Here is a 144179-nt window from a genome sequence, read left to right as displayed (position 1 = left end):
ACGTTGACGAGGAAACGGGGGTTGTGTTTTGTTGCTGTCCATGTATAGCGATGTGTCTGTAGTGGAGAAATTCGGGAGAGTTAACTCAATGATGACAAGCCTTGGAAGGAAAGAAGACGTAAACCTGCAAGCGCACAAGCTTTAGAAGGCTGAAGTTCTCCATCTCTATGGAATTTCCAATGCCCTTCTCAAACATGCCCTCATCAATGCTTACAGACATGACGCTTCCTCAAAGACGAGCTGCATACAGAGCTTCATATAGAAGATGCAACTTTATTGTTTATTAGATTGGCATACACAGACACACAAGGGCGCAGATGAAGCAGGAAGACAGCAAGCTGGAGGGGCACAACGCCGACTTGTCTACTCTTTCGGGTAATGAGGAAATGAGAAAATGTAAGCCCACCGCGGTACACTATATACTTCTGCGACTGCAGTGTACTGCATGATCATTTATTGGTTTTGGCATGTGAAACCCCATAGAATTCATTTTTATAGGAATCTAAAGAAGGTAGAATTTCAGAGCATCGATAAGAAATATATACGAACAACGAATGTTGCTGTATAGCCCCTTTTTCGACAACGTGACTTGCGTTCCTGTGAAGAACGGTTCGTTTTTCTTTTCAAAACACAATATTAACTAGAGCTAATTAACGGACAATAAAGTCAAGGAAAGTGTAGGGGATGCTATTTGTACTGATTACGTTGTAAATGTGAAGAGTGGATGAAAAGATAACTTTCCGCTGGCAGGAACCTATAGCTTGTTGTGTACCTCTGAAAAACGATATATAGTGCCCTTGTCTAAACGTCGGCCCCGGTGACACTCCTTGTTCTATGTCCGTGTTCTAATTATCAATTATTATGGAGATGCAGCTTTTCCTTATGCCGCAGCATCTGCAGCTGTATATGAATGCACGCTTAGCTGCAGCATGCACGTCATTGGTTGCATAGCTGTGTTATCAAGTATCGCCCCCATGCAGCGGCTTACATCATGTGCTTACATCATGTACATCACAGTGCTTTATTGTCGACTCGAATGTCGCGGTATTGAATTCCGGTTGCGGCACCCGCATTTATATTAAGGCGAAATAGAGGCCGATGTACTTTTATTTAGCTGCATTGCATTCAAAATTTCCGGAACATTACACTATGGCACCCCTCATTATCATATCGTGGATTTGAGGCACGTCATATAGCTCATTACAGTGAGCCTCCCGAGTTGCTTAGTCAACACATATCGGAGCTCTCTGCCCCAAGGAAGACGGGTGGAGAAGTACTCTCGGCGTGGTTGACGTGGGGGCATCTCAGCGAGGCCGCCATTCTATAGCGAGCATGATGGATCGCAGTTTGTGCGGCGCCCCCGGTGTTGCGTTGACATGCGCCGCAAACAAAGGCTCGCCCTTGTGCACACGTCGACGCGGAAAATCATTCGTCTAGCAACAACTGCATCAAATGACAACGTGGTTGTCTGGCAAAGCCAATCTGTGGTAGCCTTTTTTTTTTTTTTCGACGACTCAGTTTCACAGGGAACTTCGCATGCATGACTGTCCTCGTGGGCTGCATGCAGGGCCGCATTACGTGAGCAAATCTTATTCAGTGAATACTGTGCGTCTTACTTGTTCACTCTTACTTTTTATCATCGATCACAACTGCAGGAGTACACTGCGATCAGGATATGAAAATGGCTATTTCCGCGTCCTCGACACATGGGACCGGGCTTAAATAAGGGTATTATGATCAACATTGATTGAATAAAGAATGTCGGGTGGTATATGAGTATAATGTTTCGACGAAGGGACTCGAGGTACTCGTCGTCACTTGCTATACTTCAAGGACAAAGGGGCCCAAGAGTTTATTTTCTGCTTTAGAAATGTTTCATTACTAGTTTGCACGTCCTCAATGGTAAAAGTCAACTGCAAGCGAACAAGGTTGAATGGCATTGTCATAGGACGATTTATTGAGGATGCAGTGACGACTTGACAGCCAGACAGGAACGCAGATCTCACGCAAAGCAACAGACTCCTGAGCGTATCTTCTTTCTTGTCTTCCATACAGTATAAACAAAGCATGATGGCGTAAAAAAAAATGTATACATTCATGCGAAAGACCCCGCGCCACACAAGCAAGAGATGAAGGTACGGAAATGAGAAACACCGTCGAGCTTTCAGTGCATGATGGATTGTATTCGAACCTTCCCAAACCTGCCCAGCGCCAGTTCTATATAGGTTACGTAGAAAAAATGGTAGATATTCGCTCAGTGGACAATCTTGAATTCTTGTAATGGTGACAAAGAGACAAAAACAATCTATACGGATTGTACGAAATTTCATTAGAAGACATAACACGTGATCGGTCGTACGAAATTGCTGTTTGAGCGATGATCTACAAGTTCAGAACCAAACTTATACGCGGAGGGTGAAGTTATCTTGTACTTACTGATACCATCTACAAACAACATAATATTGCGCGTACTTATTATCATGATATAGCCTAGTTTATTTGCTCAACGCTACTTACAAGACTTTTATATATAGCACATATCACTTCGTAATTGAAATCCCGGATTCGACGGGAACCCGTTGGGTCGGGAAAACTTATGCCGAGAAGCAGCATTGCAAGCACCAGCCAAATCACTCCTTAATTATTTTCATAAACACATGTTTTAACAGCCTAGCAGTTCGGCAAACCACTTCTGGCCAGGTGAACCAGAAAACTCGGCCGGGTATGCACCACAGGATTTGAGAAGCCTCGCTACTGAGTAAAACCGAAATCAAATTTCATATAAAGGAAGAACTCCGTAGGTTGTAGATTAAAAAAAAAAAAGCTACCATCACCACGAATGCACCGATTGGGCTGGCACGCGTTCTCTTCGTCCTCTTCTTCACCCTCTCAGAACGAGTGCATCAGTTTGCCCGGCATGTGATGCAATAATTCACATTGGGAAGAGAAAGAGATATAAAAAATAGAAGTGAGAAATAAAGCAAATAAAGACATAAAATTATTGAAGAAACAGAAAGAGAGAGAGACAAAGAAAAGAGACAAAAACACAAAGACAGAAATATAGAGAAACAATGAACAAGAAAGAAAGGGAAAAGATTGAAAGGGCGGGGAAATTAAAGAAGTGGAATGTTAGACATGTAGATTATCCAGATAAATGAGGGAAATAAAAATAAGCAAGCCGCCCAGCTCCGCACTTTCGTGCATGGCATCACTGAAGCTGCTCCGATTTTTTTAGTAGTGGTGTTGTTGAAAGCGACCGTAAAAAAACTTTGTGGCCGCAGAAAACCATAGCTGAGTATGCGCGAATTTGGCAAGCCCCGCTAATGAGTACAGCAGTTGTGAATGTAAAACAAGAACTATTCTCCGCGAAGTGGAGCACGTGAAACATGCATGAGAGAGAAAGATTTAAACAAAGAGAAATATATATGGTGAAAATTAAAGAGAATAAGGACATACGATCATAGAAAGACCGAGAAAAAGAAAAAATAACTATATAGACACGAAACAGAAATAAACAAGAGCTCAAGATTGAAAGAGATATGGAAATAAAGAGAAATAAAGAAATGGATAGATAGTCAGTGAGAGAGAGAGAAAAAAGAAAGAAAAGTAAAGATAACAAGAAGGAGACAGAGAAAGAAAGAAAAAGGAAGGAAATCAAGGAAGATCACCCATGCTCCGCTCTTCCTTCAGGTTTGCCACCACGAGTATATGAAGATGGCATCAACACACACACACACACACACACACACACATATATATATATATATATATATATATATATATATATATATATATATATATATATATATATATGTGTGTGTGTGTGTGTGTGTGTGTGTGTGTGTGTGTGTGTGTGTGTGTGTGTGTGTGTGTGTGTGTGTGTGTGTGTGTGTGTGTGTGTGTGTGTGTGTGACGCTATGATGAATGGGCGACGTAGCCTGGCTCATACGCCATGTTTATTCCAAAAGCAGTTCTTCCTTATCTACTTCTCCCAACCATCCCTGCCTTCTTACGTCACAGGATTCCCCCTCCCCCCGAAAGATGGCACCGGTTACAAACTACAACAAATTGAAGAAGACAATTAACAAAACAATGGCCAAGTTCACAGTTTCACGTCCGAACGGAGTTTCACGTCCGAACGGAGTTTCACTATCTCACTGAATCTTCAAGGCTGAGGGGGCAGTCTGGTGATTTCTATGACGACTCTGGTGGACGAGCTTGACTGTTGCGTCCTGGATGGCATAACAACACTCTGGAAATCTGAACTGGTGATGACATCGGTTGAGTTTTTGTGAGGAACGGACAAAGTTGGGAGTGCCTGTAGCATTTGAAGCTCGGATGTCGTCGGGGTTGTATTTTTCGTCGTGAATGGTGCCACCCCAGTGCTTCTTGCTTTCGTGCTTTTTGACAGACTGTGACGAAGTGCCTGAGTGATAGCGGTGTGCAAGCAGGGCTTCCGCGTCTTTCTCGGCATTTTCTGTGGCGGTGCAGTCGGTGTAATAGCAAGTGCAGAGAGTGTCTCTGTTGACTTTTGTTTGTGCGAAAGTGCCTGACGTCTTGAATAGAGATCTTATTTTTCAATGTTCTTCAATTGGAGAGCGCGCCTCCGTCAAATTTTGCGTTCGTCGATGCCCTCGTTGCAGTCTCTCTCGTTGTAGCATGAGTTTGTGAACTGGGCTTTGCTTGCTTTTCTGAGGCTGCTCAGGAAATGGCTGTAGTGGCACCCGTTCCGGAATGGGGCATTCATTTCCTTCGGTGTTTGACGCGTCCTGTAGACAGCAGATGAATGGTTAACTGGTGTCTTGCTTGTCGGGCATAGTTGGTAATGCGTCATCATCGCTAGCATGCTCTTCAGAGGCTTCGGTGACGGGGTTCATTACGGTTCATTACATTATATATATATATATATATATATATATAAATATATATATATATATATATATATATATATATATATATATATATATATATATATATATATATATATATAGCGTAGTTAATATATGCACTGTTTTTCATTATATAGTAGGCTGTCATTATATCTGTTTACGTTGCGCGTAAAATTTCATTTTCCCTCGCTTGATCAGCAGACACTTTTATCGTCCTCACCAATTTCCGCTCATAAATAAACAATCACTGGCCAGAACAAAATCAGCCAAAATTTTGACATGGGTCATCATCATCATCAGCCTGACCACGTCCACTGCAGGACAAAGGCCTCTCCCATGTTCCGCCAGCCAACTCGGTCCTGCGCTTGCTGCTGCTGCCAATTTATACCCGCAAACTTCTTAATCTCATCTGTTCACCTAACCTTCTGTCTCCCACTAGCCCGCTTGCCTTCTCTACGAATACAGTTGGTTACCCTTAATGACCAGCGGTTATCCTGTCTACGCGCTACATGCCCGGCCCATGTCCATTTCCTCTTCTTGATTTCAACTATGATATCCTTAAAGCCAGAGTGTTCCCTAATCCACTCTGCTCTCTTCTTGTCTCTTAAGGTTACACCTACCATCTTCTTTTCCTTTGCTCGCTGTGTCGTCCTCAATTTAAGCTGACCCCTCTTTGTAAGTCTCCAGGTTTCTGTTCCGTAGCTAAGTACCGGCAAGATGCAGCTGTTATATACCTTCCTCTTGACGGATAGTGGCAATCTACCTGTCATAATTTGAGAGTGCTTGCCAAAGTGCTCCACCCCATTCTTATTCTTCTATAATTACCTCAGTCTCGTGGTTCGGCTTCGTGGTTATTACCTGTCCTGTAGGTAGGCATAGTATTTTACAGCTTTAAGTGCACTATTACCTATTTCGAAGCACTGTTCTCTTCCGAGGTTGTTGTTCATTACTTTCGTTTTCTGCAGATTAGTTTGAAGACCCACCTTTCTGCTCTCCTTGTCTAACTCCGTAATCATGAGTTGCAATTCATCCCCTGAGTTACTCAGCAATGCAATGTCATCGGCGAAGCGCAGGTTATTAAGGTACTTTCCTTTAACTCTTATACCTAACTGTCCCCGTTCTAGGTCTCTGAAAACCTCCTATAAGCACGCGGTCAATAGCATTGGGGAGATTGTATCTCCAGCCTTACACCCTTCTTGATTGGTATATGCTGTTGCTTTAATCATGAAGCACTATTGTAGCAGTTGATCCTCTGTAGATTTCTTCCAGGATGTCCTCATATGCTTCGTTGACGCCATGATTCCGCAGTGTCTGCATTACTGCTGATATTTCCACTGAATATATATATATATATATATATATATATATATATATATATATATATATATATATATATATATATATATATATATATATATATATATATATATATATATATATACACGTGTGTGTGTGTGCTGAAATATGGTTCGGACTTCTTTTTAACTATATATGTTTGCACTAGGCGGCTCCTGAAAGCGTGCCTGCAGTCCACGTAATATACAGACGCTAATTTTGCAAGAATAGCACTCCCCTCTTTCCAACCCTGCTTTGCTGCGAGTCGAGGGCAGGGGCTCCGCGTTTACTCTAAATATCGGGAGGCGGCGAAATAGCTCCTCTGTGAAATATGGCACGCGGCTCGTCTACATACCTGGATGTGCGCCCCGCCATCGTTTACTCCTCCTTTCTGCGAAGTGGTGCCCGGGCATCGCGAGGAGAGTGAATGTATATTTAGCGTTCCCTGCGCCGGACGGACAAATGCGGAGGCGTGATCGATGGACACCGCGCCGCCGGTGTCACTCTAACGAGCCGACGCACCGCACTATTTGCGGCGCGCGCCCCTTCAGCGCCGCTGTAGTAACACACATGCGACCCAAGAGGTGCATGCCTCCGAGAAGCAGTTGCGTACAGCGCGCCGCGACCCCCAGCGTGAACTAACGAATTGAGGAGCGCGACAGCAATCAAGCCGTATGTCACTCCGTCTGGGTGAATTCCCAAATTTGTTCCTGTCGTACATCCAGGTAGCAGCACTCGATAAAGCAAGCCCCAGAGGAAGTCACGAACGAATCTAACGCTGCCTGCTCCAGCGGTGCGACTGAATCGCGAAAAAAAGTAAACTTGGCAGTACATGCGCACGGCTGTCCGTGGAGTGCATGCAGTTTCCCACGCAGCTTCCCGAACGCCCATTTCACAGGGCTTAGCGTCGGTTGTTCTGCACGGAAATGAAGCTGGGGCAACCGTGTGCTGCAGGAGTCGGGTTGTTGCGACAAGCACCGCTCTTCGAGACAGCAAGGACTTCCCGATGGCACTCTTCACTTGGACGGCGCGTTGACAGAAAACCTTGCAACGTTGGCGGTGTACAGTGTCTCATCGTGGCGCGCCCACTGCCAGACGTGCGTTGTCGCGACGTCGTTCGTTTTCTTCCGAACCATCGCTGCAGTGCAGGGGTAATTGGAGGCGGCCGCCACTTTGTCGCCTCGTTCGCAAGCATTTCGCTTGAAAGCAGTGACAGCGTGTGAAAATGGATGACCATCGTTACTTCGTCAACGCGTTCTTTTTTTATGTATTTCCTTCATGCTATATGAGCGAATACTATAATTTTAGCATGCCACAAATTAGCCGTGATAAAGCAGTGTTAGCTCTCATAAAACTTGCAGAGTTATCGTCACGCTCAAGTCCGTTTAACTTATGCGGCAATTACTGATGCCCGGACTTTGCTATGTGCATGTGTTTGTTGAAACTATGTCAGCTAGATATTTTTTGCAAGTATGCAGACGTGCAGACGTTGCTAAAGTAAAATCAGGTCCCTTCCTTTTACGGTATAAGACCCTTTTTATGGGCTCCAAACGATACGTATTTAACGAGGCAACTGAAAATGTAGAAGAAAGCTCGTAGCAGTTGGCTTCACGCCCCAGATCTTCTAATTGTCCCGTCTTTGGTCACAAAGCCAATCTTTCTTTTTCGGTCATTTTCACCAACAAGATAGCTATCTTTCCAAACGCGACCACGTGTCCGACCTTGTATCTTCATCTAACAGCAGCCTACTTATACTAACTGAAACGTGGCTGACCTCTGACGTCACCGACAGCGAAATTTTGACCGACTTGCCTCACTTTAATCTTTTTCGAAAAGATCATCCCGGCGCCCGGGGCGGCGGCGTCCTGATTGCTACTAACAACTTTCATGCTCCCTTATAAACATTGATTCCGACATAGAAATATTGTGGTTGCTTTTTCGTTCCGTACCACAGTCCGTACTACTAGGTGTTTGTTATAGGCCTCCCAAAAGTAGCCCGGATTTCGCGCGCCAGCTTAATGGTATTTTAGCCGAACTTACGACCAAATACCCAAATGCTCACGTCCTCCTCCTGGGGGACTTCAATTTTCCTAACATTGATTGGTGTAATCTAACTTCATCTGCACCCAATGCAAAGGAGGCCAACGATTTCCTTGATGTTTGCCTCAACTTTAATCTCACTCAGTTGATAACACAACCTACACGTGCTACTCGAGATACTGCTAACATTCTTGACCTAATCTTAACAACTGATCCTGAGAGCCTTTCTTCTATAACATATCTTGATGAAATAAGTGACCATAAGGTCATTCACGCTAATTTTACCTTCGTTCCTCAAATGCGCAAAGCCTGCACTAAAACTATTAGGTTATATGACAAGGGTAACTACGCGGCCATCACTCGAGAACTTGAAGTTTTTCTTCCGACGTTCCGTGATGGTTTCCGGGAGCGACCCATTAACGATAACTGGTTAATCTTCAAAAACAAGTTAAACCAGCTAGCTGACCAATTTATCCCTAAAATAAGCTTTCGTCCCACCCGCCAAAAACCTTGGTTTACTAAAACATTAAAAAGGCTTGAAAATAAGAAGAAACGCCTCTTTCGGGCTGCGAAGAATAAAAACACTGATTCTGCATGGGAAAAATACAAGGTTGCCGAGAAAGCATATTCAAGTGAAGTGCGCAACGCCAAGTACTCATTTTTTCATACGGAACTTCCGAAAATTCTTGCTGATTCACCGAAGCGATTCTGGCAAATAATAAACCCTCCTAACACGCCCCCCCATCACCCTTACTAATGATACTGGTCAAGAATTAAGTTGTTCAGAATGTGCCAATATATTCAATGCCGCCTTTTCGTGACCCCGTTGAAACAGAATTAGTCTCTGTTAATCTGCCTGAAATGCCACCCTTTAACATAGGTTTCAATGGTATCCTGTCTTTAATAGAAAAAATGAAACTGTCATCCTCGGCGGGTACCGACGAAATTACATCCAAGCTGTTAAAGAACACAAAGCACATATCAGCCGAGTTTTTGTTTTTGCTGTTTTCCCAGTCACTTTCCTCAGGTATTCTGCCTCTCGACTGGAAGTGTGGGAAGGTCATTCCGGTTCACAAGACAGGTAAAAGGGACTGCCCGTTAAATTATCGTCCCATATCATTAACCAGCGTGTGTTGCAAACTCATGGAACATGTCATATACACTCATGTCATGCATTTTCTTGATTCTAACAATTTCTTTCATTCCTCTCAACACGGATTTCGAAAAGGCCGCTCATGCGAAGCCCAACCAGCCCTTTTCCTTCACGACCTGCATGCTAACCTCGATGGTAACCTCCAAACTGATGCTATTTTTCTTGACTTCACTAAAGCTTTCGACAAAGTTCCTCACCAGCGCCTACTAAAAAAACTTTCTCAAATAAATCTACCAGCTGAACTTCTTAATTGGATTGCTCAATTTCTGACTAACCGCTCTCAGTTTGTTTTCGTTAACAACGTCAAATCTAACTCGCTTCCTGTTAGGTCTGGAGTGCCACAGGGATCTGTCCTTGGCCCGCTTTTGTTCCTAATCTACATTAACGACTTACCTAACAATTTATCCTGCAACCTTCGTATGTTTGCAGATGATTGTGTCATCTACCGCAAAATAACCAACCCTTTTGATCAAGCAGCACTACAGAATGACCTTAATGAAGTATTAAACTGGTGTGACCATTGGCTTATGACCCTTAATCCTAACAAATGCAAATTAGTTTCCTTCCACCGCCGCAAAAACCCACTCCAATTTTCCTATGAAATTGCTAACATGCCAGTCGAAACAGCCGTATCCTATAAGTATCTTGGTGTAACATTAACCCCTGATCTTTCCTGGCGAACGCATATCACTAACATGATTTCATCAGCCAACCGATCATTAGGATTTCTAAAACGTCACCTACGTCACTCACCGTATCACGTTCGTCTTGTGGCCTATCAGTCGCTAATCCAGTCCAAACTAGAATACGCATCACCCATCTGGAGCCCTCACCAAGTTTATCTGATCAACGCTATCGAAGCAGTTCAAAATCGTGCTGCTCGCTTCATTCATTCTTCTTATTCTTACGATGTCAGTGTTTCATCCCTTAAAAATGAATCCGGTCTATTAAGTCTTTCCCTTCGCCACAGAATTGCTACGTTGTCACTGTACCACAAGTTGTATCACAGCTCACTCCACCAACCACCTTACATCGCTCCCGCCGCACGCATTTCTCCCCGCACTGGCCACCCACTTCAAGTCTACCGACCCCGATCTGGCACCTCAACATTTTCTGCATCATTTCTCTGCCGCGCCGCCAAAGAATGGAATGACCTTCCCCACGATGTTGTTTCAATCACCTGTCCATCACGTTTTATTCAAAGTGTGTCAATGCATCTGCAATGTTAACCTGTGGCTTTTGTATCTTTGTTGTACAACCCACCCCTTATGTAACACCCCCCCCCCCCCCTCCTGTGGGGTCTTTAAGGAAATAAGTGAAAGGGGTCTTTAAGGGTCTTTAAGTGAAAGTGAAAGTGAAAGTGAACGTAGACTAATTGTTTAACGGCGAAGCTGCTCAGGCTACCAGTAATTTGTGTGGTCCACTGGTATGTATGCGCTGTAACTTACGCGAAAACTAGCATCATGAACGGGTGTGTGCCACATGAGCTCATTAAAAACTCACTACTAATTCACTGAAAATGAATAGGGCAGCTCCCCCAACTGCCGCGAAGCAACGTTGGTGAAAGGCGGCTGCGAAGACCTGGAAGTGATCGAAGGCCAACAACGACGTGCCCGAAGCCATTGAGATCGCTTTGTTTCAGCGCGAGCTTCTGTTTCGATAGACTGGGAATCCGTGTCGTCTTGATACATGCTATATTTTGTGTAGTGCAAAAAAAAAAAACACGAAGACAAGGAAACACACATAAATGACATAGACTCGCTCTAACTTCCAACAAATCTTCTTGAAAAACACGAAGCTTTCCAATAGCATGAAGCTGAAGCACTAAGCTTTAAAGACCGCCATTCACGCATGTTATCGACAAGTTAAGACGCATCAAGGGTGACCAAACAAAAACTGCATTTTGTCACCTAAAAACACACTTAGAATACTCAAAATATTGCCATATTTTATAACAAAATTCTTAAAGTGAGTATCATCTACTATTTTTCTGTTTGATTTTTTTTCACTCTTCAATCGCCATGCGTGCAATCAAATCGTAGTTTTACTTACAGTTGTCGCAGTGATCTACGGGCTGTTCACTATTTTTTGCATTAAATAAATAAATAACGCTCACGTGCTCTGATATTAAAACGTCAGCCCGTCTGCCCAACTCTTTGCCGCAGCTGAGTGTCCTGCATAACGTGAGCTACACCTTTGTTGTAACGATGAGCGTGCTTCTTCCCGCGGGATTCCTTCTTTTCCTTCTTGTCAGCTAGCAGAGCCCATATATGAGCTGTCTTATGCGTGGTGCGGAAAACGCCACTTTTTGCCCCGCCGCGGTGGTCTAGTGACTAAGGTACTCGGCTACTGACCCGCAGGTCGCGGGATCAAATCCCGGCTGCGGCGGCTGCATTTCCGATGGAGGCGGAAATGTTGTAGGCCCGTGTGCTCAGATTTGGGTGCACGTTAAAGAACCCCAGATGGACGAAATTTCCGTAGCCCTCCACTGCTGCGTCTCTCATAATCATACACGATGGTTTTAGGACGTTAAACCCGACATATCAATCAATCGAAAACGCCACTTTGACGTCACGCCCGCTAACAATATTCTTTAAATTATGGGAGAATTTGTGGTTGCGTGGAATTACCTGCGGTCTTTGCGCACCTTTTTTTTTATTTTGTTGATTCCTAACAGAAGTTTGCTAGCAGGTTGCAACGCTACGTTCCGGGTCAGATCTGACCAAACTGTTAACTTACACAACCCTAATACGTCCTATACTGCCCGGAGTAAAGATTTTTCACGTTAGAACTCTCATCATAAAAAGGATATAAAGTTGTTTGAGTCAGTACACACACACGCACACACACACACACACACACGCACACACACACACACACACACACACACACACACGCGCGCGCGCGCTTTCAACTTTGGCCACGGTGGTCGCATTTCAATGGAGGCGACATGCATGGTGTACTGGGCTGTGCACTGTGATGTCAGCGCACGTTAAAGAAATCCAGATGGTTCAAATATCCAGAATTCTCCACCACGGCGTCTCTTAATCACGTCGTGGTTTTGGTGCTATAGCTCCTCAGCTATTGTGATTATTGTATATAGTACAAAACAACTTTTCAATTTACTCGTCGCTGTGGTACGTATGTCTCGCCTTCGTTCGCCCTAATCTTATCTCACTCTGCAAACGTCGCTATTTCGATTGCCTGAAATACCTGCGCAGTTATATCTGAACTCTCCTCGTCGCTATTTTTACGTTTCATTTTCAGCCCCACCAAATACTCGACGATATCATGCTCTGAACAAAACTCCTCTGTATGAGTCGCATTCGGGCTTGTGTTTGTACAGTTTTTCCTGCGAAGATTGAGCGTCGTCATCACCACCACCACCGCCGCCGCCGCCGCCACCATCATCATCATCATCATCATCATCCCGACTACGTCCACTGCATGGCAGAGACATCTCCCATGTTCCTCCAATCATACCGGCCCTGTGCTTTCTGTTGCCATTATACCTGCATGTGCGTTTGCTTTCTCTGGAAAACCAGTCAGTGGCCAGCGGTTATTCAGTGCCTGCTATAGGTACCCGGCCGAAGTCCATTTCTTCTTCTTGATTTCAACTACAATATCCTTAACCCCGGTTTGTTCCCTGACCCACTGTGCTCTCTTCTGGTCTTTTAAGGTTACACCTTTTATTTTCCATTACATCTCTCGCAGTGTCGTTTTTTTTTTTTTGTAAGCCTCCAAGTTTTTGCTCCGTGGGTAAGTATCGGTAAGATGCAGCTGTTCAATTCTAACTTATGAGAAAAAACTTGTAATTGTTAACTTCTTCAATTCGTGCTGCTTACTTATGTCGCACTTTTTAGAAAAATTCAACACACACACACAACGTACTTGTCTGTTGTGTGTGCACCTAATCCTTAATAAAATGCATTCACATCAACTCACCCTATACGTTTACATTGCTAGGGTGCTGTTGTAATATAAACATTTTCTTTCTGTATTGTAAAGAGCTCTTTTTTTACCCCTGCTATAGCTCACATTTAGGGCAGGTGATAACCGCAGAGCCTAACCACGAGATTGAAGTAACTAGAAGAATAAAAAAAGGGTGGAGCACATTCGGCAAGCACTCTCAAATTACGACAGGTAGATTGCCACTATCCCTCAAGAGGAAGGTATATAACAGCTGTATCTTGCCGGTACTTAGCTACGGAGCAGAAACCTGGAGACTTACAAAGAGGGTTCAGCTTAAATTGAGGACGACGCAGCGAGCAATGGAAAGAAAAATGGTAGGTGTAACCTTAAGAGACAAGAAGAGAGCAGAGTGGATTAGGGAACAAACGGGGGTTAAGGATATCATAGTTGAAATTAAGAAGAGGAAATGGACATGGGCCGGGCATGTAGCGCGTAGACGGGATAACCGCTGGTCATTAAGGGTAACTAACTGGATTCCCAGAGAAGGGAAGCGGGTTAGGGGGAGACAGAGGGCTAGGTGGGCAGATGAGATTAAGAAGTTTACGGGTGTAAATTGGCAGCAGCAAGCACAGGACCGGGTTAACTGGCGGAACATTGGAGAGGCCTTTGTCCTGCAATGGACGTAGTCAGGCTGATGATGATGATTATTATGATGATGATAGCTCACTTTAAGGCTGCATGATATAAACAAATTATCTATTTATTTAATATTAGTTAATTAATTAATAATTATTAATAAATAAATAATAGGTCTGATCACTTCACACTTCGCATGCGCTGTAGCCTCCGACCACACTAAATACTGCACATGACTCCTACAGCTCGCGTCATCTTAAATAACTGGTTACAGATAACGTGACGTATTTTAGTGATTTTGTTACAGCAAATCTGTAAATAGCACTGGCCGTTTTCTGCCGTGAATTGATTGCGAAAAGCGACAATCACCAAAATGTCTCCTTTAATGGGCGCAGATCGGTTTTTGGGCGAAACCGGAAATGTGAGGGTGCCGTCTGTTCCCGACGACGTCACGAAGCCCTGTTCGGTATAGTCTGTATACGACTATAGAATAAACGAACACACCTTATCACCACCGATTGACGATAGAGCCTCGCCTTTCAGAGACGTGGGTGGTGGTTTATATGTATATATTGACGCGTGTGTACTGGTGGACCAAAACGACAATAAGGGGATTTGGCGGACACCAGGTAGTGGAGCTCTGGCTGATTGAAGATAAAGAAGGCGATCTTGCTGTTCGGCTGCTGAGAGTCGCTGTGTCAACGTTTATCTATCTGCCTTTGGTTCGCGCTGTACCGCGACAATATTATACACACTAAACGAAAATGACCTGAAATAACCTCAAAAACTGGGTAAACCATTTGTCCTCTAGCGCACTACCTTTCCTGGGTTTTTTTTACCACCTACTACCGAGGTAAAAATTTACTCTCGTGCTAACTGAGTTTTTGAACGTAGGGAGAGTAGTAAATATTTACCCCAGTGAGGTTTTCAGCGAGTATAGAGGGAGTAAATTTTTACTACCTTCACAAGGTTTTTGAGGTGATTACTGGGAGTTATTCCTGGTGGTAAAAAAAAATAAAAATTGACGGGTGCATTCGGCCAGAGACGACAAACTTATTGAATAGCAGAACTGATTGAATTTATTGAATGGCAGAATTGGTGACACAGATTCACATACAGACAAACACGCACACACAACAAATGCAGAATAATACACCACTAGAACAGGCTGCACGCGTTGCTCGACTACACTTCGACAATCCGGTATATATATAGGCACGACTTTTTGACCGGCCATGTAGCACCAGTAGGAGAGCTCTTTTTTCCATCGATTAACAACAACGCTTGAAGGTGCAAGCGTAAGCTTCAGGTGGGCTGCAGGGCACTAAATGTCACAACAATTTTTTATTATAAATATACACGATCTCACCTTTTTGATTATCCAATAATTGCTTGGCACACCGGGCTCTTTGCCCCACGCGTGTTAGCACTGCTGATGCACAAGTCCATAAAATATACCTAAGTACACACAAACTATAGTAGCTCAATGATTTTAATTGAGCGACGGTGCACAAACACAGTAGCAGCACGTATTCATCACAACGGGCGTAGAGGAGCGGTGCACGCCTGCACGCAAGCTGCTTACCGACGGCGTTCTAGGCCTTTTCGAGGAGCACGGCTATCCGATGAAACACAGCTGGCGATCACAGAACACATATCCTGTGCGAATTTCGTCGTCATTTCAGACACAAATGAACACGTGACCGCTATCTTACGGGGACGGGGCGGTGTATGCATACTTCCAATGAAAGATCACCGTCCGGGTTTTCTTCGTGCTCACCGGCCGCCGCTTGCTGGTTCCTTTTGCCTCGTATAGGCTTCGCGCTACATGTTTGAGAACAGTTGGTGCATGAGGTGGGCGATCCTGGCAGCACATTACTCACGCAGACATCGCCTACTGTGGAACAAAATATATGCGATGCTTCTTTCACCTGCCCCGGCGACACACTCCCACTGGTCACTGGCGGCCGCGGCTCGGTGCCGACGACAGAGTGAAGCATTTTGCTTATTGCTTCTCCAGTAGGCAAGCACGGACGATGACACCAGATTGATTTTGTTACCACTGGCAGATCTTCGCGATTCGGCTCGGAAGCGAGATATCCGCGACGTGCAGGTTCGGGGGCGCTCGGAAGCGCACAATCGCTCGATTATGTAGGAAACACGTGAGATCCATCAGCCCAACGAGACACACAGATACCGAGCTTCTTGCACCGTCTGTCTCCAAGGCCACCGCCGAGCAAAAGCCAACAATTTGCGAAAATATGCAGGACAACTTTCCACAGCAGGTTTTCTTTCTTTTTTTCCTTCTTTTCAGATTCCCCCCCCCCCATCTTTTTTTTCTTTTTCGCTCACAGAATGCTGTTCTCGCTTGTTGTGCCTATGCTGCCCCCAGTTCCAGTGAAAGTGTGTTGACTCGAGGTCAGCCCTGAGGCACGGCGATACAAAAAAAAAAAAAAATCTGTGGTCTTCGCGTACCTTCATGATTCACTGAGAGCGTCACAATGGGGGCATGGGGCAAAAGCCACCGAAGCAGCTGCACCTTGCAGTCACGTGGTAATAAACCCTGAAACGCAGGTTAAAAATCACGTGATAGAAAACTCCCTACGTGGTAAAACTGGATTTTGACATCTTTTTACTACTTGCCTCAGAGGTGGTGGTAAAACTATGTCATGTACCATCTTTTACTCCCACACGAGGTAGTAATTTTAAACCCGAGAGAGTTTTCAGAGGTCATGAGCCGGAAAAACCCCAAACTTGGATAGTTCTTGCTTACAGTGTAGTCCTCGGTGGATGTGCGGGACCTTATACTCACACAGAGGCTTTCAGCTATAGCATTACCCTGATGTGTTTTCAGTAATATTTGTTTTGCCAGCGCATGTTTATTGCGGTTTGCACGCGCCAGCAGTGTGTACACCGTTCGTTGCTCGCGGGGTTTATTGCGAGCCGGGAACTTGTGGAGATGTTGAGACTCACTATATAGGGAGGGTCGCTTTGCACTCGTGCACCACATGCTTCTGTAGTGCACGTTCGTAACACCAACAGCCACATTAAATGATTACGTCGGGGGGAAGCTGTTGATGAAGTTATTGAACACGTCAGAGTATATACACAAAAGAGCTTGTTTATGGGGGCTACTTAGAACATATGGTCCATGGAAGATAAATCAACGCGCATGTTTTCTTGAACACCGACATGCCATTTTGTAAATGTATATAGCTTTCGCACAGAAAATGTACGTTTTTGTACCATTTCTATACAGCATTCATGTTTGCCAATGCGTGGTTTACCCATTGTGCTCTCTGCATGCTTTATGTCTTCACCCAGCCCTTTTTATGACTTCCAGTGTATTAAATGAGTGTTTAGATACGCTCATCTGTGTAGTTTCCATCTGCCATATTTACGAATTTCTGAGAGTCGCATTTAAATTTCGTAGCATGCGTCACCCAAGACGACACCGGTCGAAAAAAAAAAAACGACGTGACGTCTTCCGAGCTAGTTATGACGTCACATAATTATGTCACCATGTTCGTCGTCGACATGCAACCATGGCGATACATGATTGCTATGCACGCTACATTTGGGATGTCTCTATACATTTCGAATTCACTTGCGATATCATTGATCGGTCAAAGGCGGATTAATCCCGGAGGTCACGCAGTTCCACGTGAGGTGCCGTAAGCTTCAGGTATACGACACGTGAGTCGCTGCATTGCGTTGTATGGAAAACACGCGTACAATGCGCAAGGGAGGAACGACCAAGAAGCAGCGCGCTTGCGATGATTGGTGACGAAAACAAACACGGGAGGTGCCCGTCATATCCGCTGGTCACCCACCTTAAATGAGAACTCTTAGGTGTATATAGCGCCTGCATTACAAAGGCAAGTGAAAAAAAAATGCTCGCGATTGTTGAATGCAGTTTTGTGCGCGCATTACACTACATGTTTCTCTTATTTGTATATTTGGACGTTATCTGCAATAGAACCACCACGAACCACGATTCTGGAGCTCGCCTAACCTAAGCGAGCTTTTGAAGCTGGCATTAGGCAGTAACGCGTAATCACGGTCAATTTTTAGAGCACAAATCTTAGGCGACCATTCGACGTGTTGAGCGTTGTCACTGTCGCCGCCTGTGGAATAGACATGAATAAAAAAAATGCATTGCTCTCTTGTGCATCTCTGTCTCCACAAGCGCTTGGCTTTTCACGCGAAACTTTTTTTGCTTTATTGACACGTAACAAATTACAGTCGCCGTCCCTGCAGTATACTTCTCCTCCTTGCTTCCAACGGGCTTCTCGAATTTCGCGACACTGCCTCGTCACTGGCCGTTGATGGCCCCAAGCTGTCTTTCTCAGTTCATTCGCGACTGCCGCCCTGGGAGACCTCACATCAAAATCCGGACGAGCGCACATTTGTCTTGTCCAGCAGGAGCCTCGACTTGCGCTACATTTAGCTACCAGTATACATGCACCTTCGTCTTATACGTGATGTTCCCTCGCTCTCTGCAGATGGCTGCCGACTCCCTGCCCGAGGCTTCGACGGAAGACGATCCTCACCGAAAGGAGGCGGTGTGTTTTGTACCCTGCGCTCGCACGTGTGGTGCGTGAGAGAGGAGAGTGCGTCCGCTAATTGCCGGCGAACGAGGCGAGCCCAGGCGCGCGCTGCGACTGATGCGTTCGCGAATCGTTCTGACGCGCCGCAACCGCTTCTCCACGGCCCCGACGAGGCGCAAGGAGGGCCCGTGCTGCGAGACGGTGCAGCAACGACGCGCTCCGAACGGGGCAAAAATAATAAAGAGTCCCGTAGAGAAGAAAGAAAAGGAGGCGAGCTACAAAGAGCGACCAGATTGTGCGCAGCTGGCTCGCGACAACTCGGAGAGGGCAGCGTCGTCGCATTCGCCGCGGCTCAGCGGCGTATAGCACCGAGGTATGCGCGAGGTGACGTCGGCAGAGCGGCCTGATATCACACGCGCACTCTGTGTCCCCATGACAGGACGGTTCAGCTCCGAAAACATGTAGCTTGCGTTCGTGTTACTCTTGCTAAAATACTCTTGGTACTAAATACTAAAATACTCTTGGTAAAATAGCGCGTGTTCCAGGCATAGCAAGTTCGCTTGAGAACAAAAGAGGAAATGGCTGAAATGTGCTGCAGCATGGCCTCTCAAGGAGGCCCTATCGAAGCCGCATATGTCTTTAAAAAAACTCGCAAGCATAACTGCTGAATGTAGGAACAGCGCAACATATAGAAGTAGTTACTTCGTAACTACGGAAGCGAAAAAACAAGGACAGAAAAGAGCGCTGACTTTCAACAAAGATTTAATATCGGAGTGGTGCACATATATGCGTGAAAAAAGAAGAAAGTTGGGCATGCGAAGAAAGGTGCAGGAACAACCAGTGCGATACAATGTCAGCAAACTCATTTCCGTAGTTACGAAGTACTTCTAGGTTGCGCTGTTTCTGTACACATTCAGTTATGTCATACCAACTTGCCCAATGTTTCCACGCAGCCTAACCGCTCCTCGAGAGAGAAATCTTAAGCGATGCAAATAATAAAAATTGCACAAATAAAAATATCCTAAGAGAATCTTGAAGGTAAGGCATGCACGCATCCTGATTTTCTTTAAGTTCAATGGAAACCTAGAGGAGGAATATGGAGCTGGCGTGCGCTCAAGTATGGGGCTGGAAGTGTTCTGTTTTAGCCTGTGCCCGACCATTAATCTAAAAATTGTAGAAGTCACATGTCTCGATTTTCTTTATTTGATCATAAATTTCACCCAGATGTCGCCTGAGAAAAGGAGCAGCATAACTCTAAGACAATTCACCTACTTGGTAAAAGTTCCTCGAACATTACTCCTCGATCATGCACCACAGGTAATAGATGAACAAAAACAAGCTTTTGTAACTAGTTGGAGCATTGGACGATCCACTCATTACGCTATTCGCATTATGCGACGACTGCTTGTTCTATTCGCTTTTTAAAACGCTTTATAAGTCGTATTAACGCGATTGCTTTCCCGACATCAAGCCTGCGTAAGGCAAGTTTGCAGTCCCAAGCACCGGCGTGCAAACGTTTTCTAACGATAGAAGTGCGAAGGTTAGGTTAGGTTAGGTTAGGTTAGTTTAAGCTAGGTAGCGTCGTGAAACCACCATGGCTCAGTCGTTCTGTTTCTGGTCCCCGACGCGTGCGGACGCAGGATGGCAGGCTCGTCAAGAGCTGTGAAAGCGGCCGACGCTGGCCGCGGTTTCTCGTGCACATCACTTCCCAAAGACTATACCATTCAATTCTGCCACCATTGCCCTCAGGAGAAGGACTCAGACGCGCGTTGGTTCTGCACTGCGACATTGCAGGGCGCCCGTACGAGACTATAATGACTGCCGAAAGCCGCTCAAGGATCTAGGCAGCATTCAAGAGGTGAGCGGCATAGGAGCATATCAGATGTCGCATGTCTGGCTTCTTAGCATGAAGACAGATAGGCCAAGAAGACGTGTCTGGACGCTGGCCTACTCTCCGTGAAAAACCGACCCTGCCTCATCGTCAACCCAGAGAGGCAAGAGGTTCGTCTCAAGTTGCATTGGGTAGCCTTTGACGTAAACGCAGAGACTGTACGGCGTGCCTTCCTGGTGTACGGTGAAGTTAAAGAAGTCATCAGCGACAAGTGGAGAGACGAAGACTTCGAAGGAGTTGAGTCAACCACAAGATTCATTCGATTATTACTAAAGAGAGGTGTTACTATACGAATCATATACCCCGCCAGATGCATCTCGAGAGCGGCACCGCATTGGTGGTCGTGCCAGGAAGAGCGCCGCTGTGCCTGCATTGCCGGAACACGGGACACATTCGTCGCGACTGCAGGGTGCCCAGGTGCGCTGGTTGTCGCGCTTTTGAGCATGAGCAGGTGGACTGTACTCGTTCCTATGCCAGTGCAGCAAGTCGAGCAACAAATGCCGACCGCACTGAATTGCTGATGGATGAAGAGGAAGCAGAGAGGGCCGCGGCGTCAGAGGCAGCGGTGGAGGCGTCTTAATGCAGTGGCGACCAGCGAGAGAGAGATGGAGACATCTACTAAGCAAGACACAGATGAAAATATGGTTATGTGCACTCCAATGCATTGGCGATCGACTCGGGCAGAAACCCAACATGAGCCTGAACCAGTCATCGGCCCCGACGCTACATGGACATAGATACAGTTGAAACTACGCCAGTAAAACGGTGCCTGAATGAGGGAGACGCGGCATCCCTGCAGCGTCTGACCCAGAAGATCAAGGGCTGTGGCGAGTGGCTGGTCCCAAAAAGTGTCGGGGTGCTAGCCGCCTGCGTTCGTCGTCGCTTTCAGGCGGCGGTGGTGGCGGTGGGACGACGCATTGTGCGTCGGCCGGACAGTGGGTTATAGTATTGATAACGTAAGCGTCGTTCACTCAGCTTTTTCTTATCAGGATGGCGACGCTAAATGTACGTGAGCTTTCTGCCAAACGGTGGCAAAACCAGCTTCACCGCCTGATTATAGAACAAGATCTTCGCATCGTTGCTGTACAGGAAACTTAAGTAGGAAGTGATGGTGCAGCCTTTCACGAGACTGTTTGATATGTGCGTTTGTCACGTGTTGAGGACGTCTGCAGAGTGCATGCCTTTTGTTAATTCGGCAAAGCCTTAATGCGAAAGTTGAGTCCGTAACTACCTGCGAGGTGGATTGTTTTGTTATATGTGATTATTCCTTATTAAGAGAAAAAATGGGGGAGGGGGGTGAACAACAAGAGAGTAGGCAGGGAGGTTAACCAGGCACATGCCCGGTTTGATACCCTAGGCTGGGGGAATGGGAAGGGGGCATAAAGATGAGAGAGAGAGTGAGAGAGAGATGGAGTGATTTGTGTGTATGCACCCACTGTGATTCAAGATCGAAAGAAGTTTTTCGAAAAAGTTGATGTGTATTTGAAATGTGAACGTAAACTAACTTTTGCCGGAGATTTCAACTGCGTTTGTTCGAGTATAGATAAATTGTGTTTGAGGCCATATACGGAGATTTAAGCACCACCGTTGTAATCGATATGCTGGCGAAGGCTCGGCTAGACGACGTGAGTGAATGTCTTTGCAGTGGAAAAGAGGTTATGTTTACCCAGTTTCAGCATTCAAGCCAAGCTATAGACTTGAAGGAGTATACGTATCTTCTGAAATCATCCCTTCGTGCCATGATTACAGTTACACCCGTTGCGTTTAGTGATCATTGTTTGGTTTCATTCTCAGTGAGTAAACATAAAAGGAATAACAAAGATTTCTCTTGGGGCCTCTGAAAATTTAATGTAAAGCTATTGAAGGATGAAGAGTTTAATCGCATTTTTCTAGAAGACTTAGCAAATAGAACACTTGAATCCTGGGGACATAAGTGGGAACTATTTAAACAGACCTTTAAAATGAAAGCGCTTGAGAGAGACAGTAACCTGGGCATGCTGAAAAAGAACTTGTGCGCTTGCGTGAAAACTTGCAACAGTTAGTAGCGGAAGAATGTAGCCAGGCCGGTACACTTTCAGAGGAGATAAACAGAACTAAACAGAAGCTAGAGTTGATAGAACAAGAACGTTATCGCGGACGATAGTTTTATCGCGAGAGCAAAACGACGACACAGAGACAAGGACACGAAAGACACGAGCACTTCGCGAGACACGAAAGACACGCCGTAGCGCTCGTGTCTTTCGTGTCCTTCTTGTCTCTGTGTCATCGTTTTGTTCTCGCGCTATAACTATCGTCATGCCATACCAACTAGCCCAAGCTGCCACATGCACTTCTCCGTTATCGAGGAACATTGATTCGAGCTCGAGCAGAAAACTTTGTAGCGGGAGAAATGCCAAAAAAAACGAGCTCTTGGAGCTGAGAAGAGACATGCCTTTAAAAGTGAAATAAGAAAAAAATATATTACAAAGGAACAAGGTACCACACGAAAGAAGCAATAGCCGGTGCGTTTTTCGAATATTACAGAGTTATTCACACCAACCAGTGTACACGCAGATCGTTTTAATAATGATTTCATTTCATTAATGCCAAGACTTGATGATGAAAGAAAGGAAATTTTAAAATCGCGTATAACAGAGCGATAAGTTGAAAAAGCAATTGATAAGTTAAACAATGGTAAGTCTCCAGGACCTGATGGCCTGAGTGCTGCCGTATGCAAGGAATTCAAAGATGTAATTTCATCTATTTTGAAGGAGGTATTTCACGAGGCTTTCAAATGTAAACGATTTACACCACCATTCTTGTGAGGCCACACGGTCTTATACCTAAAACAGAAGATCCCACGAATTTAAGAGTTGTTACTGCATACAGACCAATTAGCCTAACTAATGTTGACTATAAAATGTTGATGAAAATATTGGTCAGCAGACTCCAGACAGTTATGGCAAAACTGGTTGGGTCCCACCAAAATTGTGGCAGAAAGGGAAGAAAATTATGACCAACATAAACATAGCACGATCAATCTTACAATGTTGTGACGCTTTGAATGTCAATGTTGCCATGCTTCAAATTGACCTCGAAAAGGCATTTGATCGTGGGCCGCACGACTCGCTCCTTTCATTACTTGAGCACATGAACGTATATAGGGAGTTTGATCAGCGACGGAGTGCGCATGGTTTACACAAAATGTACGTCGAGATTGGTAATAAATAAAACTGCGGGTGAGCGTATACCTGCGCTGCGGTCAGCGAGACAGAGATGCCTGCTATCGCTCCTTCTTCTTGTTATTTTTATTGAGCCTTTCTGTTTAAGTGTAATTATTAACAGTGTAATAAGCGGCTTTAAATTGCATGAAGCTGAGGTTCGCCTCCTTGCGTACGCAGGTGACATTGCAGTTGTCTGTACATATTATCAGAGTATAATGCATTCTGTGAATGCCGTGAAAACGTTTTGCCAGGTGAGTGGTATAGTGCCGTCAACTGGGATAAGTGCCTTGGCTTCTGGCATGGGGAATGGGACGCCACACCAAGAGTATTTCTAAACATTAAATGGCAGGAAACACCAATGAAGTATTTCGGAGTGCCGCTGGAGTGCTATCGCGACAGTGAGCCCGGATTGGAAAAAGAAGCACATACATTGCGCAATGATGTAGAAAATGGAAAGGTTGGCGTATTGCGATATTCGCACGGGCCACAACGTGCAAGTGAGCAAACTGTGGTACAACGGGCCACAACGTGCAACTTGTTTCGAGTGAGCAAACTGTGGTACGTAATGCAGGTTTTGCACTGCATTAGAATAAGTGTACAGAAAATACACAGAGTATGCGCAGTTTTCATTTCTATAGCTCTGTCTGGGAAAGATCAAGCTGGACAACCCTCTTTAGAAAAGTTCGAGATGGCGGGCTCGGATTATTTCATTTGTACATAAGACAACTTGTCAATCGTTTCATTTTTCAGCGGCATGTAGATGACCCTTTCTTATAAGAACTGTTATACAAATATATGGCTGTCTGGAGTGCTGCCGGGATTTCTCGTATTGTCATCAAATGTGCTAGGACCAATACAAGGGTATTTAAAAGATATTGTTTCGTCTTTCCACTTATTATCAGTGAGATTTTCGTTAGAGTATCTGGCTAAAGTATCACGTAAAAAATTGTGTAAAGACCTTCTCGATGTTTTACTGCCTGTACCACTGTACCGTCAGCATTATTGTGCAGGCCAAGGGCAGGATGTTCTGAAACGTGTTAAAAGAATGCTTGTATAGCGCCATGGAGGGGCCAAAACTATATTTTTAAATTACATACTGGTGTGCCAGTTGAAACGTGGTTGCAGCATAGGGGATTATTCGTCTCATGGAGCACGCATTGCCACTTATGTAGCAAACCAGAAACATTTGAACACGTCTTTATAGATTGCTGGAGTGCGTGGGGTCTTTTTGGGACATATTGCAGAGAACCTTGACAGAATAATTAGCGTTAAGTCCACACGGCATCCATTTTCTTTCGGTTAAAAACGAGGCAGGCGTACCTAATTATCTAATCATGCTTTTGGGTCTGCAGAGTACATGGAAAACCCGATGTGCCTTTGAAAACGCGGATGTAAAAGTGCTCTCTGTGCGCCAATACTTTTGCGAATCTGTGTGCCATTTTCTTAAAGTGCTGAAGGGCCAAGAGGATGTACCTGACTGGATTTTGCGCATCGAGCTATTGTTACGAATGCCAAAGTATTGATCAATAGTCAGATAAAAGCTGACGGTACTTTAATTGATTTTGTGGTTGTATTTTGTGACGCACTTGTAGATTGACCGATATGTTTGACAATACTCATGTCGCGACGTTGACGAAAGGGCCGCTGATGTGGAAGACCTCGTCGAGGCACCCTGGTATGGAGGACGACGACAAACTTCAATGTTATACAAGATTGCAAGGACATCATGGTCACGTACCACGAAATCCTCAGCCGTTTCAGAAAAACAAGACATTTTTACCCTCTACTTCACTATCAGCTGGCGAGATATAGTCTCAGGCATCTGGTCTGAGGCGACTGCAAATATACATTAAAAAATCCCCGGCACCTGCACAAACTGAGTCCCTCGCTCTGTGTACCATTCATCCCCCTTTCCAAAAACCATGTCCCAGAATTCGATACATAGAGTTCTCAATGCGAAATCCCATAACGCTGTTTGGGTTTCGGGCATGTACAGTGGCCTCTCGATATTTCTCTTAAAACTGCCTATTCGAAAACTCCCTATTGTTTACAGTGTTATAAAGCCGATAGCGAAGAAAACAGCAATTGATATTGCTGTGATAGGACATCCTTATAGGTGTTTTTTTTCTTTCTCTCTCTCTTTCTTTTTGAAGCAGATTCAAGCACTATAGCGTATGTTTATTCGAATACTTGACTGCCACGCAGAAAGTCAGCGTTCGATTAAGACACTAACCATGGTTTTCAATCTTTCCATCTCTCCAATATTTCCTTCACCGACAACGCTGCCGACGCCTATCCCGCACTATAGTATACATGCGACACAAGCTCCATAACACCATCGCTAAACATTTCTGAAAGTCTGCTATCGCCGTTCCTAATGTGGCTCATAACTGCACTTCATGAGTCTTAACATGTGCTATACACGTAAGTGAAGAAATGGGTTTCATGAAGTATACACTACAGGTCACACTTTAGATAGATAGATAGATAGATAGATAGATAGATAGATAGATAGATAGATAGATAGATAGATAGATAGATAGATAGATAGATAGATAGATAGATAGATAGATAGATAGATAGATAGATAGATAGATAGATAGATAGATAGATAGATAGATAGATAGATAGATAGATAGATAGATAGATAGATAGATAGATAGATAGATAGATAGATAGATAGATAGATAGATAGATAGATAGATAGATTCAATGTGCCTTTAGTTGGATAAGAAATGCTTGCGTCTGTAATTGTCTCGTATCTTTCCAAACCTATATCTATGCGCTATTAAGATTTCGAAATGAATCACATGAAAGGTATGAATGGAACGCTAGCATTCTGACGACATGCAATAAAAGCGCGGCTTGAAGTTGTAACGCACTATTCTTTGCAATTATCACTCGTGAATACCCATAGAGTACTTTTACGAGAAAAGGTCAATCCAGAACTATAGGCGTATGCCGTCCTGCCTTATTCATAGCACGATTGAGAACTTCGTTTACAATTCTTACATGTTTATGCAGTCATCGCATGATAATAGCGAAACCGAAATTCTGAAACAGGAAAAGGAGCAAGCAAAATCACCCAAGGCTGCAAAGGAATTAAAGATATATATTTGTCAAAAAATATGGAGTAAGTGTCCACTTGTCACAAGTCTGCGTATACGACGAATTCTCCTTGAAAAACAGCATGCGTGGGGGCCACACGAACTCGAAAGTCCGTTAGAAATCACGCTGTGGACTTGTCAACTTCATGTCCAGTGCGCGGCGATAATTCTGTCTTATGTTCAGCATGCTTCTGACTTAGGATTCTACAGCGCTATAAAAAAAACTGCGTCCATGGGATACGCATCTCCCATTTGACGGAAAACTTTTAAACTGCTTTTTTTTTCAAGGCACCCTTCACCTTCTGAGCACTCAACGAAATTAGGAGAATAACGATGCATGGTTCATAATGGTACATCTTTAATGAAGGAGGTTCTTGCGAACAATAACGAAATAACTGAGGGAATACTTTGGACAGACAGATACATGATGAATATATTACATGAAAGTATTGATTATCTATGAGAAGGTGAATATGTGAAATTCAGTGCGAGTTCTAAAGAATATGATTCTAGTACATTTATATAACAGTGCACTGTGACTCTTGACCTGTCCGCATGCATTCTATGCGTACGCATATGTTTTCCAACAAATACATGGGACTTATAGGCGGTCGTAATACATTTAGGTCCAGTTCTAAGGATAACGTCGCAAAATATTCCATGCGAACACTTCCCGGACGGAGATGCAGGAACAGCGAGCTGTATACGTTCATTAGAGTGGTGGTGCGTTCACGATTTCATACGTCGTGCACGTTCTCTCCGTTCGCTACACTCGAGGGGGTTGGAGGGAGGAGGGGGGGGTTGACAGCTTTCCCGTTGGCGCCGCTAGATGAAACGCCAGGTGAATTACGTACTGTTGTCATGGCGACAGGGCCGGGGAGTCCCCCCCCCCTTTCCTTTCGCACATCGTATGGCCCACGATGTGGCCAGCCAATGGCGGCCTAGGGGGCGGCACTCGCCCTGGGCATCGCCTCCAGGCGCGCATAATGAGCACTCTCGTCTCGCCTCTTTCTCCGCAGGCGTCGCGCCCAAATTTGTCGCCCGCCAGGGGCGCGTCGGCCTTCCATCGGTTTTTTCCAGCAGGCCGGGCTGTGCGTGTATTTCGTTGCGCCGTGGGCCGCGTCGGAGCGGCAAATCGTTGCACACCCAAGGCACGACGTAGTCCAGGGAGCGCGCGCTAAACACCGCGCAAAGTAATTGCGCTTCGCCTCGTCAGCCGCTTTGCTGATACGCTATACGCTCCAGCTTGCATCTGCGCCACGCGACGCTTCTCTGCAGTCTCGGCTGCCGCAGAAAAACGCGCCCCGGCGATAGCATCGGGCGCAGCACACAGCCTCCGTAACAGCTGCGCCATTGATCCAATTATTGTCTCGCCTAAACAGAATGGTGTATCAGTTCTGGTAAGGAGTGTCTTTCAATCAGAGCGACATTTGCATACAAACGAGGTGATATAATCTAGCAATTAGCATTGTCGCATTCGCTGCTTCCCGACTTTCTCGTGTAAATTATCAGTGCCCGTCTCACGGTCATTCACTGCTCGCACATAAGCAGCCGATTGATACAAATCTTGAGCAAGTTAAGTTGGTAGTGGGGTCCCATCACGAGTTTGATTCATCGGCAATGCGAAACCGGTCGTGACAGGTATAAAGAAATGCGCTTTAAGATAGTGTGACTAATAAGGTCCGCATCGATCAGCACAGAAAATAACCATGATGGTTCTCAAAATGATGTCCAAGAGATATGACTCAACATGACCGACTGATGGGCTAGATGGTACTGCACATCATTAGCTTGAGAGCAAAGAATAAAAATAAGGTCACAAAAGAAGAAAAAACGCTACCCCGTCAATCTTGTTTTGTGTCGCCGTGTTTCCTGGCGCTAAACAAAGACAAGCTTCGGCGTGTATGACATCACTGTGGCATCATGGGCTTCATATTTCACTGTTGCATATATGGGTAGGACGTTGTTTAGGTATACCAGAAACTGTGCCACCTTTAACGAAATCATTTCTGTGGATCAAAGTGGTTGTAGATAAGGTTATGAACTCCTGAGTACTGAACAATGCATTTGACCAGCCTAAGAGGGTGTCGACTCCTCCGTACAAGCAACGGATTTACGCGAGGCCAAATTTGCTGCAATATTTCTCAGAGACATTGCTGTCTTTTCCCCTGCAATTACTGCCAAAGTGAGAAAAAAACACAGGCGCAGGGGGGGGGGGGACGATGTTCGTAAACATATGGCAGGTGGGTGAGAAAAGGGCAGAGATGATTGAGGCGTCCTGCACACGTTGAAAAGGAAGCTCGAAAACACGAACACACACGCAGACACACAATGGGCTACGCCAGTTAGTTCTCAGAACAATTTCCGACCTTCGAGGAGCGTTCGCACGGGTGCAGCGTAGTCGAGTACATGAGGTTGTGCCTGATCATCCCGCCAACAGAACCCGACCCAGCAACTCTTCCTCTCCGAAGGAGGAGGAAATAACTGCGCGTTCTTTGTTTGTTTTGTTGTTGTTTTTGTGTTGTTGTTGTATGTCCAAACGTTTTTAAGAGTGGAGCTCTTCATGTTTTTCGTTGCGCTGGGTGGTGCGAACAGGAATTATCATCATCATTACCCGGTAGACACTCGTGTTTCGCCCTCTCCAAGTTATGATTCGCTTCTACAACGCATGCACCACCGATTTGTGCTCCGTGGAATGCAAAAATATGATGGCTGAGTCTGTCACATGACAGAACACTTAACACCATGTAACAACAAGTCGTGGCACTAAAGATCACCTGACGATAGAACTAACTAGCCACGTGAATAAGAATCACGTGACAGTCACCTGACTAACATCGCGTAACATTTCGCAACTACCACTCTGGTGATAAAAAAATCACGTACTATCTGGTCACGTGACCAAAATCACGTAAGAACTGTACATTCACGTGACTGAAAAGCACGTAACAAATGGTCACGGGACATAAACCACGTAACATTACGTAACAACTATCCGCGTGAAGTGTTTCAGGCGCTGGTGGGAGTATATATTGTGGGGACCAGCCGAAACCGGATATAAAAAACAAAGATTATATGCTAAAGCGCATTCTTGGGCTATATAGAGTTGCAATGCATGGCACCGGTCCTGTCGTTTCTTGTCCTCGTTCCATCGTGCCTCCTTTATATTAGGCCAAAATTAGTCAGTTTTAGTACTATTGCAAAGGCTTCACATCTTTAGGAAAATCTTGGCATAACCTATAGTAAAATGTTAAACCTTATAGCTCCACACTTGGTTTTCAACCTTATGCCGCCAATGCAGGCTGTTCACGCTTCTCTCTCTCTCTCTCTCTCTCTCTCTTATGTTAAAAGGCAGGAAGTTGACTAGGGTTAACCTGAGAAAGGGCCTCCAAGTTTCACCGCATGCAGAGTATATATACTGATCCGGAGCAGAAATTTTAAATGGCGTGAGGATTTCGAAAAATTCGTGCTTTTATGGTATACCACCATATAACACCTCAGCTATTTTACTTCTTGCATGCAGTATAATCTGTTTTATAATGATTGATATGTGGGGTTTAACGTCCCAAAACCGCCATATAGTTATGATAGACGTCGTATAGTGGAGGGCTCCGGAAATTTCGACCACCTGGTGTTCTTTAACATGCACCCAAATTTGACCACACGGGCCTACAGCATTTTCACCTCCATCGAATATGCAGCCGCCGCAGCTGGGGTTCAATCCCACGAACTGCGGGTCAGCAACCGAGTGCCCTATAGCCTCTATACAGACCACCCCGGCGGTGCAATATTGGTTTTCACTTCTATATGTATACCTATACTTCTTCGGCGCTGGACCCCTAAGTGGGCATGCAGCTATATCGAAGTCCATAATAGATAATACATTTTGTTGATTTATCCTACTGACGAGATTTAGATAGACAGATAGATAGATAGATAGATAGATAGATAGATAGATAGATAGATAGATAGATAGATAGATAGATAGATAGATAGATAGATAGATAGATAGATAGATAGATAGATAGATAGATAGATAGATAGATAGATAGATAGATAGATAGATAGATAGACAGATAGATAGATAGATAGATAGATAGATAGATAGATAGATAGATAGATAGATAGATAGATAGATAGATAGATAGATAGATAGATAGATAGATAGATAGATAGATAGATAGATAGATAGATAGATAGATAGATAGATAGATAGATAGATAGATATTAGGAAGGAGGGAACCAACATGTTCTTTTGATGTATGCCTGTATATACTCATCTATAAAAAAAGAAAAAAAGAAATGGCAACACTTACCTCGAACATATTTGTACTATACTACATGCTGTGCGCGATCTCAGTTCAGTTTATTTTTACTTTCGTACAAAACATACATGATTACATAAACATACAGAAGGAGGTCCCAGAGCAGTTGGCTGAAGGGGGACCTCCTGTCAGAAAATGTGATAAATATGCACAAATAAAATGCAGCAACGTGGAATAAGTTATACAAATAAATGGAATACAGACTAAAAAATCAAATTTTAAGAATCATAAGTACAACAAAACACTGCATAGAACAACTAAAAAATAAAAGAAAAACCCAAATAATATTGACGAAACGAACAGAGGAACGAAAAAAGCAAGAAAAAGATGATTCGCTGTGGCACCATTAAGAGTGCATGAATATGAACAGGTGTAGATAATATTACACATCTTAGAATTCTATGGTATCCAGCAGAAAAGTAAATAATGTGTTTTTAAAAATAGCTAACGATGAAGACTGCTTAACGTTAAGGGAAGACTGTTCCAGTTTGATAAGGACGTGAAATAACCAGAGTGTTTTCCATTATTAGTATGGACTAATGGCAATAATAAATTGTTGTTAGCTGCAAATCTTGTTCGGTTGGTGTTTACTAGAACAGCGTCTGGAAATATGTTTACTGGAGGACGGTTCTTCGTTATTTTAAATAACATTATGGATAAATTCTATTTAACAAGGTTGTCTAATGATAGGATTCTGTTATTATGAAGAATGTCAGACACACAGCAGCTGAATGAGCTGAACGTTAATATACGGATGGCCTGATTTTGTAAATGTCGCAGCGGTGCTATGTGTTGCATATGTGGTACCCCATGAGGTGATGCAGTAGTTCAGATGACTGTGAATGAAACAATAATACAGTGTTAGTATAGTGTAGGTTTGCTGAAATAGTACCTGACTTTTAATAAAATTGTAATACCAGGAGCAATTTTGCGCTTCAAATGAGCGATGTGTTTCGAGTGTTAATCATAAAAGAAAATACTGGCATAATTCGTTATTTCTAGGTGTGAAAAAAAAAGGAAATTGTTAGAACTGCAAAGCACATGTGGTTGTTCTTAGTTTGCTTGGCGCTCCTGTATGCCGACCTTAATTTCTCTGTAGAGGGATATTCTTTAACATGCACTGAAACAAGACATGCAGTCACGTACCTCACTGTTTTTATTTGCACATTATTTACATTTGACGCTTCATCATTGTCGAGCTTTGTGAAGGTTTTCAATATGTTTGCCCCATCTTTGATTTTATGTATACCTGACGGTCGCCCTGTGCGATGCAGAGGAAAGCGACGACATTAACTTGAATTAAATCTAATATGATGAATCTTCATCAGATGCTGTTCTTTGTAAGTGCGCGTGTTAATTCTTACAATATCCTTAGACTCAGGCACAGGTGCGTGTCGACTCTTTCATGTTGGTACCAGTATACCATTGTACACTATATCAAAAAACATTAAAAGGACAAGCAGATATGTAGTAACTGAAGCATTACTAACTTTCTTCGACCACTAGCTGCCATTTGTATACCTGCATGTTTACTATCTGCGACAGGGGCTATTTAGTTGTTTTTTTTTCTCGTGCTTCGTTAGTGCTTGCGCTTATAAGTTGACATGTATACCCGTCAGTATACGGTTGATTAACAGCATTGCGCTACGTTTCCGAGCACACATAATCAGGTAGTAGGGTAATAAACTGTAGAGTAGCATTCATAAATATTCATCCCAAAACATAGGTGTTCACCGGTACCAGATCACCGGTAAAAGGTACGCGCCTATAAAAGTATATAACCCGTAGCGAAGCTTTTGTTAGCGATGTGTGTTCTTCTGATTCATGATGCTCCGCGCATCATTACCTGACGTCTGTGTCGCAACTTTGATTGTGTCAATTGCACCATTGTTAGCAATTACGTGCGAAAGTCAGCGCGTTAGTGACGGTTATTACCGTTACTTTATTACCTCAATGTATATGGTTGGTAACGGCAAAAGTAGTAACCGTTAGTAACTGTAGGGTAGCAACATGTATATATGACAAGCACTTTATACGCGAAGTTTCCAAGTGCTGCTACTTTTTTGCAGAGTGCATGTTCACACCTCCGGTCACAGCTCCGTTGTGTCACTCCAGTGCCGCTTCGCCGTCGACCTGGCCAGGACTTCCCTTCGGCGCCACCTGAGGAAGGGTGCGAGCAGAGGTCGCGCCGCCGGAGATGAACGTGGCGTTGGAGTATGCGGCAACGACTGCATGAAGGCGCGCCTGCGACAGCGGCGGCGGCCGCCTTCAAAGGGAAGCGGCCATTGTGAGCCGCTGCTCATTCGGAACGGATCGAGGCTGGCCGTCGGCGCCCACAGAGGCGGCCCGCACAAAGGAGACTGAAAGTGAGTTTTCAAAGAGCGCTGCCGATGCATCACGCGCCTGACAAGTGGCCACACCGGCGCGGTGCGAGAATCGGAACGCATCTCGACGGCGGCGGCACTGGCCGAGCAATTTCGGGACGTCCCATCATCGCGGCCATCCAACCGAGACGACAGGTTCTGTCCCCTGGTTCCGCGCCGTACACACACCGCACATGTACGATCTGCATGCGACGTTGCCATGTATACTATGCTGCTTACGTTTAGGTGAATTTGGTATGCGAGACCCATTACGTGCGGAACGGCTACGAGGGGATCATTGCGTCTGTATGCTCGGTGATGCGCTGGACGTGCGATAATTGTGATTAATGTCGCGTCGAACCATATATGAAAGATCGTCGGGTCAGTCCGGATCTCATGCAATATCGTGCTCTTACATGGTGACTCTCCACAATTGTATAGCCACATTATTCAGGACTGCATCAGCTATTGACGTCAGTAAGTGCGTCTTATCTCTTTACTCAGCCGGACTTTACCTGTTATTGTGAGGCTGCAGAGCAATGGTCATTCAGGGTGTTTCGCCATAATGGCGGACAAGCAACCCTCTGATGATGCATTACAAGGACTGTTCATTTCCACCTTTACCACCGTTTACACCGTAGACCAAAGAGCGGTAGTTGTGAGGAGCAAATCACTTCATTTTCATTTTGCATACATTGCAAAGGTTTTGTTCCCGACTCGACTAATTAGAGTTGGGGGGTTCAAGTTTGAACCCGTGCGAGCCCATGGTCTACTCGAAGAAGATATGAGCCTGTGAGAATTCTATAGACCCGCACTTTCGAAAGTTTGGCAAAGTTCAGATAAATTTGAATCATGCATGGTGCCAATTGATTTTGAGAGTGAGAACAAATGAGCATGATATATCACGTGATTATGTCATTTATTATGTAATACTATGATATCGTCACGGGGGTGAGAGAATGAATGAAATAAGTATATTTACAAAATATACAGGGAGAGTCAGAGGCAGCTGCAGCCAAGATGGAAGAACAGCAGCAACAACAACACGAGCACGGTCGCTTTCATCGTCTTCGTCGTCTATGATGCTCTTTCGTTGCCGATGTCGTGTAACATATAACCCCCCGCTGCCGGCAGCGCCGTCTCGGCGCCTAAAGGAGAGTAGGATCATATGCGGATATGTACGGTTTGAGGCGGGTCACGTGGACGACGTCAGTAGCGGGTGCGGACGACGATGACTGACTGTCCAATGGAGCAATCTCGTATGTGACATCGGTAAGCCGGCGTAAACCCTTGTCAGGCCCCGAGTAGCGAGACAGGAGCTTCGAAGAGAGGCCAACGTGGCGGCAACGTGGAGGACCAATGAACCTGGAGAGTAGGAAACTACTCTGTGATGGCTATCGTAGTGGGCCTTATGAGAGCGCTGCGAGCCAAAAAGATGTTCCCGTGCGATTTGGCGGGCCACTTGAGCCCGAGCAGTGGCATCCCGGGCGTACTCTGTAACCGTTTGCGTAGTGGATGGTAGAAGAGTCTCGAAAGGTAACGCTGGATGGCGGCCGAACAATAAATAAAAGGGGGAGAAGCCAGCGGTGTTGTGGCGTGACGAATTGTACGCGAATGTCACATAAGGTAAAGTACTATCCCAATCAAGGTTATCTTTGGAAACGTACATGGAGAGCATTGTAGTCAATGTTCGATTTAGGCGCTCGGTAAGGCCATTTGTTTGTGGGTGATAGGCCGTAGTGAGCTTGTGACGCGTCGAACACGAGCGAAGGATGTCACTTACTAGTTTTGAAAGAAATGAGCGACCACGATCAGTCAGCAGCTGCCGAGGAGCGCCATGGTGAAGAATTACGTCATGAAACAAGAAGTCCGCGACGTCAGTGGCACAGCTTGTCGGTATATAGCACTCGTGTGATAGCGTATCTTGTGGCGTAACCAGTGGCTACGGCTATCCACTTGTTTCCAGTGAGAGAAGTAGGAAATCGTCCAACGAGATCAAGACCGACGTGGTAGAAGGGAACGTGGGTATGTCTATTGGTTGGAGTGGACCAGCTGGTGGCAAGGTGGAATGTTTGGAGCGCTGGCAGGACTCACATGCAGCAACGTATCGGCGCACAGAACGGTAAAGGCCTGGCCAGAAGAATCTACGCCACACGCGATCGTACGTGCGTGTGACCCCGAGATGTCCCGCGGTTGGGGCGTCGTGAAGCTGTTCAAGTACAGCGGAACGGAGTGTCGCAGGAACTACGAGCAGTAGCTCTGGTCCTTCGGCGCTGGTGTTGCGTCGGTAAAGAATGCCATCGCGTAGAACGAACAAGTGTAGCGACGGGTCTACGTGGGGCAAGACTCTGCATGATAGACCGCAAGTGGACATCGCTGAGCTGTTCCTTGCGTATGTCGGTGAAAGCTGACATGGCGAAGACACAAGGGTCAGAATCATGTGCTGAAAGGTCAGGTGGGTCCACGGGGTGACGGGATAGACAGTCGGCATCCTGGTGCATTAGGCCAGATTTGTATGCCACGTCGAAGCTGTATTCTTGTATTTTCAAGGCCCAACGGCCAAGTCGTCCTGTTGGATCTTTAAGGAACGACAGCCAGCACAAGGCATGGTGATCTGTAATTACCGAAAAGGTGTTGCCAAACAAGTATGGTCGAAATTTTCCGACTGCCCAGACTATAGTGCGAGACACTCACGCTCTTTAATGGAAAACTTGCTCTCCGAAGGAGAAAGGAGGCGACATGGCATAAGCAATGACGCGATCCTGTCCTCGTTGCTGCTGGGCGAGAACAGCACAAATTCCATGTCCGCTTGCATCGGTACGAACTTCAGTATGGGCTGACGGGTCGAAATGGACCAAGATGAGTGGGGAAGTAAGTAATGTTGTAAGGGTGCTGAAGGCAGTTGCTTGGTCAGTACCCCAATAAAAAGGCACGTCCTTCTTCAGTAGCTCCGTAAGTGGTCTGGCAATGTCAGCAAAATTCTTCACGAAACGTCGAAAGTTAAGAACAAAAGCTGATAATACTCCGTACATCCTTTGCGGAACGTGGTATGGAAAAATATTTGACAACTCGAATTTTATCGGTATCAGGTTGCACGCCTCGAGCACTGACAAGGTGGCCCAGCACAGTGATTTCCCGACGGCCAAAGCGACATTTGGAAGAGTTGAGCTGAAGTCCTGCTTTCCGAAAAACCTCAAGAACAGCCGTTAGGCGGCTAAGGTGGCTTTCGAATGTAGGTGAAAGTACGATGACGTCATCGAGATAGCACAGGCACGTGGTCCATTTGTATCCACGCAGGAGAAAGTTCATCATCCTTTCAAATGTAGCTGGCGCATTACACAATACGAATGGCATAACCTTGAACTGGAAAAGTCCATCCGGTGTGATGAATGCGGTTTTCTCACGGTCTCGATGATCGACAGAAATCTGCCAGTGTCCTGATCGCAAGTCGATAGATGAAAAGTAGGCAGACCCATGTAGGCAGTCGAGAGCATCGTCAATCCGTGGCAGTGGATGTCCTTACGTGTTACTTTGTTTAAGTGACGGTAGTCTACGCAGAAGCGCCAGCTGCCATCCTTATTCTTGACTAGCACTACCGGCGATGCCCATGGACTGCAGGAAGGGTCGATGACGTCTTTTGTGAGGATTTCTTCAACTTCGTGCTGGGTAACTTGTCGCTCAGCATTAGACACGCGATAAGGACGTCGTCGGATGGGACTGGCGTCTCCAGTGTTAATCCTATGAGTTACAAAGGATGTCTGACCCAAAGGGCGGTCATCAAAATCAAAGATGTCGCGGTAGAATTTCAGCAGGTGCCGGATGTCAGCTGTCTGTGCTGGAAGAAGGTCCGGAGCGATCATCTTGTCGATGGTGGCATCCGCTGCGCTCTTCGAGGATGAAAACGGAGCAGAGGACGAAGAAGATTCGGCAACGAGCGCCGAAATAGCAGCATCTATAGAAAAAATTTTTGCCAAAGTCATACCATCTGGGATAACTTGAGCGCACCAGCTGAAGTTTAGGATAGGAAGAGATGCTGTATTTCCCGTGACTGTCGAAAGTGTGTGAGGCACGGCAACATTTTTGGCCAGCAGAACGTCAGCAATAGGTGTCCACATGTAGTCACCATCGGGAACAGGAGGGACAGATCTCAGGTTCACGTAAGTAACGGCTTGAGGTGCTAGGCGAACGTGATCTGCAGAACACAGACGGGGTTGAGCTGGTGTTGGGTCGTCATGGTAACACGGTAAATCAAGTTGAAGCATGCCGGTTCCACAATCAATAAGGGCAGAGTTGGCGGATAAAAAGTCCATGCCGAGGATAAGTTCATGGGAACATTCGTGATGATTTGAATATACGTGATGATTCCATGCAATACATGATATTAATGAGAACTAATTACAGACAATGATACCAAGGGAAGTATAGAGAATGATGACACTCCCTTGTTTCAAATGCACGTATATACCAATTGAGTGGACGAGGGTTGAACCGCCACTGTCATTCAGTTGGTACAACATGATTGATTTATATGTGGGGTTTAACGTCCCAAGACCACCACATGATTATGAGAGACGCCGTAGTGGAGGGCTCCGGAAATTTCATCCACCTAGGGTTCTTTAACGTGCACCTAAATCAGAGCACATGGGCCTAAAGCATTTTCACCTCCATTAAAAATGCAGCCGCCGCAGCCGGGATTCGATCCCGCTACCTGCGGGTCAGCAGCCGAGTACCTTAGCCACTATAGACCACCGCGGTGGGGAGGGGGGGCGTTGGTAGAGCATCGGAGGCGTTACAAATACTACTCGTATTCGCTTTTTTATACGCATTTGCATTACAATTACTACTACATGTACTGATCGCAACATGAATGTGAGGAAGGAAAAGCAAATATAAGTAGTAATTGTAATCTGCACGTGACGAATGAATAGCGAACGAAAAGATGCCGCTGCAGCAGGGACCGACCAAACCAGCGATCTTCGAATAACACGTCCGATGCTCTAACAACTGAGCTGCAGCGGCAGTCATCCCCTTATCCAAATTTATGGGGTATATATATGTACATTTTAAACGTGGGAGTGTCATCATTCTATATACTTTCCTTGGCATCAGTGTCTGGAAAATGTTCTCATTGACATTATAGCAAAGGAAAAGAGCCCGCAAGCTTTCACTTCTTTCCTTCTTGCAATACATGGTAAGGGTGATGCAAAGAACCATCACTTGATGACACCAGCATTAAGTCACCATGACGTTACAAAAAGTGACGTCGTGTGTCCCGTCATCACCTGCTGAAAGGTGAGTCGGTGCTAAACCATGAGAGGTGGAGAAAGCTCTCTGAGGGGGGCGATCCACTTCGTGTCGTCTTTGGCGATGCGTAAAGGACCCTGCGAATTTTTGTTGAGCCAATGTGACCAGAAAACGAAATGTCAAACTGAAATTGGTGACGTCGTTCTGACAGGCAAGCGCAGTGACATCGGCGTGAAACTTGAAGAAGTAATGTTATAACCAGAGCCGTAACTATAGGGTGGGGCAGTTGAGATGGTTCTAACAACACCCTTATTTTTTTTTCTTCGTACTTTAACTTTTCTGGTGATAATGAAGTACTACCACGCCTTCACATCGGCCAGTATAGTTGTAAAGTTTAGCCGTTATACATATATACGCCCCCCCCCCCAAAAAAAACAATTTTTGAAAATCTGGGTACAGCCCTCCTTGTAACAAGCATGGTGCTTACTGTGCATCGCAAGTTTGTTACCTCCTGCAGTTGCATCTCATTTGTTCCTATTCTCGACATGTCTTCGAGCAGATTACGCACATGTTTCAAATGAAAACGAAGAAAAATACCAGCTCATTTGGTACGCTCAACATTAAACTATTCATTACTGCTAAAACTTGCATTAAGAGCTGTTACCTTGCCCCCTGTCAACGCTTTTTAATAACAAAATTATCAGGTGTTCAGAGATTTCCATGTCCTGATTTCAGAGGTAGCGGGGATGATGCTCGCCGCATGTCCCCAGAGGTTGTTTTCACCGCTTGGCGCCCGCATGTCCTGAAGGCAGGCTTCTCTGGGACGCGAGCAAAAGCGAGCCGCCTGCCCCAGCGCGCGCCGATCCAGGCTGCCGTGAGGCGAGGCCAGCGCAGTCGCCAACGCGCGAGAGGTGGCACTGGAAGTACGGATAGATTAGGGTTCCTCGATATGCGCGCCCCCCTCCGCCGCAAGGGGGCGCGCGCACCCTTGCGGCGGAGGTGATGATGTACCTACAAGGATTAGAGGCCAAATTAGAGGGAAGTGGACTGGGCTTCAACCTCTCTTTAGTCAAACAAGGAAAACTATTATTGATCAGGCACTACCAGCATTAATGTACGCAGATGATATAGTGCTAATGGCCAACAACAAGGAAGATTTGCAGAGATTGGTGGACATCTGCGGTAATGAGGGAGATAGGTTAGATTTTAGATTCCGTAAGTAAAAATCAGCAGTCATGATTTTCAATGACAACGAAGGTAGTGAGCTTAGAATACAGGAGGTCACGCTATAGAGATAACAGATAAATACAAATATCTGGTCGTATGGATAAGCAATGGGGCCGAAAACCTAAGGGAACTCGAAATATACGTGACGACTAAAGGTAACAGGAATGCAGTGGTGATGAAAAACAAGGCACTGTGGAATTACAATAGGTATGAGGTTGTGAGAGGAATATGGAAAGGGGTCATGGTTCCTGGTATGACGTTCGGCAATGCGGTCTTGTGCATGAGATCAGAAGTTCAAGCAAGATTAGAAATTAAGCAACGAGGAATAGTTAGGCTTGCCTTAAGAGCTCACGGGAATACACTAAATCAAGGAGTACACGGTGATATGGGATGGACATCATTTGAGGGCCGGAAAGCTAGCAGCAAGATAAAATTTGAGAAGCGATTGAGAGAAACGGGGGAGGAGCGTTGGGCTAGTAAGGTTTTCAGATACTTGTACATAGAAAATGTCGATACAAAATGGAGGAAGCGCACCAGAAAATTGACGGATAAGTACTTAGAAAACAGCAAGGGGCCAAACCAAAAAGAACTATAGGTTAAAAAGAAGGTTAAGGAAGCTGAGACCGATATGTGGAGAATCGGCATGATTAAGAAGTCCGCACTAGAGACCTATCGAATTTTTAAGCTGGAAATCACCAAGGAAAGGATCTATGATAATACTCGACGTAGTTCTCTACTGTTTGAGGCCAGGACGGGAGTATTGCGGACCAAGATATAGCGGGCCAAATACGAAGGGGTAGACACAGTATTAACTGCGTGTAAAGAGGAGGAGGAAACTGCCGAGCACTTGATAATGTTTTGTAAAGGGCTTCACCCTATAGTTCAGGATGATGGCGTAGAGTTTTTCAAAGCACTGGGGTTTAGGGACTTGTAGGGAGGGCAAAATAGACTTGAAGCTGGTAGAATTAACTATAAGGAGGTTATCTGATTGGTGGCTAAAGTCAAAGCACGAGTGAAAATTAAACCCTTCACTGCAAAGTACCAGTCCTTAACTTCACTATTTAAAGGAAAAAAAGATAAATTCAGTTTTTGGCTCACTAAGTGTTGCGGCTAGGTGGCGTTTGCCGCCACCAGATCTAAAGGGTATACGGCCATATCAATCCATCCATCCATCCATGCGCGCGCGATCACACTGGAAAGCCGTGCATTCGAAGAAAAAAAACGTGCCCAAGGTCACGAGGCGTGGTTGACGTAGTTTCTATGCTTAGCTTCCAGCGCTTTGGTCGGCACGAGAGAAGAGATAAAGCAATTGCTGCATGCGACAAACCTCTGTAACTCCACTCGCACTGGACGGATTCTTCAAATTTTTGCAGCATCGAATTCGTGAGACAATAAGCTCTTCTAGTGAATTCATTCCCTAATTGCTTGAAAAGAGTGTTTCAGGGCCCATTTAACGCATTTTGTTCAACAGGTGTCATGACGAAAACAAGCCCATTCGCCGATTTGTAGGCGCATTTGGGAGGCTTCAAACTACGCCGAAAAAGGCAGGGCTAGTGCAACCATCGCCACTAAAAACACACAGGAGCTTTCAAACAACTTTAAAAATGGACAACTATGTTCACCCAGCGGAAAACATATCATGCTTTTCCAGAGGCGTTGATTAAGCAAACAGCAAATGCTAAATAATGTGCTGCTACCTGTGAGGCATTAAGAGACTCTTTATGGCCTCCGAGATGGCCAGCGCGTGGCGTGTATCTTGGAGGCCATGCGACTTTTGCTTTAGATCAAAAACATGTGTGTATCATTCGCGCGCGCTCGCTGGTACAATCTACTGTGTGTGTGCGTGTGTATGTAACAAACATATTGTTACGGGTAGCTTATTTAATAAATTAAATACGATGCACTGTGCTCGGCGAACAAGATGGCGACAGTTCATAAACAACCAGCCACTAACGTCGTCTTTCTCTTTCTTCCAGACAGGCTGTGCCGGCTGTTGCGTATCATAACCCCCCGGTGGTAGAAGCACCGTCTCGGTGCTTGAGCGACTCGGATGCGGTAGAAGGAGGGTGATAGGGCTTGAGTCGAGCTATGTGCACGATGTCACTCGAAGGTGACGATGATGACGTTGAATCGGCTGGAACGATCTCGTATGTAACGTCAGTCACCTGGCGAACGACGCGGTATGGTCCAGTGTAGCGTGACAGCAGTTTTTCAGAAAGCCCTACACGCCGAGTCGGGGACCAGAGGAGGACAAGGGAACCCGGTGAAAAGTGCACGTTTCGATGATGGGAATCGTATAGCTGTCTTTGGCGCTCCTGTGAAGCCTGCAGGTGGCTGCGGGCGACATGTCTGCGGGCGGTTGAGGCGCTCCGTAAGACCGTTCGTTTGTGGATGGTACGAAGTGGCAAACTTGTGCTTGGCAGAGCAAGAGCGCAGAATTTCATCGACGACAGCTGATAGGAAGGTGCGGCCCCGGTCAGTGAGAAGTTGGCGTGGAGCTCCGTGTACTAAAATAATATCATATACCAGAAAGTCCGCCACATCGGTTGCGCAACTCGTCGGAAGTGCTCGTGTGATAGCATACCGTGTCGCATAGTCAGTGGCGACAGCGATCCATTTGTTGCCTGAGCTGGAGATCGGGAATGGGCCAAGCAGGTCGAGGCCAACTCGAAAAAAAGGTTCGATGGGAATGTCGATTGGCTGAAGGAATCCAGCTGGTAGGGAAGATGGCTTTTTGCGGCGCTGGCAGGGTTCACAAGCGGCGACGTAGCGTCGAACAGAGCGGGCAAGACCAGGCCAAAAGAAACGACGACGTACACGGTCGTATGTGCGAGAGACGCCCAAGTGGCCCGCCAAAGGAGCGTCATGAAGTTGGTTGAGAATAGTCGCACGAAGATGTGCTGGTATGACGGGGAGCAAGTCACGGCCATATGGATCGAGGTTACGGCGATACAGGATGCCGTCTTTTACCAGGAACATTTGTAGAGATGCGTCGCGAGGCCTTGACTCAAGTTTGCCAATGATGGTTCGCAGGGAAGCATCCAGGCGTTGTTCGTGCCCAAGGTTGAGTAGCTGCGTCACAGACAGAAGGTCTGGAAAGGTGTCAGTATGGGCAGCCTCTTCCACGGGGTAGCGTGATAAGCAATCAGCATCTTGGTGTGACCGCCCTGTTTTGTACGTTACGGTGAACGTGTATTCTTGTAATCGTAGGGACCAACGAGCGAGGCGTCCTGTGGGATCCTTGAGTGAGGCCAGCCAGCAGAGTGCGTGATGGTCGGTGACTACCCGGAATGGACGCCCGTATAAGTATGGGCGAAACTTGGCGACTGCCCACACGAGAGCGAGACACTCCCGTTCCGTGATTGAATAGTTGCGCTCGGCTGTAGATAGCAGGCGGCTTGCATATGCTATAACACGGTCATGTCCGCGTTGATGTTGCATTAGCATTGCCCCGATGCCATGCCCACTAGCGTCAGTGCGAACCTCGGTTGGAGCTGATGGATCAAAATGGGCTAAAATCGGCAGTGTTGTAAGGAGCGTCGTGAGCTGGGAAAAGGATGAGGCTTGATCAGCGCCCCAGAAAAACGGGGTGTCCTTCTTCAGGATGTTTGTGAGTGGGCGTGCAATGATCGCGAAGTCCTTAACAAACCGTCTAAAGTAGGAGCACAAGCCCACAAAACTGCGAACGTCCTTTGTTGACTTCGGAACAGGAAAGTCCGTGACGGCGCGAATTTTCTCTGGATCCGGGCGGACTCCTGCGGCATCGACGATGTGGCCAAGTACGGTTATTTGACGACGAGCAAAGTGGCATTTCGACGAGTTCAGTAGAAGTCCGGCTCGACGAAAAACTTCAAGAATCGCCGATAAACGCTTGAGATGGGAGTCGAATGTGGGCGAGAAAACGATAACGTCGTCTAAATAACATAAGCAGGTTGACCATTTAAACCCTTGGAGCAACGAGTCCATCATTCTTTCGAATGTGGCCGGCGCATTACAGAGACCAAAGGGCATAACTTTGAAGTGATAAAGCCCGTCAGGAGTGACGAATGCGGTCTTCTCGCGGTCCATCTCATCCACAGCGATCTGCCAATAGCCAGATCGAAGGTCGATAGTGGAAAAATACTTAGCACCGTAAAGGCAGTCTAAGGCATCGTCGATTCTAGGCAACGGATAAACATCTTTCTTCGTAATTTTGTTGAGATGCCTATAATCTACACAAAAGCGCCATGTTCCATCCTTCTTTCTGATCAGGACTACAGGAGAAGCCCAGGGGCTACAAGAGGGTTCGATTATGTCTTTTGCAAGCATCTTTTCGACTTCCTGTTGTATGACTGTGCGCTCGGACGCGGAAACACGGTATGGACGTCGGTGAATGGGACTCGCGTCACCGGTATGGATGCGATGAGTAACAACACTCGTTCGGCTTAAAGCCGTGCTGGCGAAGTCGAAAATGTCACTATAGGACTCCAGGACGTGATGAAGGGCTTCCGCTTGATCAGGAGCGAGGTCTGATGGTACCATGTGGTCAACGTCGACGCCCGATGAACGTGTTAGAGTTGGTTCATTGTCTGAGGTGCACCAATCATCCACTGTGAAGGGTTCAACCGTATGGTCTTGTAGAGCAGTAATTTCGGCCAGGGAGATACCTTGCGGAAGAATTTGGGCAGTGAGGGCAAAATTTACGATAGGAAGGCATGTGCGGTTTCCAACGATTGTCAAAATGGTGTGCGGAACAGTGACGCCATGCGTAAACATCACGGCATGAATTGGTGCCACCATGTAATCACCGTCAGGTACAGGTGGTGTAGAGAAGAGGTCGATATGTGTGACACAGTTAGGCGGAAGGCGTGCGAAATCAATGCAGCAAAGGCGACTTTGGGGTGGGTTGGTCAGATCAGAAAGTAGAGGCATTTCAAGGTCAAGACAGCCGGCTGAACAATCTATACGGGCCGAGTGAGCGATTAGAAAATCCATGCCTAGAATTACTTCATGAGGACAATTTTCTATAACGGTGAAAAGAACAGCAGTGCTTCTATCGGCGATAGTCACACGGGCAGAGCACATGCCAATAATCGCGGCAGTTCCCCCGTCGGCGACTCGAACGGCTCGGTTCAAGGCGGGTGTGACAATTTTCTTTAGGCGGCGACGAAGAGCAGCACTCATTATGGACACATGCGCGCCGGTATCGATCAATGCGCGCACAGGTACATTGTCTAATGTAACGTTCAACAGATTCCGGGTCGTCGGTAATGTTACACGAGGATTTCTTGTAGAGGTCGTCGTCAATGCAGCTTCACCTCCAGAAGCTGCACTGCCTAGTTTTCCGGTCGGGGGCACTGCGAATAGGTCGGAGAGGCAGGACGGCGTTGTGGGGGCGAACGAGATTGACGGCGAGCAGGGGATGGTGAGCGGGCGTAGCGAGGTCTCGTCAGAGGTGCGGCAGAATCAGAAGATGCGGTCGGCATAGGGGAACCAAAATCAAATGTTGAGGACGACTGGTGGTCAGAAGTGGCTTGGGTAGGAGGCCCATAGCGTGCCGGCGGAGCCCAGTGATTGCGGCAGTGGCGAGCAATATGACCGACACGTCGGCAGTTGAAGCAGATGGGCTTGTCGTCCAGTGTACGCCATTCGGACAAATTGCGCTGTCGAGAGTAGTTGGACCCAAATCGAGGAGCGGATGGACGGCGATAAAAAGGCTCGGCAGAGTAGACTGGTTGAATGGGGTGTAGGCCGACGTTCGATAATTCTTGACGAACGACGGCTTGTATCAGTGAGATCGTGGTCGGTGAAGGATCAGGCGTTGGAAATGGAGTAGCTACTGGTTGGGCTGCCTCGACCTCACGACGAATGATGCGGGTGAGGTTGTCACATCGGGGAACTGGGCGGACGGAGTCATCACAAGAGGAAGTAGCAGCTGTGTTCGGCAGGCGCGTGATGCCGTGAGTGACGCGGCGGGCTTTAGCCTGTTCTAGACGGCGGCACTCTGTCAGGATCGTGTCGATTCTCGTGACATTATTAAAAACCAGCAGGTTGAAGGCATCGTCAGCAATCCCTTTGAGGACATGGTTAACTTTTTCTTCTTCTGACATGCGCTGGTCGACCTTGCTACAAAGCGCCAAGACGTCAAGAATGTAAGAGACGTACGATTCAGTAGACGTCTGGGCGCGAGTGGCGAGAGTCTTCTTGGCAGCGAGCTGACGACCAGATGAATCGCCGAAAAGATCACGGATCTTTGATTTGAAAAGATCCCAGCTTGTGATTTCGGCTTCGTTGGTTTCGAACCATGTCCGCGGCGTGCCGTCGAGGTAGAACACAACATTGGCGAGCATGAGCGTGGGATCCCAGCGATGGGTAGCACTGACTCGCTCGTACCGGTGCAGCCAGGAGTCAACGTCGATGGTGCCGTCAGCGGAGAAAGTTCCAGGATCCCGCAGGGGTGGCAGGGTGACGTAGGTTGTCGACTCGGATCGAGAGACCGGTGGGGATGAGGCATTGGCAGTTGAAGTAGCCGAAGAGTCCCCGGTGTTGCGACCGCTGCGCGTCTCCATCGAGGTACGGGAGTCGTCCACCTCCACCAATAATGTTACGGGTAGCTTATTTAATAAATTAAATACGATGCACTGTGCTCGGCGAACAAGATGGCGACAGTTCATAAACAACCAGCCACTAACGTCGTCTTTCTCTTTCTTCCAGACAGGCTGTGCCGGCTGTTGCGTATCAATATTAATAAGTATGCACTTAGCGGTTGAAAGGTGCAGTAGGGGCCGGATTTTGCTATCGTGCTCAACTCTTATAGGTGAAGCTTAAGGGTCCCCCAATTTTTGTTTGTTTCTTTTATTTCCATCACTTCCGTTCAATGAAAGATTCCTTCCGCTTTTCTGACGCACTTTAAATGAGCTCCCGCAGTAACGCCACCTGGCGGCGAACATATACGGGGCCATGAGGAATCGTAGGCAACGGATATCTCCTTCTCTCTTCTGGTCTTTGGAGCTGTTCGCGGACAGCTTACATATATGTCCTGTCACCCGAGCACTCGCGAACTCGCCCCGCCATGGTGGTCTATACTCTGTTCCAGAAGTTCCGTGCAGCAGAGCCAAGGCTGCACGACCCTCGAACGCAGGTTGTTGCGAAGCGAGGTGTAGTGCACAGTATACGTAGCCCGTTGTTTGTCCTCGTGACTTTTTCAAGTGGTCTCAACAGCGGATATTTACTTGAAGGCTTCTCTGCGTGTTGTAGCTGTGCTTTGTATGGCAATTTTGTCGCATTTTCTGCAGAAAACAATCTTTGTGGCTCCATGATACTGAAGAAAGAGTTCTTGCTTGTACGTGTTATAACATCCGAATGGCGAAAGAAATAACGCTGTTGTGGCTCGCATGTGTTATGTTTTTACTTATAAAGTACGAAGAAATGGTACGACACTGACTAAACATTTATAAGTAGTCCGCACAGCCCGAGCGTCCACAGCGCCGCGGAAGACCCAGTCTTGGGTTGTGATTAGTCCGCGGCGGCAGATTTGGTCACTCCTGTCAAAAGGACAGCGCCTGGTTCACCTGCGCGATAGCGTTCCCGGATCAGTTTTTACATGTGTTCGGGACACTGCGTAAGGAGGGCGGCAGAAATGAAAGCATGAGCTCTCTCATTGAGAGAAGGGCTACGGTCACCAACGTCAACGAGCGTGCGCTGTACAAGTGGGTAGCGGAGTGCGAAAAGCACGGCGAGACACCGGGAATAGAGCCATCATTTAGTATCGAACGCAAGCGGCACTTGGCATGCCCATAGGCATGCGTATACGAAATCTGATGAAGCGTGGTGCTTTCATATTCGATTTGGCTAGTGCCGCGCTTTCCACCGAAACATGAGCCACTAAATCATATCCATCAAACGTCTACGTGCAAGAATCTCGAAGACGCGCGCTTCTACGGTGCCGAGGAGAATATTTAACGGCTTTCACAATTACAGCTCATCTCACTGCGCAGTTGCACAGTGTCCCGAGACGCTCTTGCCGCTTTCGATGCAGCGCACGTCGCTATAGGGCGCGGAAGGATACACTTAGATGTGCTCGCCCTCCTGATTGGTTGAGAAGGCCTGTAGCTTCCACAGTGCAGCACGAAGCTTCTGGAACAGATTGCCTCAGGTATTTGGCTGCTGACCCGCAGGTCTAGCAATCAAATCCATGCTTTGGCGACTGCATTTTCGGTGGAGGCTAAAATCCTGTAGGCCCGTGTGCTCAGATTTGGGCGCACGTCAAAGAACCCCAGGTGGTAAAAATTTCCGAAGCCCTCTAAGAAGCTACCGCGTCTCTCGTAATTATATGGTGGTTTTGGAACGTTGAACCCCACAGATCAAACCCGCGAACTCCGTTTAACTCCTACGTCATTACGAGGGAGTTATGAGCAACGCAGCTGCGCTTTTAGAACCTCCCGCACGATATATACCTGGTTGGTACATATACTGATTTTGAACGAAAGAAACAGCGCTAGAACATGACGAAGACAAGATGCTATGTTTGTGTCATCTCGTCTTCATCTAGTTCTTTAGCGTTGTTCGTTCAAAATTGAGAAGGTTATTTATTTCCTTTTGGTCACGCACATGGCATCCGTCCATTCATCCAGGTCTATTTGGCTAACGAACTTTTTGTTTATGTATCGTGTACAAATGAAATGCTTGTCGGTCAATCATATTACTCGTAAGCTTCCGTCATCCATTACGTGTTTAGTATTTTTTCTCTGGAAGCGCGTTCTTCACGGAAGTATACCCATGCTTGTCCCATAATTTTCATACATAGTTATATAATTTTGTCTTTGTTGTTATTCCAGGGAGCACAAATATTCTTAGGCGAAATTTTATTGCCGATGTTCCAGCGCGTGTGATGGCTGCACGGCACCCACATGGACGCAGCATGACGCCCACTCTAGCCGCTGTATTTTTGAAGGGTGGTGGTGGTAGTAGTTCGTAGGGAAGAGGAAAAAGGCACCTAACTTCTGTCTGCCTATAAGTGACACGGCGCAGTGCCTTGAAGGGGTGGGGGTAAGGAGGGATAAAAAGAATAGAAGGAAATAGATGAAGAAATAGAGAGGCAAGCGACGGAAAATAGAAACGAAGGGCTGCCGGGGAGCCGTCGTGGGCAAGCCCCTTCTAAAAAGAAGGAGAAAAAACGCAGAAGTCAGAGAAGCTGCAGTTTAGGACCACTATATATACTGAACTACAGCACCACCTCAATCCACGACCCGTGTTGGAATCTAACCCTGTAACTCGCGCGCTGAGGACAGGGAAGAAAATTGGTTCGAAGGAAGGAAGGGGCGCAATTTTCTCAGTGCTGTCAAAAAAAGGGATGCGGGGATTACATGCAGTTCGCTTCTTGACCACCGTTGCGGTCTTTCAACGCTTCCACTCCTTCTTTCTGTTCTTCTTTGCGTCTTTGCATGAAATGTGCGCTTCATTGAAGGGCGTTGACGGTGTCAGCCAGCATGCAGCACAGACTCGCCCGCATTCTCAGCATTCAGTGGCAAAAAGCTCCGTGAGACGCGTTTTGTGCGGCCGATTCGTTCCGAAAAATTGGCTTCCCAGAGTAAAGGCAAGTCTCCTTCCCGTGGATAGTTTGGACAAACAAACCGTTCGCAGAGAGTGGCACGTCCGAAATTTCCTCTAACCGAAGAGGAAAACAGAGCTCCAGGGAAGAATGGAGAGGATCGTCTCCCTGCTTCATTCACAAGCCTTGGGTGCATGCCCAGCATGCACCTCTGCAGGTGAAGAGGTGGAAAAGATCCACGATAACTTTCGGGGTAGCTCTCAGTTTGAAGCCACAACTGTGTAGAGGGCCGAGTCAAGGACGAAGACACACCGGCCGGGCACTCTTGCTCACTTCAGCAAGCGGGCCGCTGTCACGGAATTCCAGCAACGGCAGTCGCAGTGAAGATTGTGAAAGATTGATGGATCGATATATGAGGTTTAAGGTCCCAAAATCACCATATGATTATGATAGACGCCGTAGTGGAGGGCTCCGGAAATTTCGACCACCTGGGGTTGACTTTAACGTGCACCCAAATTTGAGTACACGGGCCTACAGCATTTTTGCCTCCGTCGATTGTGAAAGAAAGGACGGGAGATGGAGAGAGCTTGAAGAAAGGATCATTCAGTCTTGCCACATAAAAAAAAAAGCGCTTGACCTCAGGTTTCAAAAACTTATTTATACTGACTGCAGCAATGAATAAATCTTCTGAAATATACAGTTCTCGTTCCACGGTCGTGTTTCACCTCATGAAGACGGCATGCATGAGGTGTTTCATTAAAAAAATGTTTGATAGTAATTCCGTTTCTGTAGCTTACCAGAACGAAGCGCTATTATTGCTATAGGCACGAGGGAAAGAACAGGAGATAAAGCAAAGGCAGGGATGTTAGCCAGTCTAGAATTACCGGTGTAATAGCGAGTACTTTCAGCAAAAAAGCAAATCTTTATTCCGTGCGAAACCACAGGCCCTCAGTTAAAAATCCGCGGGCCGCCTGCTTGAGACCTTTGAGCTATGCGGGGAGAGCAGAAAGGGGCAGCGAAACTGTAGAAAGCTTCACCCTACAGTCAGAATACGAAAAAATGAAGTCACTAAATGTGCGGAAAAAAGGGGGTGCCCAGGGGCTCCTGCATTGAGCAGACGCGAGGTGATCTCACACAAAATTGGCTACTGCACCACGAGGAAGGGATGTCACTTCAATCAAATGAACTTGAAGCAATTAGAATCCATTCGACTTACTTATAATGAGCTAAACCTACAACGATATGAAGCAGAAAGTGTTTGTAGCAAGCCGCTGACAAAGTATTAATGAGAACTAACAAACAATAATACAAGGAAAGTAAATGTAGGGTATGTTAGAAGTGATTGTAACGTAAATATGAAGAAAAATGTGGACAATGGGTGGACATAATTGGGGGGGGGGGGGCACGCTTGGCAAATCACTGCCGAAGGTCTTCCGCATGTCTGTCTGCACCCCGTATCTTGTGCAGTTTTGCTGCTCAGCAAGCTCGCAAAATCCACGAGGAATACTGTGTCAATATGCAATCTAAAAAGTAAAGGAGGAAAAGGGGTATCGAGCTTTATCCTTTAGAGGAGTAACAAACCTGCCACGCCCATCGCACCGTTTCGGGAGTAACTGCGAAGGCGTAACAACGCTCTCGCGGTTACTTTCAAAGGAGCAACAGTTAGCAAAAGAAAAATCAGGTTTTGGTTTACTTAACCAGGCTTTCGAAGTGCTTGCAGCCATTTCATTATATGTACAATCGATTGCAAGCAGCACATTCAGAAATATACATCGGAAAAGTTGCAAACAAACGGGAGTCGAACTCGCGACCGCTTAGTCAGCATGCCCGTAGAAAGAGAGAAACAACATTTATTCACGCATCCGGCGTGCGGGAAGTCACCGGCCGCGCAGGGTGCGGGTATTCACTATCTGAACACTATGGGTAATAGTCATAGTTAATAGCTAATAGTCAATGGTGCAGTGGCTAATGTACGCATGCGCGTACAATAGCCACTGCACCACACCACGCTACGATACCGTCTGAAAGGGGATAGTCTCTTTTGCAGTGTCTCAAAGTCGTGTCAGTCCTCCTACGATCGATTTTTCCTTTGTATCGGCGCATTCAGTTTCTTGTGGTCGCACTGGCAGCACACATGGAAGAGACCATTAGCTTTCAGGGCAAGTAAAGAATTACGCTCGACATTCCCAAGCCGGGAATAGTGAGAAAAGAAAAAAGGCATGTCTGTAAATGTACCACCGGGGTGGCCGCAAGATCACTGCCCGTCGTCCCAGCGGGAACGACACAAGGGTCTACGCAACAGCGCCCCTTGTCAAGGTCATCTCCCGCTGCGTCGAAGTGGCGCTGCGAGAAGAGAGCACGAATCAATTAGGAGCTGCTCCCGTCGTGCGCTGCCCCTTAAGCTCCGGTAATCCGTGGCATTAATCTACCCCGCACCCTGGCCACTCGGTGCGCTAATCCCCCGTTTAAGCGTGGGGCACCCTCCGCGGCGCGCGGGGTCCCATCCATCACCGCCACCGGTGGTATCGCCGGGTATTGTCAACACTGGTCCGGGGGCGACGCGCAGAGCGTCCAGTTGCGTGCAGCGAAGTGGAAACTGTGGAGGACGCGCCAACGGGTGAGAAGAAACTGCGAATGTTTCGCTATAGTCGCAGAGCGTGCGCTGCGCCTGCTTTTTTACATTACGCAAACTGCAGCGCCATTCAATGAACGTTCGATTTGCGTGCACGAGGTTCCGCGCCGTCGTTCGTGTCAGCGACGATGTCCTCTGAACCGCGTGGTTCATTTTGTAAGGTGCATAAAAAGGCTTCTTCACGATTTTTCTGGGATTTTCTGCAGTATGCATGAAGCCTTGCGCTTCGAGTGAAAGTGCGGATGCAAGGAAGCAGTGAAACAGCCGATGAAGCGAACAGGCCTACTGCTGGAGCACCAGGTATGCGGACCCGCAGTGTCTGGAACGTAGCATGTACTCTACTGAAACAGACAGTTCACGGCCTATAAAACTTACGTGCCCATCAGATCGATCACAGGAAATAGAAGCCCATGTCGACACTTGGTCTTATAACTATATGTGTGTTGCGGCCACATCACTATTTCCCTTCTGGTGTCGCACCGTGAACCGGTTCAGTTATAGTAAAATATCTGGGGTTTTACATCCCAAATCCACGACACCCATGTGAAAGACGCCCTAGAAGAGGGTTCGGGAAATGGCGACCATCGAGTGTTCTTCGACAGCGCACTGTACACATGCGATACCGCCTTCATCGAAATGCGACCACCGCCACGGGAATCGAACCCGTGATGTTTGGGTCAGCCGACGAGCACAATGACCACTGTTCCACCGAGGCGGACAAACCGGTTCATATATTTGGGGTGCAAGTCGAACGCACCCATTTTGCGCGTCAGAAGCTTGGCGCGTGCTGCAGGCTATAATGTGGTTCCAAAAGACCGGGAAAGAAAAAAAAAACACACACAACAACAAAAGACCGGAGGCAGCAGTTCTAAAGAAAGACTAACTTTCTTTCCTTGCCATCAACCGTGGAGAATTGAGCCTTCGACAACATTTCTCGCCCAGCGTCAAGGTTCCTTCCCAGGTGCTGTATACCACGAACCGGGCAAGTAGTCAGGATGTGGTTCTCCAAACATACGCTGTTTACAAATGAAACGAAACTCCAGTCGAACAATGGCGCTGTCCGACCCGGGGAACATCCGAGAATGTGTTGACAGGACTAGCCACACCGCATTCTGCATGCATATTTTCGCGCCACATGTTCCGCCACTCTCGGCAAGCCCAGACGGGCCTTATCAGCTTCTCATGGCATGGCAATGCATTTCACAGCTCGTTCTCTCTTGAATGAGCCACTCAAAATTAATCTGTCAAAGGTGTTGTTAAGCACATGAACTTGCATGCCTTCGAATATCTTATTAGCGCTGGAGAGAAGCAATTTGAAGGCTTATGGTGGTTATAGAGTAGCAACACTTTGACTGTGACTTTTATGAGCGTAGCCAATATGTAAGTTGCACAACTAGACGTTTTGAAATATATATAGTGATTTCAAGATGCTTAAACTGACATATCATAACGCCGTCACGCATGTAATTCAGCAGAAGTTTAAATCAAGTTTGGTGATAATGCTTTCTGGCCGTTTTTATATATTCCGACTCTGATGAGAATTGATTACCTGTGTTACCTCTAAACTCTAAAATTAACAGCTGTCCTTGACCATTTTCGCTCTCGCTACCCAACAAAACCGTGAAAAGTAGCTTGAATAACCTTGAAAAAGAGAAACATGTCTTGATGAACTTTGTCGTGTATACATATAGCTAAAAACTCATCATTCGCCATTCTCCGCGTGCAGACGAAGACCTCTTCCATTGATCTGCTTTTGCGAGCTGATGTAAATTCTCTTTTGTTCTGTACTATCTGTATTACGTGCAATACTCAGTAATATCAAAAATGAACAATCAGCAAAAAAAAAACCTTAATAGCAGACTGAAACCAGTTGAAATAACATTTCAATGTACAGGTTGCTTGCAGCAGTTTACATTGTCATAAAATGTTGACACGCACACATTTCTATTTCTAGTCTCAGTAAACACACTAACACATCATTTCATATATGTAAGCCCCTAGCTGTATATCTAATTTCATGCTGGTGATCTTCTCATTTTTGTCACTTCATCTAACTCTCTCCCTTTCCCGACTGCATTGCCGATCCCTCGGCAACAACTCTTGTTACAACTCTGTGTGTCCCCCAATTGTCTGTTATACGTACGCATTATGGCGAGCCTATAGGTTAGTCTTTTTTTTTTTTTTTTGCTTGATGTCAGCTATCTGCTACTCCTGTCTTTTCTCTTACCCCTAAATGTTTATTCTATCATTTTGCGTGGTCCTCAGCTTTTACTGTAGATGTTTTATTATTCTCCATTTTTCAGGCCCATATGTCAGAACTGGTTGTATGTATACACTCTGCTTTAATCAAAGTGGCGGCAGACTTACTGACATTTTTATAGAACTCGAGAGTGCCCGCCAAATGCGCTCTATTCTATTCGTATTCTACGGTGAATATCTTTTTTTTTGTGTGATTGGTTTCTCACGTGATTAGTTGTCCGACGTGCACACACTCCAATCTGTGGTTTCCGCCCTCAGATAATCTGCTTTGCTACTCTATTTAACAATATCATTGCCTTTGTCGTATTCGTTTTGTTGTCTATTTTGATACCAGCTCGGTTTAAGATCTCTATAATTTACAGCGATTTTCTAAAACCTTGATTCCCTTTTACTTTTATTTCATTCATTCCGATACTTCATCCAAGCATGCGGGGAACAACATCGGAAATGTAGTATCTGCTTGTCTTAGTTGAACGCAATTTTATCGCTTTCTTTTTCAGAAAACTAAGGTGGCTGTGATGTCTTTGTGTCTAGATGCCTTGGTCCTTTTTTTCTTTTTTTTTTCTTCGAATACACGGCTTTTCAGTGCGATCGTGCACGCACGCGTGGACAAGTTCCGGCTTTCTGTGGCAACTCTGTAATGACCAAGCGCGCCATGCTCAAACCAGGCTGTGACGAGTGGAGCTTGTAGCGGCATTTGTCGAGAGAAGGGAAAGCGGTTTTTAGCTGACTTTGATCATTTATTGTGAATCGAGAGAGAACAGAGCATAGGGGGGATAAACAAGAGGGAAGGCAGGGAGGTTAACCAGGCACATGCCCGGTTTGCTACCCTACGCTGGGGGAATAGGAAGGGGGCATAAAGATGAGAGAGAGAGAGAGAGAGGAAAGAGAAGAGAAAGAGAGAGAGAAAAAAAACAAAAAAAAAGAGGATTGTCAGTCAATCGGCTGGCGCGTATGCAGCGGTGGCACTACACAAAAGTTAAAGGTGGTCACGTAGGCCTGTAGTCCTCAAAAAGCACAAGACAGCTTTGACTGTTTTTTGAGCCGACGAAAGGCGATGACTGTAAAACAGTCATCCGTGTAAAACAGTCAAAAGATGACTGTAAAACAGTCATCGCCTGTAAACAGGCGATACCGTGGAGAGCACACCACGAAATTTCAAGAACTAATTCAAAATACTGACATCATCTAACTTTTACTCTTTTACTTGTTTTTCCCTCTTTTCTATAACGTGCAGAGCACACGTGTAGTATTTTTACCTTGATTCAGCTTATTTGAGGTGTGATGAGTGAGTGTATATTTTTTATTTGTTTTTGAGTGTACGCTTTATTTGCTTTCTTTTTTTATTTTTTTCAAGTGTATTGATTATTTTTTCTCGCATTTTCATAGGTTGTTCACTGGGTACTTATCTGTATTCCAATGATTTGTTGCCTATTCTTTTCTCTATTTTTGCTGTCTTTACCAATTACTTGTTATAACATATATCTCAACCTTAGTCTGTATTTAATTTGAATTTTTTGACATTTTTTCGTTTTTGACGTTTATTGTTTGTAATTTTGCTCATGTAACCCCCCCCCCCTATGTAATACCCTCTCACGAGGGCCTTTAGGGGTATTATGAATAAATAAATAAATAAATAAATAAATAGACTGTGTTCCAGTAGCACCTGCACAAAGAGTGGCCGGTCGTCCAATTGTCGCAATGCGTCCGAAAGCTTCTGTCTTTCAGAGGTAAATAGAGGGCAATGGCATATCAGGTGGTCGATGTCTTCTTTGGTGCAGCAGACGTCGCATTCCGCATTGTCGGTCAATCCGATGAGGGTTCTATATGCTTTTGTGAAGGCAACCCCCAACCAAAGGCGACAAAGAAGTGAAGCTTCACGTCGACGAAGTCCGGATGGAGTTCGAAGTTCCAGTCGAGGGTTTATTTGGTATAGTCTCGTATGTCTTATGCTTGGAATGTTCCACTCCTGCAGGCTACGTGCCAGGTCTCAGACTACGTGCCAGGTGACGTGCCAGGTGGTCTCAGACTACGTGCCAGACTACGTGCCAGGTGACGAAGTTGCTTTGCAGCGTCAGTCCCTGACAAAGGAATCGGAAGGGTGTGTTGTTCTTGGTGCGATGTGCGAGCCGCGTTGTCTGCGGAATCATTGCCACTGATCCCACAATGGCCAGGAATCCACTGAAACTTGACCTCGTGGCCTGTTTCTGTGACGTGGTGAACAAGCTTGACAACTTCGTAAGTTAATTGTTCATGGCAACCTCGTCGAAGGACTGTCTGCATGCTCTGTAGGGGTGGTTTTGAGTCGGAAAACACAGCCCGTTTACTCGGTCTTTGGGATTTGATGTACTCTATGGCGCCACGCAAAGCCGCAAGTTCTGCCGCCGTAGACGTAGTGACATGTGACAGTTTGATTCGCAGAGTGATTCCTCTAGCTGGAATCACCACCACACCACCAGAACCAGACGCTGTGGTTGAACCATCGGTGTATATGTGCACGTGGTTGTTGTACATTTCGTGGAGATAGCTCAAGCTCAATTGTTTTAGGGCTGATGAAGGCAAAATTTAATTTTTTTCTGTATTCCTGGAATTAAAACACGTACTTGTGGAAGTGTCAGGCACCACGGAGGATACACCAGTTTCTCAGCAGGCGTAAAACCGGACGTAAACGACGCACGATGAGCACAGACAATTGCACTAAATTTCGTGTGGGGCCTCTCAGTAGCAAGGGTTGCCAAGTGGTGGGAAGGATTCCTAGCATGTTGCCTGAGGTACGTACGCATCGTTTCAATGGTGATGTGCGTCATGATCGAGTAGTCCTGTGCAATGGCAATTGTTTCAGCTGTCGATGCGCAGCGGGGTAAACCAAGGCATATGCTAAGCGCTTGGGCTTGAATATTTTGGATTGTGCGCAGGTTCGTTTTGCACGTGTTAAATATAACAGGTAGGCTATACCGCAGGAATCCAGTAAATAATACCTTGTGCAGCTGTAACATAGACTCGACAGACATTCCCCAACTTTTCCCAGCAAGAAACCTGAATAAGTGACAAATGGCAGTCAGTCGCTTTTTCACGTAGTTTACGTGGGGTGTCCAAGACAGGTTTCGGTCGATTACGACTCCCATAAGAACCTGTGACTCCGGCTGCATGACACCAACTGCCCGTTAATTGATATGCCGCAAGCGGACATTGCTTGTCTGGTGAAAGCCACGACTGCACACTTCTCACTTGCGATTTCGAGCCCTTGTTTGCATAAGTGGTACGATGTCACTGATGCTGCCTTCTGAAGTCGAGTGCGACCTGATGTCCACACACAGATGTCATCAGCATAAATGGAAAGTCGTACACTGCTTGGTTGCTTGCCAACTAGTCCAATGAGTGTTAGGTTGGACAGCGCCGGGCTTAGCACTCCGCCTTGCGGGACTCCTCGGCTGCAGTAATATTCGGGTGTCGGGTCATTCTCTGTCTGCACGTGAAATGATCTATTCTGTAGTTAGCACTGAACCCACGGATATATCCTGCCACCGAGTCCCACTCCTTCTAGTGCGCTGAGAATGGCTTCGTGGGTGACAGAGCATAAGTAGAAATAAAGGTATACGTAGGGAGGTCAACCAGTTTAGGATAACCGGTTCGCCGCTTGCATACGCTATAATATTTGGCTCGCGTGTTCTTGACCATGCTCAGAAAGTGTTGCAGTGTCCCTTCAAGCTTGCTATAGATGTTCTCAAACTACGTGTTATTTTCGCCGTTACTAACCTGAGGTCACTGCTTTTCACCTGTATTATATCAATGTCCTGTATTATGCGTGCACGGGTTGTCGCACAAAATGAAATGAATTTGTTTTTTTTTTTTTTTGCTTGTTTGAACTTTAGGGCTCTTTCATGCATGTCCACTTTTTATTTCTATGCTTTCGAAAAAAAAAACGTGTTCATTATGCGGAGTCAATTCTGCTCTGCAAGTTCTACTTATATTTGATCGACGTAGCGCGTTTAGAAACATAGGACAAGGGAAGGGACAGAAGGGAGCGCAGAAAAGCGCTCCCTTCTGTCCCTTCCCTTGTCTCATGTTTCTAAACGCGCTACGTCGATCAACTATGTCTTACCAACATGCCCAACTTTATACTCTAGTCTACTTATATCTCTCCTCTGCTATTTTTAGAGTGAATACCATAATTACCTATTGCCTATTTCTCTTTTCTTTTTTGCCTCACTTTAAGCCAAAACATGGGACTGTTATTGCAATAACCAAGTGTATTATGCTTCGATCCTGGTGTAAACATTCACAAACGGCGTTAATCGGCGAACACATCCATTTTCAACGTTTCCTCAAGAATAGAACCCATCAAACGCGAAAATGTGCTCAGACAAAGTCAGTTGCCGCATGCCAGGAAGAAGCGGGCCCACATGTAGTGAAACGACAGCGAGACACCGGAGACGAATCGTCGCGAAGGCGTTTGAACAGAGCTTAGCAGTAAAGATGTTTCCGGTGTGTTCGCGGTGCCCCGGGTGGGCGACATCGAGCGTGTTGCCCTAGAAAAAAGAACAAACAAAAACGAGAACTGGCTTGCGCACCGGCGAGACAAGTCGTTGTCGTCCGGTCGCATTCGCAGAACCCCCTCCTGCCTCGTCCGTGCACGAGACGGTTTTTTTTCTTTTCCGCGAACCGCGGCTAACGAGCTGTCGTCAAAGGCTCGCTTTGCGAAACGGAGCATGCCCCCCTGGTTGGGTTATGGCTCTCTGGCCGTGGAGGCACCGCCGTTGTGTAGCCGCAGCACAGCGGGAGGCCCTCCGTTCGCACATCAGGTGCGTCTTTCGGTGCACTGATCAACTTCGGTCGCTAAGCAAGTCCCCGTGGAGAGAGAGAGCACCTTATTAGCACGGCGCACTACCTTCTCGGCGGGCCAAGCGGCTTCCGCTTGGGTGCTTTGTGCCCTCCTACGTGGGCGTTTCACGTCTCCGCTGGTGCGCGGGACGTGAATTCCGTACTTCCTCGTCTATATGACCCTAGCTTCGAGTCTAAGACGTTGGGGATAAAAGATGTTACACCATAGAGTGGATGTTTTGCAAGAAACCTGCAAGACGATGTTGCTCGATATTATGGCTTTTCAACCACGTAATCACTCTTGTTCGCAGACTGCTTTTCTCGGTCGTTGTGCTTTTGTCACTCAGAACTTAGCGAAGGCACGCGAACGCCACAAATTCATTGTAGGATATTTCTGTCGCCTCATCGTTGACCGTCAGCCTGCGCATGATTGCCGAGGAGCCTTTTGTGTGGGGGACGCTCTTTCATCGAAAAAAAAAGAGAGGCTCAAGCACATCATCAGACAAAAGCAACATGTGAGTGAGAGTGCTTGTATGACAAAAAAAAAACTTTCAGAAAAGACTTTTCGCAGAGCAGTGAATATCGCATGCTTGGCGCTTCGCATCAGTCGATGCTATACAACTGCGCACCGAGGACGGATCCTCGTTGGGAACGTGTCGACGAGGTAGGATGCTGCAAGGACAACGGGAGCGACGTCGAAATTAACAGGACCGAAGAATGAAGCCGAAATCGATCAGTGGTGAGTAAATGCCTGTGCCGACAGCGTCTGTTGCCAGTGTTCAAAATTATACTCAGCACATAATTCGCGACATTATCCGAGCACTTAGTGGTATGAAGAACGTTATAGCCCCCGTGAGAGCTCAGACATCACTCCGATAAAAAGCGTGCACTTCTTGCGCGAGTAAATCTGGTACAACCGGACTAGCCCGGAAAGGAGGGCCTTTTCTGAAAAGCGGTCACTGCCTGTGTAACGTCATTTTACCTCGCGTGTACGGTACACAAGGTGCACAGGGACTTCTCGTGAAGCGCGCCTTCTCTCTGCTGAATGAAATGTTCCGAGAAGAAAAAGGCATAAAACTTTCCTCGGCAATGCAACAAAAGATCAGCATCAAAGCAAACCGCTTACTCCTTCGATTCGCGGTCAGCGTGTGTTCGCATGCACGGACATGAGTGCCGGCATTGCAGATGGAAGGAAAAGTTTGAAAAATTTTGTCACGCATTGTCCGCTTTAGTACATTTTGATGCATATTCTTACTGTTCCGTCAGTAAGCGACAGACAGACAAAATATTTACTGTGAGAAGAGTGTATTATACGATAACTTATTCCTGGCCTGCATAGTTGGCGCATTTGTATTTGGTGGGAACATCTTATTCTTGGCCCCAAACGTGAAGAACGGATAAACACGGAGGATCGCCGACTATATGCCAACTGATGATAACCTGCCAATGCTGGCAAATGATGTAAACTTCAAACACGTGCAGTGGTGGGAAAGCATGACGTCAGACATGTCTTCACAGAAGCTGTCCGTTGAAAAAGCATATTATAGCTTGCAAGTGACGTCACGAACGCGGCATCCCGACTTACTGCAGCTCTCCATGATGGCGGCTTTGGGTGACAAACAAATTGTGGCTAATCGGCTTCCGTTGCATAACGACGTGGCAGAAAAGCCCGTGCATTAACAAAGAAAACGTGCATGACGTTTTCGTAACATTATAATGTGACTCTGACCGGGCTGGTCACTCCTTCTAATTTCAAACGCCTCTCCACTGTCTGGTCTCTGCTTGTATCATCAATCTTAACTTGCGCGAAACACTGCCACATGTTCGTGCGTTCTGACAGGCAAAGCAACACGAACGAAAAACACAGATGACGAAAGATTTCACGCCTCTGTTTTAATTGCGGTTTTTCAAAATCATAGTAATAGGCATTCTGAATCAGCTAATTATAACTTCTCGTTGAAATCCGGGAAACCGCGATGAATTAACGTCATTCTGCGTTCTTTGAGTTGCACTATAGTTATATATATCCTATACATACGACCACATGTTGTTAACATACCGATGTAGTTTCGTTGCGTATATTTCTGAAGTGAAACTCTAGATTGTAATGTTGCAGTAAGGTGTAATGTCCCAAAGCCACGGCATGGTTTTGGGAAACGCCGCATGGGCACCCTAAAGAAACTTCGACCACTGGGGCTTCTTTAATTTGCGCTCAAATCTGAATACGCGGACTTGTATAATTTTGCCTCTATCGAAAACATGGCCAACACGGCCGGGATTTTCCTTCAATCTGCCTTCATAATAAAATTCGCGATCTAATATTAGTACATGTAAGAGCGGGGGGGTGGGGGTTGGACACCCCTCGAAAGTTCCAATTATATATATATATATATATATATATATATATATATATCTGTATATTGGACGCACACATACTAACACGAGCATATACATAAAAGGTAGATGAACACCCCTCCGCCTCCCCGAAACCGTCTCACTATACGCCCCTGATATAATTAGCACACGCATTGACAGGCACGCTACCCAGCAGTTATGCATGCAGGCCAACTTAGTGCTCGTATCACCTGACCCGCGAACTATAGGATCCCTAACAGAGCAGCCTCGGTAAAATAAGAAAAAAGGAGGGGGGAGGGAGTAAGAAGAGCTGTTAGCGTTTGCAAGATGTGAGCATAGAGTTTCATATAGTAATACCTAGAGCGAAATCTGGCGCTGCGATCATGTGCCCACATGGTAATTACGGGAATTGCAGGCTTCGGATTGGATTGCGTTAGCTAGCGAACTTCACGGATCCTTTTCAGTTTCGTTCTTCCCGGCAGCGTGGGGTGTGGTGTAAAGAACTGAAGCCAGAGACTCTATGAATGGGGGGGGGGGGGGGGGATCATCAGCTGCTTGCCGAGAAGACTACACGAGCACACACGTCCATTTGATGCTCCGAAACGCCATAAGACCCCTCCCCCCACGACCGCACGGTAAGAAGAGACGCGCTTCGCGTCTCGAGGAGCGGATGTCGAGACGGCGCGTTTCTTCGGGGATCATCCCTCAGAGTCGGCCACCGTCCGCCGTGTCGTTTGTCAGCCGCTGTCACACGCGCGATTTGGCAGCGCGCCACCGATCCAACGAGCGCTTCGGGAGCAGCTAATGAGCCGTGTCCAGGCTGGAGCATGCCACTTCGCAGGAGCTGCTCATTTGCCACCTATACGCAGAGAAGCGCCATGTTTTGTGTGTCATCGTGATCGTCACTGCCGTAATGTCATCACGTTTCCTGCTGTACTGTTCCCTTGGAGTTACATTCTCGATAATTGAACTAGAAAACCGTAGATGTCTCACAAACGCGGAATTTGATAGGTTTGAGAGGCGTCCCCGCCACGTTGGTGCCGACACGAGTGATGCGACAAATTATCACGGCATAACGTCACCTAATTACGCCATTATGACGTCACAGATAGCCAACGTTGTTACACCATCAAGATGTCGCCACGAGTGACGTCACATGGTGACGTCATTTCATGACACCGTCGCCCTGTCAAAGGTGACCCGATCACGGAGGCTGTGCGAAACCACACGAGGGGCAGAAAGCTTGCAAAGCCCCAGGGATGCCGTGCACAAACGACGCGTGGTGCATGAGGAAAGCTTTCAGCGACGCAGCATCAACACATCGACTGCAGAGATGAAACGGACGATGAATTGCTGTTTTGAGTCACATTGGGTGTGTGCGTATGAGGAACCGTGTGATATTTTTGTTTTTTTTCTTAAGTTGAGGGAGGATTTCCAGAGCAGTAACACCAATTCACACGATTCATCTGCCGGTAAGATAAGGAGAGGGGGAAAAGACGAGTGAAATGAACGATGTTACGATCATGTAATCGAAACATCGCGTCTAGGTTGTTTCGTTATTCACGCCCACAGGCGTTCCTGCCATGCGGTTATCACCTTGGCGCATGCTATAACCGCAACTTGTTTGTCATCAAGCCAACATCGTGGAGTACCTGTTTCGAGCCTGCATTTATGACGTCATGGAAGAGATATATCTATCGTAGCTTAACTGCACAAGTTCCACATTTCCTCGTGTAACTAATACAGCACATGTAGGCATGTGGAATAACATTGCTGATTCTGTATACGACCGGATATGCTGCCTGTGTGTGCGTTACATATTGACACAAGGTAGGCTGGCAACTATAGTAGCTGCAGCCTCTGAGGAGGACAACGAAGTAGTTCTGTGTGCGCGTGCTCTGGTGTTCGCGTTTCTGGCCCTTGGGTTACGAAAGTAAACGCCCTATTTTGTACCTGCGTACCACATGTGTCTTTGCGACAATATAGTGAAGAAGGGTGGCGCGGTGACGACTCAGCCGGTCGTCGTCGAGACGTGAGCAGCGAACTCCGCCGGGGGGGCGGCCGTTTCTTTTCCTCGCGCGCTCGAGGTGACGACGGGACACGCAGAGCGCCGGAGACGCCGTCGCGGTCGCTTAAAAGCACCGGCAACACTCGACGCTTCCGGATGCGCTTTTGTGCTCGGCGGCGCATTGTTTTCCTGCAGGCCGGCTTTCTATTTGCGCGAGCCACGCACGCCATTCGTCGCGCGGAAAAGAAGAGACTGCCCGATACGTGGTGGCGAGGGGTCGCACTGGAAAAAATGCCCGCGTACACGCATAAATGCACTCGGGCCCCGGCAAACGAGCAGAACGTGTGCGGGGTTATATATATAGCGTAAGTATACGGCGCATTACACGCATCGCGCGAAGGCACGTGACTTGGGGAAGAAAATAACAATGAACGAAATCGTGTGCTCACCATCTCTGCGGACATGCGCATACATAAACGTTGTTCGGGAACGCTGCCGCTATATAGATCCACTGCATTGCTGCGCCAAGACAGCTCCGTTAGCTTCCCGTATAACGTTGGCATCCCTCGTGTACCCATGTAACACTATGTGTGCCTGGCGGACCATTCCCATGGCCACTTTGAGTGCTGACGAAACCCGCTGAAGTTCAGGCGCGCGAGTGTGCTTGCGTAATGAAATAGTTATAGCTTAAACCTATATATTACACGACGCTTTATTTTATTGTTCCTCACTGTTATATTTCAAGTTCTCGCGCACGTTCTCCTGATTGTATTGAAGCACCTGGGTTAAGCGATCTGAGTGCATCTCCGTAGGCGTTCCTCGGACAGAACATCGAGGAATCTTCGGTAAAACACCAGTACACTAAAAGCTATAAAGAAAAAATCGGGTGATACAAAACTGCCAACCAAGCACACCAGGAGAGTTCCCGACATAACTATCACACCATCAGTGCCACATCCTCGGCCGACGTCCTTCGTCGGACGACGTGTCCTATCTTGTCGGAGATAATAAGAATACCATTGATTAAAATGTGATGTGCCTACGCTGCAAAAATCAGCCCCATTCGATCCCAAAAGAATAGCACTCATGTTTCTACATCAACGTAGGTGTGCGAATGGTGGGTTCCCCATCAGAGGGGGATAATTTCTTCATAGCCCTTCCGTTGGTCGAAGAACACCATGGTTGACTACGAGTAAAGATATTAAAAATGACGCGACGACGGGCTTCTCACAACGGCTCGTCTTTAGTCCGTGCACGGACCAAAGACGAGCCGTTGTAAGAATGGCATTCCTGTACTATATACCACTTCTTTGAATGCAACAGCCTTCAGCCGCCGTTGTCATAAAAAAAAAAAACCTGCGTGGCCAAACTCAGTAAACGTACGAAGCAGAGTGTGCTTCCCTCCCTATAGGTGTTGGTAAGGCGGAGGCTGCCCCCCATGCTACCCTCGAGGGCACATATGATCATCAACCTGTCCATCCACTGCAGGACAAAGACATTTTTTTATCATCTCCAACCCCAAAAAATGGAAACATACGAACACCCGTTTATATACAGTGATACAAGCGAGGCTTCGGTCAGCTCCATCGACAGAGCGAGCAACCCGGAAAAGCGTTGGTTCCGGGTTCGATTCATGGACCAGGACGAATTTTGCGGCACATATAAGGTGACTTCCTTTTGAAAAGTTTGTATGGGTTTTTTTGTGGCTTCGTTAATGAGAACCAACACACAATAATCCGACGAAAAAATATAGGGGGCTTTATTAGCAGTTTATTGCTAATGTAAATGTGAAAAAAGAAAAGTGGACTAAAAGAGAGGTAACTTTTCACTAGCAGGCACCAATAATCCCTGCATCAAGGCACGAAGCCTGCCATAGTGCGACCTTTTCAGTGCTAGTTTTTATTTTTAGACATGTGGGAACTAAGAGACAATGATGCCAAGGAAAGTATGGGTGATGTTATAAGTATTAGTTCTAATGTAAATGAGAAGCTTGTAGTTTCTTGACACTTGTGGGCCGTTGTCTGCTTATTTTTCTTGAAACCATTCCACCACATTGTGGAATTCCGCACAACTGTTTTGCAATATGATCTCCAGTGCACGCTTTCTGACGCCATCTCATTTTGTTTTATGCCTCCGAATTTCTCAGTTGGGTCGTGTCACCTAATATGCGATGTTCTTATAAGAAGTAATCACTGAGTTCGGCTCGCCAGGCGGTAAGTGCCAGCGAGTGCGTATACGTACATCCGGCTAACGTAGCCGAGGTCATTTGGCGAACCGCGATGGGGCATTGACATTTCGTACGAAGGAAGAGAGACGTCAAAACAACACGTCTGACGAAACACATTGGCTGTTGTCCTACCATGACGACCGCACGATCGACCACAGCTATGGCGGCTTACGCTCAAGCGTTTCCTGCAGATGACGTCACGTCCTCCATACTATCCGCTTTAGTGCCGGTTGTAGGTTATCGATTGTGCGTTAGGAGTGCCTATACCGTATGCACTGTCATGCTTTTAGTTGCCACCGATGCCGAAATTTAAAAAAAAGCAATCAGACTTCGCCTCATTAAAAAAAGAGAGATGGATAACGTAAGCACGAACAAGGCAACGAAAATGACCCCAAGGCATCCCCAAAGTGAAGATTAGCCATGGCTGATTAGGCCGACCGGAACCAACAGCGTAACAAAACTGAATTCTGCAGAGAGAAAGGCGGCCACATGCGCAGATGCATCACGCATGGAGGGATGAAACGCTTTCTGAACCGATTAGAAAGGCAACATGAAAAGCGGCCATGCGCACTAGAAAAGTGACCATATACAAGCATTTGTACGAATTTTCACGAATTTTTAATGTGCATGAATTTTGTTCTGCAGTGAATGTATACTGCAGCGGAAGTGTATGTATGTAGAAGAATTTTGAACTGTATTGCCCTCTCCTGCATGGACCATACTTGGTCCGCAGTATGTGATAAATAAATAAATAAACATCAGGCACCTCTAGGTCCCATAGTCATCGTCACGTGTGTGCTCTTTTCCATCGCTTGTGACACGCTTTCAGGGTTGCCTGAGCTTGAAAACCTGCGCCACAGTATGCTCATGTTGGCAGATTCCACGGAATGCGCAGATTGTGTTGAGTGTCATCTCAAGTGCTATAGGAGCATGCACCACGGGGGTATTTGGCGTCTGAATGTGTAACAAATATATTTCGCAACCTAATAACGTTGACCGTAGATAACCACGATTTCCACTTCCCTCTTTTCTTACTGACCTGGGACTTATGAGGGTAAAAATGGAGGGATAGATATGTCTCAAGCCAGCAGTCCACACATACCAAATGGCCGTCTGTCTCTGTAATGAGCGTGACCCCCTAAAACATGCGATATCCCCTAAAAATGCGTTGCCGAGGCTGAGACGTTGGCTTCTGTACACCTCTGCAACAGCCTATAGAAAGCGGTGATCCTTATCTCCGTTAAAAAAGTCTATATACAAAGGTGAAATTTAACCTGCATGGAGGGAGGCTGCACTAACCCCCAGTCACAACCCATTTCCTACACTGCACCACGTTGCAGTTCATGCATTGAGCTCGACTATAGATGCAATGATGTAGGTGACAACAGAACTCGCAGAGTCCCTTACATATATATACATTCGACGACGCCAAGGCGAAAGCCATCTTTTTTATTATTAATTATAAGCCGCGTTCATCCTGCCCTCGACGCCCTCCAAAACCTCTCTGCACTTGCAACGTGCTTTTGATCTGCCTGCATGATAGGCACATGCACCTTCCAGTGACTAACTGACAGTGCCATATAAGATTACGTCACGCTGCGTGATGCCGTCATTGGCGTGGCAGATTTTGGTGATCTGTGACGTCATCATTTGACGTTTTGCATCTCCCGTTCACACCGACGGTGAATTTTCGCGTTGGATGGTTACAGCTTTTGCCACTCGAAATTGAGAGTCCCAACCGAACAACGCATCGGCGCTCACGGGGCTGTGGATCCCGAACCTGCAGTCCTTATAACAGGCGTCACCAGAGTGGCTTCTGTCATATCACCGCGAATCGCATTCGGTGTGCCGCAGGACGCCTCTTTAGCGCGCGCAGTCGAGGCGGCCGTGTATACGTTCTCGCAGGAAAGCATGAAGATATACCTCGGCTCCGCGACTGATGACGTGAAACATGCGAGCCACGCGCGTCACGCCGTCACGTGAGGTAGTCACGCACTTCCGGAGTTTATACGCTCCTCGGAGATCCGCGCTTCCCGCCGGAGAAAAACACGGTGGCGTAATGAAGGGACAGTTGTCACGACAGCATTTCCTGTGTCCTAGAAAAGTTACGCGTGTATATATATATATATATATATATATATGACATCTAACAGGCAGTAATGCCAAGGAATGTACAGAAGAAGTTATTAAAATCAATGGAATGTAATTAAGAAGAAAGAAAAGTGGATGAAAAAATAACCAGCCGTGAGCAGGAATCGAACCTACGACCTTCGAGCCACTGAGCTACCACAGCGGCCTGTGGTAGCTGAGCTACCACAGGCTGCTGTGGTAGCTCAGTGGCTAAAGCATCGAACGCGTTATTCGAAGGTCGTAGGTTCGATTTCTGCTCACGGCTGGTTATTTTTTCATCCACTTTTCTTTCTTCTTATTTACATTCCATTGCTTCCAATAACTTCCCCTGTACATTCCTTGGCATTACTGCCTGTTAGATCTAATAAATATTGTGTCAAAACACGGAAAAACGAGCTCTTAGGTACACATGACGATAGTTAAAGCGCTAGAACAAAACGACGACACAGAGACATGTCTCTGTGTGGTCGTTTTGTTCTCGCGCTATAACTATCGTCATGCCATACTAACAAGCCCAAGCTGCCACACTTCTTAGGTACACACTTCTTTCTTAGGTACACGCTTCGATGTGCGCGCCTCCGCGGGAGAACATCGAGGCGCCGTATATTTTTCGACTATTTTTTATGAAATCTGCGCAATGTTGATACTTATTTGTTGTTATCACTTTTACCTTGATGAGTTCTGCAAATATTTTTTATCAGTTGCGAGTACGGTGTGGCTGCGCTTCAGCACTTACCCGTGTCCCCTCTGTTTTACTCCAGCGGTATCATTCGCGTACAATTCTTTCTTTTGCATGTTGTTTCCGTGAATACGCCACATCGGGGCAATATCGGAAGAACTGGGGGGCTCTTAGCAGAAAATTCAAGCGCTGCGCAACGCCTGTACGGCTCCAGCCATGACCGCTCAAAAAACCCTTGTCCGGTATCAAAAATCCCCCCCCCCCCTCTCAACTAGTCGAGCAAGGTACCTACAGGGGCGGGAGTAGTTGGCGCTATTGTAACGCGGCCGCAAGCCCCGCCCTCGAGCCGCCGAAGCACCGCCTTCGACGCGGCGCCAGCCTCTGTCCGTCCCCCTCTCAACGGGGGAGCAGGGCAGCCACCATCAGCCCACCTTAGTACTTGCCTGCGCCTTCGGCTGTGCGCTACCGCTAGTGCCCGCTCCTCCATGCTGTGCTGTGCGTGATTGACGTGAGAGTCACCGCAACGATATCGCTCCAAACAAGCAGGTGGCGCCCTCAACGATTTACTTCGTTTCCGGGTCGGCGAATTGCCGTCAGAAACGTGCGACCACGGTGTTTCGTCAGGAATCGTGAAAGTTGACCGTTGATCGGCGCTTCTGAGCTGAAAACCTCTTCTGCCTGCTGGAAAGGAGATACAAACTGGCTATTAGCTGCGCTGCACCGCATTCAGCTGGGGTGCCATCGTTTCGACACCGCCGTGACAGATCGGGAAGCCGCGATATTCGAGCGGCCGTGTGAGTTGCGAAGCGTCCAGCGAAAGGAGCCGACGTGCCGCTGCCGGAGTTCGGCGTGGTGCCCTGCACGGGCATCGGCGACGGGTCGGGAGCGACCGAAGCTACTACGCTGGGCGCCTACGGCACTGCCCTGGAGGCCAACTCGTTCCCGGCACTCGGCGGACCAGAGTGGGCGTCGGGTGCGGGCCGCTGCTGGATGCAGGGCCACCACTCGGCGCCTAGCATGGCGCTCAGCACCATCCGACCGCTCCTGACGGGCTACCCATTCCAGGGTGAGTGACTCTTCTCGAAACTTGTTAAGCTCCCTGCCGCTGTAGTCCTGCAGCCGTGTTCTGTATCGTGCACGCAGTCGCTTTTGTCGACCTGTCGCGAGAGAATGCACCGGGCGCGTCATGGTTTACCACGGTTGGCAGATCGCCAAGTTGCTGTAACCCAAGTGATGGTTTCGACGAATATGACCTCTAAATATGCACCCGGATCTCGGATCGCAGACCTCGAATGGAACGGGTAATTTCTGGAAGCAGGCCCTATTCTAACCGCATAGCAAAAGGAGGGCATGCGGTGTGATATAGTGGTGACTGTTTTATTTCTGTTACTTTTTCACCAACCTTTTTTGATAATCAATACCCAGGATTAGAACGGGGAAAGGCGAACATTGCTTGGGATTTCCATCGTATAGATGCAAGCAACGCATCACTATGCACCCTCGATTACCATTTTAAAGATAAACAGATTCAACACTCGTGCTTCACTAGAAAGATTATTTCTTAATCCTGGTGCTTTCATGAGATAAGTTATGGTTTATCGCACTATTCGCATCCTGTTTGCATCTGGAATATATCGCTGTATGTCATAGCACCTGTCAGTAAGGCTTTCAATGGCGGCCACATCGTAAAACTCGATCTTGTAACGGGCTTCCTCGAACTGACAAAAGAGCGAGGAATCGCTGTGTGCGTGTGTGTCTTTTCCCGCACTTTGTAAATTCCTGGCAGCGCGTTCCAAAATGTGTCAGCGCGGTCAATGCTCTGACACGTGCCTCGGCTGATGGGATCAAAAGGCCGGCTGGATATATGGGTGTTGTACTCATTCCTGTATTCATTGTGATAATCAGTCATACGCACACACCTGTCTTGCTATACTCGTTTTGGTTTGTGACTTCTCGGCGATCAGCAGCTGAACAGGTGAGGTCATCTGGTGGAGCTGAGACTTCAAAAAAACTTTTTTTTTTGTTAGGACTTGGCGAGAAAAAACAAATTCGTATGTAGTTGTCAAAGCGTCGCGTGTTGTCGATACCAGGGAACGTCCAGTATTCTGCCAACGCCTTCAGTGGTGCTTATATATCCGCCACGTGGCAGTGCAACCGGCACACAATCACACCGGTAATCGCTCACCTTTTCCTTACTTTTCCCGTGTCCTCTCTTCGTCTACAATTTCGCATTATTGCTACCACAGGCAACGTATAGCGCCCATCGCCCAGCAGGCATGGTAGTTCAAAAGTGTTCTGCCGAAGATCGCCATCGCTAAACATCAAATGGCACCGTATACATACACTTACTTCCATACTCTTTATCGAAACTCGCTCCTGTTCATATTATCAATAATCGCCTCCGCTCGCGCTTTTTGCGTCCCTGACTAATGACACGTATTTATCACGCCGGAGGATTTTTAGGACTTTATAAGGTCTTAAGGAGGGTATCCCTTCCCCAGTGCAGGGTAGCAAACCGGATGTGCGTCTGGTTAACCTCCCTGCCTTTCCTTGCATCTTTATCTCTATAAGGTATTAGTGTCTACTGGCTTAATACATGTCAACCTCAATGTTATACGTCTATGGCCAACGAATTTCAGCATGCTTGGCGGAGGCGGACGGAGAGCCCGCCAACTTCGACAATTTTTCGATGTCCTCCGATCTCAACAAAGTTTCTGTGTATGCTGCAAAGATATGTGCCTCCGTCCAAGACTGTAAGTCTGTATAGTTTTCCTGGGGATTGGTGGCGTGTTCTCTAATTATGTCTTTGAAGGCGGGCAACCCTGTGTTTGCGCCTTTTTTGTCACGTGTGACCTACGTCACTTCGTGGCCGAAAGCAAAAGGTCGTCTTTCTGCACTCAGCCGCTGCCATGTTCCGAAAACCGCATGGTATACAGCTCGATGCATTGTCGTATGACATCGACTGCTTCTTTTGTGGCACCAGGGTATAGGTCGGGACGTCTTTGTAAGCATCTATACCTGTATCGGTTTCAACGCATCATTTTCTCTTTATTTAAAAGTATCGATGACCTTCTCAGCAAACTGAACGATCACGTACATTTTGCAGGAGTCTTTCAATAATAATGAAAACACATTACTGGGAATACGTTTGCAGAAAGCAATAAGAGCAAACTAACGTATATATATATATATATATATATATATGCATTCCATATATACATTCATCCTTCGTCGCTTAAGAATGCGGATAACACTCACGTGCACACATAGATACAAAATGGACACAAAAGACAAATATGGCTAAACACGTGTTTCGTGCGCACCAGTCAACTTTTTGCAGTATAAATAAGTCACGTCTACGCATTCGTTGCGATCATCAGAGATCAACCGAGCATGACATCATGCATGCCGCTAATAATCCGTCGCTCTGACATGTTTGCAAAAGTACACGCCCAATTAAGATGGATTGGCTGTTCTATACGCCGACATAATAACGAAGAAACACGTCTCAATAGTTGGTATATATATATATATATATATATATATATATATATATATATATATATATATATATATATATATATATATATATATATATATATATATATATATATATATATATATATATATATATATATATGCCGACTATAAAAGGCGTGAGCCAGCCAGCGGTTGACCGGCGTAAAGAAATGAAATTCCTGGGAACAATTCATTAGTGGTGCATACGCTCACGTGTGCCTGATGGAATGGCGGTGGTGCCATTCACGAGCGCTCATGTTGGTTGCCTATATGAACATGTACGGACGAATTTCGAGCATGGGCGTTCTTTTTTGCCACAGTGCAACGTGGCACTTCAGAGGCACCACGTTGCTGCACGATAAAACTTGGTTGAGTAACTCAATAACCCCCCGCTCATGGAATGGTGAAGGAAGAACAAGAGAGGAGGCAGGGAGGTTAACCAGGCACATGCCCGGTTTGCTACCCCACGCTGTCAAAAAGGGCGTATAAAGAGGAGAGAGGAAACGGGAGAAAATTGGCGGTACAAGGGTTGACGCGTATGAAGCGGTGGCATCATGCAAAACTCAAAGGCGTTCACATAGGCCCGTATTCCCCAGAGAGCACAAGAGGGCTTTGACTGCTTTGTGAGCCGGCAAAAGACGAAGACGGTGCTTCAACAGCATCTGCACAGAGAGTGGCTCATGGTCCAATCGTCACTACTTGTCAGAAAGTTTTCGTCTCTCACCGGCAAATCGAGGGCAACGTCATATCATGATGGTCGATGTTTTCTTCGCTGCCGCAGACCTCGCATTCTGCACTGTCGGTCACTCCATTGAGGGCTGTATATGCTTTTCAGACGGCAACTCCCAAGTCCCCAACCAATGCTGACGACCAAGCGAACCCTCACGTCGACGAAGTTCGAGTTGAGGGTTCATGTGGTGAAGTCTTGTATGTCTTATGCTTGGGGTGTTCTCATAGAATGGGTATGCATACCAGCACTATTTTAGTCGTGCACGCCCCTACGGCTTCCGCAGTGATGCGCCGTCGTCATTCTCTTTCTTCTCCCACGCGATGTCAAAAAAGAAAAAGCAGTGGCGCAGCCAGGGGGTGCCACATCCCCGTCGGGTCCCCGTTGAATTTTTTTTTTTCCTCGAACACACCAGCCTGCCCCTCCGCCACTTCAAATCCAGGTGGTATGGGTTTTCTTCGCCCGTTCCGTTCTCAGTTCATCCACCTAACGTGCGTTACCCAGAACTACAAGGATTCTAGAAATTGTTGAGTGATGCTTTCCTCAAGGCGCGTGCATGAGTTTCGAAACTGGTTGAGTTTCTTTGTGGTCTTTTTTGTTGCTTTGCTGCAGCTCTCAGACGCAGAGTACAGTGATTGGCTCCCGACATGGTTTCATTTGCAGCTGTGTCATTCTCATTCATGTAAAATGAAATAGCCTTTGCGATACGACGTATCTGATTTGGTGCCAATCACAGAAACAATCGTCTTGTGCAATCACGAATCATTTGGGGTCACATGTTACACACCCTGAAGAATACTCAAATCAGTTGTAACAACGTATTTTTGTTTACCAATAAGCATTTTTGCTTTCTATTTTTTGCTGCCCTGTTATTTGTGCTGGGATAAGCAGCGTACCACAACATCATATTTAGAATGCACAAGTAAAAGCAACGAAACTACAAGATGCAGGCAAATCTGACTTGTCACTGTGACTATTTGCAAAAAAAAAAAAAAATCTGCAATACTTTTTTTTTTTCGTCTCTCTCGAAAGTTGACCGACTCCATTTCACGCTCATTGTGCTTTTGTAGCTCCCACTTCCAGTGAAAGTGCACGTCACCAAGACAGGTTGTTGTTGTTGTTGTTGTTGTTGTTGTTGTTGTTGTTGTTGTTGTTGTTGTTGTTGTTGTTGTTGTTGCTGTTGTTGTTGTTGTTAGTGGTTCATGAGGAAAATGAAGAAGGCACCTAATTTCTGTCTGCCTAGGTTCGTCGTTCATGCATGCGACCAGCCCCGCGCTGCGACTCTGCCGTTTCCTTTTTTTTTTTTTCAGCAAAAGTTGTTATGAGCGTCCGAAAACCACCATATGATTGAGAGACGCCGTATAGTGAAGGGCTCCGGAAATTTCGACCACCTGTGTTTCTTTAACGTGCGCCCAAGTCTGAGCACACGGGCCTACAGCGTTTTCGCCTCCATCAAAAATGCAGCTGCCGGGATTCCATTGCCCGACCTGCGGGTCAGCAGCCCATTAGGTACCTAAGCCACTATAGACCCCCGCGGCGGGGCGAAAGTTGTGAGATCACCACCAGGGTCGCTTGCGCCGTATAGTTGTCCGCCACCGCTGGTGTCCGAAACCACTATCGCGCAGAATTGCAGAATAAGAAAAAAAAAACTTGGTATATAAAACACGATGGGATTCGAACCCGTGTCCCCTGCGTGCCAGCCCAGTGTTCTACTATACTCAGCCAAGCCTGCGCTTGAAACTCCGTTCGAAATTGACCCTGGGCAGGCTTGGTGTGTAGTAAAGGAATCACGTTAATATAAGTAATAAAGCGTTTTACAACAACCAACGAGGAAGCACACATTGCGAACGAGTGGGTCATCAGATGTTCCAACCCATTACTAAAGCTTCAGGCATAATTCTTCATCGTCATCAGGCACAGCATCAAAAATTTTAACAAATTTTCTTGCAACAGTGTAGCTGGTATATACCGCACTTCGCCGACGAAGGATGAAATAGTGGATGCCTGCCAGTATACCTATACTACACAAAAATTGTGATTATTTATGGTGTATACATGGTGGATACCTTGCCACTGTACTTGAAGCGGTTACCCTAAAGGTGTTTAAAAAAAGGCTTTGAAAGGACGAGCATGACTGTGCATGCTGTACATTCCACGTAGGCCTGGCGTTTTTTTTTTTTTTTCTCACCACGTTGCACCCGCTGCTGCGTCGCTTTTATACCGAGCCACTCAAGGCAATGCAATAGATGACCCTACAGCCCTGGACCCTTGTTTCACAACGATTCTAAAGTACTACAGGGAAAATAGGCAGCTCTATTCACGTCCTCATAGCAAGCTGAGCGCTGCGGAGGCAACAGCGCTAAGAAGAATACAGACTAACACTTACATAAACCTGCACACTCTTCACCTGATCTACCCCATGGCGTATACAGAAATATGTGCCCGCGTGGTATGGAACCACCCCAACACTCTTTTACACCACGCGGGAGTGTGCAGAGCACGACGAAGCGCACTACTCCAATGGCACATGCGAGGAATGGGAGGCGCTGCTGTCCACGCCCCGCCCTGGTGGATCAGCTGCGACTGATCCACAGAGCTGAACGGATGGCTCGCGCCAGTGGGGCCCTGGAATTACGGGTGCCACCCTGCCGGACAGACTTCGCTCGTCGCCATGCACTGGAGTTCTAGCCTGTCTGGATCATGTACATAATGATGTTTTCTACTGCTACTACATGCCTGTAGGCAGGGCTACCAGTTACAGCGGCAGTTCTTAAGTGTCACGGTTCCTTTTTTTCTGGGCTTCCTACAAGCAGGATTCTATTCAGTACGCAGGCCGCGCACCGCCTCTACAGTTCATCATCCAGTATAGCAGACTTATGTATACCCCTGTCGCACGGCCACCACCGAACTCTGTTAAAGTCCGTCAACGTAAAGCTCTGCTAGGTATAGTTCGACGAAGATGGAGTTGTCAGTGTCGCGCGGCAATGATGAAGTTGCAATAGTTGCCGCGAGGGGGCTCAGCCATCCCTGTTTGAGTTTCGCAGAAGTATCCCAATCTCGTCTCTAGTTGCTTATTCTTTGAATCTTCTTTACGCGGATTTTACAAGAAAAATACAATATAAAGTACGTCTGAAGCAAACAAACGACTAAAAATTATTTCCAATGGAAACGCGTTTGCTAAATGTAAGGGGTCGTGGATCTGGACGACGACGTTTACTCGATCAGGGCTAGCTCCACCTTCTCTACTTCTGTCGGTACATTATCGCCAAGTCTTCTGGCAAGCACCTCATTTATAGCACCACAGTGCACTGCTCTGGTGGTACACCAAAACCATCGAGCGCGCTCACGTGGAAACACGCGATGTCATGCAGCACCCGAAGTTTCTCTACTTCCTTGGAACTCTTCACGGGCGACAAGGCAAGAAGCTGTCATGCTCGTTGACTAGTAAATCTTGTCGACCGAAGCGCTCTTTCATTGTTGTAACGGCGATATCATAGTTGTTGTCAGCCAGCCTGATGTCTTCGATAGCTCGCTTGGCCGCTCCCGTCAGGTACGTCCACAAATACTTAAATTTCTCGATGGGCGGCAACTCGGTGTTTTCGTGAAATGTGGCGCTGTAATGGTCCCAGAATTCTCGCAACTGACGTAAATCTCTGGCATAGGCCGGGGCTTGAAGCGTCGGAAGTGCGACCGATCGGTATAGCGGGGCTCACTGACGGGTTTAATATTGCTCTGCATTGCTGGCATCTGGTCGCTAGGAAGAACTGCGCATCAGCAATCGCATACAAAATCTTCTTGTGGTGTTCGTTTGCGCCTTCGACTTTTTCTTCAACAGCGTCGTTTTCAGTGAGATCAAGAATGTCTTCGTCTGGCGGAGCTCAAGTTCTTTCGTATTTAAAACGGCGACTTGCCTATTGACCACGTGCGCTTCGGTGTCGGGGTCCTGCGGCAGTCCTGTAAGGAGCGCAATATTCCGGAAGACACTGGCCCTGACAGTTCCACGTACCTTTCGAAGCCGCTCGGTCGAAAGCATCGTTGTCCAGCACCAAATGATTTTCAACATCCTCCTCCGAGGAGAAAACGATACGTCCGTCAGTCATTTGGTGGCTTTTATTAACCACAGTTTTTGCACCGTCGCTGCCAGTTCAACACTGGCAGCAACGCTGGCTACTCTGTGCCATACGCTATACGTCTGTTTACTATTGCGCCGTGCTCGACGGCTATAGCTGTTTTTGTAGCCCGTGTACGAAAGTTCTTGCGTTTTCTTCCCTCGTGACTGCACTCCAAGTTACCCTTGAATTAGATCATTCTTGCAGCCGTCGAAGCAAGTGACGATGTTGCAGCCCTGTCAGTCGTTCCTCTCACGGGCTCACGCAAACACGGCGACGACAACAACCGCACGCATGGATGATATATTTTTAAATGGCGACGCCCAGCCAAACTCACGTGGCGCGGTCTGGAGGGCATCGGTGTGGAGAGTATAGCTGCACTCTGACGGGCGTATATATGTGTAAAGAAACACGCCTTATGAATGATTACTGCGCTGAATGATGTACAACTAAAGCTGTCTATTGTTAGTGGGCCTACGTACGTTGCGAGCGACACCAGTCTCTTCTTCCGCGATTGTTTTGTTTTCAAGCAAAGCTTCGATTCGGCCTAGTTGGTACGTAATTGTGATGTATAGTTGCGCTGAGTGAATTGCAGGAATGACTAGTGGTTGTGGATCACTTCTCCTGTCCAGCTATTACGTAAGCCATTCGTGCATTTCGTTCAGCGCAAGAATTTGTTTTCAACATGAGCACTTGAGGGATTCAATAAACGTTGTTTTCTCGCACGCTAATATGTATAAAAGTCCGTATAGTCTTTAGCACTATTTTTTCATCGTTGCAAATAAAAAAGAAATGAAATTCACTCAATGTTCAGAAGGTAGGCAATAAAAACAAAAAAGGCCGAAAATAACAGCTTTTTTTTAGCAAGTGCTTTTTTTTTTACCATTTGACCAGCCGGCTTCTCTCCGGGGTTTGGTTGTGCTGCTTGACTGCCGACCCGCAGGTCGCGGGATCGAAACCCAGCCGTGGCATTTCGATATGCGTGTTAGGTGCACGTTAAAGAACCCCAGGCAGTCGAAATTCTTGGAACCTCCTACTACGCCGTCTTTGACGATATTTGGGGCATTAAACCCCAACAATTATTACTCGCATCGAGATTCGCTCAAGTATACTCCGACGCGAACACTTCAACGTACAGTGCGTTTGCGTGAATACGTGGGTCAACGTAATGAACGAATTTGCCATAACTCCGGGAGTGCGTAACTTCGCGTCTGTGTTCTCGGTCGCAAGCAGCATGAATGCGTTTGCCTTAGCGCTTCCGTGCACCAAGGTGGCTGCATAACGGATGCGTTCACACCACGTGCGCGTGAAGAACGAGTGTTAGGTCGCGTCTAAACTGCCTGAAGCGTTGCTACATCGGTAGAGAACAATATTAATAAAATTAGGACCTCATTTCGCTATCAGGCAAATGGGGAAATGGACTTGCCGTAGACGTGCCTGTTATTTATTTATTTATTTATTTCTTCTTTTATTAAGTGTGAATACACTTTATAAGCGACCTCAAACCATCCACCGCCGTCGGCGGCGTCCGCAGTCTTCTCTCTATCTTTAAAAGAAAGAGGACTTGGCGGGCCGCAGCGCGACGCTCTACCGAATAAGCCACGGACGCGACGCTGATATCGGTGTCAGTAACGCGCCTTATACCCCCTCCCCCTTCGCTCGCTCCTCCGCTCTCCTCGCTCGCTGCAGCTGCGCGCGCACCCCTCTCTCTCGCGCGCCCGCCTTCTCTCTCAGTCTCCCGTCGAGAGCGGGTCGTGAGGGGGAGTAAAGTTAAAATCCGTTGGCATTCGCCAGTGAGTTAACGTAAACTCCCCCGTGTGATCAAATTGCGATTCCCAGGAACCATTACACCATAAAGGCACCATAGTGTGATTAATAAATATAATAGTGCGAATTAATAAATACCCCTCATAACATCACCCCGTGTATTCGCACTTAACCATGTTCACCCTCGGGGAAATGCTTGGGAGTTTTTTTTTCTTTCTTTCTGACTGCTCAATCAACGCCTCCTCTATGGTTCAATGATCCTTTCTAACTGTTGCCACAGGCAGCCACAACGGTAGTGCACGAAACAATAAAATGCAACAGTAGCAAGCAATACCAGAAGGTGTCAACATATAATGACAAGTTATTTCAATAAAAGATCGTATTAACATATGAAAAATGGCTTGTCACCGACAATTTCACTATTGAAAGATTACTATTTATTAGAACATGGTGCCTAAAACATGCATGAAACCGGCGCACCCATGGTGGTCTATATGTGTCCACCAGCACTTCCGTCATTGGCAACTTTAACGCAACGGCTTCAAATGTAAGGGCCAAGGTATACCATAGTAAATACACCAGCACTGCCGAGAGCGGTCGAGATACGTTATGTTTAGCTGAATATTGCGCCGGGACGGCTTTAAGCTCTCCCATAGTAGAGTACTCTGTGCTCTAAATCGTTACCCCCTTTTTCTAACCCCCCCCTCCATAGTAAATACACCAGCACTGCCGAGAGCGGTCGAGATACGTTATGTTTAGCTGAATATTGCGCCGGGACGGCTTTCAGCTCTCCCATAGTAGAGTACCGGTTACTCTAAATCGTTACCCATTTTGTTTTCTAAAAAAAAAAAAAACTCTACCAACAGGATGGCTTTGTGCTCTTCCATGTAAGAGTACCTTGCACTCTAAATTGTTAACAACTCCTTCTAAGCACACGCTGGCCATAATTTTTGTCGACAAAGCAATGGCTTCACCGTGTGTGAGGCCCACGGGATGATCTCCCATAGTAGACTATAGTAGAGTACCGAATAGTCTAAATTGTTAACTACTTTTTCTAAACACATGCTTTGATAAGCACGTGTTGAGGCAATGCGTCGTTGCTCGTGTTTTCTGGAGGACCGTGCATGTTGAATTTCGGGGCTTCGGAGTAAATCGCTTCGTTTATTTTGGCCGTTCTTCTCGAGGCCGCTTCGCCGGTCTTCTCATTGTTGCTGGTGCTTACTGTCTTTGGCGCAGTCGATGCGAGGCGGTTGCAGCAGGCCGTCGCCGTCGTGCTTTCTTCCCGATCTTGGAGCGACTGTACACAAACCTGCTATCTGTTCTGTCGGATAGCAACTCTTCTTTCTCGGTGAGGAGGAATTCCTTCGACACTGGTCCTGCGCTTTTGTGTCCGTCTGTGAAAGAAGCTTTTTCTTGGTTCTGGTAGGCTGATGTTTGTTTAGTACTGGCAGAAATATCATTTAAATACTTAACATATACATATTTACGTCTGTGTGTTCGTTTACCATGTAATGTGCATATGTAAACATATCTTTTTGTAGCAATTCTTGGTGTGTTTGTGAGCGTTGTGTTCCGCCGCGATGTTCTGTTGGATTGTAACTGATGTTCGCTGTTCGTGAGAATGAATTTATCTAAACGTAAAAGCTTCGCTTACGAAAAGAATCGGCTCGCCGGAGACCCCCAACATGAGGAAACAACAGCAGCACTGGCCACGCCAGTCTCGTAATTTTGAGGGGTTTAACGTTCCGAAACAACGATATTACAAAGAGGGACACTGTAATGGGGAGCTCCGGAAATCACGACCACCTGAGCTTCCTAGCGGGATTTAGGAACACGGTCCTCAAGCTTTTTCGCCTTTATTGAAAATGCGACCGGGATTCGATCCCGGTACCTTTGGGTAAGTGTTTTGCACCATGCTCGCCACCACAGTGCGCGCTGCGGGTGACGTCAGCATAAATCCATGTATATACCAAATTCCTTGTCATGAATTTATGCCAGTGTTCCACAAAAATGCACTTGCAAAGTATATATAGCACTTGCACAGCAGGCCTATTGACGCTAAAAGCGGGCGGCGATAACCGACACAGTAATCACACTGAAGCGCTGTGGTCGATGTCAATTGGTTTGCCATGCCAGAATTGACATTAGTATGAAGATAAAATACCTTATCGGCATTTTCTAAGTTCACACCTACTCACAGCCGTCTCTGCAGGTTCGTATGGCGGAGTAAACTCAGCTTGGAAAAGTGGTGTCAGTACATCCTTATAGGACGATTTTTAATCGCACGGGGCTTCCTTTCTGACTTTTCGCGTACCTTTGTCCGAATTCGTTGTCCGACACTTTCGCACATATTCCTTCAGGTAGCGCGACAACTCGGCAAATTGGCTCAAGTGACGTCGACCGAATCTCACATTGTGACACAAGAGGAGGCATTTCGTATGTCACGCATCCCGCGGCTGCATCATTGGACACATAAGCGAGTAGCGATGGGTGGGACGTGCACTGGAAATGATTTCCCTGCGAATGCGAATGTACCGATAATTAAAAAAAAACACACGGGCCTAGAATTCGTGCTTCAGGACACCACTGATGTTCACGTATACGGGCGAACTCGTGAGGGCGTTGCTGACGCTCTACGCAGCGCCATGGACATAAAGGGGCGAAACTCCAGAGCATGATCAAATTGACGCAGATGCGGTAAATGTCCTGCGTCCTCTGCTACAGAAACGCCCATTTGCTAGCACGCTGCTGCACCACTGTGTTGCAATCGTGCAATCGGCTGTAAAAAGTCTATAGCTATTGTGTGGCAAGGACGTGCATGGTGTAGCGCACTTTTTATGTCCTTTATGCCCTTATAGTGCGGACAATCAGAAGGAGTATAGTGGGCCGTGTCAAATTCTGACACGGCCCCCTAAAATGACACAGCGGTAATCAAGAAATGATGTTTGCTATCACTCGTAGGCAGTAAAATTTTTAAATGCAGATCATTTTATAGTCCCACCTACTCGCAAATCTGGCCTCTGTGGCGGCGTCGGCAACCCCACTGCACTTGCTCGCGTCTCGTGCGGCATACTTGGGTCCCAAGCTTTCTAGGTTGCCGCTTCTTTGTCCAAATACGCTGGATTCAATCTCAGTCGTGATTGTGATTCCCATGCTGAAGCATGACCAGCTGAAGATCAACAAGTTTCGCAGTGCCAGGCTTTGCGCAGCTTAGTGCAAAAAAGAAAAAAAAATTCCCCACCCTCTTTTGTTTGGTACGGGGAGGTTGTGAAATGCAGAAGTACCCGTGCGCATATTGAACTTCACATTTATCAAAAAAAAACCCCTTGACAGATCCCATAGGCAATTGACGTTAACCCGATGTGACGGCTGTGTCAAAGGAGTACATATGTAATGTTTATGAAATTGGGTAGGCAGCACTGCAACCACTCTTCCCGTTTCACGAAGATTAGAGTCTATTTGAAAAAGTAGTTGCGATACTTGACGTAGCTCTGTGGTAAAATGCTTCATTGCCACGCAGAATGCTTGGGTTCGATTCCAGCTGAGACCCTGATATTTATTATTTGCATTCGTCGGGTCGACGCTACCAACGTCGGGTATTTCTTAACACTCACGCGTTAAAATTGCCCATGTGTTTTCTCGTCGTTCCTGGGTAGATACTAAGTGTCGATCACCTGTGGCACATACCCGCACACCAGAGGCACATACCCGCCCGTGGGTATGTACCGCTGTCTGGCGGGAAGTGTTTGACGACGTATGCGACAGGATTGTAACACATGTCTTGATCAGTGCGTCATATTCGTGAAACCATTTTACCCTCCCATGCTAATTTCGGCTCACGCCAAGTTAAGGGGGTGACCACGAAAGCACCAAAACGTAAGCGGCTAGCTACCTAGCTAGCTCCGAGCGATAGATAGATAGATAGATAGATAGATAGATAGATAGATAGATAGATAGATAGATAGATAGATAGATAGATAGATAGATAGATAGATAGATAGATAGATAGATAGATAGATAGATAGATAGATAGATAGATAGATATGCTCAAATTTGCCGAAGTTCGCTAAAAATGCTTCACATTTAGAAAGACTAGAAATTAATCCGTAATCTAGGACTGTAGATGGCTTGCCCTGACGTCGTTAAGGTCACTGTGTTGGAGTACGAACGTGTTGGGCCGTGAAATTAGTGGTGTGACGTTCTCAGTGCATTGTATATGTGCTGGTTATTTCGTTATTGAAATACAGAAGCCATGAACGTTCCGGTGGCCACGTTAAAGCATTGAAGCAGGTCAACAGCAACGTGTATATGCTGTCTGTCTGTGTGGTGTGTCACCCTATTGTAGTTTTGCACGCAAAACCCCCCGGAATAGTTACAGCTCAGCGTGTCTCGTGCGGAATGGCTAGTGACGAGGACTTTCTGAAGGGAATAGAAAAGTACCCATTACACAGCGGCGTGTCATCTGAAAAAAGAAAAAAGAATGACGTCGTCAAGGGGGAAGTGGCCTGCTTTTTTATAATATAATGATTCCTGAAGACGGAAAGACGCGGTCTCCGCTGCGGCTGCACGCGACCGTGTGTAGTACACATCGTACACACACGCGCGCGAGAGAAGAGAGCTCTCGCTAATCGAGTTAAGCGAATCACTCGGCCGAGGGCGAAGAAGAGGCGCTTTGGCGGCGGCCGCTTTGAAAGGGATCTGCGCCGCCGACGCTCCCACGGGCCAATTACTCCCGCCAATTACGGGCTCCTCCCCGACTCGTGTTCGCCACCTCCTCGCCGTCGCAGACACCATCCCGCCCGGTTCGGCACACAACAATGTGCACTGCACGCTACGCATGCAATGCTGCTCCGGAACGCGCATCAAGAACCGCGCATCTGCCGGGACAAGCTGCTTTTCTGCTGTCCTGCAGTATGGCCTCCCCCCTTTTGATGGAATCGGAGAAGGCGCCCTTTCTTGGGGAGGTTTTGGAGCCAACTCGGCCGGTGAAACCAAAGCACGCGTATGGAGATGGTATACCGTGTGTATACCGGAGCTGAGAGATGTACGGCAATGATCGTTCAATATGGGTATTAGGATTACACAGTTATAGATGTAGGAAAGCTGGTACGGAAATTCGACTGTGCCATCTGCACCCGTGTAGATGGGTGTTGTGTGTGCGTGGCTGTGCACGGTGTCCATTTTCAGTGCCTTTTTTTGCGCTGCTTGCACGTGCTCGACATTTATCGCGGGACTGGCAACCCTCGGGAGCAGGAATGCGTCCCATTTTGTGTACCGAATGAGTAGTGCAACGGTGGCCTAAGCTATTGTCACAACTCGCACAGGGGTGATTATGTTTGACCGCCACACACGTAAGTTGAAAAGTGAAGTCTGCTGAGAATTTCGGCTTAAGGAGAAAAGGAACTGCGGAAGCTATGATTGAAAGTGAGTGTGTAGTTTTTGCGCACACCCTCGAAGAGGAACATTCTATAACACAATCGAGCGTGCGTGACACGCGCACACACTTCTATGTACCCAAGCGAATCGAACTCTTGGACGTGCTTTTAATTCCACTCCTTGAGCGTTGCCTAAACTAAATGCCATTTATTTAGTGGCACGAACGACGATTCACTCTTGTTTCGCATTTCTGGTTTTCTGAATACTTTGGAGAAGCGTTTTAAAGAGTAAAGCTGGTATGAAATGAATGGTTGCGATTCAATGTAAGCAACTATCGGATGCATACGATATCTGAGCATAAGTCTACATAAGTCAATGACCCCAGCATAATCAGCTGCGATCGTTGCGATGCCTGGCGGAGCTCATCTAAAACGCAAGATTCTTTCTATACGCCTTTGAGATCCGCATAAGTAGGTTGACAAAGCACTAAGCTAACTCGAGGAATGTACCAGAGGACACAGACGCCAAGGTATACAAGTGCTGTGCTGTCACGCCCTCCATTGTGGTCACTTTAGCTTTTTAGGGGGGAAGCTCCTTTGGCCGTGAGTCGTTCCCTCCTCCGTATGTAGTATGTAGCCACCTCTAATTTATGACGTGCTCAATAGATGGCACTGTGTGTGTATGTCCTTGGGAATAATATAATTAGATGGCGTTAGTGGTTTTCACAGCATAGCCACGGAGTGAATGAAGATCAGTGAGGCGAAGCATCCGTCCCTCCGTGTGTCCAGCCTTCCGCCCGTGAGTCCGTCCGTCTGTCTGTGTCTCCATCCGTCCGTCCGTGCTCCCGTCCGTGCTCCCGTCCGTCTGTTTTTTTTTTCTCTCATGCACCAGATTATCTCGAACAGACGAGCTTGTTAGTCGTTATAAACGATTCGTATTTTACTTTAGCAGCGCGGCTCTTGAGTTTTCTTGTCGAAGCCTACAGCAGCTTCTTGGACTTGACATTTGTGTCCCGTCGCTTCGCCACAAGTGTCAAGTGGTTTTTAGACATCGAGACGCATGGTAGCGACCACATCTCCAGTTACCTCAACATCAAAGGCTTCGGCAGCGCTCAACCGCCGAAAATCATCCGGAGGACCGATTTGTCTGCATTCACAGCCAACATAGAAGACGCGTGTGCAAAAGGCTTATCCTCTAGTATTGAGCAAGCGATCAATAAAGCAGCGCACAGCGCTGACGTGCTCTTCAAGGCCCTCGGAAATGGACGTGGAGCTATAGAGCGACTTCGCGTGATTCGTCGGCGTGCAGAGCGCAGATATCGGCGCGCAAAGTCCCTTGAAGACCTACGCTTAGCAAGGTGCATGTGAAAGGAGATCCAGCGTCGTGTGGATTAGCTGGAGTTCCAACGGTGGGCGAAGTCTTGCGATTCTCTAGACCCTCGCAAAACCACTTTCGCAAATATGGCAGGATGTCGCGGGCGAGGCCTATGTACGCGCGTTTCCCGAACAACGTGTTCCGTTTAAAGCCTTGGCACTTTTCCAACGTAGAAAGGGCATCGAGATAGCAGAAGATTTTTGTAGCAAGATTGCAGGCCCATCACATTGCACAGGAGTCCTTACTGCTGCTACCGTACCACACTCCCTTGATCCGTGCATGGACCTGCCTTTTTCAATGGAAAAGCTGGACGCAGCTCTTCTTGTAATCGATCGTCGTCGCCCGGGCCAGGTGGTATATTATGTCGCCTATTGTGCAACCTCGGTGATCGCGCACGTAGTGCATTACTGCATTACTGGACGAGTTTAATGAGTCTTGGCGCAGCTGGAGCTTTTCCCCAAAAAATAGAAAACACGCCGTTTGGTTCCAATTCTCAAACCTGGATAATCACCTCTACAGCTGACGTCATACCGACCAATAGCGTTGGCTAGTGGCGTGGGCAAGCTGATGGAGCGAATGATTCTTGCCAGGCTCGAGTGGTTCTTAGAACGATACAGAGTTTACGGAGACGCCACGGCCGACTTTCGTCGTCTTCGTAGCTTCATTGACAACGTCATTGACCTCGTGCCATACGTACAACACCAGAAAGTGTGCCGACGGCTATCTGTAGCATGGTTTGGGGATGTCAAAAGAGCTTATGAGTCATGACGATGCCTCTCACGAAGCCATACTTACGTCCTCGAGTCAGTTGACTTGGGTGGGCGAGAGTATCGCTGGATCTACTGCTATACCTTCATATGAGATCATTGTTTATGGAAACTGATGATGGGCTGACATCTGAGCATTACATACACCGTGGTGTTCCCCAAGGTGGTCTATTGAGCCCCACACTATTCAGTCTTGTTATGATCGGCCTTGTGGAAACTATACCAGAGTCTGTGCAGATCTTTGCAGACGATATTGATGTTTGGACATCTGGTGTAACACGTCCAGACACGTGCGAAACTTCAGAAGGCAGCGAACTCTATTTCGACGTACCTGAGAGAGCAAAGCCTCGAGGTTTCTCCATACAAATCGGCGCTGGTTGCGTTCAGGCGGAATGCAATGACGTCATATACCGTCACCATCCATGGACAAATTGTCTGCTACACCCGCCCAACCAGGTTCTTGGGTATCGCCATTGGGAGTCTCCATGTGGCCACTATAAAAAAGCGCCTAACAGCCATCTCCAAACTTTTCGACTTTCCCGGAGGAAAAAAGTGGAACACGTCAGAACACGCAATGTTGCAGCTATACAGGACGTTGTTCCTGGGGTACCTGCGGTACAGCTTGCCTGTTTTGACGAACACCTGCAAAAGTTGCATGCGTACAATCAAAAACGCCCAGGGTCAGGCACTCAAGAGTCTGCCTTGGATTACCACGCTGCACATCCACAGCGGAGATCATCGCAATCGCCAAAGATCATCCGGCCTCAGTGCACATTACCTAGAGGTGCTTCGAGCGCATATTAGGCACCTTGCTCGCGCCCCTGCCCACCACCTCGCTTTCAGAAGACCAACCAAGTGCCTCCTCCTGTTAGAGAGTATTGAGTTACCGGGAGTGCCTTCCAGCAGACCACACACCTCCAGAACGTATCCTGACTCCCCTTTATTGTTTAGGCCGTATACAAACATACGCTTTATAGTGCCAGGAATTCGCAAAAAGCCGCATCTCTCGACAGCAGCTTTGAAGCAGCTGACTGTACTTATGCCGCACAAAGGATACAAACCCCACGTTAAACTTTATGCGGATGGTTCGACAAATGTTAGGGTATCTGCAGGAGCTGTAATCTTTCTAGCAAAAGCCGTAACCATCCAATTTCGGACGTCTCACAAAACATCGACAGCCGCAGAGCTCGCAGCACTCCGCTGTGCACTCCGCAGGATCGAGCAAGAACTGGCACTCTAAAATGTTGCATTTTCCCCGATTCGAAACCGGATCTGTATTGTATTCGAACTGCGCTAGGTCATGGACCTCCAGACCGATTGGTGCTGGAAACGAGAAATTGTATCGACAAGTACTAGGGAAAGGGCATGATGTAACTTTTCAAGGGTTACCAGGCCACTGCGGAATCATAGATAACGAGCATGTCGACGATGCAGCAAAGAACGCTCACGAAAATGGCTTGATGGGTCCCATTCCACTGTTAAAAAGCGGCGCAGCAACAAGGATTATTACGCTCGCGCACAATGTTGTCGCCAGGTCTCTATGTAACACGCCTGGATTTCTACACATCCGTATTCACGGTCTAGATCCGTATACGACTGTCCATTCCATCGGGGATATCCAGATCTGAGACAACCGTTCTCTGCCGTATGTGGCTTGGGGTGTCTTACACGAACGCCTTTGCTTGCCGCATCGGATGGGCATACAGTGCTGCGTGTTGTTGTGCCTCGCCCAAGTTCCACGTGGTCTTCGCGGCCTGCTGGCACCTGGCAGCTGTTGATGAGTCAACCCTGCACCGGGACGGCGACGGACGCGGACAATCGGGAAAAACCACGTCGCCGGCTCCTCTTGACACAAAAGTCGTTGGCCAAGCTTTTGTCAGCCGCCGAGAGCAACACTCCGAAGCAGCGTCGACCCAGCAGCTGTACGGGGTATTCTGCCTTGCTTGAGTCAACCTGGCTGCATCAGGGAGCGACTTTGCGCATGGGATTCCACGTCATCTCACTGTGGTGCCACGCTGGCGCGTGGGGTCTCCCTCACCAAACAGCGAACTGGGCATGCCTTGCCCCCTTTCCTAGGTTCAGAGGGAGGCGGTGTTTGGCTTTCCCTCTTCGGGGCCGGAGAGGAAGACGACGATCTCATTGGAGTATCCTGCGCATAAATTATCTTTGCAAGGGATCTTGGGAAGGCGGACGATGTATAAAAACGCTAGCGCAGAGGCGCTCGTGTGTGATTCTCTTTTCATGTTGTACCACGCTACCATGTAAATACTGTATATAAACATTTTTTTCTCCTTCTCCGGCTTCTCTACTCGTCCTCTCCGGGGACTCGGATGGCCCGAGTCCGCACCACGCTACACAAAGGCGCAACAGTGGCTGGCAGCTTATGGGATTCGCCTGCGTCGGCTGCATCGAAGTGGTGAGTGCCGCGTGTTTGCTCTTCTTTTCGCCAGACTCGTTAGCGCAGATGGTCGGTAACGTGGTAGGGTGATTGTGGTAAAATTTTGATTCGCAGACCAAGAATTGGGTGGCTCGTGGGCAAAATTACCTTAGAAGAGAAACGGTGTGCATATCTAAGATGGAGAAGTTTAAGGTCCAAGAACTCCTCGAAATTTGTCAGGAGCTGAATATTTCGGTCGGCTCGGTTAAAAGAAAACAACAAATTTTGGAGCACTTGGGAAAAGAGGAAGTGAGTTTAGAAGAGGCCATTGAGGCCAGAGAAACCATTTTGGCAAAGAAAGAGGAGCGTGAGCGCTTAGCCCGTGAACAGAGAGAGGAGGAAATAAGGAGGGATCGCGAGGATAAAGAACATGAAATCCGTCTGAAAGAACTGGAGCTTCGTATGTCCGTGGGAAATCGAAATTCAGGGGGTGGAGAATCAAAGATAAAGGATCTAATCCACACCTTCAAGGCGGGTGACGACATTGCATTATACCTCGTGCATTTTGAGCGAGCATGCGAAAATGCAGGGTTTAGTAGGGAGACTTGGCCACAAAAACTGATATGCGTACTACCAGGCGAAGTGTCCGATGTTATCGCAAGAATGAATAAAGAGGACTCCGAGGTGTATGACAGGGTAAAGGCTGCATTGCTACGAAAATGTCGCCTATCGACAGAGGCTTTCCGCCTGCGGTTCAGGCACTCTAAGAGGGGCAACGAATCTCATTCAGACTATGCCTACCAAATTAGAGCCAACTTTGAAGAATGGCTCAAAAGCGCGCAAGTCTATGGCAACCATGACAAGGTCATTGAGTTGATGGTACTTGAGCAGTTTTACCGGGGAATTCCCGAGGAGGTAAGGCTTTGGGTGCAGGATAGGATGAAAGACGTAGACATGAACAGGGCAGCAGAACTCGCCGAAGATTACTGCTCACGCCGTAGTCTCCGCAGTACACCACGAACTTCGGAAAAAAATGAAAAGGTAGAAAGCTGGTCGGGAAACCAGGGACGCAAGAGGTTTGCAAGAAATAACTGGAAACCCGAGAATTCCAAGTTATTAGACAGTCAGCAGGGAAAGGACAGTGAGGGGACTAAGGCGGCACCTTCATCAGGTTCAAAGGCGCCGGGTGACATAGCGCATGCGTTAGAAGCGCGGAAGCCAGTTGTTTGCTACAGCTGCGGAGAAAAGGGCCACATGGCCAGGAGCTGTAAGAAGCACATGGCATTTGCCACAATTCAGGAGTCAGAGGATAGCTTAAAGCTGTTGAAGCCTTACATGAGGACACTCTCAGTGAACGGCCGAATGTGTAGGGTATTGAGGGACTCGGCGGCCACAATGGATGTAGCGCATCCAAGTTGCGTATCTTCCGAAGACTATATAGGAGAGTGTGCCTGGATTCGGCAAGTGGCAGAAAAGCAAAGCGTCTGCCTACCGATAGCGAGGGTTGTAATCGAGGGCCCTTTCGGCCAATTGTGTACGGAAGCAGCAATTTCAGCCAACCTTCCGGAGCACTTCCCTTACCTATTTTCAAATAAGTCTGAGGAAATGTTAAAAACACGTGGAGAATCATTTACCACCGAAATAGCTTGCATGGCCCTTACCCGTTCGAAGGCGCGCGAGCTGACGCAACAGCTGAGCAGCTCACCCTCTGGGGAACAGACGTCCGAGGGCAGTGTAGGAAAATCTGAGGTAGTTGCGACGGAAAATGAGTCTGCCATGCGAGTTGTCGAGACGGAAACTGGGGCTATGGTCGGCAACAGCGAGGAAATATCTCTAACGCCCAAAAACGAGGACTTGGTGACAGGCTCGGTGTTAACACCCGCGTCCACCAGTTGGTGTCAGCTAGCCAGAACCGACCGTGCAACGCTAGTGGTCAATCAAAAGGCGGATCTCGCACTCTCTATGCTGCTAGATGCCATACATAAGGAAGGTAACTCTAGAAAGAACGTTTCGTTCTACACCCAAAACGAGGTGTTGCATCGCAGGTATGAGAACGCTAAAGGGCGGGTCTACAACCAAGTGGTAGTTCCACTAAAATACCGGCGGAACATTCTCGACCTGGCCCACAGCAACGCCTGGGCGGGCCACTTAGGTATAAAGAAAACGAAAGCTAAGCTGGCTCAGGAGTTCTACTGGCCCGGGTGCTGGAAGGATGTAGAGATGTTTGTCCGTGAATGCGACACTTGTCAGCGGATAGGAAAATCAACAGACAAATGGAAGGCACCAATGAAACTAGTGCCAATAATCACAGAACCCTTCCGTCGGCTCGTGATTGACATCGTGGGGCCTCTGCCTCCATCTAAATCAGGATATCGGTACGTCCTGACCGCGCTGTGCGTTGCCACCAAGTTCCCGGAGGCAATCGCACTGAAAGAGTTGAGTTCAGTATGTGTGGTGGACGCATTGTTGTCTATTTTTTCTCGGGTGGGTTTTCCCTCGGAGATACAGTGTGACAACGGAAGTGTGTTCACAAGCTGCCTTACGACTACATTCCTAGAACGCTGCGGGATAAAAATCGCGCATAGCTCTATTCACCATCCACAGTCGAACCCTGTGGAACGCATGCACTCGGTCATGAAACGCGTTTTGCGAGCTTTGTGCTTTGAGCATAAAAGTGACTGGGAGGGGTGTATACCAGCTGCGATGTTTTCTCTGAGGTCGGCCCCACACGAGAGTACGGGTTTTAGTCCGGCTGAACTTGTCTACGGCAGGAACTTGAGAGGTCCGCTGCACTTGATACGAGAGTCATGGACTGGATATGGGGAGGACCCTAATGTGGTTTCCTATGTACTGGATTTATTGGGGCGACTGGGGACTACACGCGAAGTGGTGGAGAGCAACATGCGCGCAGCACAGGCGCTTTCCAAGGCCCGTTACGATAAGTCAGCTCGAAAGCGAGTCTTTAAAGTGGGCGATGAGGTGATGCTGTTGTGCCCTTCAAGAAAAAACAAGCTGGACGTACAATGGGAGGGACCAGCGACAGTGATGTCAGTGCTTTCAGACACCAACTACGAGGTAAAGTGGGGCCGGAAATGCCCCAAAGTGTATCACAGTAACCTAATGAAACCCTACATGCGACGAAAAGCAGTAGTAAACCTTGCACTCAATGTTCCTGAGGACGAGGGCGCGGAAATCCTTTGTCTTTCCGATGGCACGGTCAGCAGCACATTGTCAGATAGGGTAGACACAGGGAACACCCTAAGTAAGGCTCAAGAGGAAGATTTAGAGCTTTTAGTACAGGAATTCGCTACCGTTTTCTCCGAGAAGCCAGGCAAAACGGATGTGATTAAGCACGACATTGAGCTGACGGTTAACAAGCCGATCAGCTGTAAGCCGTATCGGGTGTCACCTAGACAGAGAGAGATACTAGAGGCCGAAATTCGCCGCATGATCGACCTAGGTGTTATCATCGAAGCAGACAGTGATTTCACCTCGCCTTTGATTTTGGTTGAGATTCCGGGCCGTGATCCAAGGCCATGCGTGGACTATCGCCGCCTGAACTCTGTAACAATCGACCAGACTTACCCTATTCCTAACATTGAAGAGAGGGTAGAGACAGTGTCTAAGGCAAAATACATTTCTACGCTAGACCTTGTTAGGGGGTATTGGCAGGTCCCTTTGACAGAGCGCGCGAGTCGATACGCTGCTTTTATCTCACCCCTGGGCACTTTTCGTCCTTTGATGATGAGCTTTGGGCTCAAGAACGCGCCGTATTGTTTCAGCCGCCTGATGGATAAGGTTCTCCACGGGCTCGAGAAATTTGCGCTGCCTTACCTAGACGATGTGGCGATATTTTCGGACAAATGGGAAGACCATGTTGAACACCTTCGGATGGCTTTGGAACGGATCAAAAATGCAGGTCTTACGGTAAAGAGAGAGAAATGTCATTTGGGCTGTGCTGAAGTAAGCTATTTAGGGCACATTGTAGGAAATGGGCGTCGTCGACCGTCCGAACTCAAGGTAGCCGCGGTGGTCGGTTATCGTCGTCCCAGCACTAAGACCGAGATGAGAGCATTCCTCGGCCTCACAGGTTACTATCAGCATTACGTCCCGAATTACTCCGAGATTGCCAGCCCTTTGACAGATAGTTTACGCAAGACCGAACCTGTGAACATTCAATGGGACTCTAAAAAGGAAGACGCTTTTCAGAAGCTGAAGCACGCATTGAGTGAGAAACCCGTCTTGAGGGCACCGGATTTTGCAAAACCTTTCACTATTCAGTGTGATGCAAGCGAACGCGGTTTAGGAGCAGTGCTATGTCAGACGGACCAGAGTGGAGAGGAGCGGCCGGTTTTGTATTTGAGTCGCAAATTGAGCAGCAGGGAAGAGGCTTATAGCACTTCGGAAAAAGAATGTGCTTGCATTGTTTGGGCCGTACAAAAACTAGGCTGCTATGTTGCTGGCTCTAAGTTTATTATAGAAACTGATCACTCTCCACTAACCTGGTTACACCAAATGTCACCTAAGAATGGTCGTTTGCTCAGATGGAGCATAGCACTGCAGCAGCACAATTTCGAGGTGCGCTACAAGAGAGGTGGCCTTCATACAAATGCAGACGCCCTAAGTCGAGCGTTTTGACTCGTCAAAAGACGCGGAAGGTTTGTTTGATTTTTTTTGTTTACCTTTACCTAGTTTATGTGTACTTTTTTTTTTTTCAATGTGTTACAGTGAGGGCATAGAGAAATTTTTTACTGACTCCCTCGTTGTCCCGAGCTCTACAGTTTGCTTGTTTAGCTTGATTATAATGTTATCTCGATTCCAAATGGAATTACGTATGAAAGAGTTACTGGACACTTGTCCCGATTGGTATGCACATTGTTTCCTTGAGCTTAAGTTATTAAGATAAGATGTTTGCTTTGTAAAATCTGAGGCCTGGCGATGAGAGTGGCGTGCACGCGGTGCTTGTCGCATTGTGTGTGGCTGACAAAGGTCGTTTCTTGGAGCTTGTCACCCACTTTTCACCGAAGCGGGGCGCAGAGGCCAGCTCTTGGAGCATTCCAGTTTGACCAGGCCCTTCGAGAAAGCAAGAGCCTTGCCGGAACGTCGCCGACATCGACCCGGCCGAGCTGCATGGAACAACTCGACCTCCCGATGTATCATCTGGCGGCGGGGGTGCTGTTGTGCCTCGCCCAAGTTCCACGTGGTCTTCGCGGCCTGCTGGCACCTGGCAGCTGTTGATGAGTCAACCCTGCACCGGGACGGCGACGGACGCGGACAATCGGGAAAAACCACGTCGCCGGCTCCTCTTGACACAAAAGTCGTTGGCCAAGCTTTTGTCAGCCGCCGAGAGCAACACTCCGAAGCAGCGTCGACCCAGCAGCTGTACGGGGTATTCTGCCTTGCTTGAGTCAACCTGGCTGCATCAGGGAGCGACTTTGCGCATGGGATTCCACGTCATCTCACTGTGGTGCCACGCTGGCGCGTGGGGTCTCCCTCACCAAACAGCGAACTGGGCATGCCTTGCCCCCTTTCCTAGGTTCAGAGGGAGGCGGTGTTTGGCTTTCCCTCTTCGGGGCCGGAGAGGAAGACGACGATCTCATTGGAGTATCCTGCGCATAAATTATCTTTGCAAGGGATCTTGGGAAGGCGGACGATGTATAAAAACGCTAGCGCAGAGGCGCTCGTGTGTGATTCTCTTTTCATGTTGTACCACGCTACCATGTAAATACTGTATATAAACATTTTTTTCTCCTTCTCCGGCTTCTCTACTCGTCCTCTCCGGGGACTCGGATGGCCCGAGTCCGCACCACGCTACACAAAGGCGCAACAGTGTGGTCATTGCGGCGCTGACGAAACCATCGAAAATAATTTGTGTCAGTGTCCTCTGTACAACTGTCAAAGACAGTCGATGTCAGCAGTGTTTGCACGCCTCGACGACCAGCCGCTTACCGAAAAATTAATTTTGGAATGCCGGAAAGATCGAGCTTTACGCCGAAAAGCGATGAAGGCCCTCCTGAAGTTTCTGCGATCGACCCCCTCTTCGATCGTTTATGACATTTCAGTGTGTTTTCGCTTCCGTCCCGCTCTCTTGCTCTCATTACCTTTTCCTTACTTTTCTTTCTCCCATTCCCTCTTCCCCAGTGCAGGCTAGCAAACCAGATACTTGCTTTCCGGTTAACCTCCCTGCCTTTCTTCATACCATATCTCCCTCTCGGTCTCTCTGCGTGAAAGCCCTCGTGCAGACTGGACAAGCGCCACCAATGGCTTGACTTTTTTTCTTTTCACTTTGTCGTATAGATGAAGCCCTGCTTCGACCTTTCGCGCTTCCGCATGTTCACTGCGTGTAAGCAAACACAAAGGCGAGCGTGTAGGAAGCACTTAGTTGCGTTTCCCTTTCGATTCCTGTACGCGCGGACAGGTGACCACTGCGTCGCGATGTGGCGCGTGGGAATGGGAACGTAGGAAGGTACGACATATTCGGCGGCGGCCAAGAATCACCGTGCTCTCCGAGATAGATTCCACTCTTCGAGTCGCTGGTCACTCGGCTCCGACCAGAAACGGAAGGGAAAGTTGTCGCGCTAGGGTTGGCTGCTTGAGCCGCGTTGCACCGTCTTCGACAGCGGCTGAGAGAACAGCTTGCACTTGCAGGCACGGTATCCCTGTGAGTCGTATATTTTGTTCAACGCAGTGCGTTGAACACCTTGTCAAAATACATGACTAGCGACGCCATATTGGTATATCCAGAAAGAAAAGGTTACCCCCCCCCCCCATTTTTTTTAAATTTCACATGTGCTTGTATACGCGTATACATATACAAATGCGCTGCAGAACATGCATTAATAGTAGGTAATTCCCTGCCTCCCCACTCTACTTCATCCGAAAAAAAAAAAAAAGCTGGCTATGTCCCCGTTATTCGTGCCCTCTAAATGGTTGTATAGAAGATATATATTTACTAGAAACCTAAATAAAACTTCGCTGCAAGATATGCACAAATTACTTAATCTACATAGGAGCAATTTGGCATAAATAAAAAAAGTGATTAATAACTGGTATTTACCTGGGTGGGCCACGTAATGCGCAGGAGAAACAAAGGGTGGACGGTGAGAGCAACAAAGTGTTTACCGAGCGATGGAAAAAGCAGTCGGGGAAGGGAGATAGTTATAGATAGAATGGCGAAATTGAAGAAGTGCACAAGAATCAAATGGAATCAGCTCGCTAGAGATAATCGGGAGTGGCCTTCGACCTGCAGCAAACTAAAGCAGGGGGATTTAACTTCTATACACAACACACTACACCATAAAATGAACTGATATATTTGTTAAACCTTGGTTCGCGGGCTATTGTCTTGTCGAGTAAGATTTGAAATTATATCATGTTGTCATGGGTCGTAAGTATTCAAGGGCTGGTCGCCATTCTATTGGAGACACCGCAACAGAAAGGACCATTTGCGATCGGTCTGTACAGTTGGTCTCCTTTTTCGCGCGTTTAAAAAATGTTTAGGCAGGTCTTTTTTTTTACCCTTTGGTGCACTGGCACTGTAAGCAAGATTTATAAACTGCTACTTTTCGTTTGAGAAAGTGTGTATGCAGGGATATATCAAAGCAAGCTATGCCGACTGGAGAGTCCACTTTGTTACATGGCAGTTGTCCTATACTTAATGGTTACGTGTTCAGAAGCACATGCCAGAGGTAGCGCAGATTGTCGTTCATTTTTTCCAGGAGAGACTTTTATAAACATGATCCGAGAAGTCATTCCCGTATTCAAACAAATATCCACTGTGAAAAAGAACATGAACGAATCCCGAGAAAAGTGGAATACCGATCAGCAGAACATTAGAGTTCACATGCATGGGGTGCGGGACAAATGCAAAGTTCTGCTCAGACACGGCACGAGACTAGCCTTTTAGTTGTTCATTGTTCACTGTTGTTCATTGAACGAACTACAACAGTCCAAAGCTTTATTTTGTCTATTGTGTCTCGTGTCAATCCGAATATCTCCGAAAATCTCATGTCTTGCAGACTGGGTGACCACGTTGCCTAAATGAAACAGTAGAAGTCCAGAAAAAAGCTGCCCAATACGATGGCAAATAGTTGGGATGACTGCCTTGAAGTCAATTAAAAAGGGCTTGTTGGGAAAAAAATTGGCCCCGTATCTGCATGTTAATCTGCAGTTGTCGCCGAAAGACGATAGTCTTGCATGTGGAGAGAGTGAACAAAACATTTATTTGATGTTCTGCGCAAGAAAATCGGTGAATAGTATTCTGGAGGCGCTGCGTTAGAGTGTCTCGAGCGTGCAACGGAGGTGAACGAGCGCATCAAGTCACGTCACACGTGAGACATGAGCGCCATCTGGCAGTTTTCTTGGAAAACGAAACGCGTGGCTTTTAGACGGGCATGCGCGCCCGTTTCAGAGGTGATAAGGTGTAGAACGCAAGGCGACGGGTAGGTGCCACCACCGTCTCGTCTTAGCAAAGCGTTGCAAACACTCGTCTTTTCGTGCAAGCGTTGCATGGTCAGCGCAGCGTGATAAGCACTACGGTCCTTAAAATAACTTATAAGTATGCCTTTTCTAGTAAAAGGCGCACCTGCAGAATATATACGTGTTGTTATGGTGCCCCAGACATGCGCAATACTTGCTTTTTAATTGACAATTGCACAAGTATGAACGCTAAATCTTGAGCAACATTAGTGGGTGCTGCGGATGGGGTCGACCGTTTCAAATACCCGGTTCCGTTAAGAGTGGGCAAACAGACAAATGTATAGACAGACAGACAGACAGACAGACAGACAGACAGACAGACAGACAGACCAAAATTTTTGCGTCGAAGGTCTCCAAGAAAGACTATCGTCTTTAATAATGTGAGTTTAATGACGCACACTTAGAGAATGTGTGTCGCCAGAGCGGTCGTGTTTCCGTATACTCCGTCCCTGTCCAACTGTGCGCTATTCCACCCATGCACTGAAATGTTGAATGAGCTCATCATTCATTGCTCCTCATCGCCGTGTGGCTATATGTCGTCTGTGTACCTTTCTCTCTAAAAAAAAAAGCTGGTCCATCAACATTCATGTTCAATGTTTTTAATCACTGGCTTTGTTCTGACAAAAGCCGCTACGGAGTTCAACTGCGGCGCGGTGATCACATTTCGGTGAAGGCGAAACGGTAGAGAGGCCCGTGTTCTGTGCGATGTCAGTGCACGAAAAGAACACCAGGTGGTCGACATTTTCAGAGCCCGCTATTATGGTGTCGCTCATAATCTAATCGTGGTTTTGAGACGTTAAACTCTAGATATTATTATAATCTTACAAAAGCCAATCATGCGACACGTGCTAAGACTGAACACGACACGTATGAAGACGAAAAGGCACGTGTACGATTTCGACAGTGTGGTGAGGCTCGCAGGGGAGCAACGATGTGGACCAAGAAGATTTGTGGGATTATTGCTTCTTCATCGCAATCAAGTATAGCAGTGTTACAAAGCGTTGGATGTGAATTTGCCCGGCCTTCGGAACACTTCTTCATGTGCCAAGATTTTTCGTACATGAGGGACCACGGAAGCGGTACCCCGATTTCAGTGGCGCGCCGGTAAAGCCTGACCCTTGCGGTCATCGTCAGACCTTGGAGCGTCGTCGTCATCCGAGCGTCACTGGGCGCCAGCAAAAGACTTGACAGGGGTCTTCTTCGGGGAGGATTGGCTGCGGCCAATCGGTTTGCACGGCGGCGCGCTGACGGGCCTTCGACTGCCCAAGGCCCGTCTCGTGCGGAAGCCTGTCGCGGCTCGTCATCGCGCGTGCCACGTGATGCGACGCCTATTCTCGCGCCTTTGTCCCTTTGTCGCCTCGCATGCTGCCCCGCGCAGCCTGTGCCGCGTGTGTGGTCAGCGACGTTCAATGTCACGTGCCAGCGGGAAAACGCGATTGCCGCTTTTGCGTGCCGACGAGACGTCGATTGCGGCTGGACGTGGCCGAAGGACGCCGCGGACAGAGGCAGCGCTGTGCGCACGTATTGCTTCGCGTTGGCTGCGTTCTATGGGTACGCCGAATGGGCGTTGCGTCACGTTCGTGCGAAGGGGAACAGGGTAAAGCGGTGAGAGAGGAGGCGAACCAAGATGCAAAACGCACCTCATCCGCAGCGTCTAGTCCTCCATCTCAAGTGTTCGTCTTTCAAGCAGTGCGCAATAATTAGGGTAACAACGAATAGCTACAAACTCGCCCTAGCAAACGCCCTTATAACTCATCCACAAAGAAGGGGCGCTCTCTTCTGTACATTCTTGGAACAAAAGGCAGCATCGCAAACAGTCTGCGCGTGGGCGTCGGTAGGATATTGTCTTGGGGAAGAGGGGTGTCCCGTTCGTGTTGTGTCGTGTGCTTGCACCCCCCCCCCCCAACGCTGGAGTAGCTTGGTTGCTTGGTTGTAAAAGGCAAGTCTGCACCTACCTGCCGACGTCCATAAGATCTGCGTGCTCTATGCAACGTGGAGACATGTTTCTATGCATATCGCACTTATGCGACGGCTGCTGTACTACCAGTAATAATTATATACTATTTTTCAAAATGAACAACAAGAAGCGTTATGGGGCGCTTGATTCCGTTAAGCTTGCGCATATTGTCTGAGCTAATTGAAGCTTAAATGTTCGGAAAGTTCCTCTTCATACTCTCATAATGAGGAAAGATGCTGGTTTCACTAGCATCTTTCCTTCTTTTTTTTTCTTTCACTTCAGCTTCAGCTGTGGTCATGCAAGAGGTTCTGGTTATCGTCCTTGTCTTTTGTTTTGCATGGCAATTCTATATACTGCACGCTTCCCGACTACGTCCCCAAACTGCTTTTCATGCATGATGCGAGTATCCGTCACGCCAATACTCGCAGGCTTTCAGATGTAGCGTGCGAAAAGTTTACGCCGTATACATTTCATGTTTCTCGTGTCGCTTAATATGAAAACTGTTTTCTGTGGCCGAGTAAATTGTCTATCAGTAAGCCCTTAATAACGCACAAATGTCGGCTAAGATTTTGGAGGTGGTTCTTGGGCACTTTCGGACGCCGATTGACCAGGCTGCAGTGAACGCACTACACGCGGACGTCTGCTTCCTTCGCTGATCTGAACCCACGAAGCTTCCTTGGCGAACACGTACCGCTTGTCGAATGGCGCTGACCGAACCCACACTCAGATATTGCTGGCCTCCCGAGTGTTGACGACGGCCTTGAAACTCTTTGCAGCCATAGCAATGACGGGCCTAGCTATAGTGTCATCTACAGAGGCGGAAGCAGGTTCTGTCGCACGTGGCCTCCCTGTATAGTAACTTTGTCCGCCCATTCAGAACCCACAAATGATGTGGACGGCATTTCATCGCTTCATCGCACCACTAACGAAAAAAATGTATCGCCGAATGTGGTCGAATCGTGTGGGTCTGAACAGTAAACTAGCAAGGCAACCGTTGCCTTTGCTTACCTGTCCTTATATTTTTCCTCTTGCTTTGTTTTCATCAGTCGGCTACAGCGCTGAATTGGCGAAAGACAAACAAAAGCACATTTTTTTTACACTTTCATACTGATTTAAACCGCTTATTCGGGACGGTTAGTACGTGCACCGGATAAAACGATGAAGTGAGCGAGAAACAGACGGCCTAAGACCTCTGCGTTTCTCGCTTTCTACCTTGCTTTGTTTCAGTTCGCTATGCTATGAAGAAGTATATACCGAATGCAGGCTCCCAAAGTCGATCCGTACGCACCGCCCTTTCAACAACGCTAGATTAGCCCACTCAGTCCTTCTCTGGACGACGGCCATGTCCGTTGAGGAAGGCACAACGCCCCGCTCCCACGGAGCCGCTCCGTGGTCCTTACTGCTCCGATTCCGACCTCAGTTTAGGCAAAACATGACACCGCTCTTCTCGACCGATCGCCCGAAGCAGCGTCAGGGCGGCGACCCGAGGGCCTTCGCCAATCGAACCCGATGGAAGTACACGGCTCGATCTAAGCGGCGCACGTCGCGCACCTGTGTTCACACGGAGACCTTCGTGAATGGGAGCTGCGCGTGAAAAAAGATTGCAGCCTCCGAGGCGATAATGGGGGTCCACGATAGGGCGCGTGAAGCGGAGTCTTCGCACAGCAATTGGCGGCGGCGCGCACGGTAGCGCACGCCGCCAGGTGCGGCCGAAAGGGGCGCGCCCCTTCTCTCATTCGGCCGCTCTTTTTGGCGAACATTACGAGCCGACCAAATCGTTGCTCGTGGCAGCAGGTGTGGGACAACAACGCCGATTACAACTGTGCGCAACCTGCCGCCACTGCCCTCCCCCGAGCTTTTTGCGAGATGGCCAAATTTATACTCGACAGGCTGTGTGCCTCCAGCGTGGCCTGTCGGGAGGCTCATTAAAGTTTTGTGCCCCGTGGGGCCGGAAGAGACGCGGACCAGGAGCTCTTCTGTCGGCCCCCAGTTGAACGCGGTTTTCGCGCGCCCGGTTAATCACGCGAGCTCTGGGCAGCCTATCATTTGATCGGGCACCGAAGGACGTACGCACACGCGCAGGTCTCGAATGCTGCGCCGCCGCCCCATGGGAAACACGCCGCACAAGAAGTAAGCGACCCTTGGGCCGTGCGGAAGGCTTCAAGACCGCCAGACTAGCGTGTGCGCTACCGGCTGCGCAGGGAGAGGCCCAACGAGTCGATGGGTGTGCGCAAGTTTTTCTTGTTTTCTCTTAACATGCACGTGCAAGTTCGAGAAAGCGTCGCCGCATTATATGTTGTTCTGGGGAATCTCCGAAACGTATTCTAGTCGCGCAGTTCCTGGAAAGGTGCAATCAGTAAACGCTACCTCCATGATATCTGTACATCTAGCTTTGTACGTAAAGAGTTCGTAACTTGGCTTCGACCGCAAGCAAATGCCTGTGCATGCTGTAGAGCTAACCGACTAGATTCGGCAACTGCATTCGATCCCAACCTGTGTGGATACAACAAAGTAAAAACAATGTGTGTGCTCCCAAACTGGTGTTGCCCAAAGTAGAACAAAGTGCCCACAGTACCTCTGAGTGCTTGCACTGATGTCCAAGGAATGGAGGAAGTGCTATGAACCACTTTACTGTGCAGGTTATAGTGAAAGGGCAGAGCCCATATAGAAATCATTTAAAGGGCACGCTTTTTAACCTATTGGGTACGATGAGAACTCTTCTGAGCCACACCCGTAAATACATGCCATCCCGACCGTATACTAAGTGAAACAACCGCGCTTGGCGAATTGCAACGTTCGGATACAGGACACGCAAGTGATCGAGAATAGTGTTTGGTTGATGCTCAAAAGGTAAGTCATGTCGTGCCAATACCACAGTGCATGGCTGGCTCATACAGGTATTTATAGAGCGGATGAAGCCGACTGAAGGCTTAACGGGGCACTAATTTAATAAAAGTCAAAATTGAATTTTGAGAAGCACCAGCAATTGTGGCTACACGTACACACAGTGACCGGTGCGTCCTAACATTTTCGATTCGATCACCTTCCGTGGCTGTAAAACGTGCTGGCTGCTGTATAATATAAATACGCAGCAACAATAATTGCTTAGATCGATGGACGCTATCGATCGAGAGCACTAATAGAAACACACCGATCTACAGGAATGGCCTGCTGTGTAATAACCCGTTTCTGCTAGTGATCGTGAATCATGCATGTCGGTGGTGGGACAGTCAAGGCGCGTTATTGGGCTGCTCCCAACACGGTGTACACCGTAACCTCTCCAATCGTCTGACGAAACAGTTCCTCACTCTGTAGGAGTGGCGTTCCGTATAGTTAAACAAAAGTGGCATGGAACTATTCTGGGTCAAGAGAATTTGCTGCCGTATGCAGCTGCGTGCGAGAGCAACTCCTGCAGACCAGCTGATTCGATAACCGCGTCTCGTCGACCGCTCAAAAGGCGCCATGACGTGCGCCCGTCCGCGAGTGTGACTAGACAAGATCTATTCAAATACTCTTCGGGGTTAATAAAATTAACTGCAAGGTAAGTTTATGGCTGCAAGATCCTGTGCAGCACGCAAAAAAATGTGCACGGATACACATCCAGCGGCCCTGGCAAGGCAAGTTTGGCATTCGAAACAATCGGCAACGCTTGTGGCTAGTCGTGCTTGCATTCGCATGACAATTTTATACGTGTATAGTAGCGAGCCTTCCGTTACTCGCATGCAAACACGACCTTTGCGCTCGATGAGAAGCAAGCAATGCACTCTCGATCGTCAGCATATATATATATATATATATATATATATATATATATATATATATATATATATATATATATATATATATATATATATATATATATATATATATATATATATATATATATATCTGTATACTCATGTATGCGCAACGTCTGTAAGTTGATTGAACACCTTCAAAACTCCAAAACGCATAGGGCACTAACTGTATCTAAGAGAGTGTTGTTCTGTGACTTCCGTTCGTTCTTAGCACCCGTCGTTATTCACGCGTTTCCATTTCTCAGTGCATGCCCGCTCAAAATGAATGTTTTATGCGATTGGCCGATCGCATAGATATATCGACACAAACAGCGAAAGGATACTTTACCTCCAATCGTACAAGCTCCTAGGTGTTATAATTGACAGAGATCTCTCATGGAGCCCACATGTATCGTACATGAAAAGGCGGCTGACAGGCATCTGCCATTTGTTCAAGTTCTTCGCTGGAAAGAACTGAGGAATGTCCACAGCCGCTATGTTGCGAATATACAGGGTTCTTTTCCTTGGATTCATTCGGCACAGCCTACCTGCGTTAACCAACGCAAGTAAAACAAGTATACGAATGTTTCAAAGTGTCCAGGCTCAAGTACTCCAGATAGGCTTGCCCCAAAGTGCATCAACAGCGGCAACTATCGCCATCACAGGGGACCACCTCATCAAGACCCACATTAATGTGGAAGTGCTGGTGGTAGTGGTTAGAAGATGAGAAAAGGCACCCAATTTCTGCAACCCGGTCGGGAGCACGGCGCAGTGCCTACCCACTACCACCAGCACTTCCACATTAATGTGGGTCTTGATGAGGTGATCCCCTGTGATGGGGATCGTTTCCGCTGTTGATGCACATTAATGTGGAACTGCTGAGGACACACATACGACATATATCCATGGATTTCCTCGAACTCCTCGCCATCACATAGCCTTTCCACCAGCACATCTTACTGCAAAACAGTGATCGCCCATGGCGAGTCGATCCCAACTTCGTTCCCTCCTGCCGCTAGACCTGTGACTCCGCCATGGTACCTCGCTCAACCAATTATAGCAACAATTATCATACCTGGCATCCAGAAAAACCGATTTTTCGTCACCGGCTCTTAAGCAGCTCAGCTCACACTACTTCTCTTGTATGGAAACTACCAAGACTCCATACATGTATACACTGACGGATCGGTTCGGCCGAACAGCTCAACCGGAGCAGTCGTGATACCATGCAAGATTGGTCACGGCGATTAAATTCAAGACATCCCACGCAACAACATCAATGGCAGCAGAATTGGCAGCCCTTCGTACCGCGTTAAAATTTGTCATTCATGAAGCTACACGCAAATGGACTATTTTCTGCGACTCGAACGCGGCATTGCAGTCTCTACTACCAGCCTTACGCCGTGGACCGCCCGAGTAGCTCGTACTAAAGATAGCAGAGGTTTACACCACCTGACTGAGAAAGGGCATTTAATTACATTTCAGTGGTTACCCAGTCACTGCGGAATCATCGGCAATGGACGGGCCGATCAAGCTTTCCGCTCAGCCCACACAGAAGACTATGAACTGCTATACTACCACTTTCTAGGAAAGATGCTGCAAGAAAACTCCGCTGGCTTGCGCGCCAGCAAACCACGTCGCAATGGAATCAGCCGCACTTCAAGCATGCCCGACTGTACTCGCTTGACCATGCGTTCTTCAGGTCCCGTCGAGACTTTGCCGAGCAGACCAGACCCTTTTATGTAGGCTGTGGTTGGGCGTCGCGTTTACCAATACCTACGCTTTCCGCATTGCGATGGCCGACACCGCAGCCTGTGGCCACTGTGTCAAAGAAAAAACCATCCAACATATTCTTTGTGACTGCCTAGAGTATATTAAACAACGACTATGCCTTCGCAAGGAACTCGGCAAATTATATAATCAACCTCTGTCGGAGGAAAGAATTTTACAATATCGACAAGATGCAACTTCACAGCAGGCCCTGAAAGCGCTATATACTCCACTTTTTGCGATCGACCGGCCTTTCTGAACGGTTGCAGGCAGAACACCCTTCCTGTGTGTGTTTTCGTTTTCTCATGAGTGCACGTGCGTTTTTTTTTTTTTTTCTCTCTATCTACCCCTTATTTCTTGCCCCCATTTCCCCAACCCCATTGCTGGGTTGCAAACCGGATGCCAATGTCTGGTTAACCTCCCGGCCTTCCATATTTTCTCTCTCTGTGTATCCACACTTACACTCTCCATGTATTGTTTCTTATGTAAGGAAATATTTACCAGAGGGAGCTCGGGTGCTGCGACAATTCAGCCACCATAGGAATGATGGGTACAGTACATGGATTTGCCTATATAGCCTTCGTGCTTGCGGGTTTCGAATCACGCTTCTTTGTTTATTGCTATGTTTTTGTCCTTTGTTTCGCATAAAAGAGTTGCTCATGGTGAACTTCGAGAGCTTAATTAAGTCATTGAGCATGAAAAAAAATCGGCAGATCCCACGTACAGTGGGACTCGATGATATGCGAAGCACGGATAAGAAAGGTTGATATGTCACTTTAAAATTAGCACAACGTTACGAGGTGAAAGTAAATGATGCCGTACATGACTTCCGTGTCATGATTATCATGTTTGTATGTGTCGTTTACTTTCGGCATCTATTAGCGTCACGTAATACTAAATTTGGTATATGTGGAGCTAGTGAAACAGCCATGAGCACTCCATTAGCGTGGTATATTTTAATGTTCTTACATGACACGCGTGTCAGGATTATAATGTTTGCACCAGTCATATATTTTGTCATCCATTGGCGTCACGTAACACCATATTTGGTATATGTGGAGCTAGCAAAACGGCCGCGAACAATATCATGAAGAGTCAAATTATATATTCCAATGTAGCGCACGCGCACGCTGGGCACAGCGACGCTACATTAGCAAAATGCGAGCACTCTATAGATCTATAGAGTGCTCGCGTTTTGCTAACGTAACGCCTGACGTCAGACTATATATAGTCTGACGCCAGGTGCAACCGGCGCAACCAGCGTACGTCGGCGCAGCCCGACGGCAACCGGCGCGAAATTCGCGCCGATGCGCTACCCAGACAACACTGCGTCTCCCTCTTTTCGTGACGGAAGGACGCCGGACGTGCTGAAACGCGCATGCGTCAAAGCAACGCAGCGTGCACGGCGCGCAACTGCGAGTATATATGTCAGGACCGGTGCCTGGCGTGGCAACGTCGGCGGGACGCGACAAAATCAACTCCGGCGAGCACGCGCACCACGTCACGTCGAAATGTATTGACGCCGTGACTGTGGCATGTAGTCATGTTCTCACATGACACGCATGTGATGATTATCATGTTTGCACCAGTCACGTACCTTCGTTATCCATGGACGTCACGTAATACCAAGTTTGGTACATGTGACACTAGCGAAACGGCCGCGACCGCATCATGAGCGTGGCTTGTAGTCATGTTGTTACATGACGCGCATGTCATTATTTTTATGTTAGGGTCTCTCGCTTGTGTTCGCCATGCAATCATGCCATACCATACCAGTTTTGCAACATGCCACGTGAACGAAACCACCGCAAGACCTGCAGGACCATGAAATGTAAATCATGACATTCGTGACATACACGTCATGATTTTCATGTTATGACTAGTCACATATGTTCTTGATGCAGTCATGTTATGTCATATCAAGTTTGGTATCGATGCCGTTATCGAAACGGCCAGGAGATCTAAAAGTTGTAGGGGGCTAGATAGAGATAGATACGCTTGAAGTCGCCAAAGATCGCTATGAGAAGCTTCGCATTTACAAGGTGAATTGCAATTGCTGAACATCCGTCTTGCGACAAAGCGGCTGCAGTCGACACGGAGTCGGACGGGGCCGAAAAAAACGAAGCATAGACGAATCTGTGTACTGCTCATCATTTCAACACTGGCTGTAGCGCCACGTGTTGCAGCTCATGCAATAGTGCCAGATTTCACTTTAGTAAGAGAGAGGGAAAGAGTAAGCAGGTAGGCGGGGAGGTTAACCAGGGCTGAGCCCCGGTAGGCTACCCTGCACTGGCGAAGAGATGGAGAAGAAAAGCTATAGAAGAGGAGAAAAAAGTCACTGACGTGGGCCGACGCGTATACCTCACGTTTCACATCACAAACGATGAAACAGGCCAGTGTCTTTGAGGAAACGCAACAGCGCTTTTGTTGTCTCTCAAAATTGGGATGGGCAACGTCATGGTCCCAATATTTTCTCGACAGTAAAATCACTTTTGTCCACTTGATTTAGAACGCTCTGGAGGTGAAGGCTCTCGTTTGTGTTTGCCGGCCAGTAACATCGACGGCGCCGTCGCCGCACTCCGCGCTGTCGGCCGTCCAAGTCTTAAATGAGTAGGCATTGGTGAAGGCTGCGCCCAGACGCCACAACACTGTACACCTTCCTCCCTGGAAAGACCAGGTTGCCGCAGTCATATAGAGATGGGTCGAGAGAATACAGTCGATGATGTGCGAACTGCGATGAGCACTGATGACTGCCACTTCTGGAGCTTACTTAAGTCCTTGATAAAGGTATGGAAATTGGGTTTGTTTGTCCGTGTAAATTTCTGGCTGCTTCATCGGCGAGGTCGTTGCCGGAGATACCGCAATGACTAGGTATCTACTGGAACATAACGTTGTGTACTTTTCTAGAGAGAGAAAGATTTAAGGAAAGGCAGGGAGGTTAACCAGACGCACGACCGGTTTGCCACCCTGCACTGGGGAAGAGGGATAAAGGGTGAAAAGGTGTAGGAGAGGGAAGAAAGATACGCATAATCATGAGCACACTTGGGGGAGCACATGCAGTCTACGGGCCGCCACTCAGATTTGTTGAGTTCAGGTATACTGCAGTAGCGCTTTAGTTGCTTGCGGCGCTGTCGAAGCACACGTCCAAACTATTAGGAATCCCTATGGTACTGATACCGAATCTGAGTTTACTCTGCCACACTTGTTCCCTGCCTGTACGCAGAGATGGCTGTGAGCCAGTGGCAAGCTTCGTAAATACTGATATTTTATTGACACGAAGGTGTATCATGCTGCGGTGCGCCAAGACTTAGCTAGCATAGATGAAAATGCACAAGTAAAATCTAGATAGCAATGAAAGGCTACAATGAAAAAATTTCGAGGAGTTCGATGGCTTGGGAGTTGAACCCACAACCTTTTCGTACGCGACAACAGATGTTAAGTGCTCCGCCCACAGCCGACATTGCACGTTTGAGTGTGATTCGGCATATGCCGCGTCCATGGGTATACATTCAATTACTTCAGCTACCACAAAAGTTAGAACACTATCTCTTGCGTTAGTCGTCTGGATGATGGGTCAGTATAGGTGTCAACTGTTGGTACATTACATCCACGTCCTATGGTGCTGTAGAGCTGCCAAACAATAGATGCTGTACAAGCTCTCATACATCGATGTGCAATAAACAATCAACCAAACTCTTGCGAAGACACGTCTCGCTTTTGTGTTATCCTGATTTCTGTGACGAGGCGAGAAACCATGCATTTTCTTTTACACTAAAGTTGATATTCGTATGATGCACCTACTGACAGCGGCACTATCATGACGTCATGGTACAGTGTCCATTCTGGTGACTTCGCGCACCAGTATATGGCGAGTTGCGATAATGTCTATTACAAAAATATTCAAAGTTGCCTCTTGTGCGTTAACGATGGAGTCACGGCGCAGAAGGGCCTCGGAAAGCTGACTTTATCATGCTCGAGCACGTGTTGTGACGTCAGGGTATAGTAGGAACCGAAACTGGCCTTTGAAAGGAATGTGCATGGGCCGGGCACTTAGCGCATTAGGCAGGATAACCGCTGGTCATTAAGGGTGACTGACTGGATTCCCAGATAAGGCAAACACACGAGGGGGAGACAGAAAGTTAGGTTGGTCGATGCGAATAAAAGGCGCAAGACGGGGTTGATCGGTGGATCATGGGAGAGGCCTTTGCCATGCAGTGGGCATAATCAGGCTGATGATGACGATGAATTTTATTTGCTAGGGTGGGCCCACGCTTACCAGTATGCTTTATAGACTCTTAAGGGTGTGGTCGTACATTCGATGCATGAAAAAAAAAACAATTCGTGTCCGTACCGCTTTAATAGTATCTCTTACATCTGCACAGTCTCGTTAATTCCACTTGGGTAATGGCGGATTGATACTCGTTTGGTAACTCGCTAGGCAAAATTATGCCATGAGAAGTCTCATTCAACGTCATAGGAAAACGCTCTCCGAGAATACAAACTCGGCTATTCGTTCTCGCTTCGGTCTGTGGCTCCGCGACCTTCGTCGAGGCACGCGAGAACTGGCGCCAGAACAATTCTCTTGACCACCCGCGTAGCGCCTGCAATGATGAAGGGCGCGCAGAACGTCTGGGGCACGCGCGCGGAATGGTGGGGTGTGCCCAAACTCGAATCGGCGAGGAAAACGTGAACGTTCATGTGTGATAGTTGCGCCTCAGCTAACACGGTTGTTATTATTAATGACCAAAGAAAAGCGATACCACCAACTTTATTTTACGAGGGACTGTCTGACAAGCGGCCAGTATATAGCGGGAATCAAAAAGTAAACGTGACTCATGGCGACAGAATCATATATTTTTTTCACCATTCGAATGCTTTTTTTTTGACATTTAAACTGCGCTCGAAAGTCGCGAAAAAACAGTACGTCGTGCTGTCTGGTGGACAAGCATTGCTATAGGTGGCTCGCGCTGGCATCACTGAAACCACCGTGTGACGTTTGCGATGTTTCACTATTGTTATCGAATAGTTAAATGTCGGTTCTTTCGTTATTCACGCACAGAAGAGTTTAAACACTGGATCAGCAGTTTAACCTCAACTTGTCTTTCATCAAAGCCGGCGTCATGGAGTGCCAGAACATTCAAAAGTTGCATCCAAGACGTCACGCGTAAGCTATCTGTGTTACTATACAGTTATAGTTTACCGTTAGTGTGATAGCTGAGGCTAAAAGGATGGCGTTACCGTGCAGCAAACATTCGTAGCGGGCAGCATTTTATATTTTAGCGAGATAGCGTTTACGTGGTTTACGTGCCCCGTTTGGGACGGTGGTGCCACCTATCAGAAGGTCAATAAGTTAAAGAGCAGTCAAAAGGAAAGGAAACGAGAATGGTGGCCTATGCCACCTCGTGAAGCATTGTTACATGTTTATTTTAGTAATAATGAAAGTAAATAAATATGAACCACGCACCAAACGCGGGAACATTTATGTTGCCAATTTGTTTGCATCAATCTTGTAGTTAGGCCTAGACTCGTTCTAAATGGGAAGCTATCTCGAAAACTACGCCAACTTTTCCGTAATACTCGGTCGTCGAAGCTAACTGAAGGCAAGCGAAACCACTTTAACCAGTCGTTAGCTGCGAACAAAGTCAAGTTTTCAACAACTACGCCAAAATCACTCCGAAGCGGGCGTCCGAGGGTGCCGCCATGTTTTACGTACACTACGTACACCTACGGTAACATGGTTACGTTAAATCTGAAAAATAGCGCGGGTACGATAAGTGGTACGGGTAACGAACGTATCTGCCCATGCGCACTTCGATCCCGCTATCACGGTACGCCCGGTATCGCGGCAAGCCCGGTATACTATAACTGTCTACTGCCTGTATGCTGTCAGACATCGCTGCTTTAGCTTTTTTCTTAGCGCAGGCTGTCACACGGATATAGAGAGGGAACGACGCCAGCCCTCTGTACGTCAGTATGCGCTAGCAAAAATATTATGTACCGACTATAGCTCGTCTTTCAATATATCGCTGCTTTATTCCACGCTTACTACAAAGCAACAAAGGAGTCGGCGTGGGAAAGCGGCACTGCGTCAACCAGCAGAACCGGAGAGCCGTGTAAAAAGCCAATGGATGCGTGCGAAGTGTACCGCAGCGCGTGAACGCAAACTGCCGAATTACAGGCTTCATTGATAGGGCCCCACTATAGTTTACCGACGCACGGGACTCGCTCGCTAATTTCGTGCCGAATGGTTGTGCCCTCGCGATCTCCGACGACAGCGCAGCTCTGGCCGACCGGCTCGCCTTCCACCGTCTCCTGACGTCGTGAAGCTCTCGCCGAGTGGTACCCCGTCCTCGGACTCCTTCTACCGTGTCCCCATCTTTCTCTGTCTTATCTTTACATCTCACTCCATCCTTTTTAATCCCTCCTTATCCCCTTCCTTCGTGAACCGCTGTTCAGGTGTCACACTTAGATGCAAACAGTTACGGGGCTCACTTTTATCTTCTTTTCTCTCATTTAGGAATCACTCCCCCCCTTTCCCCGACGCATAATCGCCATAGCGCTCACCTACCACTCTTGGTTCCGTGTACGACATCGTCGGCGCTGCAGTTCGAAAAGTTACGAAAAAAATTTAAGTGGTGGTTTACTTCTAGCATTATGTGATTGGTCGTTCTGACCATGGCCTGATCACACGTACGCGTTCCATCGCTTCAGCGCGTGGCTTGCGTATGTTTCCGCTTCGGTCCGTGCGGAGCGATTCGTGAAACAACTGAGGCCCAAATCGCAGCTGGTATACCCGGGCAGCAACGCCGAAATCCTCGCTTTGTAGCGTGAATTCTCCCCTTTTGCGTGAATGCTGGTTGCGTAGAGATCCGAAACACGTCGCATATCACGTGACTGACGCGTTCGCGATCACGTTCGTCGTTTTGAGTACAGCCGCAGGAGGAGACTAGAGCTTCGCTAATATCGAACACTTCTGTATCAGTCTTTTTGTTCAGGCGAAGCTTCTGTTGATTTTCAGATTTCGGTGGCGACTAAAAACCCTGTACCGGCAATTGTGCGGTTCGTCACAAAGGTTCGTCACTTGCGTATTTGTGTGCGCCGCTTTCCAATAACCGATCCTCCCTCGATCGGTCGTGGGCTTGTGAGCCGTTTCTGACGTTCGGTCTTGTTTTCGAGGTCACTCGTCATTTAAGATTGCCACGTTTCGTGGTTGGTTGCCGGGATATTATCGCATGACTGTCGGAGGGAGCTTTGCGCAATGAAAAAGAAAACACTACTAGGTGTACGCCCGCTATACCTGCCCCCATATTTATGGTAGGCGTAAGGCTCCGTAATTTCTCATGTCTATTTTTTTATCAAGTTACAGCAAATCAATGTTCTACAATGGCTTGCAGTTGGCAGACACCAGTCTTATCTCCTAATTTTGTCGCGAGGTCTTGTTCTCCGCATTTCGTAAAATAGGCGGCGTTTTTATCGCTAGCAATTTATAGATTTATTTCATCCTACGTATATAACTCACAATAAAAGCATCGTGACTGTAACACCCTGAAGCAGTCTAGTCTTCCGGTTGCTTGTCTTATATGACGCACGCAACTGAGACGAGTCCTCTGCAGAAAACATCACATTTTTCCATTTGCATGTGTCGATCTTCGATGCGACGTCGAGAGAACATTTATTTCGGTAATCTCGTAGTCATTGTATTTCACAGAAGTGTGGTTACTTCGTTGCATCTCGTAACGCCACATTTCAGATACTCGAGGGCGAGGAGCTGGCTTCTTGCGCGAGACGAAAAAAAAAAAAAAACGCTAAGACGCGTACGCAGTCACCGTTTCGTGTCTTTTGCGACAAAAACTTTCTCCACTATACACGCGCTGCTGAAAGTTCGGCTGATGTCAATTTCTTGCAACGCAATACAACGTCCTGTACGACGTTGAAATCGGAATGTATGAGGGCGTGAGTTTGCGAAATATGAATGAACAGCAAAACGAAGAAAACAGTTCTGAGGGGGTGTTGGGGGGGGGGGGGGGTCAGTTACGTAATTTTTTGTTTTTCTCTTCAGCAAAGTTTTCTTGCGTATGGTGATGCACTGCGGTTATGCAAACTTTGTATTCGGCTTGCCACGGATGCTGGAAGCACGACCTTCCACGCCCGGGCGCCGGGCAAAGTGCATGCATCAGGCGGGCTCGCAATCCGCCATCTAGGCGCCCGGGCCAATTCTGACGCACGGACGGTGCTTCTTCCTTTGACGTCGTCTGGCGGCGGCGCAGCACAATCGGCCGCCGTCAAATCATCGCCCGGCGCCGAGAAGAATGGGCGCCGAAGGAGACCTCCTCCGTCTCTCTCTCCCACCGGTCCTTTCGCTGCCATCACACTCTACCTCTTGGACCACTCTTTGCATGCATGGACGGGGCAGGACATTTTGGCGTAGGTGGAAACAACACCGAGTGAGGTTCGTTGCGCAGTTCAGCGTCCATTCCCGATTCTGCCACAGAGAGCGTGGCCGTCGCCTTCCTACAGCGCTGTGTCATTCTACGCGGCAGAGCACGACGTTGAAGGTTTCAGTGGTCAGCTGGAGTTAGTTTCGACGTGGGCGAAATGTGACAACTTCTGTGCATTTATATCGCTAAATGTTCTAAAAATGTTTCTTGGTGGGCAGAACGAAACTTGCGCTGTTGAAGAACGGTGTCTCTCACAAACACTGGTGAAAACTACTAAATGCACTACTCCGCCGTAGCGTCGCAAGCGACGTTAACCTAATTAGAACCCCCCCCCCCTCTTTTTTCTTTTTTTTCTCGCGCGTTTCACTTCGCAGAGGAAGACAGCGTCGAACAGAACATTGAAAAGAAGATCGATCTATGTCCGTCCCGATTTTTGCAAGTATTCCTCTGCTAGTGTCCGCGGGCATCCTTCGCAGCATCTAGATAGTGGGCCGTTTTCGCCGGCGCTGCAGTGATTGAAACGCCAATGAAATGACTACACGGTCCATTACCGCGCAAATGTAAACAGAATATAAACGAGGGGCAATTACGGGCGTAGTGCCACGTTCGTGCAACGTTCGCCGACTCTCGGTGGTTGTGCTATGCCGCGGAGGCGAATCACTTTACCCCGCAAGGTGAAAACATCTCCATACAGCCAGCCTGCCACCCTCCCCGTAATTTCATTAGTAGCGAGTTTTCACTACACGCCATGGCAGGTGGTATCGGGAAGGTGTGTTAAGGCCACCGTGGTTAAGGCGCACGGAGCGAATTTTCAGGGGCCGGCACTTTGCCATCGCGGGTGCGCTCTCTGAGTCTTTCCTCTCTAATCGAATCCCTATGCAGACTGTTCCTGCTTTCGCCGACTTCCACCCGACGGACATGACCTGCTGTTGCTTTCCACCGGAGGGGGTTAACTTCGTGGCGTCATTTTTTTTTTTTTTTCGGAAAGGGAAGACCGGTGGTGTGTGACACTTGCCCGGTGAACTTGGAGGCGATCAGCGTGGAGGACTCTCTCCTTGCCACGGGATGCCCAACAGCACAGCGGCGACATTAAAAGCCCCCGCGGCGTGACGTAACGTGCGGGGTCTGCCGGCGCGCTCCGCCGGGTCGTCCGCATTCTTGTTTCGTCATTCACGCGTTGCCCCCGTCGCGCGCGAGATGGAGGGAGGGGGGGGGGGGGGGGGGCGTCTTCGGGCCCCCTCCCCGGCCGAGCGCGGGCGGCCGCCTTTGATGTTCGCCGCTCGCACCTTGATCCGGCGCCGCTCTCTAATGACGACTGGCCCACGGGCAGCGCGGCGCTTAATTCCTCCGCTGCTGCCCCGGGGGACGACGAAGGCGACGACCATTTATCGCCCCGCCGCGGCATGACTCAGAGCCGGCGCAGTGCGGAGTAGATACCGAGTGGCGCGCGCGACTCCGGCCCGCGCTGTCCCCTCGGCGCCGTCGCGGCTACGCCTGGAGTGTAGACGCCTTGTTTACACTTGCGGCAAAATCGCCTGTCGCTATTTGCCGTTCCAAGAGCGCTCTTTCTCCGTACGCGTTGCTCGTTTTGAAGAGCAATCGGGGCGAATGGGATTGCGAGGTTACGCTTCAACGCACGATGTGCATTGTGCTGCGCGGACGGAACTCGCATTTCTAAGCTCGGTACGAGCTGGCGAACTACAGTTAGGGCTCATAAGTTCAACGCGCTGTCGAGAAACTGAGAAAGACCACAATTAACGTTCTTGTTTCGGCGTCCACTTCTTCACGATGTTCGCGGTTTAGCCTTAGTCAATTGTTTTTGACTCCTTTCTGTCGATAAACGAAGCTGGCTTTCTGACGTATTCGGCCGATGCAGAAGGGTCTCCGCAGGTTGCTTTCGGTTCCTCCCCAAGGTCAGTTGGATGCAGTGTCTTGTTTTTTCAGAATTCGAGAGGTGAAGCCACCTGGCGTATGCTTGGGGTTCAAGGTTCAAGAGGAGAGGCGAGAAACACAAGTAACGCTGCCGTAAGAAAAACCGTTCGTCTCACACCAGGAGTCCAGCCGCTCGTCTTGTATGCGAGGAGGTTATGTTTCGGAGGAGGACGATCCAAATGTAGCGACAGCGAGAGAGTACTAAGAAAAAAAAACAAATTGAAAAAAGTTCGCTCCTGCGGCTTATATGCGGGGTATCTCGTAATAATGATTCATGCGAGTTTTGGTTTCCACCGCGCAATGTGCAACTTGCGCCGCGATAATGCATCCCACGTGTTCGTACATATATAACCCTGGCATATATAACTGCTCCCTCATGCCGTCACCATTTGCGACGTTATTGATGTCGCTGTTAGGCGGGTATCCGAAATAGTTGCGCCATAAACTGTTCGTAACTAACTCATACTAGCCGCGGTGGTTCACCTTGAAGCAGCGTGGTGCGTGCCTGTTTCAAAGCGCTTGTCCGAGCGCACACTATATAGCACCTATCTCAATTGTTTTAAATTTCGGTTCACTGAAAGCACGCAGTTATCGAATTTAAGACGTGCTTTACCTCGCAATGTTCTGCATCACCTTTTCCCATGTTTGCATAGGATTCTTGCATTGTTATTCCTGAGTACGTTTCAACTCAATTACTCCAAAATCTTAAAAACAAAGACGTAAACGCTAGAAAAATATTTAATAAAAAAACAATAAAAAAGAGATAAACTAACTTTATTTGGAAGGAGACCCTCTTTATGCGCCGATAGAGATAGAGAAGTCAAACATGATAGAGATGCAAGGAAAGGCAGGAAGGTTGACCAGACGCACGTCCGGTTTGCTACCCTGCACTAGGGAAGAGGGAGAAGAGAGATGAACAGAATCACGAACACACTTGGGGGGAGTGCATCTAGCCTACAGGTGGTCGTTCAGATTTGTTGATTCCAGGTACTTCAGCAGCTCGGTAGTTAGTTGCTTTCTGCGCTCTCGAAGCACATGTCCACGGTCCCAAAGAATCTTCTGTGCAGAAAATGGTTTAGAGTTCACTTGGTTCAAAACCGAATTTTCACAGAACATAGACAGTGCTAACGCGGTGCATGACCTGTAACAAATGGGAATTAATAGGGAGTTTTAGCTTCTACGTGTACTTCTTTACGGTAACGTGTTACCAGATACTGGTCTGCGTTTACCGTCTCACCGGAACGGATGTCTTCCAACTTTATAGCTCATCATACGTAAAAGTTTACGTACGCACGTAAACGCGTATACCTTTACGTTTTCGCAAACCATAAATGATGATGCTAACTGCATATAAACCGCATTTAATTACATAGCATTGTATCACCGTTGTGGCAAATTCATCAGACGTTCTTTTATCGCGTAGAGTATCCTCGTATGCGCAAAAAAAGTGAAAAGTACAAGGCTACTGCAAAGATGGTGTGGACATCTTGTGATACTTCTTGCAACCACAGTCGTGAACACGTTAGCTTGCGCGTAATGTATTTGAGGCGAAAATGATCAAAAAGGTAACTCATTTGTAATAACACCGCTGCGAAGTTTTTGCACCAGGGGTACAACGCACATGTTTCTGCAATAACAATTTTATGATTACCTGGTTCACTATTGCTCCGATAGATGGTGCTCCACCTATCCAGCTTGTCGAGAGTTCGCACGCTTACGGCGTCTCTGTCCTAGGCTATTCTAGATTTGGTAATCCGGCTGAAACAATGTATTGGCTATTGGCACTCGCACTTTGGCTTATTTCAACTCGAGTGCTCCAGTCCCGGCAGTGCGAATACCACGAGTTTCTACGAACGAAGGTGGATTTGCGAAATAGGGCGGGAAACGTAAAGACTATATATGGCAGGATACGTAAACTTTTGAGGCCCATTCGGCGGGAAACGTAAACGTTTACGTTCCGTAAAGACCCGCGCAAGCGCAGATTCTATCCGGTATCCGATAATACGGTAACGTAAAAAAAGTATGCGTACAAGCTAAAAGCCCCTAATCTTGTAATCGTGTTGAAGAGCACATGGAACGTCACTGACGATCAAGTCATCTGGCGTGAGTGTTCTTATCGCATTATCAGACTCACAATAATACTCTGCACAGATCAAGCGATTATACGGAGGTATAGATAACACTCGAGAAGTTTTTTAAATATGCGTGCGTTTACCCTGTACGTTGCTGCGCGCTTCTGGCAGTTTCGCCTTTGTAGTCACTTATTCAAATCGGTATGAATACTCCAAACGCGGCGAACTCGTGAGCCATCATGGCGTAACAAACAAAGCTTTTCGAAAGCGACATTCAGTAACACTTGAACAGCGACCGCAGCGTGTAAAACCTAATTGAATGTGTGGACAGCTATGGGAACATTTAAGCGGCGCCTTCGAATATGCTTTCGAAAGAAGCAAAATGCGGTCGCTTTTGGCTTTCACGGTCGTCGAGTTGATTCTCCGTGAAAATGTGACTAGTGCCGCTTCGCGATTATCGCATCAGCGCGCGCGCCTCCTGCAAGCCATCGTTTACACCCCGGCTACGTAAAGAGAAAAAATACCATAACAAGAAAAAAACAGCTATATAATTGGAAGACATACTATCTTCGAACTTTAAACGGAGACTAACGGTAAAGCTAACTTTTTTTTTTTTGGCCCGATTTCTCATCCGTTTATTGCCTAAGTGCATGCTAGTAAAGCTGGAACTTCCACCCGTGATATTGTCGCTGCAAATAAAATAATGCAATTTGTTTTTAATATTCTTTTTCTATATCATCTGTGAGAAATGTTGATTGAAATTTTAAGAAAAATCGCAGATGTGGTTTTTTAAATATTGATTTTTTCTTAAGATTTACTGTCGATGAATTTGGAAGTCTGAGGCCATTTATCAAAATATGTGTTTAAGGCACAGCAACAGAATTTACTGAAAATATTGCAGACATTATGTTGTTATACGTCACCAAGTTATAAAACACTAGCTGATTTAGCTTAGGAGAAAAAAATCTCGAATCAAACAACAGTTAAAAATGTCACCTGTTCAGACATTTTTCAGAAATAGTTTGCTTCAGCCAACAAGCTTCAAATAATGCTGCTGCACTCGTCATTATGCGTACATTTATCAGAAAAAAGATCGTCTTTATTAAGCTAACATTTGTTTCTATATCGTCGCTAACTTTCAAAAATAACAAGAGACTAAATTGGTACCTTTGTACAAATTAGGTTCATTATTTCCACCCCCTAAACTATGCAGTAAATAAAAAAACAAGGTTGACTTTCGGGCTACTAGTTGGTATGTGCACAACATATAAAGTAAACAACCAAATCTAAAATATCATCTTTTCGACCCGTGTCGATCTCTCGTGGAATCACCCAGTTCAGATATGGGGCTTATAGTAGACAAGGCCAAAAAATTGGCGGATTCTAACCTTGCACTTCAACAGTTAAACGTCATAGTGGTATCCTGTCTCTAGTGCGTCTAATTGAACCACTTGAAAGTGGCTTGTGTCAGGGAAGCTGTCGCAAATGGCTGCATTTCCTGTGATGAGTAGCATGAACGTGAAATCATTCCAAACTTGCTATGCACCCTCTATGTCGCCTTAACGGAATATGCGAATTTCGTTTGCACTTTGTTTTTCGGTCACGCACAAGATGACGATTTTTCACTCGCATCGAACGACGTCGCCACCGATGCTGGAATAAACTATAGCTATTTGACGCTCTGGCGTTAAAACTTGCGTATCATTGGCATCAGCTGTTGCGAAAAAAATCACGCACCGAGGAAAAAAAAAATCTGTCTTTCGGTATTACGTCGTATACGCCTCCGGCTAATTCTGTCTCTTACAAAGTTTATGGTAAGGTGTTCGATCTCTATGTAACACTTTGTGTCTTTTGCACCCTTGAAAACAAACGTTTTTTTTTTTTTCATTTCATTTCATTTCATTTTATTATACTGTCAGCCCTATTTGGGCTATAACAGGGGTGGAAAAAAAACAATATACATACAGAAAAATAGGTACTCCCTATACAACTTCTATTATACATGACAATGGGTGACAAGAAATAGCCAAAGCACTCTGCTCTTGAAGACATAGAATAAGCAAAATATAAGCTATACGTCTTTATACACGACATCCTTTAGGCCCTTCAAGAAAGAAGGTACACATTCTGATAAATTTTAAAGCGCCTCTTTTCGTTTGTTTCTCTCTGTTCCTGATTTTTCAGGCCAGGGTCGCGTTAACCAACTGGGCGGCGTGTTCATCAACGGCCGGCCGCTGCCCAACCACATCAGGCTGAAGATCGTCGAGATGGCGGCCGCCGGCATCCGGCCCTGCGTCATCTCACGACAGCTCAGGGTGTCGCACGGATGCGTCTCCAAGATCCTGAACCGCTACCAGGTAAGGGCTCCCGTCCGGGCCTGTCTGCTTCTGCGCTGGTGTCAAACCGCGTACAATCTATGCTGTCGGCCGGAAAAAGTCAGGGCCCCTGACGGGATAATCCGATTTCGGCTCACAACAGCCTCGGAAACCGCGCCGGCTGATCCCTCGGAATCGGGCGGCGGCATTGTGTTCCGACCATGTGCAGTTAGCTGCAGTGTCTCGTTCGACTAGCTGCCGCTGCATGCAGGCCGCGGTTCGTGGGAAAAGAATCGACAGTTTTATCTGCACCACCCGTCACGTGAGCGACATTCGAATAGTAACTGTCGCGCAAGCGAGCCTTACTATATAGTTAGTTAGCTCGCCAGACAAAAGACAAAGCAATCACGTGATTAGTAAAGCGCAGCGCTTTTTTACAACTTCGTGACATGGTGCCTACCTTGCCAAGAAGGCAACGTATCTTTTAATGTTTTTATTTGTATGACATCATTGCTCTAACGACACGTAATATTCACCACGTTCAAGGAATGCGGTGCTGTAGTAAACAGCAGCGCGATAAAAGTTCATGAGACTAAATCAGCGCCGACTTCACCCTCAGCAACGGACGATTCAGCTAGCGCGTAGTAAATGGCTGCTTCCGGGCGTTTTTAGTCGAGCTGACTTCCAAATTATATGCTATTTAGCTGAACCATGAGTTTCAAAGGTAACCTAATGGTACAAAGGAAACATCGCGAAGCTCTGTGTGTCCCGTGTTGTTTTCCTGTTACTTTGTTTAACCAAGCGAGCTACACCGACACTTTTCCAGGTTCGTCGAACAATGTTTTCAGCAGTGATCTCCTGTGCGCGGCCGCCACGTTTTTTCTCGACGTTGTTAGTGTTCAGCGTTCTTTGTTATACGACAACTGAAAATAGCGCATCTGGTGAAAACCACTGCATCATCTTCTCAGGAAATATGGCAAAACTATCCTGTGTGCAGTACTCTCCACCAAATTGTGATAACATTCGTTTCAACAATCGAACCTTCCTTTCGATGGCTTATTTTATCCTGAGGTCTCATTCGTGACTATTCAATTAATTTTTACCCTCCTTTACGAGATAACCTACTTTTATCACGTTCATGGCAATCTGCAAAATCATTTTCGCAAATAGCGACTAGGCAGAGGGAGGAGAACAAAAAAAAAACTAATTCACTCTAATTTGCCGTGGTTACACGGCGCTTGGCTGAGTGATGGGACAGAACGGCGAAACAAGAAGCAGGGCTGCCTGGCCAAGAAAGCGCCGCCTTGTTGCTGCGGAATGCGGCGCGATAGTCCGCGGCAGGCGGTTCGCTTCCTCGACATTACACGGTAGATGGAACGCTGCCCCCTCTTTTTCACGCTTGCCTCCCTTGTCTTGGTTGCGTCCAGCAGCCAACCAAATGGCCATGTTAGCGCGGCCACACACAGGCCGCATGGGAGCTCATCAGTCCGCCGTTTTGCTTCGTGCTGGCTTGCACGCCTCCGTAGAACACACAAGCGGTAGCCGGGAGTTGCGGAAGGTGATGAAGGAGGAGGGAGCTCGATGACTCCCGATGACTAGGCGGGTCACGCACCGACGCTCCACAATGGTGGTGGTCTGCGTCTCCACTTCTCGCAACTGAGTATCCATGTTTGTCTGGCCTCTCCTCGTACTGCACACGCCCTCAGCACGCCCATACCGCCTATAGCAGTCCCGATGAAACCTCTCTGCATCACACGGAACGGCGTAGCAATCGTCCGCGCTCACGCACTTCGGCGACGACACCAGCACGGGACGGCAAAGCTCTCGCTGTAATGCACGCAACTTCACTGTGGCAGGGTTCTCGGGCAATGGACGCCGCGGGCCGACGACGCAGGGGTTCTGAATGCGGCTCGTGGCACAATGGCATCAATGGTGCGACGCGAGTAGCGCCTGCGGTGGCTTTGCGGCTTTTATGCGGCGCCGGCGATTAGGATGTCTAGACTGCGGTCGGGTGACACCGAGTCAGTGGTGTTTAACGCCAGGTGAGAGCAACGGTTGAGGGGTGTCAGAACCCCGCCTCGGAGTGAGTACGCCCGTCAGGAATAGAGCGAAAAGGAAGCCGAAGCTCGAACTAGCGTTGTACCTCTCTCTTTGGCCACTGTTGTTGACCATACGGCGTGTCGACAATTGAATTTTCCGCAACAATGACTGAATGCCCTTAAGCGGTAAGCTGAGTTAGCTGGCTGAAACGTTCGTATAAATATCTGCAGACCGGCGGCTGCTTCCTCATAAGCAATATTTCTTCACCGCCACACAGCTTTTGCAGTGGTTCCCCGCAGTAAGTATAAGCGGGTGTTTTGGATCAGTTTGGCTTATAACGTACAATGCAAAGAAATCTAAATGCACAAGAAGGCAAATACGAACGATGGGTACCGACAAGGGTTGTGCGAATAGTGAATTTCGGAACCGCATTCAATGCGAATCGAATAGTGATGAGGCCGAATCAAATGTCTTGTGGTAAGGCACTCCACTGCTGACCCGCAGGTCGCGAGATCGAATCCCGGCGGCGGCGGCTGCATTTTCGATGGAGGCGAAAATTCTCAGATTTGGATGCACGGTAGAGAACCCCAGGTGGTCGAAATTTCCGGAGCCCTCCACTATGACATCTCTCATAATCATATGGTGGTTTTGGGACGTTGAACCCCACAAATCAATCAAGTAGACCATATTCAAAACAGTCCTGGAGCCTCACATTTTATTTGAAAGAAATATTCACAAACTTACACTGAATAAAAATACAGTTACTTTAATCGACTGAAACTCCCACAATTACGAAAACCAAAGTATGCTTATATACACCAAGGACAAGACCTTTCGTAGGATTTTCTAACTGGTTCAAGTACAGAATTTACTAACGTAATCAATGTGAGACTTTGCCATCTGATTTTAAGTAAAAATGGGACACAAAAACTAAAATTTAAACCAGACATTGCGGATACAACTAAAGATGTAATGAAACACATCAACATGTAATCACAACAATGCCTACGCACCGAAAGCATGTAAATATTAGTGCGAAATCAACATCTTCAGAAACAGTTTACTCAAACGCAACACTTGTATGTGTTGTTAGTCTTCAAGCTGCGTGCAGTCGTAGTCCTCACCTTCATTTGTTACAAGGATGGACAATTTCAGCGTAGTTAAACGTAAGCAAGACGAGAGTTCTCGGGGAAAAAAAGAACGTTCCGGCAATCACTATAGCGTAGGTGTCTCTCTGAAGCTTGCGCTGCGTGCAGGTCACTCTAGGAATTAAAAAGAAAAAAAAATAATCTTCACTAGTTCAAAGTCCTTGTTTCTTTTGGGGTTTATCCCACCGGTGCTGATTATTCGTTCGAAAACTATTAAGAAATATTCGGTATTTCAAATACCTTCGAATGAGTACTATTTGATTCGAGTTCCGAATCGAATACAGCGTTATTTAATTCGTTATTTGAAATTTCCGAATATTCGCACACCGACTCCTGAGTCATTGAAAAAAATTGTCTCCATGGTTCTGCGTGTCGTCAAGTTTGGGGGACACATTTGTTGTGGTCAGCATCACGTCAAGGTTGATGTTACCAAAATAGGCACATCGACATGAAACGTTGCTCGTTTGTGTAGGAAACTTCCCGTGCGTGCTTACACTATTAACTCTCGGTGTTCACGCACTGTGTCGCCCTCTTGTTGTGGTTCGCAGGAGACCGGCAGCATCCGGCCGGGCGTGATCGGCGGCAGCAAGCCCCGGGTGGCGACGCCCGAGGTGGAGAAGCGCATCGAGGAGTACAAGCGCGAGAACCCCGGCTACTTCTCGTGGGAGATCCGCGACCGACTCATCAAGGAAGGTGTGTGCGAGCGCGCCAGTGCCCCCTCGGTGTCGTCAATCAGCAGGCTGCTGCGGGGTCCCCGTGATGAGGACGATGACACTAAGGCCATGCTGCAGCACAAGCACTCCATCGACGGCATTCTGGCCGCCAAAGATATGACAGCCGGTGGGTGCACGCCCTCGCTGCTCGACACTGAAGGGACACTATACGGAAAAAGACACGTTTAACAATTAACTCGCAACCCAAAACTACCGCGCTTTCCACCGGAAGATTCTTCGTGAGCGAGAAAGCACGCGAAAAGAAAAGGCGGGTGGCGAAGCAACCTTCGAACTCTGGCACCGAAAGTCATGACGTCATCGATTTTTATGGTATCTAGTAGGTCCAGCGTAGTTCATAATCAGCACAAATGAAGCGCATTGTCCTCCGACGGGGCCTTACGCTTAACATACAGATTTACAGGATATTTCATTAAGCCAATGCTGCCAAAAATACGACAAACACTCCTTAATGCCCTTTACGTCACGCGCGCAAATTTTTACGCGAAATTTAAAAATGAAAATGTGACCATTTGCTCCTCGATCAACAAACCTATAATGGTGCAATTAACGGCATTTTAGTTCTCAGATTCACAGTTAATCAATCTAAAACGATTCACTGTATTACTTTGGTGTCCCTTTAAGACTTGGCGAATCTAAGTTTGAGGACCTGGGTTCGTTTCGAGACTGTGGCGGCCGCATTTTGATGGCAACGACTAAACAGAAATAAGTTGAGCACTTCGTAGATTCGGGTGCATGGCAAGCAAAGTTATCTTCCACTTCGGGCACGCCATATAAACACATATCTTGCTCGAGAAACACCATAATTCGATTAATGGGCCCTATATATCGAAAGCCGATCCGAGTACACTACTTTTCGACGCATACCACTTGTGGTGAACAAAAGACAATCCTCGCACGACCATTTAACAGATGGTGTGCAAGAGCACCACAGTCAATTTCAGAGATCAAGTGCAATGCTATGGAAGCCTTGGCAAGACGATGCAGCAGATGCATTCGCACCAAGAAATATATACTTCACGAACCGTAACGTGATTGGCTTTTATTTATTTTTGTTTTAGGCTCAGAGATAAATGAATATACTCCATGGCTTATAGAAACGAACAAATCTATAGCTGCTGTTGTCGGTATGTTGCTATGGTTCGATTTGCGCCTCGTTGCTTTCATTTTTTGCATTTTCGCGAAACGAGCGTTTACAATGACGACAGCCAAACGTGAGACGCTCACATACGCGCATCTTGCTGACCGAACTTCGTGCACGATTTTCATGACGTTGCATTTGATGTATACGAGAACGAACTCTCCGATATAGACGCCTCTCGTACGTCAGCTGTCGTCGACACGTGGTGGGTGCACGTTTCCGATCCTTTTCCGCAGCATATGAGGCGGGATCAACATATGGCCCTGGGGGCGTTTGTAAGTTGTAAACCAGTTACTGCCGTTTTACTGAAACGTGGACGAAAGAAGGACGGTGGACTAAAGGACCTGCTTTTTGCCAAGGAGAGCGTATAGGGGACTTTATTTTGCAGTCTTTGATGGAGGTACAGTGATTACAATGTAAAAGGAGGTGGTCAGTTAAGATTACGTGCTACGTGGTGACATCTAGCAAAAGAAAGTGTTCCACATTCTCCTCTATGCCTACGAGTGGTGCTGGCTAACACTCCCAAGCACGCACTTACAGCAGCAAGTGGATGGGAAACGACCCCAACAGTAGCTCACCTGGTATGACGATAGTTACAGCGCGAGAACAGAACGACGACGCAGAGACAAGAAGGACACGAAGGACTTGTATCTACGTCGTCGTTCTGTTTTCGCACCATAACTATCGTCATGTCATACCAACTAGCCCAAGCTGCCTCACTTGGTAGAGCCTCGCTCGCGTACTGCTCAGGTTGTGGGTTCAGTCTCGGGCGGCGGCCAGTTGTTTTTTGTCCACACCCACGTCATTTTATTTCACGATTACCACGCTTCAATTAAATACAAGTAACGTAGCCTATGCTTTCAGTTACTTGAATTGGTTACACCTATACATGGCGTGGTCGCATTCATGCATATACTACCGAAACCTTGCTCGAGCTGAACATCGAAGTACACGTCTTTTTTCTGTCTTGGCGTCGTTTTGTCTTCATCGGATTGTGGCCGCCGTGACTGGGAATCGAACCCGCGTCCTCGAGCTTTGCAGCGCCACTGAGCTACCGCGGCGCATCGCAATTTCTCTCAGTGGTGTTAACATGCATGTATGGTGAACTGTACCTAATGCATAATGGCATTTGAATTCGCCGCATATAGGGTTGCATTTGTTTGCCGTTACATTGAAAACTCATTTGCACACTTATTATTTTTCTCTCTCTCTCTCTCTCTTTCTCTCTTCTTTTTGTCTCATGCCTTGCAACGCGTCATCTTACGCTGGGCTGAGGGCGCTTCGAGCATGCTTAGGGGGCCTTTGCGCTGACTTCCTCCTGTTCTGAAAGCCCTTGCAGCGGAAAGAAAGAAAGAAGAGGGGGAAGCACTAGCTTTCGAAGCGTGGTTGCTGCATAATTGATAACAAGTTGTACACATCAGAAACAGAAACGATAAAAACACGAGTGATGGCGGAGGCCTCTACGACAGAATGTAACCTTATACAAACTAGTACGTCGCGCATTGCGGTCTTATCGTGACATCACACTCCCATGACACGTCACGAAGAAGCCGTTCTCTCAATATGTAAACCGAAAGTGTTTTTTTTTTTTCAAGGCAGCGGTATAAACAAATATATGCGATGCATTCCCAGGCACCACAGTATTATATTTAGGGTCCTTGAAATCTGCGTTCTTATTTGGAGCAACAATCCCAAAATATCTTATATTCGTTTCAGTGCTCCTTTAAATTTATGCGAATCGCATTCGCTGAATCGCCAAATTCTACACCTCCTCAGATTCCCTTCACCAAGGCCTGAGATGCGTAATCAATCGCAAAAATTTTGCGTATGCAACACGAGCGACGCAAAAAATAATCTCATGATGACATCACTGCATGACGTCGTCACGACGTCTCAGATCGCAAAATTATGTGACGTCATTGTGGCTTAACATAACATGAGGTCACATTCACATGGTGGCGTAACTACGTGGCATCATCGCTTGGTCAAGGATGGGCCGATCACGAAGGCATTGCAAAATCAGGTCTGCTGCAGTGATGGCTCCAGTTCCGGAGGCAATGCATAAACCACGTTGGATGCGGAAAGCCTTCGACTGGGAGCTGGGGGGGTATCAATACATCGATGAGAAGAAAAAGAAGACTGCTTCCGCCTTCGAGTCGTCGTACGCGAGCGAATAATAGGAACCGTGCGGGTTTTGCGGAATGTTTCAATTTTCGTGTCTTCTGACGTGCTCTCTGTCTGGCCCATGGATGTTCTAGAATGGGGCAGACATCAACTCGTTCATCCTCGGCGTCCGCGAAAGAAGCCGCCTTCAGCGTCCACAGGGAAGCGGCGCGACGGAAACGCGCGCGGAGAAGGGTGTATCCCCGCGCTTGTATCACGCACTAGGCGACGTCTACGCGCAGTTGTGGGGTATGGCAAGAAAGAGGGGGGGTGAGCCACAAGGGCCGCCGGCGGGGTCAACTCGTGACGCCCCCACCGCGGGGCCGCCATTAATCGCGACGCGCGCGCTCGGGGCGGCGGCTGCAGCAGCTTCAGGAAGGACACTCGACCGCCGCCACCAACTTTCTTTTTTTTTTTTCTTGCCTCCTTCCTCTTCCCGCCGCGTGCGCGTAATTAAATGGCCGCCGTAGTAAAGAAAGGTTCGCCCGCCAGAACAGCTGGATCCCTCAATCGCACTCCCCAGTGTTGTTCTCTGTGGAAAGGGCGCCTGCTCTAGCGGGATGTGCTCATGACAACCTCTCCACGTCCGTGTCGTCTCTGCTACGATGGCTGAATAACTCAAGTTGATAGCGACCAGGCCTCATCCCATTCGTGGTCACACACGTGTCGCCAATATAATGCAGAAGTTGTACAGGTTTCTAATCCAAATGCCTCCCATTGAGTTAGTACTTTAGTCACAAAATAATGTCATTCAAGTTCTAAATGGGAACTCGTACCTATTCACGAGCACAAGGATGCGCCTAAGGAGATGATGGCCGGCGCCGGAACTCGCAATACCCGCGCAGTATTTGCTGCCATGTAAAGAGGGAGATCATTACATGGCAGAGCTCTATGGCAGGCTCGCATTCGTGTGCAGACTCCGTGCGTAGACAGCAGAGGGAGACACAGCGCATCTAGAGGAGCGTCCTCATCTGCCGCGCTTGCCTCGGCGATGTGCGCTGGCGCTTGTGTATATAGTGATTCGCCGTTTTGCAGTTTTTGGGCTTCCGCAGGTCGCGGGATCGAATTCCGGCTGCGGCGGCTGCATTTTCGATGGCGGCGGAAATGTTGTAGGCCCGTGTGCTCAGATTTGGGTGTATGTTGAAGAACCCCAGGTGGTAGAAATTTCCGGAGCCCTCCACTATGGCGTCTCTCATAATCATATGGTGATTTTGGGACGTTAAACCGCACGTATCAATCAATCAATCAATCAATCAGTCATTGGGCTTCAAACTGGACATCAACGAGCCGCTTTCCGAAGGCGAAGCATTGAAGCACCGAGTCTCGGAAGAGTACGGTATCTCGGATCCGTGCGTTAATACCGCCGCAGATCTATTTGCCCAACAAGAGGAGAATGTTCGACAGGCGTTGCTGAAAGCTGATAACGGGCTGCAACGGCGGTGTTTACGATGGTGTAACTTTCCAGTGGTGCGTGATTTTCGTAAGGCAGTTCATGTGCCAGTAGTGGTGTATGTGCCAACGCCGTAGTCTGCATGTCCACGGGGATCCAGTGGCCGGAACGTGGTCAGCGTTAGGTTGGGTGGACGGCAGCAGAGGCTGTACAGAGTGGCTTCTTATGGTGTAGCTGAAGCACGAGAGGCAAGGAGCAAGAAAGCTGAGATGGTTGTCTTCATCTCACAAACGATACGCGGTGGGGCTGGCGCGTTTTTCATTACACTAGATGTACGAACACAGCAGGCGTGAACCTGTGCAGAAAGCTATCCCTCTTTACCGACCCAGTCCAGCAGGACTGCGGGAAGAAATGGCCAACAGGGGCGCGAACCAGGGTGTATAAAGCGGATACATCGATGTGGAAGGCCGTTACGCAGGTAAGCCTGGCCCTACGCAGACCACAAGATGAGTATCTCGGCGGAGCGGATATGATCACAGTTCCGGCAGCGCACTCCTGTTTGAGGCCCGTGCAGAAGCGCTGCGCTCTGACGTGTACCGACGGCACTCTGACACGTCGTTGGATGACAGTATACCTCGCAGTGCAGGTCATGCGTGGAGGGCGCGGAGAACATTGGGGACAGTGTGCTATGGTGCGAGCAGTAGTGCCACCGCCAACCAGATGACGCCGCACTTCCCGAGGTACTCGTCCTTGTGGACACGTACGCCACGCTCTGTATACACGCAACGACCAATATGAGCACCCTGTGAGCGACTTGGATCACTGTTATTCGTATTGTTCCATCAAGGTATTGTGCGGTGCCCAACCGATACCAAGGGGAAGAGCACAGCAAGGAACGGGAAAGGAATGTGTTCATAGATCAGGAGGCTCAGTAAGAAAGTAACCTTCCGCAATCGCTGAAATGCCCTGTCAGGCGTTTACTGAAAAAAACGTCAAGACAGCTTAGCTGGTAATTCATCTACGTATATGAATGTTGCGACCACATGATAGTTTTTTCTTGTTTTTAATGCGTGAGCATGCCATGGCAGCTTCCCCCGGAAGATGGTGCATGCTATGCGTAACGTCCTCCTTCGTCCATGCTCTTGAAAGGAATGGCGGCGTCTTCAAGGAGTGCCTGGAGTGGCTTAGCGGAGTAGTGAATAAGCAAACAAATGGTTGTTGTCACTTCTGAACTTGGGGCCACCACTACAGAAATCAGTGCATAGACCATGCCCAATCAAGAGGAATAGCTCATAAATGAGCACATAAAAACACGTTGGTTCAGAACCCTGACGTGTTTTCCGCATCTCTAATGGTTTCCTAAAAAATTCTGCGTCGGCAAGTCAGCGCTTCAAGACCGTTGCCATATGTGTATATCATATTTAGACCTCGCACACAAAAAAAGAAAGCGTGTCGAATGGCAAAAATCAATGCATTTTATTATAATCGTTTGTCCTGTAACCATTAGAGCAGTACATAGACAATTCTATGCTAGTCCTGCAACCCAGATTATTTCATTCCCTGTACTGCGATGAATTCGGCCACGATACTTGGGCATATCCGAGAATTCAGAGTTCTCTAAAATTTCGTTTGCTTTTTATACCTAAACTAGCAACTATGGGCTACACCCCTTTTCAACTCAGAGAGGGGTTACCTTCTTTCTGGTCTGTTGCACGGAGTGCAAAAGCTGACGTGGCAGCCTCGGCAGTGCATTTATTTATAGGGTCACGTATGTGAGCAGCCGAGAGAGGATAATTGCAGTGCCTTCGTTGGCGAGATGCATAGTCGATTTTCTCGTCTGTCCTGTATTACACAACCATGCGTGGCCGATGTTACACGAAACAATAATAGCAGCCGATCGCCACCTGAACGCAGGCTCCCGGCTGTCCGGCGGTGAGTGCAGCCTGGACTCGTACTCCGACGGCGAATGCGGAGGCGACCCGACCGCCGAGCCGGGGCTGACGCTGAAGCGCAAGCAGCGCCGGTCGCGCACCACTTTCTCGGCCACGCAGCTGGACGAACTGGAGAAGGCGTTCGAGCGAACCCAGTATCCGGACATCTACACGCGCGAGGAGCTCGCCCAGAGGACGCACCTCACCGAGGCAAGGGTCCAGGTACACCCACACGCTGCATGCGCACACAGGCCTATACAGACGCTCGCTATCGGATCGTTCAACTTCACGAACAGCCGATGAGTCTAAAATGTAATTTCTAATTAAGTGGCAGTGGTTTATGGTTGGATGAGGATAGGAGCATATGCAGACGCCTAGTGCCGTTTTTCGTGCTAGTGCCGTAATTCGCGATCAGTGTCGTTTACCCGGCTAGTTGGTTGGAATCCACGGCAAGTAACAGTGCTATAAATAAAACGAGGTACACAGAAACGATGGATGAGAATAAGCGCTGTTCGAGCTTGTTCTTATTTCGTGTTTGGAGCTGTTATGTGCTATGTTTCTTGTGCATATAACCATGATTATTGTGCCTTAATTGATAATAATTGTTGGGATTTAACGTCCCAAAGCCACCATATGACTATGAGAGACGCCATAGTGGAAGACTCCGGAAATTTCGACCACCTTTGTCTGTTTAATGTGCGCCCAAATCTAAGCACACGTGCCTCAAAACATTTTCGCTTCCATCAGAAATCCCACGACCTGCGGGTCAGTAGCCGAGTGCCCTAGGTAAACCACGTGGCGGGTCTAGTGAATTAATTACCTGCAAAGTCACACAGCAGCGAACGCTCTGCAGTCGGCCGAATGGTATGCAAGTGGTGTAATTATTGATTTTATACGCTGCTGTGAAATAGCGCCTTAGGAACAACTCGGGCACTTTGTTTAAGACGCGGATGGGATGGAGAGTTGAAGTTGGACTGCTAGGTAAGCATGAGAGTGACATACCTAAAATAAATCCGGTATTGCCCTGATAAATTCGTGTTTTGCTCACTGATTGTTTAGAGTGAAATGAAATCGCTAATGCTGAAGGATTGACCACAGCAAGAACAATGTTAATATTGAACGCGCAAGCATGCGGGATTTATATCACTACCTTATACAAGATTATGGCAGCTCAAAATGGGATTCGGTGATTGCAGTTATTCCATGCGGTATACATGTATAGCAAGCGCACCACACCTGAAAATCCCCGGCCTTCGCTCCTTCAAATACCGGCGGTGCCAGCCAGCAGCGAGGGAAGTGATCTCTCGGAACTGTAGTGCACGCAACAATTGTCGGCGATGTGGTCGCCTTATATAAGCCGTCTGCAGCATGCTGGTCGGCAAGAGATGACTCTCGATTCACAGTGCAGTGCTTGTTTGCATGCAGGTCTGGTTCAGCAATCGGCGCGCGCGCTGGCGCAAGCAGATGGGCAGCCAGCCCATGAACGGCTTCCCGTCTCTCGGCATGCCCGTGTACCCGGCCGCCGCCGCAGCAGCAGCCGCTGCCAATCAGTATCTCCTGCAGCAGCCCACCGAGCCGCAGTCCTACGCGCCGCCGCACCATGCGACCCAGGCGCCGCAAGGTCAGTGGACTTTCCCCGCTGATTCTTCGTACTCGGAACGAGTTAAAATCGGTGCGTACTCAACTGTGCGCTTATCATGCGTCATTAATTGTCATGCACTTGTGCACGTTACAGAAAAAAAAAAGTACGCAGTCGAGGTTACAACTATACTTCATTCAGAAGTGGGATGCAGTTACTGCCAAAAGAAAACTATTGAGCGACGTGGTGCAATGTAATGAAATTACGCCACTCTTTCTCAAAGTGTTATATATATTTATGCAAATACAATACTAAACAGAACGAGCTTGACTCCATGCGCCTGCTGTAGCGAAAAGCAGCAGGCTGCAGTGTTTTACATTTCGACTTACTTCCCTAGGAGTTTCATTTTAGAATTTTAATCGGCCATTCTCCGTCGTTTCTTTTTTTTTTTTATATCACAAGCAGCGTATTTACTGTTCGCGCAGGCAAAAAATGTCCGAGAATTCAAAACCAAGGTACGACAAACACGCACGCAGAGCTGTACTTTAAATGAAATAAAAAAATTAATTTTGCATAAACCTTTCATATGCTGAACATCGCTTCAGTATAAGACGAGCGTAAATACACGCAAAAATATTGCTCGTATCGAACACCACACTGGAAACTCGCTAGATGTGCGAACATTTTTCGCACAAAATCATAGTTACATTGCCACGATGCTTGCCCATTCTACCTATTGTGCATACGAATTGCAACACCATACTCTTGAATTCCCCCAGAACTTCGTCGGTAAATAACGAGGGACGCCGCCGTGGAAGACTCCGGAAATTTTGACAACCTGGTGTTGCTAAGGCACGTTGCCGGTCTACTTGGTTGGGGTTCATCATTTATAAGGGTATAGCGCACCACGACAAGGACACAAAAAGAGAGACGCAAAAGAGAGCAAGTAGCACTATGTGTGTGTGCGTCTCTCTTTTTGTGTCCCTGTCGTGGTGCGCTGTATACCCTTATAAATGATTAACCTGGTGTTCTTGAACCTACCTAAATATACGCGGGCCTAGCATTTCGCCTCCATCAAAATGCACCCTCCGCGGCCGCCATCGAACCCGCGACCTTCGAGTGAGCAGTCGAGTGCCGTAACAGCTGGACCTCCGCTGCGAGTGTGAAAAGGTATCTTAGGTCGAGACAAAACTGATAAAACTGAAAATAGCCCAAGAACAAGAGCACGTTTCTACGCCATGCCATGACGACGAATATTTCACGCTTATATACTTCGCAATTTATGCAGGGGGATTTCATTTGCAGATCTGGCCTGCATACCGAGCCCTCGCTCCACATCAATTATACGCAACACTCTCATCCCTTCCTCCAGACGAGAAAAAAAAAAATCAGTATTTGCTCTTCTTTAATATGAATAAACGATTTCGAGGAACCTGTGAAACGTGACAAAACGAAACACTACTTGACCAGGCAGCGAAACATCGGCTGCGGCACTGTTACTATTGTTCTACATACCTAGGTTGATCCTGGTATTGCCGTCGACAGAACTTGCACTGTGTGGACTAGAGACCTCTACACATAGTCACTCTTGGACTTAATGGATAAGGTCGCCACTGTAGCAGCGCTCCGGAGAGAGAATGAGAGAGAGAAAAAAAATAAGACGGCGAGTATAACTAGAGGAGATCACGAACGTCAACTGCCACAACGTATTGTTCAGTCCTGTTTCAGAAACCACAGCAACGCTCTTTATATCGCTGCTCCCTTTGACGCATGGGCATGGCCGGTCTAGAAGCGTGCAAAGGTGCAGTACAGCCCGGCCGTGGTGAGTCAGTGCCAAAGAATCCTGCTTTGAGAGGGCGCTCCAGAAGCTACAAAGGTAGGGAGCCTACATGGTCATGCTGGCTCAAGGGTGCTCGCCCACAGAAAATGGCTGATATAGTTGCGAAGGGGGGAGAAGTAGTTGTAGGGAGCATCACGTGAAAATTTTGAAGCCCAATCATCATAGATGAAAGAAGAACATTGAGCCCAGGGTATGGAGAACGAGGGGAGGAGTGGCGTCTGAGGAGATTAGCTTGTGGATGCTGGGCGCGCGCTCTCGTCAATTTTCGTTTTTGTTCACGAGCCAATCAATAAAGAAAATGAAACAGAAGCATCATGGGAAATGAGCTCGAACGTGAGGAGCAAGTGGCTGCAGATGTGGTTGGCTTGTGGGCGGTATAGACGTGATCCCTCCTATTTTTTTTTCTTTTCTCTCTGGTTGCGGAGCAGTCATGTGTGCCATCTGCCAAACAACTTTCTAATATGCACGAACAGTATAACTGCAACAGCGTTTCCTTAGAGCGGATCACAAGAGCGCAGCACGCGGTTACATTATTCATTAGCACGTAGCGATGTACAGCTGAACAATTGAAGTGTGAGCGCATGGCTTATCTCCCGCAGAGGCTGTTCCGTCGTCCGTGGTTTCGACCATGAGTCATGCAGCGTCTGACCCTCGCACGAGCGCATACTGCGCTGACCAGCACTATGGCATGCCCCAGCAGCCGATCAAGCCGCAGGTACGTGTCAAAGCAGACGCTTCATTTTCCACACTTTGCATGACGCCTGGATTGCCTGAGCCACTGGACACTTCTCTTTGACAGCTATTTGTTAAGTTACTCATTTCTAAATAGAATCAATGAGTTGGTTTCAATTGATAGACTGACCTCTGAGATGCCATAATTTTCACTGTCATAAGTTCATAACTGGCGGAGAAAATCAGTTTTCAAGTTTCATTTTTAAATTTCGCGCCTAAATCTCTGAGTGACGTAAGAAATCTCACAATGTGTTTTTCGCATTTTCGCGACATTGGGTCGATCAAACTCTCTGAAACTTTGTATGCTAAGTCCATGGCACCCACAGATTACAATGTAGTTCAGTTTTATTGATTAGAAGCTATACATAGGGCCCAGTAGACGCCGTCATAATTTTATGACGTCACAGTGTTTGGTACGGGAATCTCAAGGTGGTGTCTCCACCCGCAGTTACTTTCGCGCGTTTTCTCACTTGCCAAGTGTCGTGTCGCGTTAGGATCAGTGTTTTCGGAATTGTGAAATCGTACTTTCCTCGTAAGAGAAAAAAAAAACATTTAGTTCTTTCGTGTCCCCTTAAAGGCCAATTCCGGTGACTTTTCGAGATCAGTGAATTCCAATGAATTCACGTGTCTACGTTCCTCAGCACATTTTCGTCATTTATGCTTAAAATACAGGCTTGAGAGATGGTCAAATGAATTTTAAAGATTGCCTCGAAACGCTCACCTGGCTTGCCAGAATTATTGGCAACACTGTCTGGGTGACGTCATGTTTGGCAAGTCAACGGGAACGACGCAGCCGATGGCATCGCTAACCTTGGCCGCTGTATCGTTTATTGTGCTGGCCACAATGCGACGGTGGTACTGTTAGGCACGGAAAAGCTTCCTTCCTTTCTTTGTAGTGCTTGGCAGGCGCTTCGCTGGTTTGGCACGCGATTTTCTGTTCCCTGTGAATGGGTGTGCGATGGGTGGTAATTGCTCTTGCGTTGTAGGCTGTAGAAACCACTCATACAAGGCCCAGATAAGTTTGCTATCCGGGCTTTCCAAGTGAAAGTACGTGAGGAGTGGATCAGACAGGACATCTGGTGACCAAGCAAAACGGCACGCGTATGTTCCGATTATTTCTTGCCGGAGTCATGTACGCCAGAGTCACTGCTGTCCGATAGCCAGCTCTGAGACACTGACAGTCTCATGGTACCTTGCACTGTCGAGTGCTCCGGAGGCTGTGTACGTAAAATAGCAACTACTGCTGCCGAATTCCTGAATGCGTTCCTGCTGATTTCTTTTTTCAAAATAAATTTTTAGTTTTCATGTAAAAATTTCGCGCTTCAATAGTACTGTTACTCCTTTTTAATTTTTTTCGAATACTCTTTTTAAGTAACCGCGATAGTTTGTTTTCTGAATATTCAGATGCACTCCTGTGATTGGTTGGTTGTGCTGCGCGGTGGAATGCGCGCGATTACTTGAGGCTATAATTAGATGTGAAGCATTTTTACACAGGTCGCATAACTCCAATTTAAAACTTACCTTTCGTCTCGGTATTAGATTCTTTAACTATCACTGCTGATTTGCGACATGGAAAATAAAGCAACACCTCCGTATCAGTTGAGAAGTGCGCTCGCGTCAACTTTACCGCACGGAAACGAATACCCGTTCAATCTGAACACGGTAAGCTGTGTGGGTGAATGTCGGAATATACGAACGAAAGCGGTTAATAAACAATTGTTTTCTTCAAAGTAACTAACTCCTCCCCGCTTCGACACCTGCACTGGCGACTCTCTGCCATTGAATATGCGCCGCGCCGAGCGGGCTCAGCTAAGTCAGCATATATTATCTGGCACGTTGAAATTCTAGGTTGACGGTTTGATTGCGTGGCCTCTCTGCGAGTGCAAACTCCGTGTTTATCACCAAAGATGAGCAACACTATGCAGAGTGCAAATGTTCAAGCTTCTGAAGGAAATGGCGCCCAATACGAAGAGTAAATCAGTATACCTGTTAATCATCGCTTCATTTTTGTTCAAATAATTATTAAACAAAGCAAATCATTCTGATGTGATCCGCAAATAATGCTAAGCACGTGTTTCTCTGTACAAATAATGCTTAAAGAACAAGCGTCGGTTACACAAGGAATCGTGAATAATTTCAATAATTTTGTGTAAGCAAGAAAATTTTGTATTCACAGCTTGGTAGCCCTGTCATGTATATAGTGAACCCATTCGATAATTACTTAGAAATATGCTTGCTTTTGAAGGACATTCACTTTATCGTGTTTCTTATTTTATTTTTTACACAGTCTAATAATTTTTACTTTACCTTTATGCTTATAAGTGAGAATTCCAATTCCAGTGTTTAAGACCTGTGGTAGCATACTGCCTGTGAAGTGTCATGTGTTTCCCGTGGTGCTGTTGCCACTCCGACTACTCCTTTTCTCTTTTGCGCTTTTTTTTTCTGGGCTGTAAACTAGTCGAGCAATTTTATACGCAACTTTTCTTTTCCCTCACAGTTTTTTATTTCTGTAAAAACGAACGGAAATAAACACAACTTAAGAATAAAAAATGTGCTGGAGGGCACCTTTAATATATATACTATATATATAATGTGTGTGTGTGTGTGTGTCACGTCTGCATTAAGAAGCGTGCAATCTCGCACATTCTCGTTGTACGGGGGATCTGGTTATACGAATGGTAGACATGCTATATGCAGATGCTGAACATGCTGCCGAGCCCCGCGGAATACGGGGCCCTCCAGCAGCCGGACGAATGGCGCTCGCAAGCGCCCAGCTGTTGGCCCTTGTCCATGGCACCGACGGCTGCGAGCACCGCCACCGAACCGTCCTCGTTCGCTTCGGACGCCTTCGTATCGCCGCCGTACAGTGGCGCCGGGATGGACATCAAGGCGGCGACCATGTACTACCAGGGGATCAAGGGACTGCCACTCTGACCCCGCTGCCGGACTTTTTGTACATAGCGCACTGCAGGCACCTCTTGTCATCCACTCGTGTTGTCAGAGCTCGCCTGCCTATCCGACGGACCTCCCAGAAGCCCCCGGGTGTCGTTCGTGCAAACAGTAATGCGCGCGACAATTTGGTCTACGCTTCCGCCCAATTTTGAGTGAGGTGCATTCGTGAACAACCAAGTGATCGCTCGCTCGTCTAAAGCTTCCCCGGGTTGACATGATAGAACACGGCCGTATAGCGAGGGACGTAAATCTGTACCCAATGTATAGAAGCCAAGAAGGAATGCTGCGATGTGGATTGGAAAACATTTCTCCGGATCGAGCAGGAACACCACCGTTTAGCTTAGTACGTCTCGCCGGCAATCCGTGCAGTGGAGCTGAGCACTCTAACGACCGATCTCCGGTGGTATAGACGATGCATATCTAAACGGCTGCAATAACTGTGGCCCAATCAAACTGGTAAGCTGGTGAGCAAGAAAAAAAAAAAGACAGGCACAGAAAGGAATTCCTGACTGCATTAGTGTACCGCTGTCATTGTACGAGAATCCATAGCTACAGCGACATCCCACTATCGAATCTCGTGGTGTGTGTGAACACCTCATTTCAAGCGAACACGGCTATAGAGGACGCGGGTTCGATTGCCAGCCACTGTGGCCGCATCGGGTTTGATTACCGGCAACCGTCGCTGCATTACGGTTAAAAAAATTAATTGAGAAAAGCTTCGAAACACGCTGTCACAGCGTGGTTGTTAGTGTCACGAAAATTTTACCATTTTAGGTCACGAGATGTCGTTAGATCCTGCAGCCATGGCCAAATGCTTTGAAATGACTGATGTATATGTAGGCCTGCTTGCACATCAACTACTGGGGGTGAGATGGCCAGAGCGAAAACGTCACATGCGACGTCATAACACCGCCGTACAGTTTAAAAGGCGAGGTTCCAACCTTGCGTTGCATAAGTATTTGCACACTCGAGGAAAAAGAAAGCATGCTTTGCTCTTTTTGGCTAGCACTTACTTGCCACGAGTGTGACTCTCGTTAAGGAGGCAAGGTGCCTCCTTAACTTTCGTTTTGGTCGCACGACTCTTCCAAATGACTATTACGATTTCCAAAGAGTGTTTCCATGCCTCTTAAAAGGGAGTCATTGACTCATTAGCACGGCTAAAAACCCTACATGACTTTTCTTGTCTTAGTGTATTTTGCCATTGTCTGTGCTGGCCCAGGTAAATGAGGGGCCAGTTTTCGATACTTTACCACCACCACTAGAGCCAGAGCAACAGTCAACACAAACGTACCGCTCTACACTGACGTCACGCGTGACGTTTCGGCTTAGGTCACGTGATCTCGAGCTACTGACTTGCAGAAAATCTTTCGCATTTCCACCCCCAATCATAGCGAAGATTTGGATATCGGTGGAGTGTCGGTGGAGTGCTCATATTTTCTCCACAGGAAAGCCTCCGCGACGGTGTACGGTCAGATAAATATTTTGTGCACAGAACTTTGCTGCATCTCCTTCTAACCAACTCTTCCGTTGCGGTCGCTTTTCGGTGGAAGCGAACTGGCAGAGCCCGTGCACTGTGCGATATACACCAGATGGTCGAAATTGCCGGAGCACTCCACTACCGTGTCTCTCATAATCATATCGTGGTTTTGGGAAGTTGAAACCCACAGATTATTATCTAACTGTCATTGGTTTCAACTTCGGTGCACGGAGTGTCAAAGACAAAAGTTGTAGGAGTCGACTTTGCGGACTGCCGGATCAAGGTTGCAGTTCAGTCACGACGCGCTGTTGTAGCGTCGCTGTATGGCCACTACAGTGCTCGCATCGTGGTGGTGACGGTTCGTGACCTACACAACGCAAGGCTAGCGCAATCTCACTCATAACGTCAAACGGGAAGGCCTCTGATTTAAAAAAAAGAAGAAAAAGGCTTTACCTGAAAGCGATCGGCTTTCCTACATATATTACAGTAATAAAAGATAGAAGGAGAGAGAAACAGCTCTAGGATGGGGATCAAAAAAATGACAGTAGGGCAGTGCGTTCGCGTCAGAGGCGTTCACACACTCCGTTGGATCACGATAGTTGCAGCTGCATTCTAATGCGATGGCAAACAGTGCACGTCGACTATGTAAATAAGGCTTTATGGGAGGCGACAGAGACATGAGTGTGAGAGTTACCATGCCGCAAACCAAAGAATCATTATGTAGCTGCGCCAATCCATTGCTCCGTTTGTTTGTTTTTTCGCACTGCGATGAGTTTCACACACTGAACGATGGCAATGATATTTCAAAGCGACGATAATAGCAATGATAATAAAAACAAATTACACCATTATGAATGGCCCTTGTCACTCTCTCTGGAAGATTTTTTTTTTTTTCAGATTGGTGTTTCGGCAAATTATAACCCGGAAGGAACAGTGCCACTGCCAAAGCTGGGTCATCACTCCAGTGATTCCAGCTCGAAAGGCTGGAGAATCAAATATGCTTCGAGTAGATGGAATTCCCTCTTCATTTGAGCATTGCAGAATTCAGGCCCCCACATTTTTTTCAGCGTCCAGAATAGTTAATATCCTAGTTCATATCCTAGTAATATTACTACTTAAATTCGTGGCGTTACGCGAGTCTCACGGAATGGTCCCCGCTAATGTGGAGAACTGGCGGCCTTTCCCTTTTACCGCAGCGACACTCGCGCTCACCAGTCGACGTCGAGCGCCAACTAGTGGAATGGCGGTTCGAAAGAAGCCACAAATAATCCAGGTGTTTTGGGCATCCTCTCGATCCGCACTGCATCTCGACGTGGACTTCGCTCAACGACGAGGTGGGTGAGCGCGGGATTTTCGAATATCGGCGGTCGGCCACCCACGGGGCCGTCACGGACCTGACAGGCGGCGCCTCAAAGGCTGCCAACGGGGCCCGCAATTATCACACGCCGGACGACGGCGCCCCGCCCCGCGGGCGGCCGCTTCAAAGCAGCCGCCGCAGACGGCGCGTGCGCCCCCTGTCAGGCGCGGGGAGATTTGCACCCAGGCCGCCGGTGCAAGCAGCGGCAGAGCTCACTTTCTTCAGCCATCCGCGAACGGAGCAAAACGCAGCGACGATCCGCTGCATCCGCGTGTCGCTAGAGTGACCCTTGCATGCAGGGACCGCGGAACACGCGCCCTATCCAGCTCTTTCGGTTGTCGGGGCGTTGTTTTTGGCCGTTGGGTGCGGGCAGGCTATGCGGGGGCCATCTTCCGCCCCTCACCGATCACGCGCAGTGCTACGCGTCATCGGCAGCGTGCAACGGGAGCGCCCGTGACGAGGAGGCCGGTCCGCGCCGTGACAGGCAAAGCAGCAGCATCGATGCGGACGCGCAAAACAAGCCCGCGGCGGGACTGTCGTCGACGACGGCACGGGTCGACCTACCGCCGCCTCTAATGGCCACTTGCCAAAACACGAGAGGACCTCCGCGGGGCCCGGTCATTACCCGGCAGCCTCATTGGCACCTGTCTGCGCCACCACAATCGGCGCGCGCGACATGCGCGTCCCAAATAGCAGCCTGTCGCCGGCAGAGTGCGCTGGTAGTAGTGACCTCCCCCTCAAACACGGTTTCCACCGTGCGCTCGGAGAAACAGTTGGCGCGCGGGGTCCCCGTACACGGAATCGAACACAGTCAGCCGGGTGGCCTAGCATTAGATCAACCCCCTTGGTAACACCGTTCCTCTGCACGTCGGGGCCGAGTGGAACGCGAGGGAGTACAGAAGTACGCGCTGTGAGAACGGTTCTCAAAGACGAGAAGGTCGGGTTGAAAGAAACCAAGCAAAAATCTAATGTGCCCTTTTCATGGTTATTAGCTCTACATCGCTCAACACGCGTTGCCGCGAGATTTTTTTTTTTTTTTTTTTACAGGTTGCTCGGTTACACAGCTCGACATTTAGTGCAGGCATTAGGCGCTCAATGCAGGAAACGTACCTCATGTCGAGCGCAAGCCCACGAGAGACTCCCGGAAAGCAGAAACAAACCCAAAATATCGATGAATGCTGGGAGGCTTTGCCTTAAAGCAGTATTACTTTAAGTGTAGAGATCATTCCAGTGGAAATATAGACAGGAAGTTTTTTTGAGCATATTACGCAGTATTCAAATTACGGATGCAGTTTTTCTTGCACCGTGTTCTCACATACGCCTCCGAATGTGGGCATACATACAGCCTTCTTCCGTTCACTGAACGCAAATAATGTCGCAAAAGAGTGTGATTGAGAAGAACAGGAAGGGGACTGAGGAGGCATTGCTACGAAAATTGACGTTATCTGCAGTCCACTACGGGGAAGCATGGCTGAGCGCCACACGTAGATGACGATAGTTATAGCGCGAGAACAGAACGACGACACAGAGACAAGGACACGAAGGAGTCGTCGTTCTGTTCTCGCGCTATAACTATCGTCATGTCATACCAACTAGCCTTAGCTCCGACACTTTTAAACCACATGTAGGGATGGGGATACGACAACGGAAGCACAGAAGCTAGAGGACACTGGACATATTTATGCAAGCGCAGCTGTGCCCTTCAACGCATGCGAAGTGGTTTCGTGAGATCACAGTGGTACTGTTTCTGAGTGCGCTGGCTGTAGCTAGGCTTGCAGGGGAAAAGATGAACGGCCTGGCTCGTGCCAGGTCAGTGTGGCTTGCCTTTGGCCACCTCCTGCCGCATATGTAGCCTGCCACTGCTTCGAGCTCTAATACATACCTTTGAACCTGCTTTTTAATTGCGAAGCATTTCTTTGTGAACTTCGGTGACATTGAGCGTATCTATCTATATATCTAGCCGCTTACGTTCGGATGCTCTCGTAGTCACCCTCTTAACTTGGCGTGAACCAAAATTAGCATGGGAAGTTAAGATGGTTTGACAAATATGACGCGCTGGTCAAGACATGAATAATGCTCCAATCCCGTCGCGTGCGTCATCAAACACTTCCTGCCAGACAGTGCCACAGGTGATTGACACTTAGTACCTACTCGGGAACGACGAGAACACACATGGACAATTTTAACGCACGCAATTTAACACACATGCAAGTTTAACTGAACTTTTCTATCCCCGGCTATGCTTGCTTCGTTCTGCAAGAATACTTTGCTCTTACCAATTCAATGGCACCAAGGCCATGATGTTATCTGCATTAGTTTCATACTCATGCTGTTTTGCATATGAAGAGTTAAATCGGCTACATTTGGAAGCAGGTATACACGATGGTGCAAGAGCACTTTGTCCTCGTCGACCACGGTCGCCTGCTTGGGGCGCTCGCCTCTGTCTCTTGAGGCGCCAGTTGCACATGTGCAAGCGAGCTGGAGCGTGACCAACCTAGCTAGAAAGAGCTCCCCCTCCCCCCTCCCATCTTCTTTCAGCTTCACAAAATGTGATGTAACGGCGTCTCTTCAATATTGCTTCGTCCATGTTGAATTCTCCCACTTGTGTGCAGCGTTGTGGTGTGACTTCACTAGTAAAGACGCGCGTCTTGGTGACGTTCAGACATGCTTGCGATAGCTCCCGGCGTCAGCTACCTCCGACTCCTTTAGTGATTTTGTATTGCTTCCAATATGTGTGAGTAAGTTGGGTGCCACTGCCTTCTCTTAATTGGGCCCTGCAACAGTTTTGCGGCGTGGTCAGGAAACACTGCCGATCGGAGGCATCGAAGTGCCACCCCCTGGCAACGCCACTGACACGTGATAGGGGAGGCTGCTCTGTCGGGTATTTCTGCGTGAGAGTGCCATCCAGCGTCACTCGAAGGCATGGCGGTGAATGCAGAGCACTCCTTTAGCCAGATGGCACCAGGCAGCACGTGACCTTAAACGAGCCGACAGCTGACTAATAAGCATGCTCATCAAACCTGCCTGGTCGGGAACTTAGCTGCGAAGTGAGCGAAAGAAGGGAAATGGAAACACGGGCCCGTTTTTTTTAGTCTAATTGTATGAAGTTAACGTGCAAAACCGATAAACGCACAGGGGCAAGTGCTTGTAGATTTAAACGGACACTAAAGAGAAACAGTGGGTTATTTTAGATTGATAAAGTGCACTCTCAGAACTCTAATATCTTATGTTTCGCTGTCATAAGTTTATCATTAGCGGAGGAAATCACGGTTGAAGTTTCATTTTTAAATTTTGCGCCGTAATTTCCACGCGTGACGTAAGAAATCTCATAATGTATTTTTTTTTTTTTGCATTTTCGCGACATTGGCTCGATGAAACTTTCTGAAACTTCGTATGCTAAGTCTATGTGACACCCACAAACTACAATGTACTTCAATTTTATCGATTAGAAGCTACGCAGGACCCAGTAGACGCCTTCAAAATTTTATGACGTCAATGTGTTTGGTGCGGGAATCTCAAGGTAGCGTCTCCACCCGTAGTTTGTTTTCGCGCGTTTTCTCGTTTACCAAGTGTCGTGTCGCGCTAGGAGCGGTGTTTTCGGGATTGTGAAATAGTACTGCACTATATATAGTACGTGAAAAAGCGTTTTGCTATTTAGTTCTTTAGTCTTTTAGTCTTTAGGGAACTGCCGAAAGAGATATACATCAATAATCACGTAAAAGTTGTTTGAGAAGCCCGAAAATTTCGTTATCGTTGTTTTATTTAAATTATACGGAAGACATCCTTCAATACAGGCGAACACCTTGGGAATTCGCTGAAGTGATCTTAATGCCAGCCATACGCGTACCTTGTTTAATTAATTAGACAATGCGCCGCCAGTGGATTTCAAGCCACGGTTAGAAACACATATGCAAATTCGAACCTCACGTGCCAATACTGCAAGCCGTTCTATCCAAGGATGTAAATCCTGCGGCACCTTAGGCGACTCGCCAAACGCGAAAACTGACCGTCGGCGTCCACACGAGTGATGCAGAAAAAAAAATTATTACTTGACGACATCTTCATATGACGTCACAAAGCGACAATATTTTTGACGTCATTGTGTCGTCACGTGATGACGTCATCTCATGACATCATTGCTCACTTCGATTCGGTAGGCAGTGCGAAAGCACGTTGGGTGCGGAACACTTTCGGAGAGGTGCGGGAGAGGATCGATACACCGACAAAGAAGGCTCTCGCCTTCGAATCGACTTGGCGAATGCATGAAGGACCCTTGTGGGATCTTTTGTTGTTACTTGTAGAGCTGAAGTAAGGACCTCGCGTTATTTTCCATACCGTTGCACTGTTCGGAAGGCGGCAGCAGGCAACAGCGCACACTGTGGACGGTGGCCAATTCAACTGCCAAAAACGCACGAAGCGAAGCGCTCGG

General features: G+C 47.5%; 1 protein-coding gene across 1 annotated transcript; it reads left to right on the top strand.

Annotated features, from left to right (window-relative positions):
* Window positions 1-68945: 68945 nt before the first annotated feature.
* LOC119163989 (paired box protein Pax-3-A) lies at window positions 68946-139244 on the top strand. The gene is made up of 7 exons (XM_075888821.1): window positions 68946-69581; window positions 119139-119311; window positions 123006-123297; window positions 129797-130035; window positions 131239-131434; window positions 133832-133947; window positions 136662-139244. Exons 1-7 carry the CDS (start codon window positions 69506-69508, stop codon window positions 136896-136898), a joined length of 1329 nt encoding a protein of 442 aa, XP_075744936.1. The 5' UTR covers window positions 68946-69505; the 3' UTR covers window positions 136899-139244.
* Window positions 139245-144179: the final 4935 nt, after the last annotated feature.

Source organism: Rhipicephalus microplus, chromosome 3 (genome assembly GCF_043290135.1).
Source record: "Rhipicephalus microplus isolate Deutch F79 chromosome 3, USDA_Rmic, whole genome shotgun sequence".
NCBI classification, from domain to species: domain Eukaryota; kingdom Metazoa; phylum Arthropoda; class Arachnida; order Ixodida; family Ixodidae; genus Rhipicephalus; species Rhipicephalus microplus.
This window is presented reverse-complemented; position numbering and strand designations above follow the sequence as displayed.

Coding starts and splice junctions, on each gene's coding strand:
- LOC119163989 (XM_075888821.1), top strand. CDS start 69,506: ATGCAGGGCCACCACTCGGCGCCTAGCATGGCGCTCAGCACCATCCGA. Junction 69,582..119,138: donor GACGGGCTACCCATTCCAGG/GTGAGTGACTCT, acceptor CTGATTTTTCAG/GCCAGGGTCGCGTTAACCAA. Junction 123,298..129,796: donor CGCCAAAGATATGACAGCCG/GTGGGTGCACGC, acceptor ACCTGAACGCAG/GCTCCCGGCTGTCCGGCGGT.